At 40.1% G+C, this 121,126-nt stretch overlaps 8 protein-coding genes, 1 long non-coding RNA gene, 2 other non-coding genes and 1 pseudogene across 17 annotated transcripts; 7 read left to right on the forward strand and 5 right to left on the reverse strand.

Annotated features, from left to right (window-relative positions):
• Positions 1–1,938: 1,938 nt before the first annotated feature.
• Positions 1,939–28,273, forward strand: lrrfip2 (leucine rich repeat (in FLII) interacting protein 2). 5 transcript variants are annotated; one of them, XM_014992826.2, is made up of 27 exons: positions 1,939–2,143; positions 5,601–5,756; positions 12,573–12,659; positions 12,866–12,925; positions 13,311–13,370; positions 13,493–13,525; positions 13,629–13,700; positions 16,055–16,102; positions 16,225–16,287; positions 16,505–16,594; positions 17,900–17,962; positions 19,024–19,077; positions 19,156–19,212; positions 19,431–19,505; positions 20,390–20,503; positions 20,852–20,893; positions 21,646–21,777; positions 22,054–22,125; positions 23,396–23,566; positions 23,641–23,733; positions 24,796–24,888; positions 25,791–25,892; positions 26,214–26,346; positions 26,431–26,601; positions 26,694–26,773; positions 27,374–27,478; positions 27,563–28,273. In XM_014992826.2, exons 2-27 carry the CDS (start codon positions 5,667–5,669, stop codon positions 27,671–27,673), a joined length of 2,271 nt encoding a protein of 756 aa, XP_014848312.2. In that variant the 5' UTR covers positions 1,939–2,143; positions 5,601–5,666; the 3' UTR covers positions 27,674–28,273. The 5 variants fall into 5 exon arrangements, with proteins under 5 accessions (XP_014848312.2, XP_087868978.1, XP_087868979.1 ...); XM_088012852.1 differs by lacking the exons at positions 24,796–24,888; positions 25,791–25,892 and having other exon boundaries at positions 1,945–2,143; XM_088012853.1 differs by lacking the exons at positions 22,054–22,125; positions 24,796–24,888; positions 25,791–25,892 and having other exon boundaries at positions 1,948–2,143.
• Positions 28,274–28,277: 4 nt separating this feature from the next.
• mlh1 (mutL homolog 1, colon cancer, nonpolyposis type 2 (E. coli)) lies at positions 28,278–36,995 on the reverse strand. The gene is made up of 19 exons (XM_014992834.2): positions 36,670–36,995; positions 36,411–36,501; positions 36,054–36,152; positions 35,901–35,974; positions 35,360–35,432; positions 35,187–35,278; positions 35,066–35,108; positions 34,901–34,989; positions 34,688–34,800; positions 34,512–34,605; positions 33,591–33,744; positions 33,193–33,512; positions 31,991–32,130; positions 31,024–31,132; positions 30,228–30,291; positions 29,981–30,145; positions 29,818–29,910; positions 29,641–29,751; positions 28,278–29,158 (listed from the first exon to the last, which is right to left on the reverse strand). The coding sequence occupies exons 1-19, from the start codon at positions 36,774–36,776 to the stop codon at positions 29,003–29,005; spliced, it is 2,187 nt and encodes a 728-aa protein (XP_014848320.2). The 5' UTR covers positions 36,777–36,995; the 3' UTR covers positions 28,278–29,002.
• Positions 36,996–48,126: 11,131 nt separating this feature from the next.
• On the forward strand, positions 48,127–57,992 carry sack1ha (scaffolding CK1 anchoring protein Ha). Its single transcript, XM_014992817.2, has 6 exons — positions 48,127–48,363; positions 49,778–50,222; positions 50,320–50,484; positions 51,054–51,178; positions 52,497–56,973; positions 57,065–57,992. Exons 2-6 carry the CDS (start codon positions 49,779–49,781, stop codon positions 57,074–57,076), a joined length of 5,223 nt encoding a protein of 1,740 aa, XP_014848303.2. The 5' UTR covers positions 48,127–48,363; position 49,778; the 3' UTR covers positions 57,077–57,992.
• A 1,639-nt stretch (positions 57,993–59,631) lies between these two features.
• On the forward strand, positions 59,632–66,889 carry LOC106921259 (uncharacterized; annotated as a pseudogene). The gene is made up of 3 exons (XR_015765367.1): positions 59,632–59,914; positions 60,861–61,041; positions 62,191–66,889. The product of XR_015765367.1 is annotated as an uncharacterized LOC106921259 (transcript).
• Positions 66,890–70,977: 4,088 nt separating this feature from the next.
• LOC106921254 (androgen-dependent TFPI-regulating protein) lies at positions 70,978–77,804 on the forward strand. Its single transcript, XM_014992813.2, has 5 exons — positions 70,978–71,130; positions 71,210–71,335; positions 73,021–73,122; positions 73,212–73,327; positions 77,453–77,804. The coding sequence occupies exons 1-5, from the start codon at positions 70,978–70,980 to the stop codon at positions 77,802–77,804; spliced, it is 849 nt and encodes a 282-aa protein (XP_014848299.2).
• On the reverse strand, positions 77,302–78,711 carry LOC148155361 (uncharacterized). Its single transcript, XR_015765368.1, has 4 exons — positions 78,568–78,711; positions 78,441–78,494; positions 78,288–78,341; positions 77,302–78,208 (listed from the first exon to the last, which is right to left on the reverse strand). It is a non-coding gene; the product is annotated as an uncharacterized LOC148155361 (long non-coding RNA).
• Positions 78,712–83,425: 4,714 nt separating this feature from the next.
• On the forward strand, positions 83,426–94,158 carry herc4 (HECT and RLD domain containing E3 ubiquitin protein ligase 4). Its single transcript, XM_014992810.2, has 24 exons — positions 83,426–83,612; positions 85,012–85,272; positions 85,348–85,507; positions 86,151–86,227; positions 86,304–86,525; positions 86,595–86,686; positions 86,948–87,078; positions 87,159–87,313; positions 87,475–87,551; positions 88,568–88,692; positions 88,808–88,867; positions 88,941–89,052; positions 89,596–89,785; positions 90,072–90,244; positions 90,317–90,436; positions 90,573–90,671; positions 90,755–90,922; positions 91,471–91,614; positions 91,906–92,072; positions 92,151–92,217; positions 92,301–92,383; positions 92,470–92,653; positions 93,182–93,284; positions 93,373–94,158. The coding sequence occupies exons 2-24, from the start codon at positions 85,047–85,049 to the stop codon at positions 93,579–93,581; spliced, it is 3,144 nt and encodes a 1,047-aa protein (XP_014848296.2). The 5' UTR covers positions 83,426–83,612; positions 85,012–85,046; the 3' UTR covers positions 93,582–94,158.
• Positions 94,159–95,147: 989 nt separating this feature from the next.
• On the reverse strand, positions 95,148–96,921 carry LOC106921256 (cytochrome c oxidase subunit 5B, mitochondrial-like). The gene is made up of 4 exons (XM_014992816.2): positions 96,747–96,921; positions 96,255–96,325; positions 95,446–95,545; positions 95,148–95,366 (listed from the first exon to the last, which is right to left on the reverse strand). The coding sequence occupies exons 1-4, from the start codon at positions 96,847–96,849 to the stop codon at positions 95,254–95,256; spliced, it is 387 nt and encodes a 128-aa protein (XP_014848302.1). The 5' UTR covers positions 96,850–96,921; the 3' UTR covers positions 95,148–95,253.
• An 889-nt stretch (positions 96,922–97,810) lies between these two features.
• Positions 97,811–98,109, reverse strand: LOC148155362 (signal recognition particle RNA). The gene has a single exon (XR_015765553.1).
• Positions 98,110–98,849: 740 nt separating this feature from the next.
• Positions 98,850–99,148, forward strand: LOC148155363 (signal recognition particle RNA). The gene has a single exon (XR_015765554.1).
• A 789-nt stretch (positions 99,149–99,937) lies between these two features.
• ttl (tubulin tyrosine ligase) lies at positions 99,938–107,558 on the reverse strand. 2 transcript variants are annotated; one of them, XM_014992809.2, is made up of 7 exons: positions 106,769–107,558; positions 105,580–105,658; positions 105,239–105,471; positions 104,807–104,942; positions 104,460–104,729; positions 103,095–103,238; positions 99,938–103,014 (listed from the first exon to the last, which is right to left on the reverse strand). In XM_014992809.2, exons 1-7 carry the CDS (start codon positions 106,938–106,940, stop codon positions 102,822–102,824), a joined length of 1,227 nt encoding a protein of 408 aa, XP_014848295.1. In that variant the 5' UTR covers positions 106,941–107,558; the 3' UTR covers positions 99,938–102,821. The 2 variants fall into 2 exon arrangements, with proteins under 2 accessions (XP_014848295.1, XP_087869245.1); XM_088013119.1 differs by having other exon boundaries at positions 105,580–105,712; positions 106,769–106,854.
• Positions 107,559–109,492: 1,934 nt separating this feature from the next.
• Positions 109,493–114,582, forward strand: fignl1 (fidgetin-like 1). Its single transcript, XM_014992804.2, has 2 exons — positions 109,493–109,802; positions 111,786–114,582. Exon 2 carries the CDS (start codon positions 111,803–111,805, stop codon positions 113,681–113,683), a length of 1,881 nt encoding a protein of 626 aa, XP_014848290.2. The 5' UTR covers positions 109,493–109,802; positions 111,786–111,802; the 3' UTR covers positions 113,684–114,582.
• The last annotated feature ends 6,544 nt before the right edge of the window (positions 114,583–121,126 follow it).

Here is a 121,126-nt window from a genome sequence, read left to right on the forward strand (position 1 = left end):
TAGCAGAGATTATACATATTCAGCATAATCTCTACCAAAAAGACAATAATCTAATAAACAGAATGTGAAATGACATGAATGTTAGTATCTTTACCACCTGATCATTTTAAGTTTCAGGTCTGTCATTTTATCACTTGTAAAACATGGTTTATTCTTTAAAAAGTGTTTGCATAAACAGGTACAGCTCAAAAAACCAGAATAACTTCAATATTTGTTGATGCTAAATTTGGGGTTTTATTCTCTGTAAGACAATATCAACAAAATTACAAGAAATGCAGGACTAAAATATTTCCCTCCATGTGTAGTTATTTAATATAATATTTTAGCTTCATCTTCTGAAAGGAGTGACAAAAAATATTGAATTATTTCACCATGTTAAATTTTTTGAGGTTCCTCTAGCTATTCAGAGAATGAGCATCTTTATCCAACACTGCCCTCTTGTGGACAGAATGTGCATAGCATCATGTGACCGCTTGCGAAATTAGGGATGTAGTAACTAGTAATATCTACTCAACAACATTTACTTGAGTAACTTTTTTAAATATACAAGAATGATTTAACCAGAAGTGCACCAGACACAGAAACAAACCTACAAAATTTATGACAAAGTGAGACCTCTTGTTCATAAACAACTTCACTGTTCTGTTATTTTCTTGTGTGTTTCTTCTCCATGAATTTCTTATTTTGTTATAATTTTTTACTTACTTTTTGATTTTATTTTTTTTAAATAGCAAAATTACACCTGGCTTTATAATTTCAGATTGCATACTTTTCCCAAATTAAATCAGATTTTATGCTGACAGTTACTCTGTACTTAAGTTGTTGTAACAACTTCTCTTTACACTACATGAGTCAAACTGAGGCATTTTTAGCAACTCCATCCACTTCTGGTACTGTTTGATGTTTCACCTTTACAACTTACTGTATTATAAGTTGTTCCACCTGTACAGATGTGAAAAAGCCTCAGACTCATCTTTTAGAAACTAAAACTGGAAAACAGAAGTAAGTTACAATAAGTAACTTGCTTCTTGAGTTCAAGTTTTTATCTACTACCACTTCTGCATAGTTTTCTTCCACTTCACTATAAAAAAACGTTTTGGGCTGTCTGCTTTCTATAATATTTGCAGACATTATTATTATTATTATTATTATTATTATTATTATTATTATTATTATTAAATGTTTGGTTTCAATCATTTTCTATATTGATCTTGTCTTCTATGCATATTCAGTTAGAATTCCTTAGAGAACTTTTTAGCAAAATATACAAGGAAGATGTTGCAGTTTTGATTTTGATAATGCTGTTTGTAGAATAATAATAATAACAATAATAATAATAATAATAATAATAATAATAATAATAATAATAATAATAATAATAATAATAATAAAGTGGAGATAAGAAAAAAACTGATGATATTTGATTGGTCTATATCTTCTGTTCTTACCACTGAGGAATTTGAATATGTAATAATTCGGTTTTGTTTTGTTGTTTGTGTTTTTAACTTGTCAATGGAAAGGTTTATCATAAAAAATGATTAGTAGTCAATTTGGTTGTACAATTATGAGCTTTCACAACTTTTAGGTCAACTGCAAAATCTTGTCCTATTTTAATATCTAAAAGTAACATAAGGAAGGACAATCTTTCCTCTCTGTCTATTTTTAATCCCTTTTTTGTTTGGGAAATTTTATCTTGTTGATTTCTTGTAGCTTTCTGTTTGCTGTAATGTTATTGGAAAGTAAAATATGTATTTCGATTGTAACAAAAAAGCATTTGCATAATTACTTAGCATTTCCAAAAATACTAAAGCTGTTTCTTATTGCAAAAAAAAGTAAATAAATAAATAGGGAAAAAAAGGGAAAAGAATGTCTCCAAAACCGGTTTAAGAATTGGGATTTCCCGGCTGCTCCTGAAGGCAGCATCACACCCTAATTTTTCCCTAACATCCGGGACCTTTTTCAGCTCGCCAGTGAAAACTGAAGGAGAGCAGAGGAAAGAAAGGCGGACTGATGACAGCTGTCAGAGTGGACAAAAACACTCCCATTCTGTGAAGTAAACCCGAATGGCTCTGCCCAAACACACCGAGCGATAGAGGACAGAAACCCTGGGAGAATAACTGCCTTGCTTAAAGGTGTCACGAAGGTAAAATTATACATTTTCGACTTGGAAAAAAATGAGTCCCAGTTTGCCCTGTGTGTCTCTCAGGAGAGTCGCGGTTAGCCTCGCTGCTAACTTTGTGAACCACCCAGCTATTTATTTCTGTAGCTGGGCTTTAGCCGAAGTGTTTCTAATGCTGGATTGTCGTTGTTATCGGAGGGATTCTCGGTCAGTAAAGCGTTGGGTTTCTTAGACACACAGGAAGAGTTTAAATGGGAAAGTTTATGGTTAATTCCAGGGGTAAGGAATGCTAGTTAGCCGTTCCAGTTAGCTCTTCGGAGCTGTGGCCAAGCACGTTAAGACCAACAGGCGTTAATTGTTATCTCTTTTACCAAGGAGTAAATCAAGCTAAGGTTATTACTGAGTATTATTTACAAGCATAAGTATGTGTAGAAAGAGTAATGTTGTGTTAGCCAGTGTGTTTCTTAACAGTGCAATTGAACCCAGCTGATTATCGTTCAATAAGGTATATTTCAGCACTTTTCCGATCATAAACAGTCATTTGAAACTGTTACAAATTATATATTGGAGTGGTTTTAATTCATTCTTCTTCTGGTTGCCCGCTAAGTTTTCGACTTGTAGCTTTGAGTTTTCGATCCAAAGGAATTAGATCATGAAATATTTTAACGGAGAGCGCATAGCTTACTCTGGGTCCATTGACTCATGAGGTATTTTGTCTGCAGCAGGCAGCCTCAGTCATTGTGATGTACAGATGAATGCATTAGATTATCCTCCAATAATTCATTTCTTAAAGGGCAACATGAGTAACTACAGGTGGGTGTCAATAAATTAGAATACAATCGAAAAGTTAATGTATTTCGGTCATTTCAATGCAAAATACGAAATTCGTATATATTTATTACATGTAGCTTGTTTTTGTTTATTTTTGAGGATAATAATGCAGAAATATTACTGTATGTCCTTCAGAATAATGTCGAAGTCGACTAATTTGTTTTCCAGCTTTGCTACAGAAGCTGCCAATAAAAAGTGCTCTGTCCAAGCATATTTATGGAAGGTTGAGTGGAAGGAAAACATGTGGTAGAAAAAGGTGTACAAGCAGCATTGATAACTGCACCTTAGAGATTTTGAACAAACCCATTCAAGAGTTGATGGCAGTTTCACAATAAGGTGGACTACAGCTGGAGTCAGTTTTTTATGCATGAATGTATCAACAATATGGGACAGCCACTCTGGAACCAGCAAAACACACTGATTTTGATAACGCTGAATAAAGCAAAAACTCGTTATTGTTATGTTGGATTTTATTTAATTTACCTCATGGTGTCAGAAGCAGCATGCCTGAGATAGGGAGAACTGGACTGGTCTGTTGCAGAGATGAAAGTCAATTTTGCATTTCATTTATAAATTAAGGTCCCAGAGTCACTAGAGACTTTTGAGATATTATGGCAAAAAAAAAAATATCACTTTTGATTAAATAAATTGCACTCTAAATCCAACCATTCCCAAAATAGTCAGTAATAACCTCTAAATATTATTTCTGGGCTGCTAGCAACAGGTTGAATATTTTATTGCTATGCAAAGTATGAATTCAGGACAATCAACTAAAGGCGTCATTCCAAACAATCCTCCAATATTCTCAACACTTATTCTGATATTATGAATAATATAAACAGAGTATTGGGATGTGGCCTCACTTCCATCATGTTTAAATTTGGATTCTGTATTGACCCGTGTGGGCAGAACTCCCAGGTCTGGGCCCGGAAAGGTCTGCTTAATGGAGGTTTGTCTGTAAACAATCTGCTGCACTAGGCGTCTCAAATGAATAATTTACCAGTTGTTTGAATGTAATGTTTCCATGAAGCTGCTGATGTCTCATTAAAGAGGTTTATGTAAGCCACAGTCGTCGATCAGAAACCCTAATGGGACCCGTACGTTAGTGAGGGTTGCATGGTTTGTTGCATATACAGTTAAATGTAGGAATAAAATCCACCAGCAGCCATAACATCATGACCGCCCACATTAAGGACAAGCACTGTAGCTCATCCTGTTCTATTGTGGTGTTCAGGTCTGAAAGCCCACATTCTGGCATTCCTGTGTTTGCTACATGACTCCTACCTAAACATCCAGGAAACTGGTGACGCCTCCAAAAAAAGACACATTTAGACCTGAATTCAAAGCCTTCGGCTGAATTTTTGTCATCTGCTCCTGTGTAATAGTCCTTCCATGTTTTTGTGATCATGCAGAAACAGTTACACATAGGCTACCATTTAAAATATGTCACCAAATATACAATAAAAAGTAATCCTCAAGAGAACACTTGTTTGAAGATGCACAGTAAAGACAGACAGTTTTTATTGGCTAATTTTATCTTGATTGGTTTTAATTTAATCACTTTGTCAAATGCTGAAAAGTCTGATTAGTTTTTTCTCTCTATTCATTAAATCATCAAAAGCAGGACCTCCCTCCATTTTTGGTCTGTAAATCCATCAGCAAACACTTTTATGCACTTTTTTCAGTTTAATAACAATCAAAGGAAACTTCTTTATATTAGAGCTTTCAGCACTTTTTTCTGTTTCATGCCAGTTTAAATCACAGTATTTACAGGTATGTTGGTTAAATGATTGACAATCCAATGACGACGATGCAAAATGTAAATTGAAGTTTAGATGGACATGCATCAAATCACAGATTTGAGAATTAAGTTGAATCACAATTATATTGTGACATTTTGTAATTTTGACAAAACCATTGCATCAACATCGAAACAAAGTTATAACACGATAAAGCAACTGATTGACTCCCTTAGTATGTTACAATCATGTTAACATTCCTGTGTACTGTGGGCATCCAAAAAGAAAACTTACTTTAGGTTTTGGAGTTTGCAGATGAAAGTTTCCATTCAGAGAAACGGTTGTTAATAATGGTATCCACAATAAATGTTTAAGATATCAACTCTGTCGTTGTTCTTTGTTTTTGAAACAGTAAACGTTGTTATAAAGCTGTTTTTCTCTCATATATTCGGCTTAATGTTGCCTCAGCTACCTGTAGAAATCACTGCTTACGCCAGGAAGGGCTGGTGAATTTGTTTTTAATGCTAGTTTTGTGTATTTATATTGAAGAAATCAGAATTTGCCAAAGTTAAAGATTTCTAAAAATCTGATCAGGCCAGAAACGGCATTGCTACAGTGGTTCCCAAAACGTGGCACAGGGGCCCACTGGGGGTCATAGATCAACACATTTGGGTCTCGAGATCCACTTCTGAAATCAAAGAATGTTTTAAGCTGCAACATCAGAGATTATCATAACAGGACAAAACTCCTCAGGAATCTAATCGGGACATTAGTGGTCATAATATTATGGCTGATTGCAGTGTGTTTTCTACAAACAGCTGTGATGCTTGAACTTTACCTCCAACATGCTGGTGTTCGGTCTCCCTGTTTCCATTGTTTACATCGTTTTCGTCTCTCTGTTTTTCTTGCAGGTGTTTTCAGCGCTGCCTTTTCTTTCCAGCTTTACATTTTGGTGAAATCTCAGCTTCTGCGCTAACATGGGGACACAAGGCACCGGTAGAAAACGAGCTCCTGTAAAAGATCGGTTCTCAGCAGAGGACGAGGCTCTGAGCAGCATCGCTCGGGAGGTGAGGTCGCCTGAGAGGAAGAGTCCTCTAATGTACCTGACGTCAATTATTCCACCCATCAGTCGATGCAAATGTGATTTAATCCAACTAAAATGTTCCTGTTTTAACTGTTTTACTCTGCCTCATTCAAAATGGAAAAGCATCGACTTGAACAGCAGCAACTTTTATTATGACTCGTTAAAGGGAAACCTTTCAGACTGAAGGTGTTGAATTAAATCAGAATCTAGAGAGGGATAAAATGTTTTAAAGTAGCAGAACACACAAATCTGCTTTGATTTATAATTTAAGCAGGTATCAGACATGGAGCTTTTGTTATTAAATATTATGTAAAATATTTTGTCAAAACATTTGTGATTCAACAAACATTAATTTGGGAAAATGTAACAGTTTTCATGATTCCTTTAGGATAAACTTTTAAGAATATTTTATAAAACAGAAAATATTTGAGGGGAAACCTTTAGAAAAAAATCAAGCTGTGATTTCTCCAGATTATCTCCACTGTGGACCTTCAGCTGACACTTCATGCCCATAAACAAACCTTTTTATGCCTAAAAGGATAAAAAAAAATGTGTTTTCATGAATTATGGATATAAAGTTGTAAAATCTTATGAATCATTTAACTGCGTATTATTTTTGTTGTTTGCATTTCGACCCACTTCCATTTGTTTTGATTGTGGTTTATGTTTGGACCAGTTCTGACCCCTGACTTTGATTGTTGATATTGTAAATCATATTTAGTTACAGTGAACTTAGCAGAATATTGAAAACTACTTTAAATAGTTTTCAAAGTTTATGAAACGTAAAGTTATTTCAGCATGGGTTTGAAAGCTCCGGAACCAGTCGGTCCATTTTGAGCTGTGAAGCTGGAAAAGGCGACTTGACCGCCGTCCCCTCTGTGCTGAGTCAGCATTGTTTACATTTGGCGTTTCAGCGTTGAGCTTTGTAAAACTTTCCACCCAGCACTCTGGTTTAAGAGCCAGTTTCGCCAATTTGAATCTTTGTGTCCACATGTGGCCATTCTGGTTCTGCTGGTTAATATTTGCTGTGGTCAGAGCAGGCTGGGTCCTGGACAGCTGGTCTGAAGCTGACTGGGAAGTATTTTTGTTTGGTAGAGAAAAGCCAACTGAAGGAGAACGGGCTGCCTGGCCTGTAAAGACACGTCGGGATGATTTCCACTGCAGCTCCTTCATTCCTTTGGCTTTTTCCATAGTCAGGTTCTGCCGTTTTGTCTCATTAAAGAAAACAACCCTGGCCAGGCTTTCTGTAAAGACCAGAGTAAACCCACGGACTTCCTGGCTTTATAAAAAACATTTAAATTCAGGATAAATCTCAGGTGTTTGCCTTGTTTTGTTCGAAGTCAGTCTGGGATGTTTAAAAGCTGCAGACGGCGCTCGGCTCCGTTTGCTCTCTTTATAGTCGCGCAGGCCGATCATAGAAACATGAGTCACCCGGCCCTCCCAGTCCGCTCCTAAATCTGAATCTCTCTGTGCAGCAAAGCAAAGATTAGACCAACCGTGCAGCGAGTTCAAGGGGTCAGAGAAGCGCTTATCACTTAGAAAACTAAACAGAAACAAACCCCACAGAGTGCAGCTTATGCCTGGTCGCTAGCTGACCATGCAGGCCGCATGTCTGGGCCTGGCATGCGCCGCTGCTGCTGGGGATGACGGTGAATTTGAGCCTGCAGCGTCACCGGCTGCATTCTGAGGCACCTTGGGTTACTTCTTGGCTGTCAGGGTTTGAATGCCAGCAGCTTGCTAACAAACCCAGCCTTGGCTACAGCTCCACAATGATTACCTGTTGTCTGAGATTAGGATGTACGGGGCGTGCTGGTTGGCAGTGATAGCAGGTATAGGCTTCCCTCGTTGCTTGGAGGGAGTGTCTTTATGTGACGGCAGAGGATTTTATTGGCAGATCAAAAGGCCTTTGTCACAAAGGAAAGTGAAACACCTTAATCTTCAGACTGAAGATTATACACTCAGGTTTATTTAATTCCAAGAAAATCAGCCTTTCTGTTAAAGGAAAGCAGAGCCACATTTTTACATTAATGATTTCAATATAATTGGAAAAGCAAACATAAAACAAAGCATATTATTTAAATGCTTAAAAATAGTCGGACTCAATTACAATTTATCAAGTTAATTCCAGGATGTGTTGTTAATAAATCACATTTTCATCAAACTATGTAACAACAAAATAAGCAACATTTTCAATTCAAACAGCCCAATTACTGCTAAATGATTGAACAGTGAGACATATGAGCTCAGCATCAAGATATTTATTGCTTTTAATTTATTATTGATGTTATTCAACCAATAGATTCGTAGCTGGAAACTTTATTTTTAAAAAATGTGATTAATAGCCTTAAAAAAGTAAAATCTGTGTAATTAATTAATCTTAATTAACGGAGTTAAAGTCCCGACCCCATTAAAAATAGACAAAATCCGTTACTAAATGAAAACTGATAATGAAATTTGTATATACCATATGTTAAATACTTTTTCAGTTAAGTTCTTATTTTATGAATAATTTTTTGAAGCAGTATTTGTTAAAAGTGAGATTACAAATTGAGCAGAAGAAATATTCAGACTTGATTTGCAGTCATTTCTCATGTGAGGAGAACAGAACTACTCAGCGCAACATGACCGCTACAAACCTGTAAATAAAACGGATTTCTGGCAAATCTGCAACCATTAATTATTAAAAGTAAGACAAAGTTATGATTTAGTTGGATAAGTAAATATATAAAACTCAGTATTTACAGGTGAAAGCAGGATGTTTTAGCATGGGTCTGCATATTTGTTGTTTATACTTTTCTCACCTCTTTCTAAACTAAAAACACAGAATAATAATTGCTTTGCTTAGATTATATGAAAAATGAAATGTGGATTGTTGGTCGTCATCGGGAGCTTGTTGCTAATTGAGGAGCTGATAGCGACACGCCGGACAGGCTGCTGTGCGGTTATTAGCTGCGTGTTGGAGGTGTGCCGTGCTGCTGACGCCGTCCTGCTCAGGTTACCCTCTCAGGGCCGCGGCGTGGCCGAGGGGCGGCCGGGCCTGGCCGGGTCGGGCTATAGATAGGACAGAGACACAGAGCAGGTCGTCCTGTCAGACAGATCAACAGGTGCAGAGCGCACAGCCAGCTGTCTCTGACTCCAGGCGGCCTCCTCCTGCACTCAGTTCTTCACTTGCACTTTTTAATCTTTGCATTACCTCAGATTTTATTATGCAAAAACATGAGCATTAATTTCAGAAATTAAGGAAAATAAATGTTTCACATAATGCAAGAGATTATATTTAAAACAGAGAAGCAGCAACTATTCATTCTGCTGCAAAAAGTAAGATGAGATAATTTAGCACTTGCTAAATTATTAGGTTTTCAGACTAATCTAAAAGGGGAGAGGCTGGGTCATGTGGTATTTGTTTGGTCATGTGATGTGATGGTGATGCAGCAAAGCATTATGGGTAGTTTAACTGAAGCAGAGAACCAGTTTTAGCTGTGTGGTCGTTTTTATTTGTGTCAGACGTCTAGGAAAACAAATATGAGTTGATATTGGTTGGCAGACATAATAGCAGTATTGATTGCTGATATTGATAATATTGGTGCATTCTGACTAGCATCAATTTAGATTTAAAACTAAAGCATTTATCAATGTAGTTAAACAATCATGGTGACCTTTCCTTTATTTTTTCCATCATTTTAAACCTTTTAGATATTTAGGTTGAAATAAGAAAAAGCCCAACCGGGGGACAGGCATTTCAAGTGACTTGGAGCTATAAATGGTGTAAATATTTAACATAAATGTTTCATCTTGGTATAGATTGATACTGGAAACTGGCTTAGGAGTGCTTATTAGGTAAGTTGACCTTGAATCATAGAGTTTTAATTAGAATTATGACATTTTTAAAGGTATATTCATACCAGAAAAGTCATTTGGTGTGCTTGTTGTGTTCAGACCAAAATCGGACTTTTAATTATTATTTTTTATTTTATTTTTTTTAGTTTGGTGCAGTTTGCTTTCACGTTGTATACAAAGTCATTCAGATGTTAATCATTCCTCCTCCAAGAAATGATGGAGCGAGACAAAACATGGATGTGAAAACAAACTTACTTTGACAAAGTTCTTGTTAAGTCGTCGCGTTACCAACACTGAAGGATTAATTTTTACCATGAATACCCAGCTACGGTGGCTCGTGACGTCCAAAAGGGCGTGTATTCCATGTAGTTTGTTGGATCAAGGCCGGTCTGTAGTCATACCCAATTGAGAGTGAATTGAGACCACCTTAAAAATGTTTTCTCTGTCTGGTTGTTTGGTCCACACCTGGGTTTGGTTGAGTGTATCCACACCTGCACAGTCTGGACGAATGTGAAAAACGAGCTCTGGGTTGGTTAAAATTTAATAATAGCAGGTGTGAACAAATCATAGCTGCGCAAACAGAAAAAATAGTTTATTTTGCCTCCTTTAATCCTGGAAATCTCAGATTTATATCTGATGTGGCACAAAAACACATTTGACAAACAAATGACATTCCCAGGTTCTGAAGTTGAACTTTGGAAGCTCCTCTCTGGTCACCAATACTGCAGCGTTTCAGAAAAACTATCGATTTTTTTTTCAGTAGTTTCATCAACTTTAACCACAGCCTGCCCCTTCAGGTCCTCTGAAGCCATTTGATGATCTGAAAATCGTGGTGTTTTTGCTGTGTCCGCTGCAGGCTGTTGGTGGAACAGAAACGGCTCTACTTTTAGGCCTCTTGTGCTGGCAGTGCAGATAAGACGCTGGAATGCTGACAGTGTTTGTCTGCTGTGAGATACTGTACACATTATCTCTAGTATTTATGGACTGCCTTTTAGTTGAAGATAAAGGTCCGGGCTGCATGAACTTGGGTGCCATTCTTTGTTGATGGCATGTTTAAATAGTTTCAGCAGTATTCCCTGCATGTATTAGGTAATAAAGGAGTTGGCTACACAGAAACCTGTATGACTAAGTGGCTCCTCCCCCCGCCTGTCCAGGGGTTGTTTAAATTATAACCTTCTGCTGAGGTATTCTGTAAAATGACCTCCTGTTGGGCAGATTTTATAAGTATTACTTTTCTGCTCCCGCCTCAAGGGGTCTTTATTGGTCTTAGTCGTGTACATAAAGGCAGGATAAGTTATATTTTGTTTATAGGCAGATTAGAAACAAGTTATGTTTATAAACTGTTAGCTTCTTCCCTGCGAGGCCTTTAAATTAGCCCCCCCGAAGTTGATGGTTCACACATGTTGTTATGGATGAGAGTTACACACGACTACCTCACGGCTGGAAGGGTTCAGCAGAGAGAGCAGAGAATGCATGATGTATCCTGACATTTCCCCCAAAGTCTAAATTTGGTGCCGAGTTGCAGCATCAGGAAACGTCAGAAAATTAGTTTGACTTTTAAATGTTTTTTTTTTTAAATGTCTGAAATCTATTTTTATCTTTTACCTCCAGAAATACCTGTGCATCCATTCTGATCAGATCGGTTTATTGACACTTCATTGAGTACTACATGGCATAAAACAAAACAAAATGGTGTTTCCTTGAGATCAGCAGCAGACTGGGGTGAAAAGTAGATCAAACTGAATGCAAATAGATAAAATAAAAAATCAATTAAATGGTCAAATTAAGTGTGAGACACCTTCTGAAGATGCTCAAAAGCCTAATTTAATAGTTCAAGCACCAAATGTGCATTATTGTGCATTAATGCAGAACCTAACCTCTACAATCTTCTCTATTTCTGCTGTTGGGGTTTAGCCAATCAGCGCTAAGGAGAAGGAGTACATAACTGGTTCTGCTTTGATGTTGAAATACTGATTGCATGACGACACAATCCAGTAAGAGGTGGTGAGGAATCTCTGACAATGTTCAGTGCCCTGGTCTTTTAGCCTCTCTTAAATGGAGAACAAAAGGAATTTGACTTCAGTTTCAAGTGCTCACAGCATATAGACGTTAAGTAAGTATAAATGAGAAGAGAAGCTACCTCTCTTCTGTGGTGGCTGGTTTTTGCAGTAGGTGAAGGTAAAAGTCACCAGTTTGTGTCCTGAATGTGTGGGGTCAGCAGAGATGTAAGCTGCACTTTTCCTGACTCAGAACCTGTAGAATCCTGGATGGAGGGAAGATCCAGGCAGCTTGGGCCTGACCTGCCCTGCAAAGAACAGTTAGATCTGGAGGGACAATCATCTTATAAACCTGTTCTGATTTTACTGTTCAGTAATTATAAAGTGCTCAACATGTCAGCTTTTTTCTTTAGAAAATGAATATAATCCTGTTAAACTGCAGAGCTGCATAATGTTGGCTGCTCTCTCTCAGACACAGTGCGACATTGTAAATAATGACAAATCATGACATAAAAGTGTTTTTTTCTAGTAAAATATGAACTATATGTTATATAGAAAGTAATTAATGACGAGTGGGAGAAGCAGGAGAACTTCCTGTATTCTCTGGATGGATTCTGGACTACGAGTCCAGATAAGGAACAGATCTTCCCATCATGCAGGATATAAAATCCTCAGGGTGATAATCAGTCTGATAAGATCACTATGGTAACATTTCTCTAAAACAGCTTTAGTTTTACGTCTTCTTCCTCAGGTTGATTCAGTGAAACCTCATCCGCGTTTCCCAACCTCTCTCTTCTCCAACAGGAAGTCAATGTTTTGAATACCTAAAAATACTCCTCCATTACAGTCCTGGTGTTTATCTGTGTGCTGCTCGTCCCTGTCTTTGTTTGCTGCTTGTGCCTGCGGGTCATGACCTCCAGGTTTGCCCTGAGGGCTGACAGGTGTGTTCTTGTTGTGTCCCCCAGGCTGAGGCGAGGCTGGCGGCGAAGCGGGCGGCCCGCGCAGAGGCCAGGGACATCCGGATGAGGGAACTGGAACGGCAGCAGAAAGAGGTATTTACACAAAATGGGGGCAGCTTTTTCACTTTTATGGAGGTTTGGATTCCACGTCCCACAAGTTTAAAAATAAATAAATAAATAAAAATGCTGCATGTCCACAAATGAAACCAAAAGTTCTATAAATGTGGGCCAGATTTTCTTTTTCAGCGGTTTTCAGTGAGGTATGACTGTTTTTCCTGGCATCTCCTCCCTGTGTTCAGCTTTCTTACCACTCCTCCAGCAGCAGCAGCAGAAAATGGGGTCAGATCCACCAGTGGATGGTAGGAGACCAACTGAGTGCTGCTGTTTTCTTTGCCACTAACACTGTTGTGTGGGACAGAGTCCCATTTAAGCTGCACTTGACTCCCAGACTACTCTGTACCTCACAGTGGAAATATGTATTTGCTTTGGAGACATTGTGAACTGTGACTGAGTCTGTTTGGAGTGCAGGCTTCACCGTCTGGCTTTATATATGACGGTCGATTCTGCAGGAAATTGGTTTGAGTTCTAACTTTAGTTCTTTAAATTGAACTTCTTCATTCATAAACGAATGGCTTGATGTTCCAGCATATTATCAAATATCTGCTCTGTGTGCTAAAACAGCTAAATCAACTCGACACTTTCTATCCACTCATTGTCTTTGCTGACCTTCTTTCCCGACTCCAGGCTGAAACAGAAAAAGCCAGAGCCTCTAGTAGTAGTAGATCCAGCAACCATCATCACCGGGTCTGTATCCTCCTCCACACATTTCCTCTTTATCTCCACTTACTTCCTGTCTTCCTTCATCACCCTCTGTTCTCTCTCCCTTTCTGTTTGTCCACTCTGTGTTTCCACATCGACCGGGGCAGGATGACGACCTTTTGTCAGTCCGCAGCTATAGGGTGTGTACAAACGAACGCGGATGTGTGGAAGTTGGTTTTTTGTGTAAAACACATTCACATTATTCTTTTTTAATGTATGCTCACATTTATTTTATATTCAAAGTCGACATCTTCATCCGTATACGACCTGGGCTCTATCAAGAGTCGATCCAGTTCCCGTAGGAAGGACGTCCTGGTGCGTCACTGCAACACTTTAGTACAGCTGCATGAATGTGGCATAATTACCAGCAGAGTCCAAAGTCCTAGAAGGGGTTGGAGCATTCAGCTACGCAAATGAGCCAGACATATTTTGCTCTATAGGTGATTGTATAGGAAAATTATTCTTCAGTGCCCGTTTTTTAGTGTGTCTTCATTTTCAGGATCTGTTTCCAAAACTTTACATAGAAAAAATAAATCTCATGAGGTTTTATGTCATAAGGCACAAATTGGGAAACGTAGAGGGCTCACAAATGTAATGAAAAGTCTTGGTAACTTGTGCACAAAACTAATGAAAAGTTCAGAGTTGCTAATCGTAAATCCAAGATCAGGACTCGGTTTCACTGCCAACTGTAAAGAAACAAAGTTTTAGTCATAAACTTCCTTAGTACTTTTGAAAGTTTTCAAATCATCGCACCTATGGAATCACATTCCTGCCAAAAACCCTTAAGAGCATATGAAACAGTAACAACAGTGCATGTATTAATTGAGAGAGCGCATCGCTCTGATTGGGGTTAAAGTGGTAAAAAAATGTCTCCTCCATCCACCTGGATGCTCTTAGCAGAAAAACTATGCTCCCTTTTCTAATTGGGAATATTTGTGTTTATGGCGCTATGAATACTGTGCCATGCAGTTTGTTTTTTATCATAATCTTTATTGTCACAACAATACCACAAAATATTCTGCTAAAATTCTAAGTCCATATCAGCCACAGATAGAGGCTATAATATTATTTTACTGTATGGAGAGTAATCATCGTTACTGCTTTCATTACTGCTGGTATTTGGTCCAACAGCTAATCTACTGGTTTGACCTGCAACTAGAGCAAGCTGTGCTAAGCTCTAATTTCCAAGGCAAATCAAACACACCATAACTCCTTAACTGGATGTAGTGGCGATGCTTTCAGATTGTTGTTGCAATACCTTCCCTTCAGACATGTTTACACGTGCAGAAAGATCTCTGAAAACAAATATAGTTTGTTTAAACTACTGGAGTTTGGAAAACCTGCATGTGGAATAAATCTTCCCCAAAAATGCTCCAACCCGGCCTGTAATGCATATTTCTGGGCTAATCAAATCACTTTGAGCATAACAAAGGGTTCCATTCATACCATCGCTAGAAGCATTATAGGTCCATTTCAAATGCAACTTCACATTTTGGCAGCAGCGTCTTCACCTTGCAGGTAGTGAAAGGCACACAGCAGAGTGGCTCCCTCCAGCTGCTGTAGATTCATCTGACATTGAAAGTTTGTTTACCGTATAAGTCATACACCATTCCCATTCGGAAAAATTCAAGTTCAGACAGGCTTGTTTTCAGAAGGGAACCGACTAACCCGAGTCTTTGAAGGCAGAATGCTGTCTGGTTGCTGAAGCTGTTCTCATTAGATTACTATAAGACATTTTGTCATTTGGTTTTGAAATATTTTGGCTAGCTTCCCTAAGAGATCATTAGTGATCTGTTATTCAAGTTCTTAAATCATCAGATTGGTGCAGAGTGTTATTCTAGCCGTTCAGCTTTCAGAGTTTCAGGAACTGCTGATCATTCATGGAACTTCTTTAAAAATGTGGACACTGACATTAGCGTTGGGGACGTCTGTGCTGCTGCAACATGTTTAGCTTTGAGATGCTATTTTAGGTTTGAATAGCTTCTTTGCTGGCTAATCACTGTTAGCACAACTTGAACATAACAATAATGGGATGCCTTTTCTAGCATCCCATTAAATGATTTTTTAATTAACCTCTGGTGGGCCAAAAGAAGCGGCTTGTTGTCCATGGTTGTTGCTGACTGCTTGTGCTCAGATTTACGGGAGTGAATACAAAGGTACAGACGTTAGTGTAGAAAAAAAAGTGATTATTTGTGTTTAAAATTGTTAATGCTTTAAATTCTATTTAATTAATTAATTAATTAAAATGATTGCGTAAAAGTCCCAGCTCTGCAATAAAACACATTTATTCTTCCAGTTATCTTACGTAAAACATTTTAGTTGTTTTCATTTCGATAGTTTTGAGAGATGCTGCTCCTGTTTTACAAGTTGTGAGATGTAGGTGCTGCTTCTTTAGTTTTCACATTATGACTGCAGTAACAGGTGGGGGAGGGGGAGAGCTGCATCATTCTCTGATCTATACAGACTGAGAAAACCTGGTTCACTCCCATGCTTCATTAAAAAGACTAATTGTGGTTTTGAAACCAACAGCATGCAGTGACCTCTGTCCCTTCAGTGTCGTGTGTGTGGTGTTAAAGCAGCGTGTGTGTGCGTGTGTGTGTGTGTGTGTGTGTGTGTGTGTGTGTGTGTGTGTGTGAGTGACCATCTTCTCAGACCTTCTCTCTCTTTAGTCTGACGGCCCTTCCTCCAGCTCCCTGCTGAAGAGTTCCCGTTCCACCGTATGTCCTTTGACTTCATCCAACATGTCTTTCTGTAATTTTTATGGTTTTATAAATGTTCCTCTGTTTCCTCACTGTCCTGCTTGTTTTTCCTTCTTCCTGCCTTTCCTGTGGCTCAACAGAGTTCTGTGTACAATGACCTGCGTGGCCAAAAAAGGACTTCCTCCTCCAAGAAAGGGCTGCTGGTTAGTTTATCACAGCTCCAGCTCTGAGCATCGGCGCCGCCATGCTGGTCCAGATTCGTAGAAGCTTACAGTGATTTTCTATATCAGGCTCTTTGCCTTTTATAGACCTGACTAATCACTGCTTTGTGCATCTAATAAATGCCATAGTCTGACCCTGGAGGTTAGCATCTGCAGCGCTGCAGCTTGTTTGAGTCGTATTCTGTTGTTGCTCTCTTAGACTGGACTGTACCACGATCAGAGGAACTACAGCAGCCTTACGAAGACCAAACCACCAGCCCTGTCCTCCACCTCCACCTATCAGCCCCGGGTTGGTCTCCATCTCTGTGTCATTCGGCTAAAGTGGGCCTTGGTCGAGCTGTACATCCATTAGGCATTAGATGTTTACCTACCTAACTTGGTCATTACAGTAGGACCACAGCTGCCAACAAATGGCTAAAATTTGCTTGAGACCTCCTTTAAAAACACAAATAACTGATTATTTTATTAACTTAAACCCCAAATATATCTTAGTACCCATTAATGGACACCATAGAAAATATCTTAGTGCTACAGCAGATGCTAACATCTACCGTCTTCCTTATATCCAGTCAGTTCCAAGAAAGATAAATGGAGCTCCTGGATTGGCTGCCTTTAAAACATCAGCCAGTAGCAGGTCAAGTAGATCGTTTCAACTTCCCAAGATGAATTTTCTTTTGGTTACTTTAAATCTACTCTACAAAAAATCTGCAAAAGGCAAATTTTCCCAAATAATTTGGAGCTGCAAAAACAAGCTGCAAAAGCTGGGCTACAAACAGGCTGTGGTTGGCTGTGTAGCTGCAGTTATGAATATTGTTTCAATGCGCTGACATTTTTTTAAAGTTTGGGAAAGTAGGTTTTATTGCCAAAACGGAAACTGAGTTTGGAAAATGTTTGAGTTTCCAGGTTCTAGTCTGTTATTTAACATAGAAATCTGAATTTTATCAGGTGCTAAAATTTGATCTTCTACATAAAAACTCAAGTTTTTATTCAACTCAATGATCCATTTGTTTTTTTCTTAATTTGACATCCTAAAATAACAATTTCACTTAACTTTTTTTTAACTTTAGTCTCTCTGGTTACAGTCCAAAGAATTGACACTACAGCTTTTTTATTTATTTGCAGCAAAACATTAAAAGTAATGATAGTTTAATGTAACAAGTACTGTTCTAATTTTTTTCCTCTATTTGTCTCAACCTTTAAAAATAAAGCTGGTTTTGTCCAGAGAGACTTGGCGCCGTAACGAAGCTGCTACTTTTGTTACTTCACAGTTTGTAGAACATGCCGATAATAAAATCTAACTAGGTGATTGTTATGGATTTAAATCTTCAGATTTTATTTAAACTGCTGGAAAATGTAGAAACTAGTCTGGAATTGAATCCACTGAAACGTTTGAATTCTGGACGTTTTGCCCGTCCTGCGTAGAGACTGTCCTGATTTGGCTGGGACAGTCTCTCAACACTCTGAAGTTTAACGGCCTAAAAGTGACTCGCTCAGCAGAATCATCGTCCTGTTTCCACTTCACTTCTCTCACCACCACAGCATCCCTCCTTCCTCTGCTCTGACTTCTTTCCCATCACCCCTTCCTCCCACACAGGCCTCCACCTCCTCCTCCTCCTCCTCCACCGTCGGTTCGGGTCTGTCTCGCAGCTACAGCATGGTCAGTTCGTGTCGGTGTGTCCGTGAGATATTGGATGAGTGGATTTATGTCTCCGATTGTTGAGAGATCCGTTCGTTAGTTTCTGAGAAGTTGAGTGTTTTGTTGCAGATCAGTAAAACAAATAGTCAACTTGTAGCGATTTAGGAAATTATTTTCCTTTTAAACTTTTTCACATTTTACTGGGATTTTAACACCAAGTTGTGCATAATTGTGCAAATTTTTGTACAAGAAAAATTAAGTGTGGTATTTGTATTTAACCCCCTTTACTCAGATGCTCATGATTAAAAACCAGTTTAGATATTGGATTTTACTTCCTTGAAGTAATTGGTAATCAGATTAATTTAATCTCAGTTTAATTCTACCTAGTCTCTGCAGTGAAGCATGGTAGTAGCAGCATCATGCTGTGGTTGTGCTCTTCTTCAACAGGGACAGGGAAGCTAGCTAGTTAAAATGGATGAAAGGAAATTGTTAGAATGGCCTAGTCAAAGTCCAAGACTTCTTCACAGATTTTATCTGTACAGTTTTCCTCAGTTTGAGCCTTGAAAATTGAGTAACAATGTTTAGATCTGTAAAATTCATGTGGACATAATCCGAAATTAGTTTAAAATGCATCTTACTTGACTCTCCATATATGTTTATTTAAATAGATGGAGGGAATAACTCCAGGTTATTTTATGGAGTTGTCAGGTTACCAGTAGGGTTCTCCAGTATTTTGGGGATCAGAGGCTGAATAGTTTAGAAACTCCTACCCTGACGGACTTAAAGCTATAACTTTGATTCTTTAAAGTACTGACTTAATGAGCCTGGATAACGATCCAAGTCTCACTTTTCAGACTTTATTTAGAAGATATTTTTTAAACCCTTGCATGGTTGGTGGTTGTAATGTGCTGAAATGACGAGGAAGCAGTGTGAATACCTGAGCCAGGGTGTGAACGGGTTTCTGTGCTGCATGGCCTACAGAGAGTGATTCTACTCCACCCAGTTGAGTGTTGCGTCAACCATCAACATTCCCTCCTGCTTTGTTGCTGAGTCCTGTATTGTCTCCCACGTGTTTCCCTCAGGCCTCTATTTACGATGACGCTGGTCTTTACGGCTCGGGCTGCGGTTCAAGAGCTGTAAGTCCTCTCAATGTTTATGGAAGCAGGTTTTTGTTTTTTCTCCCATCGTTGTCTCATTCCTCACTTCGTTCCCAGCCCTCTGAACTGAGCTGGTGCTCCTCTGGGGCCAGCTCCACACGCAGCAGCCCTGCGGTGAGCACGCTAAACCCACCGCCACCCTGCATGACCACACCAACACACCGCTAATGAGCTGACGCATTTCCTGTTAGGGACTAGGATCCATACTCATACTGCAGTTTATTACAGAAAGTTTCATGCAACAGACCTACTTTTAGTTTTTTTTCTTACCATCTGTGTGTGTGCGTGCGTGCGTGTGTGTGTGTGTGTGTTGTATGTGTGGGCATTCGTAGCACTCCTCCTCAGATGATGACACTGTCAGCAGCGTTTCCCAGGAACGCTACAGCCGAGGCCGGAGGGACAGCACGGTGAGCTGCTGCAGCTGGACTCCACCGAACCGCCTCTGATCCTCAACTTTCACTGCGGGTCCAATTAGAGATGCACCAATAAACTGGCAGAAGATCTGATTTATCTCTTTGTCAGAACATCAAATACTGACAAAATTAGATTATTTTCATTTTTTTCAAAATTTATGAAATGCAAGAAAACCAAAACTGCAACTATCTTTGGTTGACAAACAACAAGAAAAAGCATTTTTAAACAGAAAGAAGTTTGATAAAACTTTGGGTTCTTTTCTTTGAATGGCCCGATATCTGGCATAGACGATGGATGCGTTGAAGCCTAAATGGGAAAAATCTTGGAATTCCAAACCTTCAGCTCAAACAAACCAGAAGTACATTTTTCTTTTTATTATGTTATATTGTCCTTAGGATAAAACCCCCCGGAATTTATCAAAAAACTAATTTACAAATGAGATTGAATTAGCCTGTGGTTAGCACACTTCCGCTAATAGCAGAGCGCATTTTTCATTTAACACTTCTGTATTTTTTGCTAACCTTGACGATGTTTAGCTTTAGTTTTACATAGGTTTTAATATCCAGTGGGTACATTTTGAATCATATGTTTGCTGCTTTTTACGTCATACATTTTTTTAGAAGTTGGCTTCTGCCTTATGTATGTTTAGTCATGTACAATGATTGAAAATGTATTTAAATATGAATAATCATGGTTTTAAAAAGCTTTAAATCAGAACCACTCTGATTGGTGCATCTCTAGTTTGGATATTTTCAGGTTTTGTAGCTTTTTCTTTCATTCAGCTTCTTTTTAAATCCTGAGTTTACAGCTGTTTCCCGTCGGTTCTCTTTTCTCTTACGTTTTCTGCCACTGTTCTCCTCTTCCTCTGTGTGAGTAGTCATCTGACTTCTCTGACATTAGCGAGTCGGCTGCTGATTACTTCAGCCGCTCCAACCGAAGGGGCAGCATTGTGTCTGACCTTGACGAGTTGAGCATTCCAGATCTGGACGCTGTAAGTGTCTAAACCGAGATCGCATGTGTGCGCCTGGAAATGCAGTGCAGTACTGAGTAAACCCGAGTTCTGGTTGTAAATGATAACATCTGGTGTTCAAGACTCAACTGAAAACATGAACTAATAATGTTCAAGGTGAAAGAGGTTGTGTGGACTGCATCAGTGTGCAGAAGCATGCACTCAGATAGCAAACATTTTGCTCGTTTTGTTTGTGAACATGCAGCACTTTTCCCAGACTGATGGTTCTGTTTGAACTAACTCCTGATTCACAGGTGACCCGACGACCCCAAGCATGACTGCACTTATGGTCTCCAACTCATTTAACAATCTGACTTCTCTCTCCTGCAGCTGGATGAAAAATGTGACAAGCAGTATACAGATTATAGTCGGGTAAGTAAGTTTAGTTCTAAAATGTATCATAATCACACACCAAGTCTGCCTCAGACTGCAGCATCTGACAAACTTCTGCTTTATGAACCTTTTTGCCATTTAAAAATTGAATCAGGAACAAGACACAGATTTCCCACAATGCATGGCGCATCAGTTATCTTGATGTCTGAGCTGTCAACAAACCATTGTCTGATGTTCACGCAGTCAGTGGAGATTATCAGCTTGTCTGTCAGGTTTTAAAACTGTGTAGGACCAGGTGACAGCGCCCCCTTCAGGAGGATTTAAAGAGGAAAGCGTTACAGTGGATATAAAATGTCTTAATTAAAAATTTGTAAAATAAAACAAAGTGTGCTTGCACATTTTTTGAAAACAACTTTTAGTTCAGTTTTAGCAGTAAGTCTTTGGAGTCAATCAGCTTCCCCCATCTTGACTGAACTCCACTTTCTGCCTAAACAGTAACCTCCTGTTGCTGTTATCACAGTATTTTTCGGTGGAAATGCTGCTATTATGGTGACTTTCTTCCTTTTCTTTCCATTCATTTAAAGTGCCACTTTAGTTTTAGCAATATCTTCCATTTCCAGTGTTAAGTTACAAAATTAAAGTTTGCTGGTCTTTAAGAGGGTGAACTTTCATTTTTATGCCATTATCATCCGTTTTCTTCAGAATCCTGTAAGTGTCTGAGAAGTTTAGGATGCTCTTCATTGTTTTTGTTTAATATTTCAATAAAACTTGAGTTTCTGTGGCGTCCCCAGCCGTCTTCCCGCTGCGCCACGCCCGGCCTATCAGCAGCCTCCCTGGCGTCGCTGGGCGGGACGTCGTCACGGCGAGGGAGCACAGACACCGGTAGCATCTACGACCCTGATACGAGTCTGAGTGAACTGCGGGTAAGACACTTACTGTCTCACATTCTCAATATGACCACATACGTTCCCACTCATCTCTTCAGATCTCTGAAATACTTCATTTATGTTCCTCCTTCCTATAAAAGACTCGTTTCTTTTAAGCGTTTCATCCTGTGAGCATGGGACGACTCGACGTCTGCGAAGCTGTCCCTTTAAATCTGGCTTTTGGTGTTTATGTTAGCTGGACTGTCTGTGAACGGCTGAATGGATGCTTTCTGTTTGCTTTTCACCCCAACCGTTCCTCCATGTGCTCTGCAGGATATCTATGAGCTAAAGGACCAGATTCAGGATGTAGAGGGGCGGTACATGCAGGGGCTTAAAGAGCTGAAGGTAGAGGGGCTGGAGCTCAAAGCATGTCTTCTCCCACTCCTCTGGCATCACTAACCTCTCCTACCTCTCGGTCTGTGCTGTGTGGTGAACCTCTACTGCATGGTCTTGCATCACTTCCTGTTTTGATATGACGCTGTGGCTTTAACTGGCTCCACCTGCGGTCTGATGGGAGTCTTGCATCCCTGGTTGATGTTGGCATGGTTCAACAAGATGAAACACTTTCTATCTAGTGATAAGAGTTTACTAACAGCCTGGTTACCGACTGTTCCTGGCAGAGTTTGATGCTTTAACTGTCTCCTGGAAAACTTCCATCTTCTCTCTTTCAGATTCGGTTTTCACCACACCACCTTGTTTCATTTCTGAAAGTGATGCAATGCTCTGTGACTTCACTGGACCTTTCTTCACATATGGCTCAAAAATGACTTAAGAAAATATAAGCACGGCTGCTGGTCATTTGCCCCTTTTTCTATTTTCTTCCTCTGTTTATTTTGGTTTTGCACGTTATTCTGGTAGGGACCAGATCTGATTATATCTGCTTTCCCAGATGTTGATTTTAAAGTATTTTCTGAGGTGTATGTGTCGATGCTGCGTCCATAGCAACAGAAATCCTCCACACATGAATCAAAATGCTGAATTACCTCCTTGTCATACCAGCAAGTTCTGCAAAGGCCTGTTCATTACATTGACTTGATTCACGTTTGTAGGAGCAGGGATTCATCTAGAGCTGAAACCATTATTCGAATTAATCATGACTAATAGATTATTTAAGTAATGATTAATTTAGATAAATTTTTCTGCAGCCTCCAACAGGTTTTCACTCATCGCAGTGTTTTGGGCTTCTTCCGCCTTCCCATCGCAGCATAATGCTGCCACTGTGTTTCACAGCATCAGTTTATCAGGAGCTGCTTTTCTTGGATTCGTCTTGGTCGAATGCATTTCAACCTGGTCCAACCAGAATCCATGAAAATTAAGTTTAGAAAATTTGCACTTAGATCTGAGAAACACTTGCAGGTAGGAAATATTAATTGAATGTGTGTGAAATGGACACAAGGGGTTAGAAAACGGAGGTGAAATTGATAAAGGGGCAAATCGACCATTAAAAAACGTACAGAATCTGTTCTCTATACATAATCTCGCCCTGTGTGAAGTGTTTGTCTACTTTAGGTCAAAAACATGTTTCTTATGCTACTTATACACCTGTTGCATGTTAACACAGCTTGTAGATGAACTTCCTGCGTTTCACTCTAACCTGCTTCCTAACTTGAATCAGGAGTCGCTCACAGAGGTGGAGGAGAAGTACAAGAAAGCCATGGTGTCGAACGCACAGCTGGACAACGACAAAGGTAACCTGATCTACCAGGTGGACACGCTGAAGGACGTCGTGGAGGAGATGGAGGAGCAGATGGCCGAGATGAGGAGGGAGCTGGACGACAAGTCAAAGGTCAGTCGGGACGTCCAGTTTTGACTTTGCCTTCCTAAAGACGCCCAGAGTTAAAGTGTTGCTTCTTGTTTCAGGAACTAGAAAGACAGAAGCACACATGTTCAGTCCTGCAGCACAAACAAGAGGAGCTGAAGGAGGGAATCCGCCAGAGAGACGAGCTCATAGAGGTACGCTGCAGAGAAACATCTGATCAGGGTTCTCTGGAACTGGCCCTTCTTCCCCTTTCTGCTCCATTTGACTCCTTTCTCCTGTTTCCGCCTCTGTGTCTCTATGGCCTTCTGCACACGTAGCCGGGTCTTGAGAAAAACTAATATCAACGCCACATCACTTAAAAAAACACAGGATCAGTTTCAGAAACATTTTCATCCACATGGATCCGGACTAATCTGCCCCTGAGCGTCGATCTAGACATGCCACACCCATAGGGGGCAGTGTGGCGCTAAACCAAAACCTGTCAGCCAATCAGATTGCTTCTAAACAACCATGACTTCCTGTTAGGAGTGAAACCTGAGCCAGGACAGATCAGGGTTTGTACGGTTGCTACAAATCCTTGAAAATGCTTGAATTTCATTTAGGTGTTTTCAAGGTTTTGATTTCTGCATAAAATCCTTGAAAGTGCTTGATAATAAAACTTGGTTTTGTAACAATCTAATGCTGGATTAAAAACCTGGGAAACCAGACATTTCCATACACCTACACTTGTTTCCTCACAGTCTGAAGTTAAATCAGACAAACCTTTTCTTTTGTAGGTCAGTCAGAATTACTAAAATTATTTCTATGTGCCAAATGCCAGAAACATTAGCAAGAAAATGTATTTACTTTTCTTTGTTCAAACATTTAATTTGAGCAGGAAGGTATGGGAAAAGTGTACAAACCCTGTTTTAAGTAGCATAGTAGAATATTAAGATGTTAAAACACAAACAGCATTTTTGGGGAATTACCTCGATCCAAATATGTGGATATATTGGTGCGTTATTTGTTCCTCTAAATCTCCATTTTCCCACCTACACATACAGAGTTTTCTCAAATCTCCACTTTGGTCAGTGTTTTTATAAATAATCATTAATTAATCAGATTTTTTTGTGTTAAACAAAACACATCAATATATTAGTTTTCCCAGATATCGGCTGTGTATGGACTAGGCCTCAGTGTTTTCATTTCACCCCTGCTCCACTGAACGTCTCCTGTTCTCCCTGCTGTTATCTTGCTGTTGCTGAACGACGCTCCAGGAGAGCCAGCGAATGCAGACTAAGTTAGACGACCTCACCAGAGAGGTGTTTGACCTGCAGGAAACCATAAACTGGAAGGACAAAAAGATGGCGGTAGGAGGGCTGCTGTGACGGACAGCATGACGGAAACCCTCGGACCTGCTCACATGCACAGTCTGGGGTTTTGCATGTCATAACGGCGGTTAAACCTGCTGACTGTCTGGAGGCTTGCGGTGACATCACTCTGATCTTAGATCCTCCAGCATGACAGGCATGTTCCACCTGTGCATTACTACAGCCATTACATCATGAAGCGCCTCACTTCCTTTTAATCTGAACCCTTTTACGTTACATGCATTGCTGTAAGGATGCACTCTGCTTGGGATTTCTCTCATTTTGACGCAATGCAACCATAAGCTTCACTGCATTTAATAAGACCTTTGGGGGAGAGCAACACAAATTAGTGCAGAGTTGTAAACTGGAAGGAAGCACTGCATGTTTTAGTTTTTTTACGCATTAAAATGTAAAAAGTGTGGATTTTTTTTTGTCTGGGCTTTGACTAGGCCATTAGTAACAAAAGTGATATTTATCGCTGCTTTGTAATTATTGCTACTGTTTTTCATTCTGGTGCTTCACCTCTTATGATTTTAATTTAGGAGCAGAAAATACCCCCGGTGTTTTTGTCCCAGCTTGGCTTCTCATGGTTTTCTTCATGGACTTTATGAATCCCTGCAGCTCCTCCAGAGTCACCTTGGCCCCTTGGCTGCTTTAGATGGACGTCCATGTCTTGATATGTCTCCAGTCTCTCCCTGATCAGTGGATGAATTGAACACTTCAGTTATGCAGCACGTTTTGGTTTTTCACACTAAAATCCTGATAAATTTGACAAAATGGCGGCGTGTCTGCATGTGAATTTGCTCCTGTCTCCATCCCCCTGCATGTGGTGCTGTGCTGCATGTCTGTCTAGACATCTGTCCAACTTTCTCCTCGTGTCCTCTCTTCTCTCGTGTGGCCAGGCCCTAGAGAGGCAGAAAGAATACTTTGATTGCATTAGGAATGAGAGGGACGAGCTCAGAGATGAGCTCGCCAACATCAAGGGGAAGTCCAGAGGCGCAGAGGTAGGTTCAGCCAGGCGGACGGTCAAACCAAACCTCTGCTTCCATCCCGTCTGTTTGTAACTCTTCACTTTCTGGTTTCTTATTCCTCCAAATGTGCTGATTTAGTTTTATTTGTTGCCGTTTTGTTCAACTTCTGGTTTCAGTTTAATCTTTATTCTCCTGGTAAAAACATGCAAAACTGTCTGTGATTGCTGTAGCTTAAGCTGGCACTGAAAAATATCTGAATTTAAATAAATCTAAGTTTACAAAAATGTTGTTGAACAAATGAATCTGCATCTGTTTGCTCACCACAGTGGGGTTTTTTTTAATAATCTGTTTCAGAAACACGGCCTGGTGATAATCCCAGACGGGACGCCCAACGGAGACGTCAACCACGAGCCTCTTCCCTCAGGAATCACCCTGGTAACCCAGGAGGCCGCCCAGGTGCTAGAGTCTGCAGGCGACGGCCCACTGGGTGAGTCACGCCGCCCGTCACCCATAGCAACGCTTTGTGAAGCCGCTGACCGTCGATTGGTGCAATGTCCCTCCCGTCCTGCAGATGTCAGGCTACGGAAGCTGGCGGATGAGAAAGACGAGCTCCTGGCTCAGATCAGGAAGCTGAAAAGCCAGCTGGACGAGGAGAAGCAGAAACACTCAAAGGTGGATGGAGCGTTCCCAGACGGGGAGAACATGGAGAACGGTACAGATCTGCACTTCATCGAGATGCAGAGTGAGCTCACTTCCTTCCAGAACCACAACACGAACCATAAAATCACACTCTGCATGTCCAGCCTCATTGCTCTGCTCTTCATCCTCCTGTAGGAGACGCCAACAGACAGATTAGTGAATACAAGTTCAAGCTTTCAAAGGCCGAACAAGAAATGGGTACAATGGAACAAAATGTAAGTTATCAGCCAATCAGATCGCTGTCTGACAGTTTCCTTTGATCTCCAAAGCTGCAGCGCATCGCTGTGTAACTATGGTAACATTTAATGTACCATAGTTCTTGTAATGCTACAAAAAGTTAGCACCACACTTATTAGCTTTATGCTAAATCCAATTAAACGTTCCATTCATTGCTAACGATGAGTCTTGCCAAGGAATTAAACACTTCCTGTTTTTGTTTGATCTAAACACATCAAGCAGCTGCTTATTTGATGTGCATGATTTTGATGATGTAATGTTTGTTCAACTGCTGACTGTATGGTGTTTTATTCATGACTTTGTAATTTTGTATTTTTATTATGTAAAGCACTTTGAACTACTTCATTGATTCTACTTTAATACTTTTTTTTAAATTAGGTAAATTTTTATTACTTTTTTCTCTTGTGAAACAATCCTTAGAAAATAACCTGAAAGTGTCTGAATCAACACGAATCAGATTCATCTGGGAAAAACCTGATGAATTTCTAATAGTTAATAGTCATAAAAGTGTAGTGGTAAACATAAAGTAAGCTCTGCTCTGTGTGTGTCTGTGTGTGTGTGTGTGTGTGTGTGTTCAGATCAGCCGACTCGAAGGCCAGGTTGCCAGGTACAAGGCAGCAGCCGATAACTCAGAGAAAGTAGAAGACGAGCTCAAGGCCGAGAAACGGAAACTCCAGAGAGAAGTAATCTGATTACTCTGCGTTTTTCTGACGTGTCGCGGCCGAATGCCTGTTAACCTGTTCTCTTCCTCCTCCTCTTCCTCACAGCTGCGCACGGCTCTGGATAAGATCGAGGAGATGGAAATGACCAACAGCCACCTGGTGAAGCGCCTGGAGAAGATGAAGGCCAACCGGAACGCCCTGCTGTCCCAGCAGTGAGGCCGGCGCCGCGACCTCTGACCTCCCACTGCCACACTGCGCCTGAAGCTCACTCTGCTCTCAGCTGCAACACCTGGAGACGTGTAGCTAACCAAAAGACTTCCAACCTTGTTGCAGAGGGAAACAAATCTGAACTTTTTTTGTTGTTGTTTTTGGTAAAGTTGGGATTTGGTCCGGCTCTTCTGGAGGAACGACTGGGAAACCAAACTGGTGGAACTGGGAGATGCAGCTGAGGAAAACCTCAGGTCACGTTTCCCCCTCTGGCCGGGTGCTTGGCTCTACTTTCTGACAGGTTGCATGAACGGGTCTAATGATGCTTTTAAACTTAAATCTACTTGCTGCTCCAGGTCTGCAGCTTCCCAGCTTCCCTTCACGCAGTGAAGTGCCTTTTTCACTTTAGGAGACACGGGGAGGGGCGCTGCACCGCTCAGTGAATAAGATAATTGTTTGAACAGGTACGGTATGATGTATTTAAAATAATAAAACAACGGGGGTGCAGTCATGGTGTGAAAGTATATAGAAACAACTGTGTCTGCTGCAGTTTCTTTGAAATTTTTTCAAATATTTAAAGATTTCTGGAGAATAAATGTATGATTTACAGAGCTGTGTGCAACATCCTTTATTTGGATTTTATTAGTTTTATTAGTCTGCAGCCTTTTCTAATTCCACTGATACAAAATAAAGTAATTTTCTAAATGTGTACCTCATGAAATGTTTTATTGTGAAAGGCAACAAAATTTAACTAAAATCTGTTTTCAGATTTTAGAGAAAAATTAATCCTCTATTACAACAATAAAAAAAAGCTAGTAGAAGGAGATGAGTCATTTGCATAAATATGGAAAGATCTAGTTTAAAACTAGTTACTTTTAAAATCCTGTTGAAGATATTAAAAGGAGACTTTAAACTCCTAAAATGACCATTTCTTCTTGCATTAGAAACATTTCCTTTCTGGCTTTGGAAGAGTCGCAGGTTGCAACAAAACGACAAGAGGAAAGTCAGGTTGTTGTCATGGCGAAGAGGTAGTTTGAACCGTAAAAAGTGTTTTTACAGAACAAAGTTTAGTCGACACTGATGAACCTGAGTAAATATAACCAGCAGCGCCCTCTGCGGGATGACGGCCAAACTACATCAAAAAGTAGGAACTCATTTTAATCTAATAAACCATTAAGACTTACAACATAATCAAAACTCGATTAATTGTTTGCATCCATACTTGACAGGCTCCCATTTAACTCCTCCAAGCAGCTCAGTCTTCCTGTGTTTAGGTTGGTATAAATGTATTTACAGAAGAAAAGTTTCAGGTATAAAACAGCAGCAGCATGTGGGTCTTCAGCAGCGCTCAAACACCTTGTAGAGGTCGGGCAGGTTGGCGATCTGCAGCACGGTGCCGTCCTCGCTGAAGCTTTTCGGGGGACTGAAGAGAGTTCGGAAAGCTTTGAACAGAACGTGTTCCACATTCCAGCGCCAGGAATTCCCGTCTGGTTCCTGAAACATGATGACCATTTAAGAATAAACTCTGTGAGTTCTCAGTTTTGTTTGTCACAGAATCATTTTAATTGTTTATGCACCATCAGTCAAATGTAAAAACTTAAATCTACCAAATAAATTTGCGACAGGCTTTCAGTGTGCATAAAGTGCAGGTTAGGGTGACTATAACAGAGAATACAGTGGGGATTATTTTTAATATACTTAGTACATAATTGACACACCTTAAAATGTTTGGTTATTTAATTTTGACATAGATTGACTCAGAATTCTGAGAAAAAATCGGAATTATAAAATTAAAAGTACAATTCTGAAAAAAAATGAAGAAATGTCAGAATTTGAGAAAATTTTCAGAATTATGAGAAAAAGTCAAATTTTTTAGATGTAAGTCAGAATTCTAAGTTTAAAATCAGAATTTTTTAATAAATGTTTTTTTTGTTGGCCCTAATCGTCTTCCGTACTTTCAGGCTGGTCCTACTCACCGGCTCGTCGCCCGGCTCGGCCTCCAGGACGAACTGCTTCCTGATGGAGTAGAAGGCGCTGCACTCCTTGCTGAAGTCTCGGAAGCATTCCTTCTCGTTGTCCCAGTTCACCTGCAGGCAGAAACCATCAGAAACTTTTCCTGAAATGCTTCCAGGAAGGAACGGCGCTGCCCTCACCTCGGTGGCGAGGCGCAGGATGAACAAGGGCAGGCCTTCCATGATGGGTGTGTATTTATCCAGGAGCAGAGGCAGCCCCGTCAGGTTTCCCTCCTGGAAGACATCGCTTCAGTTTACTCACTCGTCTCCCCTGGAAGAAAAGCTTTAAAACCAGACGGCTGACCTGATCGATCTCCAGGGAGAAATAATCCTCCAGCATTTCTGCCTTCTTCTTCAGGAAGTCCACAATGTACTGAGCCAGGCCCTCCTTCGGCCCGTCCTCCTCCGTCCAGCCGCTCTCCGCCGAGTCCAGCGCCAGCATGGCCAGGTCGTACAGCGGCGCCGGCGTCTGACAGACATCAGCGTCAGTAAAGGTTCTGATTGGTTCTGATCCGTCAGTAAAGGTTCTGATTGGTCCAGACTGGACTTACAGAGAGTCTGAGGACGCCGAAGTTCCCAAAGTCAAAGATGAGAATCTGGTAGAAAAGTTCCCGACTGCAACACAAACAAAGGAGTTTTCTTTAAGTAAAATCTGAAAAGTGTGGCATGCTTTTATTTTCAGACTCACTGAGTCATCACTATGTAGCATCACACTCGTATTAATTAAAGATACTAGTCTTCAATTAAATTTACCCTGACCTTTGACTAGGCCACTCTGAATCTCTGCCATTTTTTAATGAATGTCCTGTATTCACCTCCATCCATCATACAGTCAAGTTTTATTAGCTTCGTTGACGCTGACAATGAAAAGCTTCCCCACATCATGAAGCTACCACCACCATGTTTCACCATAGGGCCTCTGTGTTCAGAACAAGGTTTTAATAGTTTTAATTTTCAGTGGTTTGAACCATTTGTGTAAATTAACAACCAAACATACCAGACAAACATAAAGCATTTCTGGCAGAGTCATAACTGGGTATTTATTTATCATTTTGAGGAAAGAAATTAATTTAATACAATTTGGAATTAGGATGTAATATAAATGTGAAAACTTTCTAGATGCAATGAACTTTGATTTTTACTGCTTTTGACTCCAAACACTGAACACAATGATGATAAAACTCAAACCTCACCTCAGCTCTTACTCTTCATGATAAATAAACACAGCTGGACTAACTAGGCGACATCAGAGGGAAATTGGATTTTATTTAGTGGCATCACATTAAACGGGGCTGAATAACATGGAATCCTGACTGAGTGTTGTGCGGTCCTTCCTGCCGTGCTGACCTGAGTGTGGTTGTGTTGAGCAGGTAGAGCTTGGTGTGATGCTGGATCAGACTCCACTGCGGATCCACGCAGCCAACAAACGAGTGTTTCTGCAGCATCTCCTGCAGACCTGCAGAAAACACACAGAACCCGGATCAGGACCAGAGAAACGGTTCAGCTCAAAGAGCTGTACATCATAAAAAAATGAAAACCTCGTAGTGCTGTCATCTAAATCATCAATACAAGTTGAATATTTTGGTCAATGTTTTATTATGATTCAAGAGTAACTCTAACCAAGTGGGTTTTTAGTCTAGAAGTAAAGGAACTCAGTGTTTTGGCTGTTTTGCAGTTTTCTGGAAGTTTGTTCCAGATTTGTGGTACATAGAAGCTGAATGCTGCTTCTCTTTTAGTTATAACACCAGCAGCATTCTGGAGCACCTCCCTCTGGAGGACTGACTTTTTTATGTAGACCTGTGAAGATGCTTTGCAGTTATGAATATGACTGAAGATAAATGCATGGATGAGTTTCTCTAGATTTGCTGAGGCATCAGTCCTCTATTCAGATTAGAGGACAGAAGGCTGATTTTGTAAATGTCTTTATGCGTCTCTGATGATTCAGACCCAGATTTCAGGCCTAATCTTTATTTTCCAGCTGTAATAAGTGAAGCTGTGACTAGATGAGCTTCAGGTCCAAACATAACTTCAGTTTTGTTTCTGTTCAGATGGAGAAAGTTACGGCACATCCATTTCTACCACAGCAGCTTTTTAGGAAGAAGTGGAACACTCTGTTTGTTTGGTGAGGTCACGTTGGCATGGCAACAGGATGGTGGGGGTTTCTATTCGTGACCTGAAAGCAGGATATGACGGAGGCTGGAGTTGTGTAAGGCGAGTTCTGCCCTGGAGGACGACTCTGTCGGTGCAGGCCGGGTGGAAACGGTAAAACTGCTGCAGGACGGCAGAGACGCTACGCTAAGCTAAGCTAAGCTACCTCTGTGTGTGTTCTCTGTGATCTCTGCTCTCAGATCCTTGATGCTGGTCAGTTTGATCACCCTTCTCTTGGGCGTAGCAGCAGCCGTCAGCCCCTCATCATCATCCTCCTCTTCATCCTCCTCCTCTCTGGGTCGCTTCCTGTGAAAACAGAAACATTTCAGCCACTAGAGGGCAAAAGAGTTCCACGATTTGAGATGAAAATGCTGCGTTAGACCAATAAAATGAGTCAAGATGTCATAAATAACAGCAGAAGAGCCCGACGGGCCACCTGCAGGACAAAGACGTCCTTCATGAGACATTAAACTCTGTCCTCTCCTTCCTGCTGGCTCAGCCGACTCGCTCTCTGCAGGCCGCTGTTCAGACTTGCTCTAGTCGTTCATCAACACCCGTCCTGATCCAACTTGCTTTTCCCCGAGCTGCTGTCATTCACATTATGACTAAATCAAAAACCTGCCAGAAGGGCTTTTTCCCCCTTTTCTAAAAAAAAAAAAAAAAAAAAAAAAAAATCACCGAAGGAAAATGTAGCAGCCTTGGAAGCAGGAACTGCTCTCGGGGAAATCTACGGAAAGTTTTCCATTACTTTGAATATGAATGAACTCAACTTGGAAAAGTTACAGGAATTTTTTTTCTCGGTTTTCACCGATATGAAAATCTGAACCAAAAACTGATATTTACCGATATTTTGTACATTTTTCTACCTTTTCACGTCAGTAAAACACACCACTGCTGACGTTGCTTCTCTGCTTCACGCTAAACCCATATAATCTGTATTTTTTAGTCCTAATGCATAATTGTGACTTTTTTGCCAATTTTCTGAAAAAAAAAATCAAAAGTATTGGGTGTAAGTGATGCTACCTCCCACCTGCAGGTGGCAGGATTTCTTCTGTCTTCTGCTATGCTGCCTCGTCTTTACTTGATGTCAAATTATTGGTGTTGAATAACAAAACGTCACATTTACTGTCACAGTAACATTGTAAATGTGCAAATATTGGAAAATTCCTTTGTAATATTTCTAAAGAAGCAGCAAAAAAATCTGTGATATTATTGATTGCAAAGAAAAATTTATATCAAAAAACAATTCAAAAATTAACAATAGTTGTTAATAGCAGCCTGTTTTTACATATTGGAATTTAAAAAAAGATTAAAATCCAATTTTTTTCTGAGTTTTAGATCATTTCTAGACAGAAATCTTTGACCTACCGCTGATCCTCCTCAGCAGCGCCGCTGCGTTCCTCTTCACCTGCTGGACCAGGTTCTTCCAGCGCAGCCTCCAGCATGTCCTCATCATCCAGCTCCAGACTGTCCAGCTCAGAGGTCCTGGTTGCCGCCGGCGACCTGCTGGGACCGGCCGTCTCTGGGTCAGGGGCCGGCTTCTCTTTCGGCTGCAGGAAGGCGTCCAGTTTCTGGGAGCGGCAGTCGGTCCGGACCATTTGGTGGGCGTAGACGCGCTCGGCGGACTCAGAGGATCCAGAGGTTTTTACGTCAGAACCGCCGGACACAGACAGCCCCGGCAGCAACGTCTGGAAACCACAGAAGAAGAAGCTGAAACGACGTGAGGGGGAGCTGGGAGGCGGACGGCAGTCTGAGTCGGGTCACACCTGGGTGAAGTAAGTCCGGGACGAGTTGGAGCCCAGCAGTTTGCTCTCGATGTGCTTCTGAACGCTCTCCATCACGCTGTCCTCGTGCAGGAAGTGCACTTCATGTTTGGTGGGGTGAACGTTCACGTCGACGTTCTGCGGAGCGATTTCCAGGCTGAGGAGAAAACATCACAGGAATTTACAGCATCCTCCATGTTTTACTTTAAACCTGGGCAACATGTGCAAACAGCAAAAAAAACATTTCCTATGAAATAAATCAATCTTCAGAATCTCATTTATATTTTACTTTTATATTCATCTTTAATTGTTAACCCATAATCACGTAGGATAATCATGATGTGACACCGTTCAAAAGTGAGACAGAAAACCACTGCTAACTTAAACTTGTCCATGTTTACAAACATCTGGATGTGTGACCACAGCTGGACCAGAACCCGGGTTAACCTTCACTCACAGGGAGCAGGATGGGAGGAAACGATAAAAACTGAAAACCGCAGCGTCTTGGAGACGCAGAGTCTCCATAACAAATATTAGATGCTATCTGAAAGCTAACTATTTGTTTGGGAGGAAAGCCAGAAAAGGTTTTATTTCATCTCCAGCGTTTCTACAGACTTATCCATAATGAATGTGAGAAAAAACTCCTCATAACTACAGCTTGGTTCGGTGGAGGACCCATGATGCTGCGGGTCGGGAAACTAAAACATTTAAAATATTTCTGTCTTTCTCATCTCAGCTTCCATCTGTCTGTGACTTTTAATCTTTTGATCAAAGTCTTTTGTGTCCGGTGTGATCAGCTGCTGCTGTTAGACTCTAGATATTACATTAGGATGACGATATGATAATATTAATACCTGGATTTTATTAGGAAGCAGCTCCTGCACACACAGATCACCGTGGCAACGGATTTAGTAGTTTTCCTACCTGAGGTAGAGGAAGGGATGTGAGTTTTTTGGGAGGTAGGCAGCGTAAACCGTCTCCACGGCTTTCTTCAGAGCGCTGGACTCCACCAACCGGTCTGAAAGAGACAGAGGACAACCTGCAGTGAAAATGGCGCTGAGCGGACGCAGTGAGCGTGGAGCGTTACCACGGCAACGTACGGTTGATGAACAGGACCAGGATGCATCGCTTCATGGAGTAGTTGGCATTGGAGACGAAACCCTTCAGGGTGAAGGCCAACTTCTGGTCCTGGCAGCCGACTTCGATCAGCTCCCTGTGGACACGGAGACAGGGACACACCGGGTACACGGCAAGGTGAGACAGGGAGACATCGGGGACACAAGACAACCGAGACCCCTGGGGACCAGATCTACCTGCTGACCGGGTTTCCGAAGACGCTGCGGATGTTGTCCACGACGGACGCGTTGGGAAGTGTCCTCACGTCCGCCACCGTCTCTCCTTGCTGCCCAAAGAAAAATGTACCATTTAAACCTGCAGCTGATTTCCTTAAAAACTAAAAAAAAGAAAGAAAGTTTCACCTTTTTGACTGAGAAGCTTTTTCCTGAATTGTGAATAGCGTACCTTTAAAGAGACAAAGCAGGACCAGATATGAAACATTTGGTCATAAGGAGCAGAAATGGTTGTGGTTTGAGTCCAGACCTGCTGACCACGTCCACAATCCTGGAGTATTCGTCTGCCGGGCTCTTCAGGGCCTTCCTCCTGGTGGACACGTTATAGAAAAGGTCCTCCACCTGCGCAGACATCAGGAACTATTCATCAGAATCCAGACGGTTCATCTTCAGTCAGCTGAAGTGCTGCAGGCAGGAACTCACCAGGATCTGGGTCCCCTGGTTCCCGGCGCAGGGCTTAGGGGGGCCCTTCAGTTTGCCATCGCTGTAGCTCGCTCTGAACAACAACAGCGTTAATGCAGAACTAAAGTAGCAAATCTGAATGTGACTTTCAATTTTTTAGAAGAGAAACTCTCAAAAGTGTGGTGTGCTTTTACATTTGACTTTTAAAGACCTTAAGTATCAGTTTTTAGTCCGTTTTGTCCGTTCTAACAAACTAAAATATAAATAAAAATGTCAACCATTGAATTTGTAACAGACATTTTTCAATGTGGGACCTGCAAGGAAGGAAGGAAAGACAACTTAGGACAGAAAAAGTAAAGAAAGAACACAATGAGGGAATAAAAGACATGTCAGGACAAAAATAGGACAGAGAATCAAAAAGAAGAAGGACAGAAGAAAGGAAAGATGATAAAGGTGTGAAAAACAGATGATAAAAAAAGAAGGCAGTAATCTAAGAACAGGACAACCCTCCATTTCCTTCCACTAACACCCAGTGCAGTTTGTGTTTGTAATGTGGAAATACCTGTAAGCACACTTTGCATCAGCCGTCTTTGTTGTTATGGTAACATGAGCCACATGGCTGATACTGGCAAGAGCCTGCAGGAATGAGAAGAGACAAAACATCCAGCCTGAACACTGATGTGGCTCCTGAGCTGAGGGCCACAGGAGTCCTCACCTCTCCTCTGAACCCGTAGGTCGCAATCGCTGAAAGGTCCTCGAAGGTCTGCAGTTTGCTGGTGGTGAACCGCTCACAAACAATCTCCATGTCTTCTTTCTGCAGTGAGAAAGAAGACATGTTTAATAATCATTTAACCTGTTTGAAAATCATTATAGAAGTCAGTGATGGTTTGTGATATGAGCAATACTGCGGTATTTTTTAAAATACATATTTATACATGAACTCAGAAAATGTTCAAGAGATATAAATATTTTGGGAGGAATAGAGGGTGTGCCATCCCCCCTGCCCCCCCGCCCCGGGCAGCATTCATGCTAGGGTCGCCTCTTCTCCAGCAGGGAGGAAGCTATTACTTACCCTGATCCCAGTGCCGTTGTCCTGGATCTGAAGGAGCTTCAGGCCTCCGTCCTTCACAGTCACCTGGATGTTGGTGGCCTTTGCGTCCAAACTGGAACATTTCAAAACAGAAAAATCGATCATTTTGAGTTGAACTCATTTACCCAGAGCAGTACATGTTGAATATGTAAACAGTAACGGTTCGTGAACATTTCTAGTCTTCTGGTTGTTTTTTACCCCCTACATAAATACTTTTATCGTCACAAATATATTAAAATACCAGTTTTCGATCATTTCTTTGACGGCGTTGGCAGGACGCTGGATAACTTCTCCCGCTGCGATCCTGTTAACAACAGTCTCATCGAGCCTCCGAATGACTCCCGCCATGTTTGTTTCTAGAAAACTGCTAGCAGCAGCTCAACCGCTGGAAATTCCCATATATCTGACCGGGGAGACAAAACTGCAACGAATTATAATAAAAATACTACATTGTACGGCTTCCACATGATAGGGCTCTCACACTGAAGCAGGGAGAAAATAAAAACAATACGACGTCTTACTCTGACTCAAAAGATAAGAGAACGGCGAATGTCAAGCTTATATCTTTTTAAAAATATATTAAAATGCAAAAAACTTTACAGTTTTTCCTCAACCTCAAAATGCAATTCTTAACAGCTGACTGGATGTTCCTTTTTACTTAATTTGGCGTGCTGGTTTGGTAAGTATACGCCGTTCTTGTAATGAAGTAATGCACCACTCAAAAATAAACGATCTTTGATCAAGCGCGGGTCCCAACAAGAATCTTCTTCATTGGGAAATGTTTTGAGAAACTACTCACTTGCGCCACAGCGGCTAAAAAGTATCATGAAACAATGCAGGAAAACCAAACAAGGTTAAAACTTTGATAAAATTCGACAAACAGGTGTGAAATAAAGATAAAGACAAAATCACAGACATTCCAGGAAAAACCTATTTATTATTATTATTATTATTATTATTATTATTATTATTATTATTATTATTATTATTAAAATAAAACATGGAAAGTTTTACCTGCCCTCCTGTTGTCAGGAAGGTTGCTATAAAGGTTAGTGATGTAATACATGAGTCACAGTGTTAGTTTTAGCTTCAGCTTTAGAAACCAACAGAAGATCTTAGTCAGCAGTTCAGAGGTGTGGAGGGCTTACAATGTAAAGACAAATCAGATTAAAAAGGTTGGACTGAAACGGTTAATACTTTTAAAACCAGTAAAATGACATTAAGATTAATGTGACATTGACAATGACCACTGCAGATCTTTAAAGTTCATACTCAGAGCTTAAGGTCACAAAGGGTCAAAGTACCTTCAGCCAAAATGCACAAAAAACACATGAATTTATTCCAACATGAATGTTATCCAAAAATAGAAAGAAAAAACCCCTGAGGCAATAGATTAAAACAATCTATGCAGTCAGTGTTTAATCTGTCTGGGCTCCTTCCAGACGGCCTTCACTCTAATCCTCCACTGTGTGCTCAGCTGTCCAGATCACAGACGTGTCTTAATTTCCTCTGTGAGTTTCCATCTGAAATCACTGATATCTGGAATATTCGATTTACGTAATTATAGTTTTTTTTTTCAACAGATAATTTATTAGATTTATGTTTTTGAAGAGAACTCTGTTTTTGGCTCTTTTTCAACTTTGATTTAAATTCAAACAGCAAAGACCAACTGGTGTGGCATCTAGACATACAAATTATTACTAAATGTGTCACTATTAATGCAAATATAATTTAATTTGGTACAAAAAGAGATGCATGAATAATTTATTACATATCTAATATAAATTATAGGTTAACCAACCATGTGTTAGGATGCAGTGGCAGATTATGGTATTTCATGGTAGAGTGCATCATAGGAATTATGGCATATTTAAATAAATACTGAAATTTGAAGCTTCAATTTTAAATAACTGATTTAAATCTTTACGTATTCAGTTAAGTATTTGTCACATATATAATGTGTTTAAAATTTATTGATTTGTGTATTAAATAACAGATAGGTAAGTCGACAGTCAGGCTTAAACAGGATGGTTTATGATTCATATTTTCCATGTTATGATTATATAATATTCATTTGTTCTGTTGGTTGCTCAGAGAAATTGACCAAAGTTGAATGAGGTAATCTGTGAGTAAGTGTCCGGGGAGTGGCGCTGTTTCAACACAGTGACCATAAAGAACAGCTTAACAACGTTCATCTCCGCCCTCAGACACCAGCAGTGGAGAACTGCATGGTGTTTTCTGTCAATCAGTGCCTTTGACCGAAATATCACATTTATTTCTTGTAAATTTACTATGTGAAATATTTAAGTGTTGTTTTGCAGAAGGGAAACATGGTTTTTGAATATTTAGAGGGTATAATGTGCAAAATCATTCCCATGTTAAACCCACAGGATTACATTTTAAATGGTTTTTAAGCCTTAACCCAGCAGCTACTCAAAACTCATTAGCAATAGTTATTTATTTATTCACACATTTATAAACCCAGTGGCACCAAAAAGCGGGTATGGGCACCGAGCTGGAGGAGACGCCAAACAATGATTATTTTTTTCTGGTTGGTATTTTCTGTATTTAACAAATGTTGGAATCAAACTCACAACCTGTTACCTGCATTTATATTTTGCCCATTAATGATTTATTTCAGGCATGAGGAAAAATAACAGAAACAAACTAACATAAATAATTAAATGAATAAACCAAAGCAAAGTGAAATAATCAAAACAGTCCAACAAAACCAACAGAGTAACGTTTGTGTCTGGTTTTAAGTTATTCTAACAAAGAACTTAGTCAAATTTATGATTCAGACTGGGACATTTCTCCACATGAAACAACTGTGGAAAATATATTGTGTGATAATATATGGACAAATATGTTTTACATGTTATTAATACAAGATGGAACATGTGAAACACGTGGAAACCTTTCCACATGTAAAGTGTTATTCATTATGTTTAACGTGTGGGAGTCATATTTAACACGTGAAGCACTTGTTTCTACATTCATAAAATTACAATATTATTGAAAAAAAGTTGATTCAGGAACTTTATCTCAAAGTGAAACTTTACATTCATCACACACAGATGGATGTTTGAAAGATTTTATTTCTTTTAATTATGATGATTTTTCAGTTACAGCTAATATAAACATTGCATTTAACATTAGAATAATACATCAGAAAAATTAAAAACAGAAATGTGAGTTTAATGAAAAATATGCTGAATACCTACTTAAAGGTTATTTTCAAACAAGACTCATCAGGAGATCAATTTTAATTTACTGAACATGACTTTCCATATGAACTATGTACATCTTCTAACATTTAAAACATATTTTGCAATACATTTTTTAACTGTGATTTTTGGTTAAATCATGTTTAAATCTTTTCTCAGATATGTTCCACAGCCACAGTGAGGTGTTCCCTTCGCTCCACTGCAGGAAGCCTCTCTGCTCTCTGTGGAGTGTTTTCATGTAAACACCACAGTTTGACCAGAAGTATTGGATCCTGGCTCTGATCCCACATTCAGCACCTGCCTTTTGAAGCTTTGTCAGCAGCCAACCACAGGCGGTGGCCAGGAGAGAAAGACGCTCAACCTGAAATGTTACTAGAACTATGAGAGGAAGCTGCCTTACCACCCAGGAACAATGGCAAACATGAAACTTTGTCACAATCAGCGATCTGCTTTCAGGTTGGCTGCACGGCTTCACCTCTGGTCAACATTTCTCTTCGATCCGGAACAGATCCTCATCATTTATGTTCTCTTTAAAGGGGCAGTGTTATGTTAAATCAACTTTTTGAGCTTTACATCATGTTTTAACGATATCCCCTCATCACAAACAGACCTGGAGTGCAGCTTTGATTCATCCAGGCATGTTTGAGAAATCCTTTCATCTCCATGGCAACCACTCAGCTGTGAAAAACAGCTGGGTGGACCTAGCTCCGCCTTCGAGGCTCAGCTCCTCCCCTAATCAGCTCCTTCAGACTAGCCAACAGCAATTAGCAAACACCTGATGGAACTGTGCATCTACTGAGCTTCTTCTCAGAGCAACATGGTAAAATGTTTTTAAAGGGTTAATAGAGGAGTCATGAGTTCCTGAAGGCGGAGTTTCAGAAACATCAGGAGTTTTAAATAAACAGATGCCCAATTTCAAGGCAATAAACTTCAAATTAAAATTTAAGTTTGATGTATATTATATTATTTTAACAACTGAAGTTAACTTAGTTACTTTATTGTGCTATAAAATGCCTGGAAAAGGCATAGTACTGCCCCTTTAATTTAATTGTAACACTCTCATCTTTAACTTCAACACGTTTGCTTTATTATCTTTGCATCGGAGATGCTCAGGCAGGACACGATGTCCGCTCCGTGATGCATGTCTCAGGATATTCCTGCATGCCGCTCAGCTGCAGGATGGACCACAGGATGCAGCACAAAGGAGCCACAAGTCACCGGAAAACAGAAATGTAAAGCAGAGTTGCTGCTCTCTGATTTACAGCTTTTTGACTTCTAGGCTGTAATTATGGCATAACTGTGGTCAGCCAGTGTCTATCCAGTCTGTTTGAGTTCGTCCTTGGAGAACAGCTGGAAGCTGGTTGTAAGGAATGCTTCAACAAACACATATCAGGGTAGGGCCAGAACTGGTTGTCTATCTGACATTGTTTTCCTTCAGCTTCATGTCTTGTTGCATTTTTAGAGTAGTTTGGAGTCTGACAAATCGCAGCAGCCACTCCTGCAGGTGAGCTGCCACGTACGAACACAGGCGCAGGAAAGCACAAGTTAAAGTGAATTTGATGACACACACAAAGATCCGCTGTGTGCATGAAAGCAAAGCTATCCATCCTGTTGCTGCAGGCCCTGACAGTCAAATTATATGCACAACTTTTGCTGAATTGCGCAACTGCTACCCTCCACTTTCATAGGCAATTCTGGTAAAATATGTTTTATTGCATTAGCATAACCTCACACTGGACAATTCAGAAAAATTCAACTTTTAATATAATTTAAAGAGGGAAAGACAATAAATCGAGGTTTATTTCCTCTCTGCATTGAGCTCCTTTATTTAAATACTTAAAAGTAAAATTAAATGGATTGCCACTGCTGCTAAGACTAAGTTCTGTCCTATTAGCAAAAGTATTACCAGTGGAGATGGAGTAATTTACATGATAACAAGCCTTCTGTGACACTATTTTTCCCACTGAAGGAGTTTACTGAGATTTAAGCTGAATTTTTGCTCTTTGCTCATCTTTACCTGGACTGACAGTAAGTGTGTCGTACAGACGGAGTTTTAACACCACGCCGTTTATTCTCCTCAGGTTTCTGTCTCACTTGAGTGTTTATGTCTTGTCCTTTCACCACCAGAGGACTGATGGACCCCGCTGGACGCCGTCCGTCTCTCCTGGCTGCTGAGGGATCGCTGGGATTGCTGCTTCTGAGACTCAACATGTTGTGAAAATGCAGGAATCTATCAAGGCCTCTTCAAACGACAAACACAACAGTCTCCTGCCTTTGATAGCCAGACTGTCTATCATGACATTTTCTTTAACAATAATTCATGTTCTGTCATTTGTTCATTCGTCCTGTTAAATTCATTGATCAAGTTTTTCTCCAGACATTCATGATCTCATCCTGCCTCCTTCTCTTTGTTTTCCCATCCTCTTCCTCATCCTGTGACTGTCTTCCTTTTCCTTCCCTCTCCTTATCAACATGACAACAGCGCTATAAACAACAGATACACACTAAGTTTCCAGGACTTTAAAAAGCATAAAGGAAGTGCTGAGCTGGTCCACAGAAAAGATTCAGAATGAAACAAGTCGTCAAAATGCAGCTCACATTTTGCAAAATTCATATTTCTTTCAATTTTTCAAGATTAAATTAGTTTTTTTACCTATTAACACATCAAATTAATGTAAAATTTACAATTTAAGGACTTAATTATAATAAACACTTTATTCTGATGAAGATTTGAAATCAGTTCTGTGCAAAAGTCAATTCTTTATTTTCTGCATCTCAGCATCTTTCTAAGTTGTTTTTTTTAGGACTTTTACTTGTTAACTTTGACTGCTTTACACACATGTTCACTATATCACCCAACCATGTTCAAAAGAACATACAGAAGGGTAGACCCCATTGAACTTTTTCCAATTCTGTTATATAAATGACACAATCTATTAGTCTGAAGTGTAGCATGCATTTGGATTCGCCTCCTTTTATAGTTATACCTCTAAATACAATCTCAGCAGGATTGCAGATGTTTTCTTAAGGCCTTTGAGTTTGGCTGGAGAACATCAGTGAACAAATGAAGACTGAGAAACACAGGCAGAAAGTTATGGAAAAGTTTAACAATATTACAAGATTTGGGTGCCACTTTTGATTTGGGGTTTTAAATGACTGGAAAACTCTAAAAGATCCCTTAATACTCTTGCAACTTCCCCACAAAAAAACACCAGAAAGAATCCCATGACCAGTGGTCAAAGGTCAAAGGCCGAAATCAAAGTCACACTGATGCCCCAACTGAATTAAAGGTTTGACGATCAGTCCGACAACTTGGCAGGAGCTTTCCAAGGGAGGCTGGGCAATGTAATGTCTGCTGGCTGGCTAACACTGGTAGACATTGGGACAACCACTCCAGGCATCATCCTCCATGTGACATGGACGAGGTGAGCAAACTAACGATGTGCCTTGTTCTGCTGCTGCTTTAGGAGATTGCAGTCTGGTTGAACGGCTGTGTTAGAGATTTTTTGGTATTATCATTTTGTTATTACTTTAGTTCATATTCAGTCTAATGTTAATCAGTATTATTGTGATTTTTAGTTTAAAGTGTTCTCTTCCTTATGTGTGTATAAACTGACCTGGAGGTTACGACTGTCTGTTTATCTTCATGTGAAACAGTCAAACTCTGTGGTTCTCAGAGTTTTAAATTCTTCTTGTGTTAGTTTGACCTAGAGCTGAACTGAGCTCAGACCATAGATTAGATATCACACCTGGTTGGTTTGTTTAGGTTAGAAGTTTTACGACCTTTGTTGTTCTTCCTGACTGCCCCTTTTGGCTGTTCTGCTTGGACAATAAAACAGGGGCTCGCGTGGAAGGAGATCAGAACTCTCTGTGAACGGCTTGGAGAAGTATCAGGTTGCAGAGGATAAAGAAATTAGTGCTGGTTTAAAACTTTTACACAACACTGTGAGCTCAAAATCACATTGCAACACAGAGCAGAATCATGTTGAGACTGCAGGATAACCATTGAATGTCCTGGACAGAACCTGACAGTAATCCATAACATAGTTGTTGAGTCTGGACCAGTTTGCCGTAATTTAAGCTAACTAGCATGCCAGAAAAACCGCAGTAGGTCTGAGCATGCCCAGTGAGCTCTCCTATTAAATAATACCTGTTACTGCAAGTCAGACCCCACCCGCTAACTATGAAGTTCAGCTTCCCAGTTCAGTTTTGAGGTACGTTGCAGTATTTCTTTTCAGCGCCATCCAGAACGTTTCATGTTGTATCAGTCATCGGTCATGTTCTTCCAACTGGCTTTGGTCCATTTTTCTGTGGAAAATATCTTTGTTCATGACGCCTGACACACGTAAAACTAGATGACATTAAAGCCAAAGCCTTTCAGGCTCACAGCCCTGAAATCTGCCCCACTGTGTAAGACGTCAAGAGTTAACCATGCGTTTAGTTCACTTTGTTCCAGGATAAGCTGAGGAATGAAAACTAAGCACTTGATCAAGTGAATTCAGAGTGTTTTTAGAGCTGAGCTCACAGGGTTCAGCTCATTTTGTCTCCTTTCGTTGGGTCCTAAATCATATCAGCTGCAGCACGGGGGGTTGATCGTGTTTCCCAATCAGCCTTGTCATTCAGAGCCAGGGAGAGTCAGTCCTCGAATGTTTTACTGATCTACACGGGTTACGAAACCGCACAGGTGAATGTTACCTTCTGGTATGCGGAGCAGCAACTATTTATGAGTCGGCTGAATGTGAATTCAGATGTTTATATTCCCACTCCTGATCTGTGTGCCTTGGGTGGCGCCCGAAGGGCAACAATAAGGAATTGTCTTCAAGTCTTCACTTGAGTCGCTACATTGCCTCACTTCCTTTGGCTTGGACCCAGTATTTTTCTGACAAAGCTATTTTAGGACTGAGAGCAGACCGAGCGCTACTGCTAGAAATAAAAATCTTCATCCAGTTTCTAAAATGTGTTTCTATGTGATCACCAAAACAGAAAGTAAAGCAACAGAGGCAGTCTGGTAAAGGACAGAGAGGATTTGAAGAAGCAGCAGAATCAGCGCTGACAGGTGAAGTGTTCCTGGATCTGTTTGCGTTGCACAGCCGCAGGTTCAGATCACTGCAGTCCTGATCCTTCTTTACAGCTCGCATTGTTTGTTGACACCTCATGACAGTCAGTGAAGCAGTTTGAGGATCTTCCTTTGTTACCCCAGTGGTTTTAGTAAACAGCTTTAATTGCTTATTGTGTAGCAGATCCTACTCTGCAGGACTTACATAACTTTGCAGTTCGCGTCTCAAACTCTTTTGAAACTCTAAAATAAACTATTAGAGATTCATCTGTTGAAAGCTGCCCGCCTGTGCTAAATTAAAAGTGATTACATTACTTGTTTGGGCAGGAAAATTGCAAAACAATTTGCAATGTTGCATAAAAATCTTCACTTCATTTAATCCTGTCAACTTGCCAGCTGCCACTGAATCTAATAGCGCTCTGGATGAGCGCTGACTGGTCTTGAATTGACCAGTCACTCCAAGTGTTTTTTTAAATTTTTTATTTCCTTTATTTAACCAGGTAAAGAAGTCTGCAATACACAGCAACCTGGTTACAAAATAAAATTAATTAATACAAATGCAGAAGTGTAAAACAGTAGAAAACAATTTAAAAACAGTGACACTGTTTAATAGAATCTCGTTGCCTGTTTTTAAGAATCGCTCGAAATAAATCCAGTGAAATCAATTCTGACATCTTGATTTCAGACTGGATCTGTGTTACCTGTAGTCAGGTAACTCTAACTTCCTGATTATCTTTGTACTTAAAGTAACAAATGGCCTTTGAGATAAAGTCCTGAAGCAGGAAAGCAGCCCAGACCACCATGCTGCCACCACCATGTTTGATTGGGTATGATGTTCTTTTTCTGAAACGTTTGTTTCATGCCAGATGTGACGCCTTCCAAAAACTTCTGCTTTAGTCTCATCAGTCCATTAAACACTGTGGCGTCATCAGGGTGTGTTTTGGTAAATGTGGGTCTCTCTCCAGTTTCTCTTTCTTATTGTTCTCACGAACTTTGACCTTACCTGAGGCAACACAGACCTGCTGAATGACATGTTGAGGTAATTTTGGCTCCTGGGAAGGTTCTCCGCTATTCTATGTTTTCTCCATTTATGGATAACGGATCTCGCTGTGCTTCCAAAGTGTCACAAAAGGCTTTGAACGCTTTCCAGACTGAATCTTACAAACCTTTTTACCCTACTTCATGTTTTCACATTCATGCAAGGTGACTTTAAAATTTAAAGTTTGACAAAAATACTTTAACACAGCACGGCTAAATGTGGTGCTATTCGACTTTGCTCCATAATATACATGGAAAATATGCTGGGGTATTACCAGGAAGTGAGCTGAACTTTGATTTGTGAACTTCCAGCAGCAGGAAGCCTTAAAGACATAGTCCGCATATTTGGAAATCTGTTGAGAGGTTATGACCAGTTAATATCTAACCTGCAGGAGACAGCTCTCTTGATGAAACACAGATAATAGCTATCAAGCTACTGCTAATGGACTGAGATAAAAAAAAAAGCAGATTTCATTGTTAACTCCATTCAAATGCTGTTCTGTTTAATCAGATGGTAATTTGGTCTGCTTCAGCCTCTAACAATGAACTTCCTACTTGAAACACAAACTGAATAAACAGCAACAATGTAGCAGTTCAAGTGAGCACGGTTTAATTGGTTTCCTCAGACTGATTCATTTTGCAATCAGTGTTTCACATGATGAACCAATGGGAACCAAAACGACTTCTCCAGTTTACGGTTCCAAGGCCGTCCGACTTCACCGCTGTCATCTGGTCCCGCTGGATATTCATCCGGTCCGCTCTGCACTGTGCCTGACCGATGCCAGTCTTACAAAACCTTTTACATATAGACAAATACTTCCACTCATCGCATTTGTCATTATTTCTTGCGACTCCCAAAGGCAGCTGCAGTTTGCAGGTCGATACACGGAGAAAATGCAGGCAGAGGAGAAGAAGAAGAAAATGTATGTGAGAACATTTTTTAAAAAATGATCAGGACCTGTGGCAGCCTGTCAAGGTCGTTGTTTGAACTTCTGAATGTAACGTCACTAAGAGACTCTACTCACTATGTTTTATCCAGCAGCCATATTGGATTTTGAGATTGGGGTTTGTGGGTTTGGTTTGATTTATTTGTTTATGATTCGTTCAGTGTCAGCACTCTGACTTCACAGGGCTGATTTCATTAGAGCATGAAACATTAATTTGACCGTCTTTTATTAAAGAGAAAAGTATCATATAATTTATAACAGTGGAAACCATGTTGGCACTAACATCAATGGTCTTCCTTATCGCTCTGCTGCTGGGGGTTCAGCCAATCAGAGACCAGGAAAATGAATGACTGCTTTGCCAACATCAACCAGTCTTATTGTGAAAAATAAGACTGTTCGTTTGTGGCTTGGATTTTTCAGCTGCTCAAGATGCATTTTCTTTTGAATACTTTAGACAGGCACTACAATAAAGAGCCGCAAATAACTTGGAGTTAGGTTCTACACAAAATGACATGAATTTGGTGAATTTGCACCCTAGAGGTTCCAGTGAATCACTTGTTCTTACTTTTACTGGAATGTGAATCTGAATATATGTAACACCTGACAAAAATGGAAGTACAATGTTGAAACATGTCAGGTATGTCCGAAGAGAGCATAAAATAACTGAGTATCTTTGAGTATGTCACATAAAAAACACAATGAGTTTTATAGACATAAATCTGAATATCATCAACAAATCAGTGAAAATGGCTGTTATTTTTTGCACAAGCAGTGAAAACAAAGTGGTCCCAGAATAAGCCCTTGAGGAACTCCACAAGTCAGCCATGTGATATTCCAAACACGCCATAGAAAAATAAAATTTTTGACATATTTGGAACCCCATACCGCTGAAGAACAAGTCCTGTTCCTCAGATATGATTCAAGCCTCCATTCAGCTCTTTTAATGCCTACACTGTGTGTGTGACTGTATCGCTTCCCATCTCGTATTGTTTCCTTTTTTTGTCAGGGTTAATTTTGTTGATTTCATTTCCGAAGTTGAATGTCTGTGACTAATGTTGAAACTGCATCAAACAAATGGGCAATTAAGCCAACAACCAGGAACCCAACCCACTTAGTCAATGCTTAATAACTCATAGCTCAAATAATAAAACAATCACTGAAGCCAACAAAGCCTATATGTGAGATTTATTATTATGACTCAGTTGTTGAGATGTTTTTAGAGATTTAATTGAAGTTGGCAGCAGATGAGCATTTCAGAGAATAGATTTACCCAAACACAGATAAAGCCTCCATTAAATGCTCTGAGGAGGTTATAGAAGCACCTCAGGAGTCAGATAAGAGATGATCAGAGTTCAGGCGTCTGAAAACCTAAAAAACATGAAGCCCTGACAGGGGGCGGGGCTTCTGCTTCTGTCTACAGCAAGTTTTCCCTTCGCGTCTCAGAGATTCAGCCAACATGCCTGAAGCATGACGGCAAACTGGTTGAGCTGGGTGAGGAGAAGAGGACAGAGGAGAAGAGGCATGTAAGAGAAAAGTTTTCTTTCAAACTTCCAGCTGGAAACATGGAGCAAAGCGCGACGCAGCAGCGGAGAAAAACCCGCTGAACGGGGAAGAGGATGGTCGGAAAGTTTAACCTCCGTAAAGCCTGACGAGGAAATATAACAGAGGTGAGTTTATGACAAAAAACCGCAGGGTGGGACTGGTTGGTATTGAATAAAACCGCTATGTGTCGTTATTAATGTGTAAATATGGCAGTCCTGTTTCTGTTTTAGCTTTAATTCTTTATTTACTTAGCTTTATAAACGAACTTTAGAAGAGTCACTTTTACTCCAAAATCAACTGTTTACTCTATTAGCTTGCTATTTTCTTCTTATTCACGTTTTGAAACTCGATACATGTTATTGTGCCGTGGCTTTCTGTCACACTGCTCGGTTTCACGGTGAACTTAGAAATGGAGACTTTTGGCCAGAGGGAGGAGCCGCACCCAGAACCATCTGCCTTGTCTCCTGTGGTTGGACTCAACTTTATTCCCTTTTATTCACATTCCAGCCTAACGCTGTTCCAGCAGATCCACTAAAAAAATACGATTTATGAGTTTTACTATATAGAAATGTGATATATTCTCTGACTTGCAGCGTATTTCCTGAAGTCTTCCTCGCTCAATAACTATGATTATGATTGTGGTGATAATGGTAGCGGCAGGACAGGCAGTAGTTATTTAAAACAATGTATTTAATTATTTACTTCTTAACTTTTAGATTTGCACATTTTAAGATGGAGCTGAAATGTTATTACTATAATGTTGTTATCATTACAAGATATTATTTTCTATTACTATAATATATAATTATGTAATATTACATATAAATTATGTAGTCAAATTTCACTCAGTAGTAATGTTGTTGTGACCATGGTGTTGGTAATGGTTGTAGTTAATTAAATGATAAATAATTATTTTTTACCTTTATATTTGCTTATTATTGTTATAGTCATGATGTTGTAATGATATCAGTCATGTAGATATAGTTATTTAAATAATCACTATTGAATACATAATCATTACTTATTTATTTCATTATTTGGTGCTGGTAATTGTGTGTTAATGATTTATTTATGATGATAGCAACTTATAACCTTATTTTTATTTTATAGTCATTATCATAGGACTATTTAGAGTAACAACAAGAATTCTTTTTTTCTGTTACAATCGTGATTATGTGGTGATTTGTATTTTTCTAATGAACTAAATGACACAACACTAAATCAAAGTATATCTTATTATTTTGCCCTATATTGATGTGTGACTCTTACTGTAATACTGACTTATTGTGTGTTTTTTCTTTTAGTTTACATGTAAAGTCTAGTATCTCCATCCTCTTCCTACGCTGCTGATACAGTCAAACTAATGTTTAGGTCAGATTCCTGAAGCTGCTCCGTCTTTGTTTTTTCAGTGGAACTCATGTTTTGCTTTTGATTCTTGAGTTTTGACAAACAAATATTTTAAATTTAAGACAGTATGTGATGTAAATCAGTCAAACTGCATTGAATGAGTTATTTTAATTTTTATTCCTGGAACTGCAGCATGGCGCGCCGCTCTCAGTGTTCCTCTGCTGGGGATAACCCCCTGGACCCCAATTACCTCCCTCCTCACTACCGGGAGGAGTACCGCCTGGCTGTCGACGCCCTGGTGGAGGACAGCTTGAAAGGATACTATCAGTGCCTCCAAAATGTGGACGTGGTGGACTTCCTGTCCCCGACTGAGATCCAGTACATCCAGAGCGTTGTTCAGCCTCCGAAGCAGAGCATCCTCTCTGAGCAGCAATTCCTGGACAGTGAGGGAGAAGGCTCCTCGGACACCTACTGGCCCATTCACTCCGACCTGGACGTCCCTGGTCTGGACCTCGGCTGGCCTCAGATCCATCACTTCATTGAGCCCACAGAGGTCACGACCCTGGTTAACCCCCCTGAGCCGGACATGCCGAGCATCAAGGAACAGGCCCGGCGGCTGATCAAGAACGCCCAGCAGGTTGGCCTCTCTCAAACCTTCTTCACCTTCCTTTCAAAGCGTCCCACCTGTGTTGTATTTTTAACTATCATCTCATTCTCGGCATCTCTCTGCTCAGGTCATCGCTATAGTGATGGACATGTTTACTGATGTTGACATATTTGCGGATATTCTCAACGCCGCTGGGAGGAGAGTTGCTGTCTACATCCTGCTGGACGAGCAGAATGCTGATCTCTTTGTGAACATGGTGGCCAACTGCAGAGTCAATCTGCAGGCCTTCCCAGTGAGTACAGCTTCTTATGCAGTTTACTGAAAAAATTACATTGTGCTGCAAATAAAAGCAATAATGCATGACTTAAAACAGTTCAAGGTTATGCTTCAGTTGTTTAAAAGAGGTTATTTTCTGTGCCTGCTGCAGACAGGGAGTGGAGCTTCACACTCACTGACACACAAGCACATTGCTTTTTGGTCTTTTCGTGGAAATTTCTCTCATAATCATGTATTTATCATGCCACCGGCTCTGTTGCCTAGTGCCGTTTCCAAAATAATGGTGTGGAAAAGCAGAAGTACTGTGGTTAGCAGAGCTGTTGGTAGATAGTTTCACAATCCAAATAAAGGAACCTTATCAAGCTTTTCTTTACACTGTAATCCATGAACTTTCAGGTGAATTAGCTATAAAAATGAACTGGTTTGTCAGTATTTTTCCTTTTTCTTATGTAACCGATTTAAATCAGGTTAACAGCACATATTAGCATTGCTAGAGGGATATAGCTCTGCTAGCAGCTCAAAACATTATCACATGCATGACATGCTGATTATTAATGATGGGACTGGATTTTATGTGTCCTGCAGTTCATACGCCTGAGAACAGTATCTGGAATAACATATCAGTGCCGCTCTGGGAAATCCTTCAAAGGCCAGATGATGGATCGCTTCCTGCTGACCGACTGCAGAGCTGTGCTGAGTGGAAATTACAGGTGGGCCCCTTTAAATCCAACATGTTATTGATAAAGATATCCCAGTACAGATGTGTAAAAAAGCCTTAAAATGAATCCATCTTTTTGTTGCAGCACCATAAAGTCTTGTCATGCAAAGACAGTTTCTTGTTTCTTGAAAGTTTCTATATTTGTTTTCCTGCTCTAGCAGCTAAATGCTTTGCTGTAATGAGGCCATGCACTCTTAACAAGCTTCGCAGGCCCTCAGCATCACTCCACCGCCCGCTGTCGGGTCCCATCTGTGGTTTTTTTTCATAGAGTGCTTGTTGATTAAAATCTCAAATCTCCTCTGACTAAAGTAGCTTCCCGTCGATGTGTTTTGTTTAGTATCTAATAGTTGCTATGGAGACTTGAAAACAAAAGCCTTGTTTGTTACTGATGTGGTTGTTTCAAATTAAAACTAAAAGCTATCTGTTATTCACTATGTAGGTATAGGTAACCTTAGGTCAAAAACAAATGAATGCATCAAAGTAAGGAAGATTATTGAATTTAAAAAGTGAAACCAACATTTGGTAGATTATACAGGGCGGTTCATTTCAAGCTTTTATTTCTGGAAGGTTTTATGATTATAGCTTACAGGAAATGGAAAAACCCTGTATTCAGTTTCTACATAAGTTTGGATAGGAGATCAATTAAAAACAGGTGACTGAGTAGAAACAGGGTGCAGCTGTGAGAGGAGACCAAGAAAGAGTTGGAGAGGAAGTAAACAATTACAAAGGGGAAACAACAAGGAAGAGCAAGAAAAACTAAGCTGAGTACAAGCAATGAACAAGAATAAATTGAGCATAAATTAACAGAGGACTAAAGTTATACAGGCTAAGCAAAAATAAACATACAAACAGAAAAAACCTCAAAGTAACCCAAATAGCCTCCAGATATGACAGAAACGTCATTTTAGATGAAGCTACGATCATCAAAATGTACAGAAATAACACCTAAGATGTAAGTAGCCATTGTTTGGTCTTTCCCATCTCGATGAAGAGTATATAGAAGTAAAGAGCTGTTGGGAAACAGAAAGTCACAGTTTACAAATTATAACGACAAAAGTCCAAATTATTATCTATTTATTACCAATTACTAGAGGCTTGCACAATTTTCTTAAAAATAACCCTTTAATGTGGGATTTTCTCCTCTGTATTTATGTACTCAAATTTAATATTGAAAGGTTAAGCTTCAACAATAAAAGATTGATTTACTTCGAGGCTTTGTGCACATCTTTATAAGTGTGAAGGCTGCTGTGCTCTTGTTCTTAAGTTTGTCTCTAAGATGGTAACCCCGTCTGGTTGTTGTCTTCCTCCAGCTTCATGTGGTCTTTTGAGAAGCTGCACCGCTGCATGGCCCACCTCTTCCTGGGACAGCTGGTGACCACCTTCGACGAGGAGTTCCGGATTCTCTTCGCTCAGTCGCAGCCGCTGAATGTTGAGCACATGCTTGCTCAGATGGAGGATTTAAAAGTTTTACAACAGAAACAATTTCCCAATGAAAGCACTTCACTGTACAGAGACCCTAAAAGACTCATATCTGTGGACATTCCTTCTGATGACTGGGGAGGACATCTGTATGATGAACCACCCGACGGGAATTTGAGGATTATGGCTCTAAATAGGCAGGGGTCCCTTCGCGGCCCTGCAGATGTGTATAACAGGTTTGGTTCCCAACAGTCGCGCATGGACCCCAGTTTTGACCAGGGTCCTTCACGGCATCTGATGACAGATAATCCTGCCTTAAAGCGTCACTCTTATACTGAAGATGTTCCTGGCAGATACCCATTCCCATTAATGCCGCAACAGGGAATGCCAGACTCTGAAACAAGGGGAAAACCTCTTCATAGGGGCCAGCAGCCTTTTCCTGGACCAGGACCAGGACCAGAAGAAGACTACAGCAGCTATGATAAGTTCTGGAACCAAGGCTATCTGCCTGAGCAGTACCCTGTACCAGCTTTACAACAAGAAGTACCACCAGAATTTGATCCTGTTCTTAACTATTTATCATCCACCAGAAATCTAGATGTTGATCAAGGCATAGATAAACTACAACCACCAGTGGATTTTTCATTTACTTCCCCTCAACCCAAAAGACTGGGGATAGGGCAGCCATACGCCTGTCAAACCTCTCCAACCCCTTCCAACTCTGCTGATCAGAAGCCTTTTTTCCATGACCTTACCTTGAACCGCAAGGATCCCACTGTGAAACAGAAGCTGAGAAATTGGAGGATTGGCTCATACCTTAGTACATATGATAATCCAGAGGAAGAAGGCCTGCCGATGGTGTCAACTCAGCCGACAGACACTTTTGAGGAACCTCTGAATCCCAACCAACAATCGGCCCAGCTGCCAGATCTACCAGCTTCTAAAATACCCAATGTCAAAGAGTTTAAGGTTACCACTGTACCTAGAGTCAGCCAAATGCCGGGCTTTGCCAAAGCAGTCACGCAAGAGAAACCGAAGAAATTTCTGGATGACCCTGATCCAGTGGTGATAGAAACCAAAACCGCACCAGCATCCTCTGAAACCTCCTACACAGCTGAAGGAAGAAAAACTGAGGAGGAGGACCAAAAACTGCCAATAAGCACAGGGCTTCAAAGGGATGACTCTTTCAGGAGAAAATACAATCCAGGGGGGCTAAGAACCTCCAGATTGAGGTCTTCACTGATTTTCAGCTCCCTGGAGCAGCAGACCCCTCAAGAAACTACGACTGCAGACCAAGACGATGAGGGAGGTGACAAAACCAAAACCGAACAGGCCAAACTCCCCCTTGTTTCACAGGTTTTGGGGCAAAGGAGATCTAATGCAAGAGAACCTTTTGAGTGGAGTCGTTACATAAAATCCACTTTGGAAACACTCAAACCAGATGATGTAAGCAAAAAAGAGAAGAACAAAGACGAATTAAAGGGGAAAAATTCCCAAGACCTCACAGATAACCCGGAGGCAAAGGAGTCCATAAAACCAACAGATGTAGAGCAAGATAATATTTCACTATCGATCCCTCAAGTCAAGCTCCCTGAACTAAACGCACCCAAAACTGATCAAACGGTACAACCGACTGAACCTCTGCTCACTGATGTAGATATGAGTGATCCAGATAAGAGGCTCATGTTTTTTAAAGAACTGGCAGCAAAACGTAAAGCTGCTAAAGCTGCAGAAGCTCAAAAGGAAAATGAAAAGGCAGAGTTAAAACCGCAATCAGAGCTGAAAAACTTGTCAGTTTGCCAGAAGGAAGAGTCTCTTCCAAAAGGAACTCCTGAAACTTCAGTCGAAAATATCAGCAACAAGGACTCTAACATCCCAAAAACTTCTACTGAACTACAGGTCCAGCCTACGAAAACTGAGTTGGACAGCCAGTCAGTAGCTGGCCTTTCTGTTTCTGTAGAAACAGGTGACCCTCCAAGTAAACCTCTGGAAGACCCGACTCTGCCAAATCCTTTTGTTAAAGAAAGTTTATCAGCACTGATTCCTCAGTCTAAGCCAACATCAGTTGAACTGCCTAAAACCGATCAACCGGTACAACTGCCCAATCTTTTGTTCACATCTCCATATATAGATATGAGCGATCCTGATAATAGGCTCATGTTCTTTAAAGAGTTGGCAGCAAAACGAAAAGCTTCACAAGCTAAAAAGGGGGAAGAGGAGGCCCGAATAAAACCACAGGCAGATCTGCAGAACACGTCAGTGTCACAGAAGGAAGAGGATCCAAAAGGAACAACAGAAAGCATGGAACCTTCTGTACCAAAGGGTTCATCAGAAGATAGCACTACATTGTTCACAGAGACATCAAACTCAGAGTCATCACCTTCCTTAAAATCACCCTCTTTGAAGCTTGATGAAAATACCAGGAAGCAGGATAATCTTGTCAGAAATGATCCCAGTACCCTCAGTACTTCTGGAGAACAAGCACAAGAAGTTTCTGTTGAATCGGTGAAAACAGACTTAGAAAGGCGTTCTGCTGAAGAAACTGAAGCTAGTCAGAGCAAATCATCAGAAAACCCAACTGTATCAGAACTTTCTGTCCTGAAGAACTCACCCAAGCAAGGAAATGTTGCTCACACTGCCGTTTCATTCCATGGTGAAGGTGCTGACAAAGGAGAACCTCCTACTTTAGAATATATTTCAATAATTCCTAGTTTAGGGGAAGGTTCATCATCTACTACTCCCCAAAACACTGAATCAATTCAGTTAGAAACCAGTATTTGCTCTCTTCCTCTTCCCTCGGAAGCAGAAACTACATCAGAAATAGACTCAGTGCAAGTCTCTACCTCTGATACTCCTCCACTTGACTCAGGTTTGCATAACCGCCTTGCCACGACAGAACAGACCTCATTTTCTGATTCTGCCCAAGAAGTGTACAGCTCTACGAATATTAGTAGCACAACATCATCAAATATTGATGAAATTAAAGCTCAGGAATCTGTTAGCTCCTCACAGCAAGAGCCCTCCAATGAAAATGTACAAACCTCTGATCAAACTCATCTAAATGCTGTTTCCCAGTCTGCTTCATCTGAGAACACCTCAGACGCTGATGCTGCAAATACAGAACCTGTTATTTCTCCAGACAAAAAGACTGCTGATCTGGAGCCAGACAAGTTAAATGCCACCACAGAGACAAACGGGACAGAATCTTTTGCTGGTACACCTTTAGTTGAAGGTTTAGAGAAAAATGTTACTGAATTAGGACAAGAGGAGTCAGTTGCAGAAGAGTGTGAGGCCCTTAAATCACCTGAAGATGTGAAAGCTCAAAGCACATCTCCATCTATACCTGATTCCACTTTGCCTAGTGAATCTGGTCCTGAAGGCTCAGTCTCTGAACCAGATTTGGAAAAGACAGTTTCATCTGTCACAGTTCCAGGTGACAACCAACCTGCCGATGTACCTACGGAAACAGGATCACTTGAAAGCACAGAGTCTCCTAAAGCCTCACTGTTGGAAAAAAGTGGACTTCTTCAAGAAGTGGCAATACAAACTGCTCCGTCCTCCAACCTCAAGGTAGCAGACTTGGCCACACTCTCAGCTCCTAAAACATTATCATCTTCCTCAACGTCTGAGTCAGACCAGTCAGGTTTGGACCCTGAAGATAAGGTATCAGTAACCAGGACCTCTACAGAGCAAACCTTATCAGATACAAACTCAATATCCAATGACTCTAAACCAAAATCAGAGGAATCTTTTGTTCAGCCAACAGCTCAATCACTGAGTGAACCTACCACGGTGGCCCCAGCTGAAGCTGATTTGCCATGTAAAATATCTGAAACAGTCACTCCTCAAAACCAAACACCAGAACCAGCTGCACCTCAGGAGAGTAGTAAAAAAGAGGCTGAGTTAGGGGAGACAGATGAGAAAAAGTCCAACGATCTAGAGGACAAAGATAAGAGCCAGAAACCATCCACTGAGGATCCTGCAAGCAGGGAGAAAACGAAAGACCAATCAAAGCAGAGTATCTCCTCCGAAACAACAGAGGTGACATCCAAGCAGCCCAAATCGAGTCAGTCTCGCTACCACTCTTCAACAGTGAACGTGATCACAAGCAGCAACCTCCGAGATGACACTAAGCTGCTCCTGGAGCAGATTTCTGCCCAATCCCAGAGCAGGAACGAAGCAACTAAAGAGTCGCCCGTCACAGACGATGAGAAAGAAGACAAGGCTGACAAAAAGGCCAGAAACGAAAAGGAGTTGGGGTACAGGACATACAACAGGGGGCAAACTAAATCAACTGAGGAGAAGGAGAAGCTTTTGGAGAGGATTCAGAGCATGAGGAAGGAGAGGAAAGTTTACAGTCGTTTTGAGGTAGGAATCTGTTACCAGTTTCATTTAGGTCTTACATAAACATCTGATTGCATATGTAGTAAATTATTTTCTCTGTTTACTTTCTCAACAGATGGCACCTTAGATGGAATCCAAAGGATGTTGAGAAAAGGGAAAGACATTATTTGTTTCTGCAAGATGTCTCTTGCTGTTGCTGCAAACAGGATTTCTACGCACAGAAGGTTGAGGGCACCGACGTTGCCTTCACTTACCTTCACCTGATGAAACTAACAGCAGGACAGAACGCTGCAAAGCTGTTCAGCGGCACGCCCCATGTTCAGTAAAGGATTTGCATCATAATTTTACTTGCAGAAGACATGATCAAAGCTGTATTTACTGACTGCATGGGTAAAGTGCAATGTGTGCAACAGGATTTTTATGTGGTGACGCCTGTTTTTGCCTTTTTACTGCAGCACTGACTAAAGTCAACTCATTATGTGAGCTTATAAAATCTGAAGTAACCAGAATTTGCAAAGCTGGTAAAACTGTACTATAATTTGTTCTGTAATATATTGTTTTCATTCACTTTAAAGAAAATATGACAGATGTTTGTAGATTGTGGAGTTGAAAGAGGTGAATGTGTAGATTATGTTGATGCATGAGTACAAAGAAAATCATGGAACTACCAGAAAGGACCAGCAGACTGAGAGAAAATCTCCCCTTAAACTGGATTTACAACAGAAAAGTGGTATTGAAACCAAATGTGATACTTTGCTCATTCAATATGAGAGACGTTGAAATTAAAGATTATTTTCAAACTGGTTGTATTAAAAGTCCATTATATATAAATTACCCCAAGTTGCACATTTTTATCTATATTCTCATAAGACACTATTTGGTGTTTTAATTATTTGTTTCTTCTTGTTACCTGATGATCATTTTATACTGAAACCTTGAAATCCTTGAATGGAAGCTGAATCAAATCATGGCGTTTCCTTTGGCGCCATCATGTGGTCAAAATATATAACTGTTACACAAATCTTAAATACTTGGAATTTGCATCCGATCTGTCTCGTGTCAATTTTTTCATATTTTATCAGCCAGAAACTACAATGTCATGTAGTCTGATTTGAAACTCATAACTTAAAGAATAATTGTGATGTGGAAGAAAATATACAAAATACGGTTTGCATATTTTGCATGCAGCCCCTTTTACCTCTTTACTATGATCCAGTGCAACCAGTTATTCTCAGAACTCAGTAAATATGGAAATAGGCTTGCTGTATACACTTTAGTGAACAAACATCATCATGAAGACCAAGGAGCTGCAGACAGGTCAGGCTAAACATGTTGGAGAAGCTGGCAGTGCTGGAGAGGCTGCAGAGACCCACAATTCAGGTGGTACAATAGAAAAAATGAATAAATCATTAAATCATTAGCTATGCACTCTGTAAATTGGCCCTACAATCAACTAGTGTTTGTTTTAAATAAAATGTGTTTTATTATTGTGTATATAGTACAAATGATGTACAGTTATACTTTTGTTTTAAACATTAGTTTGAATAGAGAAGTGATTTGATTTTTTTTACTTTAAATGTTGTATTTTTAACCAATTGATCAGATTTTACACTCTGAAACTGAGCAATTTCGTACTATTTTGTTGTCTGACATACTGCAGCCAACAAAATTTCATTGTATTGCTGCATGCAGTAACAATAATGTTCTCCATTTCTCTTCTTGGTCATTGAATGTGTGCATTTCTGACTGAAACATTGTCATCATTGTATCCGTTTTGTTCATGTTAATGTGTATTTAAAGACAAGTTTGAATTTTAAAAATTTTACAATCTCTGATCAAAAATCTCACAACCTTCATATTACCTCCATTCTCCATATTACCTTCATGACCTCGCAGGGGTCGTGACCCCCCACGTTAAAGACCTCTGCTCTTAATGAACAAAGTTGCCAGAGATATAATCCAAAATAATTAACTTTGCTCAAGATAAACACAGGTCACAAAATGTATTTGGAGTGCTTTGCCATTTTTATGCAGTTGTACTTGGAAGTCATAAAAGTCAAACAGGAAGCTACATGAAGTCAGAGGATCCCAGCCCAACTTCAGGTCACTTGTTCCATCTTTGTATTTGTAAACTTTTTTTTTTTCAATTAAAAAAATAAAATAAATTGAAACTAAAGAAGCAGCGGGAGCACTGTCGCCTCGCAGCTAGAAGGTCCTGGGTTCTTTTCCCGGCCCAGAATCTTTCTGCACGGAGTTTGCATGTTCTCCCTGTGCATGCATGGATTCTCTCCGGGTACTCCGGCTTCCTCCCACAGTCCAAAAACAAGACTGTTAGGTTAATTGGTCTTTCTAAATTCTCCTTAGGTGTGAGAGTGTGTGTGTGTGTGTGTGTTTGTGTGCATGGTTGTTTGTCCTGTCTGTCTCTGTGTTTGCCTGCGATGGACTGGCAACCTGTCCAGGGTGACCCCGCCTCTCGACCGTTGACAGCTGGAAATAGGCACCAGCAACCCCCCATAGGGATTATGGTGTAAGATGAAAGGATGGATGGATGGAAGCAGCGGGAGCATGAGCATCTTGAAAATGCTCATGTTGAATTTCTGGTGGATTAATTCAGTTATTTTTTTCTTGTGAATCACAAAAGCCATCGATTAGACTTACTTACTTTTCTAAATAATGTTATTAATACAGTAGTAGTTCTTAGAAAACGTAAAAACGACGACCACCCCTCAGCTGTTTACAAACGGTATAATCCAGCCCTGAATAGTGGACAGCTTGATCATGTGACTTTCGCATTCCATTCTTTCTACGGAAGCCTATAGGAGTGTTCGGATTGGCCCTGCAGACAAAGAACTGCTAACGGTTTTGACAGGTTTGGAGAGACGCCGAGTCGCCGACGACAACTGTCTTGAAATGTAGTTAATTTATAAATATCTCGCCTACGTATGTTCACAAAATAAAGAAAATGGTAAGAATATTTATTTTTTGTCATTTTAAGATTTTTCAGAAGATGACTCTAAAACAGACCGGACCGGAAGTAACCTCTGAAATGCGCCATATTGATAATAAACACCGTTACACAGCACTACCGAGACTTTCATTGTTTTTTTGTTGTTGCTTTTTGCATTATAGCACATCTTATGTAAGTAGTAAATAATAATTTGTTTTTGCCGAGAGCCATTCAATGACGAACCGGATGTGATCGGCTGCGACGATGATAAAATTATCCGTATGTGTTGTTGCATTTTAAATAAATAATAAAATAGATTAGTGTTTCAAAAGGCTCTTTCTGTTGCGCAGATTGTAAGTGTCGGCAAAAGAAGCATTAATAAGAAGATTAACTTCAATGTGTCGCCCGCTTCTTCCTATACTATCTGCTTTTGTTTGGTTAAATTTTCATCTGGAATGCAAATATCAACAAGTACTATTTTTTTCAAATTTTGTGAATGTAAAATATGTTCGCTTAAGCAGTGATCCCATTGAAGTACAGCAGTCACCTCCGAGTGATATTTTATTTATCAAACGTGTTGCAACAAGAAAAAACATGCACATTTACATTTTATTTGTTAATTTCATATTTTTTTTCTCATGCAACTGTTATGTTTCTTCATGTAAAATGAGCACAAAGTACTTAATGTTTGTTTTGGGGATCAAACATTTGGTTCCTGTTAACGGACTATTTAGATCAAGCTCCTTCACCTTTTCAGCCACTCTTTGCTCACAGAGCTTCTTTTTCAAAGTATGAAATTGTTAGTCGTTCAGAAAATGTTTCAGATCAGTGTAGCTGGCTGATTTTATTGGGCTAGGGTCGATCACCAGCTTCCTCCTTGTTATATGTCCTTTTCTATACTCCTTCAGTTGGCTATATAATGGTTCCCACTTTGATCTCAAATGACAGCTTTTTTGGTGTCCAGTTTGACGGTGGCTGTTGGGAGCAGGATTGTCTGGAAGACGGCATCCAGTCGGACGGCCTGATGCCTGGAGACAAAACCTGTGGAAGAGGGCATAAGTCCTCCAACACCTTCTTCATGGAGACTGGTCCTGGAAATCAAGTCCCTCAGGCCGCCTGCGTGAACTTGGAGCCCACTGTTATTGGTAAATCTCACCACGGTTGGGAACGATGTAGAAAAACATTGCTTGTCTTTCTATTAGTACTGTCAACTGATTAAAAATGAATCATGATCAATCACTATGCCTAACTTTGTGAACTTGAAATATAAATATGTATGCAGTCGTAGTTCTTGCTTCTGAATGTGCGACATGTGAGATGTCGAGTTCGTACACATAGATGTATTCTACATGAGCGCTTCGACGAAACCCCGTTCCCTTTCAGTTCTGGGACCATCATGCGGTTTTCTGGTTTTAAATGCTGCTGCTAACTGTGGCGGTAGACACATCTGTTATTCACTGAAACAACTCGATACCTTCATACTTGCCTTGACTTGTGCATTTAATTTGATATTCAATGTGCTTATCAGATGATAGTCCAGCCAGCAGCTGTTGTAGCTGCGCTGTGTAACTCCTGAAACTTTGAAAAATGTATCAACCTCCGCAGAAAATTCATTACTCGATGGTCAGGGTTTTTTTTTGCACCTGTTGATGCAATGACAGGTTCTACTATAACTTTTCTGTGTCAGTCCAAGTCATTCACCCAACACCATGAGTCCATGTTGTTCCTTCTGATAAAATTAAAGTACAAACTAGTTGCTAAATAAAGACTGTAGTCAAACTTGCACACCTAATGCAATGTTACATTGACATGCACACTTGGGCTAGCGATGCAACACAAGAAAGTTGAAAAGTTTTCAACTTTTGTTGCCATCTGCTGTCGTAGAAAACTTTCACCTTTCACTGTCATTTGTCTCAGAACTTACTGCTGTGAACTAGGTAACCCTCCACAGGAGAGAGCCTTTTAGGGTAAAATAGGTAACTCGGTTAATTTACATTACTGTCATAATGCATTAAAATATTCTAATCACATGCATTGATATTGACAGCCCTACTTTCTATGCACTTTCACTTTCAGACAAACTTTTCTTAAATACGCACTCTCTCTTTTAGATTGTTTGTATCCTAAGTTTTTGTAGACTATTTATGTTTTGTTCCTGTTATTTTAGGATTATTTGACAGTTACTAACATCTGGTGTGAATTTAATGTGAAGACCCCTTTAAGAAGTGTTGAAGCTGAGAAACAGTCTAGAATAGATACTTTATTAAATATATGACGTGTTTCAATGTTTCCAGCAGATGTAAAGCAGATACTGATGGTTAAAGAAGAAGCTCCAGAAGACGAAAAACCTAATGCGGACCTGAATGACCTTAAGCTCCACCACATAAAGGAGGAAGAGGAGGCTGTCTGCATCAGTATGGGGGAAGAGCTGCAAAATGTGAAGGAGGAGGTAGAAAGTGCCATGAAGAGTGAGGATGATGAACAGTCCCCTCTGCTCTCACAGCTTTATCAAGACCAAATTAAAGACAGAGAACTTCCAGAAGCAAAGAATGAAGGAGATTTTATCAAGACAGAAGATTATGAAGATGATTCCAACTTCTTAGAGTCTGAAGACACCAAGAAGGAGGAAGAGGACAATGATGTAAAGCACCCCGTCTCTGAGATAAAACACTTGGACTATGGACTGAAAACTGAGAACATGGACAATGACTGGATGGAGAGCAGAACTCCTGAGTCAGTTGGAAACCAAGCTAACAAACCAGATTCAGAAATAGAGTCTCCATGCTTGTTGGATATGAAGAAATGTGCTACAGAGTACAAAAATGTTGATTCACAAAGGAAGGTCCAAACTGGAGAGAAGTTTAACTGTGAAGACTGTGGCAAAACATTTATTAGAAAACAAAATTTAAGCAGGCACATGAGAAGCCACACAGGGCAGAAACCTTTCTGTTGTGATCTCTGTGGACACAGATTTAGCGAAAAATCATATTTAACCGCACACATGAGAATCCACACAGGTCAGAAACCTTTCTCTTGTGATATCTGTGGGCATAAATTTAACCAAAGAGCACATTTAATCATGCACATGAGAATCCACACGGGACATAAACCTTTCTGTTGTGATATCTGCGGACATAGATTTAGCCAAAAAGCTAATTTAATTATGCACATGAGAATCCACACGGGAGAGAAACCTTTCTGTTGTGATATCTGTGGACATAGATTTAGCCAAAAATCATATTTAACCAGACACATGATAATCCACACAGGACAGAAACCTTTTTGTTGTGATATCTGTGGACATAGATTTAGCAAAAAAGCACAATTAATCTCACACATGGAGATCCACACACGACAGAAGCCTTTCTGTTGTGATGTATGTGGACACAGATTTAGCTATAAATCATACTTAAAGACACACATGAGAATCCATACAGGACAAAAACCGTTCTGTTGTGATATCTGTGGACACAGATTTTTTCAAAAAGCCAATTTAAACAGACACATGGTGATCCACACAGGACAGAAACCTTTCTGTTGTGATCTCTGTGGACATAGGTTTTTCCATAAATCACAGTTAAACACACACATGAGAATACACACAGGACAGAAACCTTTCTGTTGTGATATCTGTGGACACAGATGTAACCGAAAAACACTTTTAAATAGACACATGAAAAGTCACACAGGAGAGAAGCCATTCTGTTGTGATGTTTGTGGACACAGATGTAGCCGAAAATCACATTTAATCATACATATGAGAATCCACACAGGAGAGAAACCTTTCTGTTGTGAAATCTGTGGATACAAATTTAGACATAAATCAACTTTAAGCACACACATGATAATCCACACAGGAGAGAAAATATCTCTGTTATGATGATTCAAACTGCACAGCTGCTGTTGGCTGTGAAATATTTATGCGTCACCATTCACTTTATTTCGAACATTCTACTTATTGAACATTTTCAAAGTTATAACAGTCCTGTACAGTGCACATACAAATTATTAAGATGTGTAGCAAATACTGAATACATCCACATCAATGTCCTTATTAGGTGTTATATTTCAGGCGGTTGTCCTCGGAGTTCTCAGGTACTCCCAGCACTCTACCAAGTGTTACTGTAAAAATGTCCTCCTGACATTAAATCTTAGACTTTCCTGAGAAATGTAGCCTGATATCTAGTATTTCCACATATGTATTGGGTAATTTAGAGAGGCTCCAGTTTTGTCTTAACTACAGTGATCCCTTGTTTTTCGCGGGGTTGTGTTCTGAAAATAACCCGCGATAAGTGAAATCCACGAAGTAGTTACCTTTAGTTTTTACAATTATTATACAGCATAATTAAATACTCTACATTGAAACCAAAGAACAAAACCTGTTTTCAGGTCAGTGGATGTGCGTGTTCATCAATCGGGCCTTAATGTGATCTGGAGTCGTGTCATTAAAGCGTCTCCTCCAACCTGCCCCAGAGATTCACAGCTGTTCCTACGGCAGAGCGATGGATCTTGTCAAGCCTCTGGTCGGGTTTTGTTGCCTCTGGCTACAGTTTTTTTCCAGCTGGCATTCAAAGTTTCAGCTTTCATCTCCTGAATGGCCAATCTGTATTACTTATATTTAAATACTGTAAGGTTATTGTCACTCAGGTAGAGAAGGAGCTCGGAGACTGTTTAGCCAATCAGGATGCAGAACACGATGCACTGTGAAAAAAACTGAACAAAAAAAAAATCCGCGAGACCGCGAAAGGTGAACCACGTTATAGCGAGGGATCACTTTCTACATGTACAAAAATATAGAGACATTTTGTTAGATACCGTGTTTCCCCGATAGTAAGACACCCCCGATTGTAAGACGTATGGGGGGCTTCAGGGGGGTCGGCTAATATAAGCCGTACCCCAAAAGTAAGACATATGTCTTACTTTTCGGGGAAACACCTCTCATCTAGCTGCGCGCCGCCTCCTGCCCACGTCCGCACCGTCCCCCTCTCCATACTTCGCCGCGTCTGCCACCTCCCTCTGATCTTAATGAGCGCCGCCTCCTGCCCACGTCCGCACCGTCCCCCTCTCCATACTTCGCCGCGTCTGCCACCTCCCTCTGATCTTAATGAGCGCCGCCTCCTGCCCACGTCCGCACCGTCCCCCTCTCCATACTTCGCCGCGTCTGCCACCTCCCTCTGATCTTAATGAGCGCCGCCTCCTGCCCATGTCCGCACCGTCCCCCTCTCCATACGTCACCGCGCCGTCCCCCTCTCCATACGTCACCGCGCCGTCCCCCTCTCCATACATCACCGCGCCGTCCCCCTCTCCATACGTCACCGCGCCGTCCCCCTCTCCATACGACACCGCGCCGTCCCCTGCACTTGTCACTGCCGCCTCCTGCTTAAAATACGGTAATGCACACAGTATTAATCATACATCAGTAAAACATACACACTGGCATACTGGGGTATCATCTGCTGTATGTAACCCAGTGGGTATCAGCAGGTGTCACACTGGATTAAATACAGCAGGTGGTACTGTATCACACTGGGTTAGATGCATACAAAAACACGCTGTGTGGGATACTGTATGGGGCTGTAACCCTATGGGAGACTATGATACGGAACCACAAGCAGTGCTTATACCGTATGCTTTATTTTTGCCCCTAGACATGAGCGCTTCCGGTTCCAGTGGTAAAAGGAAGAGTTACACCGTGGAGTATAAAAAAGCGATTGTCGAAGAATCTTGGGGCAAAAATGTAGTGCAGTTCTGCAAGGAGAAAATGTTGGATCACCGACTGGTCCAAAAATGGCGTGCAGAATACACTAACCTGAGTGAAAAAGTGGAGAGCGGAATGGCTAAGAAGCGCAAGATTGGATGTGGTTGGCAACCAATGTATACAGAGCTGGAAAGCCTGGTCTCTGAGTGGGTTGCAGACAGGAGAGCAAAGACATTGGTGGTGACCAGGGCTCAGATTCAGGAATATGCCCTTGCAGTGTCGCCACAGTTTGACATTTCCCTTGAACAATTCAAGGCATCACAGCACTGGGTGGATAACTTTCTTGAACGCAATGACCTGTCTTTGAGAAGATCCACAACCCTCTTTAGGTTGGAAGATGCTGAGATTGTTAAACGTGCATTAGCCTACAAGAAGTTTGTGGATGACATTGACTTCTCTAAATACAGTCTTTGCAACATGATCGCCATGGATGAAACTGCCGTGTTCATGGGCCAAGCAGCTCAAACCACCATTGATCAACGAGGTGCTTCCTCAGTGTACGTTCCCTCCACCGCTTATGAAAGTGCACGTGTCACCTGCATTTTGACGATTCGTCTGGATGGCACTAAAGCAACACCGCTACTCATTGCAAAAGGAAAGAAGGAGAAGATTGAGAGGGTTTCTGGCATTTATGTGCTGGAAACTGAAAAAGCCTGGGCCACACAAGATGTTATAAGAAAGTGGCTTGATTTAATGCTGCCGCTTGTAATGCGCGGGAACAAAAGAGGGATGCTGATCTGGGATACAGCCAGCACACACCGCGCCAAAACCATGAAAAACTTCCTTCATGAGCGGAGAATCGACCAAATCATGATTCCTGCAGGGATGACGGCTTATCTTCAGACTCTCGATATTGCCATTAACAAGCCGTTCAAGGACTACCTGCGTGTGGAAATCAATGACTACATTGAAAACCGAATGGAGAGAAATGTACGTGGGAACTTTGTGAAGCCCAGACTGCCAGAGATTGTTAATTATGTGAAGAATTCTTGGAATAAGATCACTAACACCTGCGTTGCAAATGCACTGCTAGCTGGCTACCTGGACAAAGCCTTCTCATTTCAGGACAGTGCCGTTGCTACCCATGAGAAATATGGGCCAATGATTCGGCAAGAAATGTCGTCCCGAGAGTCCCAAGAAAATCCACAGGAACCTAAGAGTGTGGATGTTTATGATGATATTCCTGAGGATGATGACATGGTTGTCATGGAATAAATCTGTTTTATCTTCCAGTATTCCACTGTTCGTTCTTACCATTTTTCATTGTTTTACATGTTATGCAATGTTGTAACAAGACATTCTTGGCATTTACTTTTATAAAACTGTTTTGTGGTGAATACAATACTGTTCAGGTTGTTAATAAATGTTAATTTTATGGTTAAAACAAAAAATTCAACAATTTTTTTCCAATATAAGACATACCCCGAAAGTAAGACATAGTGGGGCTTTTGGGGATACAAAGAAAGTAAGACACTGTCTTACTTTCGGGGAAACACGGTATTACACTGAATTTCTCTGAATCTAAAAACTTATGGATAGTTTTGAGAGTAAAAGTAAAATTTCCTCCCATATTTCTGTGTTGATATTTTTAGTTGATTCTCCCATAATTTTATTAGAAATGGTAGTTTGTATTCAACTGTTGTAGTTTGGCAAAAAAAAAAATTGGATACAAAGTGAACTTGTTTGAGACTATCTAGAAGAGTCTTTTCTAATCAGTTAAAGTTATCTGGGAAATTGAGAGGAATCAGTGACTGATCTAAAAGTATTTATGAAATTCCTTCATTTGTAGTTTCTGTATGGCCTGTTGGGACTCAAATGTTTTGAATTTTCCTCCGTCCCACAGATCATTTATATTTTAAGTTTCTGCTACAAACCAGCTCTGAAAATTAGATCCAGTCACTGTTGTTAAACAATTCAGTTTATGTTTGGTACAAAATCATTTCCGCAAAGAAATCCAGGTACTCCAGACATTAGTAATTAGAAAATAGCATTTTCCTGTAATTGGTGATTCATTTGTGCATCAATCAGGTAAATTGCAGTTTGGAGAAGGTTGCTTCAGTCTCCAACCATGTTGCTCTAGGTTCAGCAGTTTCCAAAATGAAATAATTGTGGCTTGTATTGAGATTTCATCTATTGTTCAGATTGAGCGGTAGGTAGCACACGTGCATTTAGTGGGTGCATTCCCACCAGCCCTGTTTAGTCTGCTATAATCAAACTCTAGTTAATTTGTCTAGCAAGTCCAGTTCGTTTGTGGAGGTGTGGATGCGTAGTCGAACTCTAATGCAAACCGAAAAAGCCCTAAACCTGAACACCTGAGTCTTGGTTCGGCTAAAGTTGACTCTGGAGCAGGTTGAATGCTTATGTGGATGCAAGAGGACCAGAGACCGCTCCAAAAGCAGGAAGCGGACAGTAGTGCAGGGTATTCTGGGTAAATGGAGTAAAAATAAATACATAAGTCTAGCACTACAGGGTGAAATGGTTTGTAGTCTTTAGCCAGAGACAAAAGAGGAATTCTACAACCTCTAAAATCCAACAGTTCTCCATCTTTGTTTACATTTTGTGAAGAAGGAAGTTGTGCTGGTTTTCCTCTGAGGTTTTCCTTCAGTCGTTGTTGACAGAAACAGGGGAAACAGGTTGCTCAAAGTGTTTGGATCGTTTGACAGTGCAGTGTGAAAGCGAATCGCATCAGCAGAAAATCTAACAAATATTGCAAGTTTGGTCTCCAATCGAACCAAGACTACCGGATTATCAAGTATAAAAACACCCAAAGTCCATGTGTGTCTCCACACAAGGCGGATTGTTTCTGTGATGCCACAAGATGTTGATGCTGCCGTTACCAACATCAAAACCAAGCGCACCATCCAGTTTGTGGACCCGCTGGTTTCAAGGTGGCATCGACAACCAGCTTCCCACTGTGGTTCCTGGTGGAGACATGGCCCAGGTCCAGAGGGCCGAGTGAAGGTTGAATAACACCATGGCTGTTGCCGAGGCCTGGGCTTAGCTCCACCACATGGTTGACCTGATGTACGCCAAGCGTTCCTTGTTTCATCGGAGTGAGGATGAGGGCATGGAGGACGGGGAGTTCTCTGAGGCCAGGAAGGACATGGCTGCACTGGAAAAGGATTGTGAGGAGGATGGAATCGGTTCCATTGAAGAGGAAGGTGAGGGAGGAGAGGAATATTAAAATGGCCACAAAGTTTCCTGAAACAAGTTCTGTAGAAGTTCAGAAGTTTTTAAACATGGTGTTTTGAAGAACTTTGAAATGTTGGCACCACAACCAATTATTGGATGAATGTTCATAGATTGAAAATAATTATTTATGTTTGAACTTTACATTCCATCATGTGGTAAGAAACTATTTTGTCTTTGTTTATCCAACACGTCTATTAATCAATAGAAAAATACTTAAAATCTGTTCAGTAAGAATGTAAATACTCTGTTCCTCTTTATGCGATTAGATTGACTCTGGAAAATATTGAAAATGTGACCTTGTCCCTGTTAACAGGAATCTTCTTTAATTCTCTGTGGTGCTTACATGGTGACTGGGTATTTATGCATTTTATTCCCCAATAAAAACTAAATTATTGGAGTTGGTTTCCTACAATTGCATTTCATGAAATGAACAGATTAAATATAAATATTAAATATTCACACAGAGAGAATGTTTTCTATTTATTTTAATGTTTTCCACAAAAAGTAAACACTGAAGAGGAAACGATGGGACCTGGTTGATTTTATCAGGTCTATATCAAAATGTGCTATTCATTGGGTTTGGATAACTTGCAGATCTGTCCAAGATTAATCAGCTGTTTCTATTGTGAACAAAACATACTCACTTGTTAAAGAATTGAATATTCTTTATTTTTTAGACTGCAAATTCAGGTCAAACTATACACATGAATCTTTCCTCAGAGTTTAATGTAAATACTGGGGATCCAGGAGGCCTGAGGGCTGCAGGCAGCTCTGCTTTACCTGGATGAGATGTTGGAGGTCTTTGCTTCCTCAATGAGAACTGGGCCGGGCCTTTGCTGCTGATGGTTAGATGACAGAAAGAGAATAGTGGAATAGATGAGAGTCACACATAAATTAGAAATTCATCAATCTCCAATACCTCACTGAGGATATTTTTATGGAGGGTTTTTTTGTAATAAGATCATAAATTGGCCACAAAATATTAGTTTGAGTCTTATATTATTGTTTTGAATGTTTTTGTTAAAACATATGAATGTCAGAAACAATATTTAGGATTACTTTTTCAAAATTAAGATGATGAAAATCTAACCTTGTTAAAAGTGGTGATTGTCGCCTTTTAAGTGTTTGCATTACATCAACGTGTAATGTAATACTGCCCCCTTGTGGCGATAGAGTGGTTCACAAGTCAAGTCAGGACACGCCATTCAGGAAATGCTATCATAGATTCACAATATAAAAAGAACACAAAATCATACAAAACTATTTTTATGTATATGAACAAATATATAAATATTTATTTAGTAAATTATTTCAAAAGTTACGCATGGAAAAATGACTTTTGGTGAAACTATTGACAAATGATATCTGAATGCAGCTGGTTGCACTGGATTTTATATAAAAGGAAAAGACAAAACGGAGCAAAATCCACAGCACACTTCAGATATTTTTTAATTTAATTTAATTATGCACTATTTTATGTTGGTTTATCACATTATATATATATATATATATATATATATATATATATATATATATATATATATATAAATGTAAAAAGAGTAAATTTGTTTTTGTTTCTCCATTTTTCGTGCAGCTTTGTGTAGAATAATTATAACTTTGCAGGATTATTTGTTGATTTTTAAAATTTGACACTATAACCAGGCATGTCGACTTTATTGTTCCTTTCTGACTGTCGTTCATTTGCTGTTAAAGGTTCGATATTAAGCTCTACAGACTTCAGTTCAGAAAGTCCAGCTCCTCTGTAATGACACCAAATGCTGGTTTTGAAACACTTAGAGCAGCGAAATGGGACTTGCTGTACTTTTAGTTCTTCTCTTGTGAAACAGATTAACAGGCTCCCACAGTGAATAAATTCACCGTTCAGTCACATGTCTCAGAGGGTTGATTGTGAAAGAAGAAATGTTACGTATCATAACAAACAGAGGGCCTCTTGTCTAAAAATGTTGCTTTGCGTCTCACCAGCATCTTAATAAGCTTGGACTGAATCACACTAATCTATAAAGACCTTCTCTGCCTCAAATACTCACATCTGAAGGGAATACTTGGACTCGTTTAGATTAGTTCTCCTGAGTTGCTAATAATTTATTTTTGTTCAACATAAGCTTTAAAAATGCCTTCCACCCTGAGGGCAGCGTTCCACATCTCAGCGTTCGGCTGGTACACTTTCATTGTGAATTATCTGGCAGCAAAGGATGGAGAGGAGCTACCTGCAGGGATCTTCGTCTATGGAGGACCATGGAAGTACCTCACCTTTCTGAACCTGGTGAGCACGTTTAGCGGTGATGACTGTGGTGAATATGTTGTGCAGGTGAAACTGAATAATTTTGCTGGTGTTTTCTCAGTTATTGCAAATGACGTTCTTTGGCCTGGCGGCAGTGAACGATCTCCAACCAGGGGAGAAGGCAGAGAGCGCGCTGAACAGATGGAAAGACCTCCTGTTCTCCGTCTTTGCCTTCCCTGTTGGGACGGTGAGAAAATCCTGCCACTAATTTCAGCTTTCTTATTTATTTACAAAACGATCTTATAATTTTTAAAAAGGCAGTTCTTTATTAATATTTGCATTTAAGGTCTAATCTCTTGTATTGATCTCTGGAAAACAAAGAGACTGTATTTAAACATTAAAACAATGTTCTAGCAGAGGAAAAGTTACCTCACACCCTCCTCTAATAATAGCAACGGTGTACAAACTTCTTGCCAAGTTGCAAGTAAAAAAAAACTAGTTTTTTTTACAATCAAAAAGTAAAAATTGTACTGTATCATATTGTATGCATTGTAAAAATTTCTTGAATTATTACATTATTATATTTTAGCATCTCAATTTCAACATTTTTAGGGTTGATTGTTTTCTTTAGAGGTTGGGGGGAGGAGGGATGGAAGATTTACTTTTGAGTAAAAGTAGCTCAATATTTGTGGTTCTGTTTACTCCAAAATTAAAATTAATAGAAAAACTTTAACAAGGAAAGAATTTTGTGCCACATTTTTTTATTTTAAGATTTTGTTCATCTGTGATAAAATAAAAAAAGTCCATCTGCATCAACCACTTCTGCTACTATTTGCTCCATATTCTATATTTGAGGTTGACGGGCTGCACAAAATACTTCGGCGGGCCAGAAATGGCCCCAGGCCGGCACTTTGGACACCCCTACTCTACTGTATATAAAGTCAAGAAGTTAATGACTCATAACTTCCCATATTTTTATACTCAGACAGTTCAGTTGAGTATAAGACCAAAATGTTTTACACTTTTGTCTCATTTTGAGTGGAAATAAATGTGAGTTCTCACCTGAAATTGTTTGTTTCTAAATATATTTCATGCTACATTTTAACGTTTTTGGGACCAGTAACAGATAGCCTCAAATATTCCTGAAACATAATCTGATACGCAGCTGCTCTGTGCTTCACTCTTGGTGTGAGAGGATTTTCCTGCATGTTCTCTGGTTCTTATGTCCAGTTGATTCAGTTTTAGATTCATCTGACCAAGGAACATTTCTTCCAGAAGTTTGAACATTTGTCTGCTTTCTCTGACAGTATTGAGTCAGGCCTTTAAGTTCTTCTCAGAAAGCAAAAGTTTTCTCTTCCTACTGCTCATTAAAAAGTTGAACCTCCAGTCAAAAGTACAACATCAGCCTGCTGCTGATGTTTAGTGGTTTGTGGGAAACTTCCTTCAGCATCTTGCAGTCTGTCTTCAGGATGAATGTTTGCATGTTGGCCTTTAAAGGTTAACTTTAAGCTCTTTAAATCTTACCAGACTCTTAAACTGCTGCAATCTTCTTACTGAAGGTTTCATCCAGCTGCTTGGATCTCAGCACAATGTTCTGTTTCATTTCAGAATCACAGACAGCTGACTGTTAACTGATGTTTTATACCTCTGTGTCAGTTTGATTTGGATTAAATATGGGGGTGTCCTAATTTAATACTCATCTGAAATAGTTTGTTTAAATTTAAAAAAGTATTTATATTAGCAATTTGGATAAACTGATGAACCTGGATTGTGGTTTGGATTGTGGGAGGAAGATCCCAGGGAGAAAATGCAAACTCCATAAGTTAAAATCATACCAAGAAAAAGTGTTTTACTGTGTTCTACTACTATAAAACAATAAAACATGTTTAAAAAGTAGTTCTCTGCTCTAACTGTGGCCTCTGAATCCTGTAGTTTGTGGTTGTGCTCTTCTGGACGATCTTTGCCTATGACAGAGAGTTAGTCTATCCGGCAAACATCGATGCCTTCTTCCCTCCCTGGATAAACCACGCCATGGTATCTGTTCTGCTTTATTTCCCTTCTGTCTGGTTTTCCTAACCTAAACTCGCTGTGCTCACTGCGCCTCTGCTCCGGTGTTTCCACAGCACACATTGGTCCTTCCTGTTTTGCTCGGAGAAGTGCTGGTGCAGCCTCACACATACCCGCAGATGAGGCACGCGCTGGCAGCGCTGTCAGTCGTGGGCGTGGCTTATTTATCCTGGTGAGTGCTGAATCAGCTGTTACTGTAAACACATCCAGAGTTCCGGAGTGAAACCGGTTCGGCTGAGTGTGAAACTGGGCGACACTGTGCTACACAGTTTGTTTTTTTCCCAGCTGTTTGGGTTTTTTCCTCCCGTTTTCTGCTCTTTATCTTGGAGGAAAGTCAAGTCAAAACTCAGCACTTCAACATAAACCAATAAATGTTATTCATTAATATCTGAAAACTAATCAGTAACTGAGCAAAAAGCTGGGGCTGAAACAATCAATCAGATTAATCATAATGAATTAACTGTTGAAATAACTGCTAAATTACTAATTTACTAATGAGTATAAAGACTCATAAAAGGTCAATTTGCTGAAAGAACAATATAATAAAATATGCAATTAAACCAAAACTGCACAAAAATATATAAATTTTACAATAAGAAGTAAAAACCTTCTGTCTGTAAAAATGTTCCTCAAGTGGTAGCTTAGCTTCACCTGGTTCAAATTCTGGAGAAAAGCAATATATTAAGCATCTTTTTCTATGCAGTTATTAATCATTAAATCCCAAAAATAATCACCAGATCAGCTGAACACTGAGCTGATGCTAAGTCAAGCAGAAAGTGCTGAGCGTTTCACATGTTGATGTTAAAATCCTGTTTCAAATAATGAAGCGTTCACTGAAGGATTGCTGTTACTGCACTTTAAAAAGAAATTGAATAATATGTTTATTTGCATATTTTAAAGTATTTCTAATATTGTACGGAAAAGACTTAAATAGTTAAACAAAAATCAGCCAGAATGGCAGAAATAAAATAAAATAAAGTTATTTTCTTGGGCTGTGTTCACACGGACAAAGGGAGAGTTTATTTCAAACCAGCGGCTTACGGATCTGTGTGAGATCCAGGGAGGATCAGAAGGTCGAAATGCAAAAACAGTCGTCAGCAACTTATGAAAGACAATTCTTTTTATGGACATACAGCTCAAGCCATGCATTAGCACAGTCTGCTCCGTAGAAACACACGTCCCATATTTGGGTGTGTAGCTCTGTTTGACATTCATACTTTGCCTTTTTCTCTTACGCTCAGCATAAAACTCTCCCTCAGAAACATGCGCCTAAGACTCACAGATCCAACTTGCAGTAAAATGTCTTAGCTAAACCAGAATTCTAATAGGAAGGGAAATATGGTTGAAGTAAACTGGTGAGAGACACTGACTCTGATCGCTATGTGAAAAAACTGGATTTTTGTGTAATTTTGCAACCTGATAATGCGCCGGGCCGGAACCTGTTCCGGTTCCTGAATGTGATTCTGAACCAGTTTTGCATGTTTCCACAGGAAGAACAAGGTCAAACTGGGCATCCGCCATCTTGCTGCTACGCTCTTCTTCTGCGTTGTGTGATGCTGCCTCTTGCTTTTCAACTAGTTATTTCTTTTGAATAGACACACTGATGTCAAATATGATGCAAGAAAACATTTATTACGATCAGATCTTAAAAGGTTTGTCAGCGTCTACTTGCCTTGTCAATGTTTTCTAATGTTCATTCAGAATCCACAGACTGAACTCCAGGTGAGGAGTTATCACAAGGTACTGCTCAACCAATCAGAGGAGGACTTTGGTAATATGAGTGATATGCCATATTAGACAGCCAATGAAGAATGGATCATAAGATTTTCTAGAAGTTGCTCTTCTTGAAGAAGCTATCACTAAAGACATTATTACTTTCTCATAGCTGTTTATTTTCACACCCACATTTCAACAAATTATCATTTCACTGAGTAAAAGGTTCACATTCAGAGTTTTATTAACAATCATCGCCATAAATTCAACACTAAAAGCTATAAATGTTCATTTATCCCAGTTAGTGCTGGTCTCATTTATAATTTGCTCAAACAAACTGTAGCTGTGTTGATTATACTGTGTGTAACATGGATGCTGTGTACTTTGGTTCAGGTGTTAAAGGGAAAAAAGGAAGTAAAGGGTCACTTTGAAGTGACCCTTTACAGGTCAAAGTTCACACTGGAAGGCTGGTGTGTTGATTCAACCCAACAATGACAAGCAAAAGTCAAACCTGAACTATCAGAAATGTCAAAAGGAAAAGTAACCTGCAGGTTGTTCAGTAAAATGCTGCACTACCTGTACTGTACCTCCCAAAGGTATTCACATTCAGTTGTGTTATAATCACACTATATTTCGCTTGAATTTTATGTGGTAGAGAAACACAAAGCACTGCATCGCTAGGATTTTCATTACAAATGAAAATCTGAAAACAGTGTGGTGTGCAATTGCAAGTTAACTGAGTTTGCTTGTAATTTAATCAGGTAATTAATCGCAACTTAACAGCTTCACACTGCAAATCTGAGCTTTCTAAGAGGCAAATACCTGCCAAGCAGAACGCTACCGATAAACATACGGGAGCAGCAAACACTTTCATTTCATTTGCATTTTCTGTTTCTATCTTATTGCAGTTTGCTGAGTTCTACTTATTCTGTTTATGCAGTAAATCAAATACATGCAAAAAGGTGTTTATTTTCCTTTAATTAACCAGGAAAAACCCTCAGTGAGATTAAAAATCTCTTTTACAAGAGCGTCCAGCAGCACAAAGTTTACAATATTACCAGTAGACATAACAACACTTACTTTCAAACTGACAGATTTCTGAAATTCAGCCCTGAAAGTCGAGCCAAACATGTCTGACTCCAAGTCATCCAACATTTTATTAAAAACCTCCAGTGGGAAGAAAATAGATGAAGAACAGCAACATGCCAGTGTCTGGTCTGAGTGGAAGGAAGACGATCCTGTGTGTTGATATAATGATGGGTGAGGGATGAGAAAGTAGCCATGAACCTCGAAGCCTCTTGGTGCCGCGTGTTCGGATCAGGTAGATACATCACCCAGGCCCAGGACAGACAGAAAGGACCAACCAACCGGTTTTTGGTTGGAAAAAAGACATAATTTAATCCAGAACTGGTGAACATGTGGGGGAAGTCGAGGTCATCCGTTGTGCCGATCTCCTGGGTGACAGGTGGGATGGGCTCACTCACACCGAAGGGACACAAACAGCTAAAAAATAAAACTAAGAGTTTTTTTGGTTGTTGGAGAAAAGTGGAGTACCTGGAGAAAACCTAAGCATGTCCAGGAGAAAGAGATGCAGACAGACTGGGATTCAAACCTACCAACTCATCCTCAGAGCGAGAAACGTCCATTCAAAAGTATCCTCTCTTAAACTCTGTCAATCTTTTCAACTTGTGATCAGAAGACTGAGTTTTGAGGTCGCAGAAATGTTGCTGAACTGTTTTAAAAGCTAGTTTGTTTCGACTGCAACTAACAGTTATTTTAGTAATCAGTTATTCTGATGATTAATCGATTAATTTAGTAAAAAAATAAAAATAAATCGACACATTCTTCAGGATTTTAATTTAAACACTTTTCATACAATTTTAGAAAAACATTAGAAGATGCATATATGCAAATAATTTAAAAGCTTTTCTTACTTATTTTTTTAAGTAAGAAAATAAACATTTTACTGCCTAAAAGCGTTCCTGTAGTGAGCGATGGATAATCCTTCTGACATCAACATGTGAACATCTCAGCCCTTCTGCTTGGCGTGGCATCAATGAGGAGCAGGAGAAGCTAAAACTGAACAGGAGTTCTGGGTAGAACAGATTTACAGAAAAAGATTTTTTTAAATCTAAATGCATACTTTATATATTTTCTGTACAGTTTCTGACTGTGTTGTTCTTTCAGCAAACTGTCTTTTTTAGAACCTGCTGGTGGATATTTAAAAAATCAATCCATCACAAAAACATGCAATCTTTAAAAAGATCAGTTTTTGCTTGAATATTAATGTGGAAGAAAAGCATCAGTGTTTGAGCCATCAGCAGGAACCTGCTCTGCAGGACAAACGCTTCTTTTCAACCCTTTATACTTCTGCCTCATTAAAGGCAACACATCTTCCTCTGTGTTTCAGTGGACAAACCAGAACCACTCAGCTTGATGCAGATCATTTTTTATTATTAAACTGCAGATTTTGCAAGAAGGGATCAACTGTACCAATAAATATTTGCATAAGATAGAGCAAGATCACCAAACACCACAAATAAACCTTAAAAACTGATTTCCCCACTGCTTGTCGGTTCTTCAGGATCGTGTGGGTTTATCTGACGGTGGGAGTTTGGGTGTATCCCCTCCTCGGACACTTCAGCGCCGCTGGCCTGCTGGGCTTCTTCTTCTTCAACATGGCGGTGGTGACCCTGCTCTACCTGCTCGGCGACCGGCTCAACAGTCAAATCTGGAGTGAGACGTGTTACTTTTATTCATGGCGTTTAGCCTCTTTGTGTCAGGTTCTCCTTTATATCGCTCCTCTTTTGTTTTCTTCATTCCAGGAAAGGACAAGCGGAGTGATTAAGCATTTCTGCATTTCCGAGACAGCTCTACCCCTTTTAACTACAATTATTGTTTCCAGCTCAAAACAAAAATTCATAAATATTGCATGACAGGCATCCAAGCAGCAGAATAAATCAGCTTCCACACGCTTCGGTCCAGCTGTTTGTTGTGTTTAACTTGATCCAGACTTTCTGTGCACGTCTAACCAGAAGTAGAACCGCGTCTGGATCCGGTTTAACCTGAATAAGGTGCCTAATATTCTGCTGATTGTGGAGCGTCCTGTGAGAAAACAAGTCCAGTCTACAATGCTGAGCAGCACTGCAGTGATATTAACACAAATCTCCAGACATTCCCAGGAACATCGTTGCTTTTGAGTCCATTAGTTTCTCTTTCTTCACCCTCCTCTCAGATCTCTGAAGCCTTTGAGGTGTTGCAGGTAATTTGGATCGGCGTCCACCAGACCAAGAGAAAGGATCTTTGCCAGTAAATGTACATCTTCCTCACTCAGGTCGTTCTGTTAAAGAGTCATGCATCAAATGTTTCATCGCTTGTGATTTAAATGAAACGGCCGCAGCTGGAAAAAAAAAACTCACCAGTTTGCTGTTGGAAGAGGATTCAGGAATTTGGGACTTTTGAGGCTTTTTTCCCTGTAAACAGCAATAATCATGTCAGATAAGAAGGTTTTATGTTCCTTTGCTGGTAACTTGCTTTTGTTACATTTTCAAAAATATCAAAAGGTTACTCACATCTTTCAGGCCTGTAGAAAAGCAAATTACAACAAAGAGTAATCCGGCAACGACCTGAACGAAAGAAACACACCCGTCAATACCAGAACTACCATTCCTGTCAGAAACATTTTGAACCTTTACTTACTCCAACCAGCTCCAACATGTTTGCTTCTCAAGCTCCTGTTCTGCTTCTATCGTCAGCCGTGTCTCGGTTTGATCTTTATTTACTCGGCTGCTGCCACCCATCAGGCTGCTGTGCGTAAGCCAGCAGGCGAAAAACTCCCTGGTAGAACCTGCAGAACAGGATGAGCCGCATCGCCAGGAAGGCACCTGATGCTGAGTCTTAACAATAAACAGTTCAAATTGTTTGTTACGTAAAGTGCTTGCGTAAACGGCGCCATTGGAGTGGGAAGAAAGCTGTTACTGACAGCAGTCAGTCACTGCAGCCTTTAATCACAGGGAACCGAGACGCACTTGGAAAACATTACAATCACCTCCACCCTCATCTGCGCATCACAAAATACTTGAGAGATTTGTCAATATGACTTTCTGGAGTCTTTAACCTTCATCATGTTTTAAAAAGCCTCATTTATTTTTTGCACCATGAGAATATAAATATTTGCTCTACTTCTCTTCACTGTTTTCCTGGGACTCGCCCAGCTGCAGCTATGAGGAAACCGCTCAGCCTGGCAAGGAAAACATTTTCATCCTTAACTTTAAATTAGTCACTGAAGACTTTTATAAAATAAAATAAAAAATTCTTTCCTGGATCTTTTTTACCTGCTGAGCAGTTAAACAGGAATATAGTAGTTGAATTAAATGAATTGAACTAAATTAAATGAGTCAGATTTCTGAAGAAAAGGGGGATCTTTGTAGAGCTGAAATGTAAGAAATGATTTTTGTCTTTTTACAAGAAAAGTGTTTAATTTTTGGAATGATTTGTTTTCTGTTTTGTTTAATTTCTGCAACAAGAATGATAAATATGTCATATATGAGTTAAAATTGACTTTTAATATCTTCAGGATGTTTATGCACCCAATTTGAGTGAAAAATACAATAAAAGTTAACTAAAATACAGCTATAAAGACAGAAACCTAAAAATTACATTTTATTTCTATATAAATATTGACCAAAAAATTACAAAAGTGTTCAAAGCTTTAAATTCAGTCGGGTTTGTGTAAATCCAGACAGAGGCTCTCACGCACCAACAGGTGACAACAAAAGCAGCAGAAGAGCCGCTCAGATTGAATCTGACTAACTGAGCGCTGCTGGTTCTTCTTATTCACAACACATGAAATTGTCCACATTTTTTCAGGTTACAATATGAGAACTGTATTACCCTTTTCTTTTCTAATTTTATGTAACAGACCAAAGTAGTGCATAATGGTGAAGTGGAAGAACAATAATTGATGTTTTCAATCTTTCACCACATTTCGATGTATTTACAGATTATGTCTTCTGGAGATTATCTCTACCTGCTTCATGTCTTTAAAGATTGAAGCTTTTGTCCGTTTTTCATCTCAAACTATGCCAGATTGGATCTGTGAAGATCAAGTTTCAAGTCTTTTATGATTGCATTCAGGTCTGTACTTTGACTAGGCCACTCTGGCACATGAATATTCTTTGATGAAAACAGTCTCCCTGAGGCTTTGTTGCCCTGCTGGAAGCTGAACCTGACTGAGTCTCAGGTATTTCCTCCATTACTGTCCTGTTTACCTTGATCCACCTGCAAATTAACTGACAAGCTTCCCTGTCCCTGCTGGTGAGAGTTATTCCCACAGCATGATGCTGCCAACACCATGTATCCCCATGGGAGTGACATTCAGCGTTTATTTTCTGGCAGCCAAATCATTTTGCATGCACACCTATATGCTTATTTTAGGGGTGTCTGAGTGACAAAGGATGAAAAAAAATTCATGCCACTCTTTTCAGATCTCATTGTGGAATATCTTAAAAAGTGTCTATCCTTTTTCATCCACTTTACAGTTATTTACTACTTTATCTGTTTCATAAAATCACAATAAAACAAGAGTTTGTTCTTGTATCCTGACGAGAACCTTGCGGAAATTTCTTCCATCATGTTAGATCTGACTTTTATTTATGATCTGAAGTAAATTTTCCACTCTGGATCCTCACTTAGTGAGACGTTTAATAAACCGACTGCTTGTTAATCTATAAATTAAAATGTGCTAAATTAACTCACACAAACCCTCTTTTCACCCTAGACAAACTCCAACAAGCCTGGGAGGAAAAGTATTTTGCAACAAGTGAAACTTAGTGGAAGAATACACACAAAAAAACTCCACAGAAATGCTGAATATGGGTTTCTGCACCGCCACAGGCTGAATGCGGTCACACAGGGTTAGCCGGTCAGCAGGACTTGGGTATCACAAAGGGAAGAAAAATGTAGTGCAACAGAAGTCAGACTTTCCCAAACAAACTGGATTTACAAATGTAAATTCAGGGCAAACTGCACACATTAATGCATGCAAAAAACCCAAACTGCTTGGTGAAACAGAAAAAGCCAAATATAAGAAGGAACAGCTACAGATGAAGAGGCAAAACTACAGAGTCACATAAAGACAGTTACAAAGTCGGCCTTCTGTCACCTGAGGGACATTTCCAGGATTAAAGTACTAATGTCTCAGTCATTATCTTTAGTCACATTGACTTTTTCAACATTGTCTTCACAGGTCAATTTCAGTCCAAAAAATATTTTAAGGCTAAAAATTATTTGTTTGGTGCTGTCTTAGAAAACCTCTTAACCTCCAAACTGTGCCAGATGTTAATTCTTTTCATTACTTTATTTTGCCACTAGAATGTCATGTTTTTGTTTGTTTATTGTTTTAAAATAAAATTTTAAATAAAGTAAAGCACTTCAGCATGTGCTACAAACATCAGATCCTCTGAGGCAGATACCAGATTGTTTTGCTCCATGAGTGATAATCAGGCTTTTGTTTCCTCGTTCCTACATTTTCAAGAAACCAGTTTTTAGTTCTCTGCCTCCACGTAGAAAAAGAAACGAATTCCAACAAGCACCACTCACCATCACCTGCTGATCTCAGAATCTACACTCACCTCCCGCCATATTCCGATCATATCACAACTCTTTAAATAACCACTGACTTTTCCACCTCAGTGTCATAAATAAAGCCTGGTGGCCCGACAGGCTGATAAAACACTGACTTCTGTCTATATCTCCAGTTCTAGTCGGTCTCTGGGTCCCATCCCTCACTAGGAGCCGTTTGCCCCGGCAGACCGACCCAACCTGAGGCATGAAGCCTCCAACGGCTGCTGCTGTCATGATGCTGCCATCACCTAACTGTTCTCCCTCTCCTGTTAAAGTTTCACTTCCAAGGATGAACATGGAACGTTCTCCTGATTGTTGACCTGTTGTTGTGTCTCTGCTCTGTGTTCTCCAGTCCCTCATGGCAGATGGTAACAATTACATATTTGTCCCTAAACTGGCTTGTTCTTTGAAAAATATGCATTTTCAAAGCTTAATACTAAACTGTTGCTCCAGTCCTGACTATTATGGAGAGTGAAGATGGCCAAATGACAATAAAAAAAATTTATTAAATAATTTTTTTAATGTCTCATTAATTTATTACAACTCTTCACTCGCCATAGATTCTGGATATTTTGTTGCATGTTAAAATAATATAAGTTTATTAATAAATTGCTTATTTAAAAATGTACAATAAGCTTTCAGAAATACGTTTTTCTTTATTTTGTCAACAAAAATAATGTATTTTTTATTACTAGAACTTTCTAAGTATTTTAGACTTATCAAATGTCATTTTGTATTCTTGAAGATTAAATTTTTTTTACTTTTTTTAGTAAAGTACATTTCAAAACTTGTGCTTTTTTTTACTTTTACTTTAGTAAAACAATACAGCAGGGATTGTGCTGAAATGTGCTATACAAATAAAGTTGACTGATTGATTCAGCAGTTCAACCTGTACTTTTACTTTTATTAGAATATTTTTTCCATACCATTATCTGTACTTCTTCTTAAGGACAGTACTTCTAAAGTACTGAGCACTGAGTACTTCTAAAACCTCTGTGGAAATGTTCATTCCTGATTTCATTACCGCCAGAGGGCGCCAGATGATCCACAGCCCTGAAACAAGGCGTGCTGACTCATTTGGTTTGAAAAACAGAAACAAGATCCAACAGATCATTTCCAGATTCTTCCATAAGACGCTCTGTACCATAACGTGATATCATCAGATGAAAAAAAAATAACATATCTTATCGGTTTAAATAAATCCAAGAAAACCTTGTTTTGGAGTGTCTTAAATCTCATATTAACACATTTACACATTTTTAATATATTACTTTTATTTTGTAAAACATATCATGACTATAGTTTTCAAATATTCAAATTAAGTACATGTTGTTTTGTGAAAACTGAACTTAGCTTTATTGTGTGAGCCCGATTGCGCACTAAAATTCAACAATATCACTTTTGGTTTCAGATTGTTGCTATTGTTTTGTTTTATTTTTTTATTGTCAGTATCTAACTTTAACAACTCAGAAATATTTTTGCGATCTAGACGACATAAAGTGAACCAGTCTGTTAGTGGAAACAATTTTAAAAATATGATATGAGAGAGTTTTATTGATTTTACTGTAATGTAAAAAAAAAAAAAAAAACCGTTTACAACGGGATCACGCATGCGCACGATGTCCATCTAGAACATTTCTGATGCTTCGCGACATTTCTTTACTACTGGGGACAAAATTTACGGAAATATAGTACGTTTTCCGGTGTCATTGTCAAACTTTCAAAATTAAATCTCGCCATATGTTTACAAAATTATTATTTTGGCACTTAGTAATCCCTTTTTGGCATATATTTATATATTCATAGTAATTATTTAGATAAAAGTGCTTTTAAACACCGATTTGAACTGTTGATGTTGCTAACATTACTGAACGACTTTTATTTTTTAAAGTTCAACCGGAAATATTGGTTGTATTTCCGTACATTTGACACACTACATTAATAGCGCCGTACAGCGGTTGTTGACAGATCTTTTGGAGTTGAGTGGAAGATTTAGTTTCATCCAGTTGATTGTTAGCTTTCCATGGTAATCTCTGAAACATGTCCGGTGTATAATCTCTGAAAGCAGCCGCAGAGTGAAGCGCGGGGAGGCTGGGAGGCTGTTTGTGGAGCCGCTTTTGGTGAGATTCACTGCTTGGCTTTAGCGGTTCACTGAAGCATGTTTTCAAAGTTGTTTAAGAGGAGATTTTAACGAAGCAAAAACACAATAAATATACATTTTGGGTGTTTATATTAATGTTGGTTTCGAGTTCATGAATGAACTCCGTGCTAAATTATAACACTTTAGCTTGCTAACTGCCTCTCTTATGGTGGAATATAACCTCTTAAAGTATCAATGACACCACGTGTTGAACGCTTTGACTCAATGTATATGTTATATGTTATCTTTAAAGTAAACCGACCTGTTAACTGCTTCATAGACATCAAATTGGGCAGGTTGCATCATTCATTGCTCTCCTGGCTAGCTTGTCATCTCCATGCTATCTTTGGTAACCGGAAACATCATCCTGGATTATTAGAATGTTGTCAATCCTGGCTATTAATGTAAAGTGTGTTTATTATGTTATTTGTATGCACATGATGTCAGAAAGGTACTCAGATTAAGAAGACCAAAGCTTCAGGAGAAAAGTTAATTATTAGCTTGGCTAATTGGTTTAAAGCCTGTATGCAGGTGCATGTCTAAAGGTGAGAATAACACCAAGCAGTTCATTTATTGACTAATTAATACCATTCATTCAGGAATGTTATGCTTTACTCAACCATGAAAACAGCTGCTTTGACAGATAGACAGTCATTGCCAACTCCCAGTTGCCTTCTCACGTGTTGTATCCACACATATTAAAGGAAAGTTTGGTGGAAGAAAAATGTGCTCAAGCAGCATTGAGTTTGAAGATGCACAAGACGTATCAGAGCCTCAAGAATAACTATACACCGATTTTTACAGAACTAGTAGCGTGTTCAGATGAAAATAAATTTATAATTTCATTTAGAAATCAAGAGTATTAAGGCAGATAATCCAAACTGCTTGAAGTCCAGGTTAAAGTTTCCACCACACCATGTCCTCTGCTGGAGTTATCCACTGGGTTTTATCAAGTTCGACTACAATAGTTCATGCAAAAGGAGCCATAACCACGTACTGGGTGCATCTACTCACATTATATAGTGTAAAAGAAAGATGATGGTGTTCTTTATGTTAGGTTTTGTGATTAAAGGCTGGATTTGCTACTTTTTAATGGAAAATGTATATATTTTTGTACAGTTTTGGCTTAATTACTACTGTGAAGATGTTCTTTCTGCAAATGGTCTTTTGTTGACTTTGTTTAATCTAGTTAATGATTAATTACAAAATTACATGATGATTATTCCAATAATCGTTTCATCATGATTAATCATTTCCACTCTACTTCCATTACATACAAATCATAATAAGAAGCCAGTGATTATTGCTTTTCTTTGTGGTTACAGTGATCCTCCTTGTCTGTGCTTTATGAATCTATAATGATAATATTTTTTGCGCAGGGTGAAGTGTATCCTGCAGCGCGGTGAGGGCCACCATGCTGTGTTGGGGAAACGCCTCCTACGGACAGCTCGGCCTGGGCGGGATCGACGAAGAGATCGTAGTTGAGCCGCGGAGGTGTGAGTTTTTTCACGGGAAGCGAGTGAGCGACGTTGGCTGCGGCCGTAGACACACGGCCTTCCTGCTGGACGATGGGACCGTCTACACCTGCGGCTGCAATGACCTGGGCCAACTGGGGCACGATAAGTCCAGGAAGAAACCAGGTTGGTGACGTTCATGGTTTCTGTCCGGTTCCGTGGGCCTCTGCTAATAAAAACCTGAACCATGTCATCTATCAGAGCAGGTCGTGGCCTTGGACGCACAGATTATCTTGGCGCTGTCCTGCGGGGAGTCGCACACGCTGGCCTTAAACGACAAAGGCCAGGTTTTCTCTTGGGGACTCGGCTCAGACGGACAGCTGGGTTTAAATAACTTTGAAGAATGTATTCGAGTTCCGAGGTAGAGCCAGTGACTTACTATTAAAATGAGTTTTTTCGCAACAGCTGCAGTAAGAATGTGTTGGGATTTTATGTGACAAACCAATACAAGCTGCAAATCATTATGACAATGTAAGGAAACTAATGCATAGTTTCCTAAAGTATTAATATTTTAAAATATTTATTCATTTTTTAATTGGAAAAATTAAGTTGTATTTGTATTTACCCATTACACAAAAAGTGAGTACATTGAGCCTCATGTGTGTCTGTGGATTCCTCAAACTTCTTCATGAAGCCCAGAAGTTAAGTAAAGTTAGGTTCTAACGAGGGCTGCTAATTCATTTTGATTAATTAATTATACAGCCAGTATAAATAAATGACGTTGCATTACAGACAAGTTAACCAGCGAAGAGAATAATAAATAAAAAGCACTTTTTTATCTAACAAACTTTAAAAAGCTATATAACATTAGATTTTATTAGTTAACAGTTATACACTACCACTTTGTGTTGCTCTGTCATCAATTCCCAATAAAAAACATAAAAATTTGTGGGGGAAAGGTCAGAAGGGAACAAAGCAATATTTGCTTCTGCTTTTGTCATATAAAGTCTGATAAAATGTGTTTCATTCTGCTGCTGATGTTCTTGTTTTATATGTTTTATCAGGAACATCAAGAGTTTATCAGATGTACAGGTAGCCCAGGTGGCTTGTGGCTTCTGGCACTCACTCGTTCTCTCCAGAGGTGAGGATATTTTGTTTGGTTTATTTCTTTTTCCCCTCGTTTCGGTTCTGGTCCATCACGGCGCGTTTGTTTCCAGGCGGCCAGATCTTCTCCTGGGGTCAGAACCGATACGGCCAGCTGGGGCTGGGCCTGACGGGTCAGAGCGTCTCCACGCCTCAGGCCGTCCAGTCGCTGCAGGCCATTCCCTTCGCTCAGCTGGCAGCAGGTGGCGCTCACAGCTTCGCCCTCACTCTCTCTGGAGCCGTGTTCGGCTGGGGCCGCAACAAGTTCGGCCAGCTGGGGGTCAACGACACCAACGGTGGGCGCTTTACGAAGCCTTACGCTGCCTGGGAGTGTCTGAGTCTAATTCTCCTCTGGTCTTCAACAGATCGCTGCTTCCCAACTCTCCTCAAGTCCCTGAGATCCCAAAGAGTGATCTACGTCTCCTGTGGAGAAGATCACACAGCTGTGCTCACAAAGGTCGGCTGGATCCGTTCTGCTGTTCAGAATTGCATAAAGATGAAGTTTGTAGCTCTACATGCAATAAAAAAGCAAATCATTCAGCTGTGTTGAACCCTGCCAGGCATGTTGTTAGAATATAGATTAATTCTGACTACAAATGATGGACGATGGTACTTATTTAAGAGATTTGGGTCAAAGAAAACAAATTTGATGAGATGTTCTGCTGTATTTGCATGTTTCTAATCATTTTCAGCCTCATGTTTCTGTGTGTTTCCACAGGAAGGGGGTGTGTTTACGTTTGGAGCAGGAGGATACGGACAGCTCGGCCATAACTCCACCAACCATGAAATCAACCCCAGGAAGGTGTTTGAGCTCATGGGAAACACAGTCACTCAGATCTCATGTGGAAGGTAAACGATAAAAGGATAAAGTGAGAGATAAAACGCAGATGCTGCGTCTGTTTAGACATTCATAACATTCTGAACATCAGGCAGCACACGCTGGCTTTCACGCCCGCTTGTGGGAAGATCTACTCGTTTGGACTGGGAGGGAACGGCCAGCTGGGCACACGCGCCACCTGCAACAGGAAGAGCCCCTCCCCCGTTAAAGGACCCTGGGCCGCTTCCTGTCCCTCAGAGGAGAACGGTGAGACTTCCTGACTAAAGCTGGAGAAAATCTAAAGATCCGGTTTTAAATTGTTGCTAATTAAAGCACATGAGATGAAAATCCAATAATCCAATAATAATCCAATAATAGACATGAATACTATGTCTATTATTGTGCTAACCATATGCTTTAATGTCCAGACTTGGAGCAGAGCTGCTGGGTCAAAAGGATTTACGCTGGAGGAGATCAGAGCTTTGCTCATTATTGCAGCACTACTGTAAGTAAACTGTCCTCTTTAATTAAATTATTTTAGTTTGCCTTTAAAAGCCGATTTGTTCAGTAATATTGATTTTTATCCCCTATTGCTCTCCCTACATTAATAATTCGAATCTCTAGATTTTGGAAGGAAAATTAAATCTTTTTTCTTTTTTTCCTTCTGGTACAAAAGTAAATGTAATTAGACGCTCTGAAATTAAACCTGAGTTATTAAAGTTTCTGAATTCAAATCCCAGTGGCATTCAGGGTCTGTATAACAGAATATGATGCATTCAAGTACAGTTCGTCACACTGAGAAGCCTCTAGCTGCACCTGACCACTTGCACTAATGGACCGTAGCCATGAATCCACTGCTGTAGTCGTCAATATTTTACTGAAAAATATAAAATCTTGAAAGTCAAATTAAACGTTGAGCATCTTGAAAAAGTATTGACACCCTTTACTACTCGTATCTAAACACGGCGATTCAAAGCAGTCAGCTGGCCGTCCATGGAGATTTCCTTCATATTATAACTATGACTGAATTTTAACGTCTGTAGTTAAATTTGAATCTGTTCTTGTAATTGGACTGAGTTAATTCCCCAGTTCTGGGTATTAAACGGACCTTGTTGTAATTTAGTTTTGCTTTTTGACCTTTTCCACATTTTGTCGCCTTACAGCTAAAAACTTCAGTGTATTCAAAAAGTGTGAATGAACAGAAGAGATTTTGAGAGATTTTTGTTCATTCAAAATCTCTTTACTTATTGTTGTGGTGGATGATGCTTTGGGCAGAAAGGATCTCCAGTAGCAGTCAGTCTTACAACAAATCTGAAGAAGCCTCTGACTGAAGACATTCTAGCAGCTCAATATCTGAGCATCAGATAAGCACGTACAGTTTAAAGTATATTTAAGAATCAGAAATGCACAAAAAAGCCAAAAATGTTCTGCTCTACAAACTGAAATACATCAAGTTTGTTTTTCAAACCTGATGGATTATATCAACATAAGCTGATATGGCTCTTCCTGTCTTTATTGTAGGAACCTCAGGACATGGAAATTTTGACAGTACCAGATCCTCAAAGAAGGGTTTGCACCCTGAATGAGGAGATCATACAGAAATGGCTGAACAACTCACCAGGACGACTCCCAGTCGACGTGTCCAAGTAAATCAGTCTCTCAGATTTCTCCTGCCCTGATATTCCTACGAATGAATCTTCTCAGCTCAGTTTGGAGGGTTTGTTGCACCATGTTAATAATGTCTCTGTCTGCTTCCTGCAGTGAGATCGACCTGGTGTTCTCCTCCGCCTGCTGCCTGAACGGCTCCTTTCTGTCCACCAGGTAATCAGCAGAACCAAACCTCCACCTCTTAGTCTCGTCGCTCGTTTTAAAGCTGGTTTTTCCTTCTGCTCAGTCACCCGGATCACTTCAGTACCAGCAGTAAATATTCTGGGGTGGATATGAACATGGCCCGGCTGCTTCTCCACAGGCTGATCCAGCAGGACCACCCAAAGATTTCTCAGCAGGTCAGTCAAGAACAGAACCGAACTTCAGGCAAACACATCGACGTCACAGAGCAGATGGGAAAATAAACACCGTACAAGCTAAGCAACGTAATATAAATATGAAATACAGATATGTGTGTACATACTCACATATACATACATACACTCATGTGTACATACACCCACAGAAATGTATATGAATATAATATATTGAATGTGTTTGTTAGTCTATTAAGGTTGTTTGATATTTTTTTGTCCACAGCATAAATTTGCCTAAATGATGGATATTTTTTCAAATCCCTTATTATTGATTTTTAGAAATATATTAACTGATATGGTACAAAACTAACCTGAGGTAAATAAATAAGATTATAACAAGTAGAAATAAGATGCAACAATTGAATAATGCCAGAAAACTCTGATGATAAAATATATATATTAATAAATGGTGGATTTTTCTGAGCATCAGAGTCTGAATGTGTCGTCGTGCTGCTTTGTGGCCTGAACTCGTCCCTGATGGATCCGGTCCATCCTCAGTAACTGTAACCGGCCCGTTGTTCTCAGGTTGCTGCCAGCCTGGAGAAGGAGCTGATTCCCAAACTGAGCAGCTCTCCTCCAGACATCGAGGCCCTGAGGCTCTACCTGTCGCTGCCTGAAAGCCCTCTGTTCAGCGACCGCAGCAACTACATCACCATCACCATCCCCTTTGCCAAATGCGTCGTCGGCCTGAAGGAGGCGCCGCTGAAGGTCTTAGGTTGGTTCCCTTCATACTCACTGAACATCATTCCTCACCTGGTCAGATTGAAAGAGAGTAAAAACCCAACAGGAAGTCATAAGTAGTAGCTAAAAAGTCATAACTATGAGAATAAGTCATGATTACCAGTTTATGTTTTAAAGCCATAAATCTGAGGTTTTTAGTCAAATGTTTGAGGTTTTCAAAGTCATAATTTTGACTTTTTTAAATAATTTTGAGTTTTAATTTTATGATTTTGAGTTTTTAGTCATAATTTGGTCTCTGATGGTTTTTTTAATGGCTTCAGGGAACTGGTGGTCCACATTCGAGCCGCTGTTCTTCCAGCGGCTTGTCGATCTCTACAAGGACGTCATTGTGTTTCTGCTCCAGATGCACAAAATGGGCATTCCTCCAGCCGAGCAGCGGATCTTCACCTGCTTCTTGGACACTTCGCTCCGGTTCCTGGAGATTCTGCACAAGGTGAGAGAAGCTTTGGTGACTGGTTCTCCTGCTGCCGGGTTTGCTCTGCTTTCACTTTGCTGCTCTCTAAAGGTGAACGAGAAATCAGGAAGCATCATCCAGTACGACAAGTTCTACATCCACGAGCTGGACGCCCTGATCGACATCAGGAACGACTACGTCACCTGGATTCAGAGGCAGATGTACCCCATGGTGAGTCAGAGGGAGAGTATTCACACCCTGGAGGTTTTCACACCTTGTGATTAAATCTCTGATTTCTCCTTCTTTTCTTAAAAAGACGTATCTTCTTCCTGTTGCCTTTAGTGTTGATGTGTGTTTGTGTCCTCAGGGCCGTGACGGTGTGGTGACTCTCTGCAAGTATCCCTTCGTCTTCGACGCTCAGGCCAAGACGGCGCTGCTTCAGACAGACGCCGTCATTCAGATGCAGGTATCTACTGCAGTTCTGCTGGGTTTCTGCACTGTACCGACACAACTGGGCCAGTTTTGCCTGAACCTGTGTGTGAACACCAGATGGCGGTGGATCAGGCGCAGCTGCAGAACTTCAGCTCCATGTTCCTGCCCGCTGTGGAGTCGGTCAACCCCTGCCTCATCCTCATCGTTCGCAGGGAGAACATCGTGGGCGACACCATGGAGGTCCTCAGGAAGTCCAAGAACGTTGACTACAAGAAACCACTGAAGGTAAACACCGCTCACATCGGCGTTTATAGAAGAAAGCCAGCAAAGGTTAGATGATTTAATAACAAAGTTTGAATGAATTTAATATTAATGCAGCTTTTGTTCCTCATGTCTTAAGAATCTGCACTGATTGGGTGAGAATCAGGAGAAAACAGGAACTTGTAGTGTAACTTTTTACAGTCTCAAAAAATGAAAAATAGGAAAGTATGTGAAAAAATCTGATTAAAGAAATAGTAATTCCTGCTTATAATCTAACAAAGTTCACCTGATAGAACTTTTTAACTTTATTAATTAAGCCACTGTAAATTTACAGATAATTTGATTTATTATTATTATTGTAACTATTATTATTTACACACTGATTGTTTTATTCAGTTCACCATCACTCTCACGCGCACACACACACACACACCCACATTAATATTCATTCATTAACTCACAGTACTGTTGTTTTTTCACTAATGTAATGTACTTGTATTGTGATGTAAAATAAAAGTCTCAATATTTTGTTGAATTATGTGTTTTTCTCTGCCTTGTGGCCTCCGTTGCAGGTGATCTTTGTGGGAGAAGATGCAGTGGACGCTGGAGGAGTCAGGAAAGAGTTCTTCCTCCTGATCATGAAGGAGCTGCTGGATCCCAAATATGGGATGTTTCGCTACTATGAGGAATCCAGACTCATCTGGTTTTCACACAAGGTGTGAGCGCTCGACGATAATGATGATAAACTTCAACACAGAAAGTTTACAAAGTTGCCAAATAAATTAGCCCTTTAGAATTTATCCATAAAAATTCATTTAGGGGAAGCTCAGTGCGCTAAACGTCTTCAAAGTTAACAAAACCATTAAAGCCCCAAGTAAAAAATTAGCATCGCTATTAGCAACTGTGTGTACCATTGACAGTAAGGATCCATCATCATTGACCTTGACTTTGTGGTGTCTGAAGAGCATCTCTGTTCAATCTTTTCCCGTCTCTGCTTACCGCTGCAGACGTTCGAGGACTTTGACCTGTTTAACCTCATCGGGGTCATCTGTGGTCTGGCCATCTACAACTTCACCATCGTAGAGCTCAACTTCCCTCTGGCACTCTACAAAAAGCTCCTGAAGAGGAAGCCAACGCTAGAAGACCTGAAGGAGCTCATGCCAGACGTGGGAAGGTTTGTGTCTATCTACCGTCCTTCAAAATATTTAAATTCTGCCTGTTTTGACCGTTTTGGGATACGATCTTAAACCAGGAGCCTGCAGGAACTACTGGACTACACTGAAGACGACATTGAAGACACTTTCTGTTTGAATTTCACTGTAAGTTAACATTTGTTGAAAACGGGTAAATAATTCCATCTTTGAAAGAAACCATTTTAAAACGCCGCCTGCTTGTTTTCCAGATTACTGAGGATAACTACGGAGCCACTGAGGTCCTGGAGTTGGTACCAAACGGTGAAAACATTAATGTCAATAAGTCAAACCGGTAAAAATGTCTTGGCTGTCTTATTATTCATTAGCTGATGTGGGAGTCCTCAGGGTTTCATCTTACCATGACTTTGTTTGTTGTAGGCAGGAGTTTGTGGACGCCTACGTGGATTACGTCTTTAACAAGGCAGTGGCTCCGCTGTTCGAGGGATTCTACTCAGGTTTCCACAAAGTGTGCGGTGGGAGGGTTTTAGATCTGTTCCAGCCGAGCGAACTGCAAGCTATGATCATTGGCAACACCAACTATGACTGGACAGAGCTGGAGAAGGTGACCTTTCACAACCTCCTACTGTTCTTTGTAAAAGTATTCATACCTTTTCACATTCTGTCACACTGCCATATTCAGAGTTTTATTTATGGGGATTTCTTTGCGACAGACTAACAGAACCTTTTAGTGGAGCCACATTTGGGAAAAATCATGAAGTAAACCTCTTCAGGGTTACAAAACACTAGAAATGGTAGAAATGGGAAATGGGCCTAGTCAAAGGTTGTGGTACATCTGAGCTTTAGCTGTGTTGCAAAGAGGAATGGGCACAGATTTCAGTGCTTAGCTCTTCTTCAGTGTTGGAAACAGACCTAAAAAATCCTTCACTTCAGTTTTGACAGAAATGCTTCATATCTGTCTGGAGATTCAACACAAATGTTGGTCAGTCAGGAAATCCCAGTAGAGTCCTTTGCTGTTTGGTTTGTGTAATGTGACAAAATGTGGAAAAGTTCAACACGTTTTCAAAGCGCAGTGTGTGCAACATCACTGTGGAAAGTCCTAGCATGAATAATTCTGGCTTTGGTTCTGCAGAGCACTGAATATAAAGGAGAGTACTGGGCCGAACATCCCACCATAAAGCTCTTCTGGGAGGTCTTCCACGAACTTCCGCTGGAGAAGAAGAAACTGTTTCTATGTAAGTTTGATGAACCGTCTGAGCTTTAAACCTGATAAAGACGGTTCCCCCTCAGCCAGCTGAATTCACACTGTCCCCGTTTCTCCAGTGTTCCTCACAGGAAGCGACCGCATCCCCATCCTGGGCATGAAAAGCCTGAAGCTGGTGATCCAGCCGACCGGCGGAGGGGAGCACTACTTGCCTGTAGCCCACACCTGCTTCAACCTGTTGGACCTTCCCAAGTACTCGAGTATAGAAACGCTGAGAGAGAAGCTTTTACATGCGATAGATCACAATCAAGGCTTCAACCTGGCCTGATGCAGGAAGAGGACTGGAGCTGCGACTGTTGATGGCGAACACATTCCCACATCGCTCACTGGCTGGGGAGAGGAGTCCCATTTTCCAAACTTAGTTCTTGCCATCACAGTATTTCAATATTAGGATTAATATCAGCTGTGATATATGGCTATGTAGATATGCTTTTATTCATGTTTGGATGACCCAAGTATGATGATGCAGACTGCTGCTGTGTACCATAAAATGCTCTGAAACACAACTCCTGTAACAAGCAGTGAAACGGCAGCAAAAAGCTTAAAACATACGATCCGATATTTCTGACTGACATCAAAACAGGAAGTGATCTCGCCCATAAATTCAAAAATAAACAAAGGTGTGCTCTACTCCCAGACATGACACCGTGTTCGGAGTCAGTCGCTGGACTTTGCAGGAGTTGTGTTCAGCAAATGTTTGAATCTGCACAAGCTGAGAAGCGTTTGAACGCGGACTTCATTTTATTGGCTGTATGCCTTAAACAATCCAGATTAAAAATAAAGTACAGCCACTAAGAAATAAAAATCTCTCTTGGAGGAGATGAGTGGTTGAAGGTGGTGGTGAACAGGAGTTTTTCTTTGATGCTATAAAATTGTAATTTAAGTATTTTTTTAATTGTTGCAAAGGAAAAAATTTCAGTATTTTCACAAACCAAACTTTTCTGGACTTTAAATCGTTTTGATCATTTTGCACTATGTATTGTTTTGTTGTTCTATGAATATAATACAAAATCAGTTTAATTTACAAAAACAAGTTAGAATTACTTGCAGAAATTGGCATTTCTAGGAATGTATTGATGTGGATATTAGTTATTAATATTGCATCAACTAATTTGCTTCTGCTTCAGTCAATCAACCCTTGGTTCTGTACTGCATCATCATTACATGACCAAAACAAATATTTCGGTTGGACCAGTACTGATATTTTTTTAAAAAGAACTTTGATGGATATCAAAGTTGATACCGATAAATCGTGTATCACCAGTCATTTAACAAACATTTTTTCCAAAAGTATATCCAAGGCAAGAAATGCAACACAAATCTATTTTTCTTTTTTGCCCATATGTGGCTCTTTCATAGGTCTAAATTACCAGTTATATTTTCACTCAAAAAATTTATTTATTCCTCTCGTAATAATTCTGACCCGTTTCATAGCGTCTGAATGGGTCATGTAGCATCAATCCAGCGTTTAAGTCATTGACGTGTCACATCATTACCGCCAGATGCCGTCAATCCAGACGTAAACAATGGCTGAAAATTACAATCATGAAATTTGTCCGAATAAACTTTTCTTCAGGTGTTGCTGTCAGTACTATCAGTTGTAATTTTAATACCATTTTTCTTAATCTTATGATCTTATTAGTACTATCAGCTCTCAATTAAAATCGATCTACTGCGGCATCCATTACTTCCGTGAACGGTGCGCTGCTGTGGGCCGTCAGCGCTCTTCTGCGCATGCGCATCAGTATGAAAGCCACGCTTTGTTGGATGCGATTCTATTTCTTTGATCTGATTCAGTTTCGTGTTTTTTCTCCTCAGACAGACAGGAACTCGATTCTTTTTCTCACACGTTTTAATTTTAATGACAAACTGTACATGTTAAGTGACATTCCACTGAAGGACAACATGGCTGTCCAGTGTTGACGTGGCACGCAGAAATCCTAATGGGGCAGTTCGTGATGGACCAGCTTGTAGTGAGACCCACATTCAGGACACCGTTGGGGTTCTCCCTCATGGAGCCAGAACCACACGATAGCAGTGTTGTCTTCTTCGCCTGCAACAAGAAAACCAGAAAAATCACTCAAATTTAGCATAGTAATGCAACTTGGAGTAACTTTATAGAAGTTTCTTACAGAGGCAGCCAACCAGCCTCTTGTTTCCGATACTGGGAACGATGTGAGGGTCTGTTTTGGTGCCGGTGTACTGTTTGGGCTTCAGGATGCTGTAGGGGTCCTGTGAAAATCAGAAAATAAGGTCAAGCAAAATACACCACTGTTTACCAAAACAGCTCAGAGTGGGAGCCTCAGAAAGTTGGAGGGAAGATGAGAAAAAAAGTAAAAATAAGAAAATTTAACTCCATAACTTTTTAAATCTTAAATTTATGTTATTCAACAATTATTCAATAAAACATAATTTAAAAAGTATTTAAATGTTATTTCTGATATTTTTTTCTGATTGGCTGCCATTCAAATTCATCAAGCTGCTTTTGTCCATAGAAAGCAAAAAAAAAAAAAAAATGAAAAAGTTCTGATAAGAATAAAAAAAACTAAAACAAAGGAACCGACTGCTGCAAAAAAGATAACTATGGGAATAAAATACAATTTCATGTTCTCAATATAAGTTACCTATTTTTTTTAGAAACAAGAGAATTGTGATGAAAAAATGTATTATCTGATAATAGTGATAATATGTGATAAAACTTTCCTCTGCAGAACTCATGACAAATCAGAAGGTATGAGACAGCATTTATGTCTCATAAATGTTGAAAAAGTAATTAATAGTAATAATTAATAAATTATTATTAAAGTAATAATTAACGAATTATAACATTCTAAACGTTGTCGTTGTAGAAAAGGGCCCCAGTCCAGAGATAATGCTTTTTGGTGAGCCATGGCAACATTTTGGGAACTCCTGTACCAGAGAACATGGATCCGAAACTCACTTTTCCTTGTTTGAGGGCCTGCAGGGTGCGTCGCTCCAGTCCAGTCGCCTGCTCCTCATCAGTTGGGATTCCTGGGAAAAAACGGTGCGTCAATAAGCTGAAATAGAGCATGTGGTTAAATAGTTTGGTGGCAATAAAAGCGAACTTCGTCACTGGACACCTTCCCTCCAATCAGCAGGAAAACTGGCTGCAATCCAGGGAAAGCTGCCAAGGAGGTGGGTCTATCAAAGGCCGCAACACAAAGTCCAAATGACCTTCATTACTGTCCCAACTGTTGCCACGTTCATTTAAACACAATGAAATACAACACAATGACAATTAAGTGGTTTAGGGACTTCCACAGAGCAGAGAAAATGCGCAGTTTATTTTTTAAAAACTGAAAATGACGCAGTTTCTAGCAAGGAACATTCACCTAGATTGAGTCCGAGTCGCCGCTAAGTTTTCCCCGCAGGGCAACGGAGAGACTCCCCGGCTATAAATACATTTTCTTACCCCCAGCCGAGGCCATGGCTCGCTGCAGCGGCCTCGCCGCGGTGCCGCCCCTCAGCTGGAGGACTCTTAACGGGCAGGTGCGGAGAAGAAGGCGGGCCGCCATGCTGGTTCTGGTGCTGGTTCGGTTCCACTCAGGTAAAGACAATGACCTGGCTGTAACACGGCTGAGCAGGACTAAAATGACCCCTATACAGCCGACCAATGGGAGCGAAAGTTATGGCTGCGGCAGCCAATGGGATTTTAGGGAGGGCGGTCCAATGAACAACCGAGTTAAAAAGGTGCGAAAAATCAAATTGGACCACGAATAAACAAATATAGATAGAAAAAATTAGAATGACGTTGGAAAATGTAATACTATACACCATAAATTGAAATAATCCAATCATTCATTGCACAGAAATGAACATTCAGAAGCCTAACATTTCTATTTAAAATATTCCTTTTAAACATTGATCTTATGTCATATTCTAATTTTCTAAGACATTACATTTTGTGTTGTCATAATAATCAATATTACAAGAAATAAAGGCTTAAAGTATTACACTCAATGTAACATGACACTATATGAGATTTACTTACTGAAATGAGTGACAAAAAGTATTTTTCACAATAGTTAAATTATTTAAGGCACCACTTTAAAATTTTCACTCTTCTTTAGGCAAAACATGTTAACTTAACACAAATTTTAATATTTATCCAACCAAGTAACAATGGGATAATTGAAAAATTTTAATTAGGTATTTTGTTTCTTTAGATATTCTTGTATTTTGTACAGATTAAGAATGTTTTACTGTCTTTTCATGACCTTTGAGAGAAGAAAAATATATATATACTTAATCCCAGTTAAACTTTTACCCGCATAAACAGGACATAAATCCTGAAGGAGAATCAGGAAGGGAAAAGCAAAGCAGTGATAGTTGCTGTGTTGTTGTCCAGATGGAGGCGCTGTGTTGTGAGCAAGCAGCAGTGATTTAGTTGCTGATTTGCAGTAATTGTGTTTCTTGGAGCCGCTCCGTTGATGAGGCAGAGTGTTGATCAGTCAGTCAGGAGGAGCAGACGCAGTAAAAAGACTGAGTCTCGCTGTATTACTCAGGCTGCGCTACAGCGTCTATTCACAGGCGCGATCCCACTACTGAGCGGCACGGGGGCTTTGACCTGCTCCGTTCCCGACCTGGGCCGATGCACCCCTCCTTAGGCGACCTGGTGGTCCCGGGCTCCCCCAGGAGCACCATATCGATACCGAGCTTAGTGCGGACACCCGATCGGCATAGTCCACTGCAGCTCAGAGCTCCTGAGCTCAAGCGATCCGCCAGCCTCAGCCTCCCGGTAGCTTGGATTACAGGCGCGCGCCACCGCACCCGGCGATGTTCGCCACCGCTTTTACCGGATTTACCTCTGGTCCTGCTGATGACGTCACATCACAAGAAATAATCTCCCTAATTTTATTTTATTAAACTGATATGAAATTCATCTTCATTCTGATTATTCAACATTTATATAATGATTTATCTGATGACAACTTTATTTGCTCCTTTTTCTTTACAGTACCAACCAACGTGGTTCCAGTGTTAATGGAGCCATTGTCCAGAGGATGTATTACCGTGCACCATTTCACATCATTTCATACATGCTGATGCATAGGAGAATAATTACTTATACTGTAATTTGCATTAGGAAAAGAAGCTTTGGGAAATTGGATCACTGAGCAACAGCCCAGTTCGTCTCTGTTTGTTTCAGTTCAACATTTTATTCATTTTCTTACTACACTTTTTCCTTCAACTCAGCTTTCTCAAAATATATTATAACCTTGGTTTATTCATCATCTGTAAGTCATGATGATTAAAATTACAAGACATAATAAGACGAGATAAGACAATTTATTAGTCTCCCATAAGAGAAATGTGTCTGGGAATATGGCTTAGAATATTTCAGTGATGAATCGGTATTTTCACTTTCTGTTATGTGAAACAAAAATATTGAACTTTTTCACTTTGGTTTACCATCAGCCTTCGCTCTGTGCACAGAGCTGTGATCATTGAGTATTTTAACGCCACCAGGTTCTGTCAATGAACAATAAATCCGGTAAAAGCGGTGGAGTGCATCGCCGGGTGCGGTGGCGCGCGCCTGTAATCCAAGCTACCGGGAGGCTGAGGCTGGCGGATCGCTTGAGCTCAGGAGCTCTGAGCTGCAGTGGACTATGCCGATCGGGTGTCCGCACTAAGCTCGGTATCGATATGGTGCTCCTGGGGGAGCCCGGGACCACCAGGTCGCCTAAGGAGGGGTGCATCGGCCCAGGTCGGGAACGGAGCAGGTCAAAGCCCCCGTGCCGCTCAGTAGTGGGATCGCGCCTGTGAATAGACGCTGTAGCGCAGCCTGAGTAATACAGCGAGACTCAGTCTTTTTACTGCGTCTGCTCCTCCTGACTGACTGATCAACACTCTGCCTCATCAACGGAGCGGCTCCAAGAAACACAATTACTGCAAATCAGCAACTAAATCACTGCTGCTTGCTCACAACACAGCGCCTCCATCTGGACAACAACACAGCAACTATCACTGCTTTGCTTTTCCCTTCCTGATTCTCCTTCAGGATTTATGTCCTGTTTATGCGGGTAAAAGTTTAAAATACATTTGTCTTATCAAAGGATATTTGTAGAATAGAAGAATATCTAAAGAAACAAAATCAGAAATCGGGTCATCGGCGCAAGTCAACGGTCATTTCGAGTTAACTGGTTGTTTAGAGTACCATCTCCAAACTTATTCGTGAAAAGTTAAGTGGAAGGAAAAAATGTATTAGGGAAAAGGTAGACAACCCCAAGCCTCCAGAGAATTGTGAAGCAAAGTTCCTCCAAGACTTTAAGAGAGATTTACAAGGTGCGATATATAATTGATATATGTGAGTTTTGGAATTTTCATTACTGAAATAAATGAAATCCCTAATATGCTGATTGTTGGTTCGCCTTTTGAAGCAGAACTTGAGCTTTTCTCCCACAGTCTCCAAATTAAAACTCATGTTATTCCTTCACCTGGATTCCTGAGTCTGTATCATAAAATCTATTGTTTAAAACACATCTAATAAAAATATAAATGGTTCATTCAAACAAAAATGTACAAATGTTTAACATTTCTGCCTGATTATCTGAATTATCAAAATGATCAGAATTTAATCACACATAAAAGAGTAATCAAGAATTAGAGACAAATGTTTGATTTTATTCTAACACTGTTCATCATGAAGACAGATGTTCATGCAAGCTTTAAAACTAAACGTTACATCAGGGAGGGAAAAGAAACAACCAGAATGTTTGCCTTTTCTTTCATTCTGCCAAACAGCTGGACAACATTTCATCTTTGGTAAAAATGAGAGAAATACTTTAAAAACAGAATAAAAATATGCTCAAAAACATAAAGAAACTGACATCATGATTTTTAAAAGTTTACTTCAATTCAGAGTAATGAAGGTGCTTTTTAATGTTTTCCTTTTTATTCCCGCTAAAGGCACCCTTCTCTCTCAGACACTTCCTGCTCCCATCATATTCCATTTCTAGGATTTTCCCAGCAGTTATGGATATTAAAAACACAGTGAGTACAAAAACCAAATATCACCTGATTTTAGAGCCAAATGCCCCAGAAATGAACAAAAACAAATAAATAAATCAAATCCTGCCTTTATTTTATTGGTTTTCAAAGTGAATGAGCAACATTTAATGTTTCTTTGAGCTGCAGAATATTTTTCTTTCCTTTGTGTCTGAGCTAAGTGAATGTTTAGTTTACTGGGACTTTATTTTTCTAAGCTATTGCTCCGAGATGCTTTTCCCACAGTGTGATAAATCTCCATAACTACCTTCATTTTTTCCACATTCATCTGGGGCAGCCATTTTGTTCTAGCTTCCTCTTTTGCAGCATCAACTACTTTCTCCTTCCTTTATGTCCTTCATTTTATTTTTTACAATATTTTCAAAATTTCAGACATCAAAATTAATTCAACTACGAGCTCAGTGGAAAACTAAACTGACAAATGCCCTTTACAGAAAGAGTTTCCCTTTCTATCTGAAGGAAACAGGACATCTCTGATCGACACTAAACCAAAGAAAATGAGACAAAACATGCAAAAATTACTCATTTAGCTGAAATTAAATTTAATGAAAAAAAAAACACAAATATCCGACTACTGATCACAGACATTTAGCTAAAATAAAAATGCTGACCTCAGCTAACCCAATTTCAGAGGGTCATTAAATGTTTTAAATAATAACTGACATTCTCCACTACCTACTCTATTTCACGTCCAAATGCTTGAAAACAAAACCAGCACGTTGCTTTCACGATGATGCGTCATCTAACTGCACCAGAGACATGAAAACACAAAGCAAAAACACAGTTTCTGTCTGGAGCTGAATGCTACATGCTTTTCTACAAACATGCTCTCTTTAAACTCTTTAATACTAGATTCTTCTCCTTCATGATGTGTTACTCTCCTTTCTTAATCCACTAAGAAGGCTGGAATATAAAAGGTCTTTTAGGGCTGCAGATGTGAATCTTGATACTGTTGAAATGGGCTGTCACCCAGGGTGCTAACCTACTAGGGATGGCAAGAATGCTCATTTGATAAAAATAACACAAAAAGGCAGTTACTCGTAATTTTCATGTCCAGATATCACCTCAGATGCACGGCCCTAAGTGAGCATCGCTGTAATATTGTAAACTCCCAGGATTCATGAGGTCACAGCCGCACTTGAGTAGCTAAAATCTGCGAATACCAGAGAGCCCATCTAAAAACACTGTTCATTTTAATAGTTCAACCCCCAAATATATCTTGAAATACGTTCATTAGCACAGTGAAACTGTGTTAGCACTAGCTAACATCTACAGTGTTCCTTATCTATAGGGACAGCCAATCAGGGCTAAGGAAAATAAATGGTGACCCTGGATTGGCTGTTTTCAAGTAGAATTGCATCTAGGTATTCCAACTTCCCAATTTGCAAGAATCTGGGTGAGCAACATGTTTCTCTGTGAGGGCCAGTGGCTGTCGGTCTCAGAAATGGTACCTCAGGGAAATTTCAACATTATTTCGATATAAAAACCATCATTGGTGAAACTCATGATAGAGCCGCCACAGAAAGGAACTTAAAAATGAGGAAACATGATGTTTCTAGTCCGTTTTTCCTCCCAGCTGCTCCTCAACATAAATATTTAGTGTCTTATCTCTCATGTTGTTCATAAATGCTACACTTCAAGAAGATCTTAAACCATAATTATGAGTAGAACCGGTCTTTTGCATGATAAAAAGAGAACTAGAACAACACATCACAAAATCTGGTCGTTGTGTTGTGGGCCTTGATCATGTGTAGCAACAGAGCAGGTGGCTTTTTGAACAAGTATGAGCCGATAACAAAGCCACGTTTAGCGTCTGTTTCAGGGAGAGTGGCTGGAAATGTAAGGCACGGTAAGACTCATCTGGAGCATCTCAACTTCCTTCACACCTCCGTCCGTCCGTCCATCCATCCATCCATCCATCCATCCATCCATCCATCCATCCATCCATCCGCTCAGGGAACGATGGAGGAAAAAAGGGTCAGAAACCCTCACAGTGTTCGGTACACTGCAAAAACAAAATCTTACCAACTAGACCATTTTGGTCTAATTTCTTGTGCAGATATCATGGAATACTTGAAATAAGACAAAACGAACTTGAAAGTAACTTTTCAGCAAGATATAGGAGCTTCCGTCATATTGATGGAAACAAATAGTTCCACTGGTAGATTATTAACACAGACATTTTTCCTGTGTTATTAGTGAAATAATCTGCCAGTAGAACTTTTTTAAATTAATATTAAGGGTTTACTGACTCAAAACAAGCTTCTAGATCTTGCTGAAAAGTTACTTCTCAGTTTTTGACTTATTTCAAGTGTACTAAGATATTTGGACTAGAAACTAGACCAAAAGTCTTTGGTAAGATTTTGTGTTTTTGCAGTGTGAACATCTCCCACCGTCTTCTTCATCATTTAACCAACTGTAGAAGCCAAGTGTCTCCACATGTGCTTCTCCTGCTGGGTGAGGTTTGGACGGAGGGCCCCTAGAGGCGGGTGAAAGGGCCCACGTGCAGAGGGCCCCTCAGCTTCGGGGAGGAGCAGGAGTTGGATGTGAAGAGAGAAGACGGGGAGGAGGAGTAAGGCGACGACGAAGCGGATGACGATTCGCTGTTGAGCGTGAAGACACTGGAGATCGCCACATCAATGATGCCTTGACATAATTCTGGATAAAGTTTCCTGAATGAGGGAGGTGGAAAACCATTAAATTATGATCTGAAACATAAATAAAACTGTGATTTGTGAAGAGCCATACTGACTGAGCGCAGGCTGGAGCGCCGTTGATCTCGATGAGCCACACTTTGAAGTTTTCGTCGACCATGAAGTCAAAGCCAAAGAGCTGGAAGCTCTGGTAGGACAGGTGCTTGGTGCTGATGGCCGCCTCGATGCACGACAGGCAGCTCCTGAAACGACACCAAAGTTTTCTCAGCTTAATGTGCTACCCATATCTTAATGGGTAGCACATTAAGACATGCTACCCATTTCCTGTTGGACAGACGAACCCTTCCTCTCTGAGTTTGCTACTTACCTCAAGCTAGCAGGATGTGTAAAGCTTTAAACTTTAAAATACAAGTTATTATATCCTATCAAGGATGTGCTTCCAACTAATAATTAGTTATTATTCCGCTGTTTAGATAAAGGACTTGATGTTGGTGCCTCTCTTTTTTCTATGTTCTCTTCAAACTAACTAGTCCTAACAACCAACCATTTGTAAACATTAAATTTTTAATAATTTTCCAGAGAGATTCACTGAAATAGCATTTTAAAAAGGCATGTGTTGGTTCACTGTAACATCGGTCAGAACAGTTCTGGTCCTGGGCAGAACCAGAACTTGCTACAGGAACCAGGTGGTTGTTTTAGCCAGGGAGCACACTGGGATGAGCTGGATAATGTCAAAGTTTCCCTCCTGAACAGGAGTCAGAGTGATTCAGAGTGCATTCACACCAGCTCTGCTTAGTTCACTTTAATCGGATTCCAGTTTGTTTGCCTACAATGGTTCTGTTCGTCTGGGGAGGTGTGAATATGACATTCACCAAAAAAGCAAACTCTTGTTTGCCTGCAAACGTCGGTCTCAGTTTAGTTGAAGTGAACTCTGGCGGAGTTTGAATGAAGACGATAGGAGACAGTTCCAAAAACAGGAAGCGGACTAAAGCACAGGGCACTTTGGGTAAATACAACCAGAACAAACACGCTGGTATATCACTAGTGGGAGAAATGACTCAGTATTTTACCAAAAACAAAATAGAAATCCTACAACCGCTAACATCTGACACTACTCCATTTTTGTTTTCATTTTGTGAATCAGGAAGTTGCACTCAGTGTCTTCTTCAGAGATATTTGTGTTGTTTCCTTCACTGGTTCTTGGTGCAGCACCACCACAGGCAGGGAGGGGAACAGGTTTTTCAAAAAGTTTAGATTGTTTGACACGGTGCTGTCAGAAAGAGAACCACACCAGCTGAAAATGTAACAAATGTTGCAACTTTGGTCCCAATCAGACCAAAACTACTCTCAGGTTTCCTAACGTTCCATCCTAAACTACGACCTACACTAACTCCCTTCCACTCTACATCTGCTCCACAGTTCCCACAGTTACGTAATGCTGTAATGAACAGGAATCAACTCACTTGATGACGTGTTTGATCTGAGGTAATATGGTCGTCTCCAGGGTGACGTTGTGAGTGTTGAGCAGGTACAGCCTGAACTCGTCGAAGAACATCTCGTTGCCCTCCTCGTAGCGGCCGTAGTTCTGGGAGTGCTCCTTCTGGATGCAGTGATTGGTCAGGTGGCTGGTCATGTCCTGCAGGTCTGCACTGTTGTAGGGCTCCGACGAGGTCCGCAGCACGCCCTCCCGGTACAGGTAGATGTTATACTGATGGTCCACCAGAACCCAGCTCCTGTCAATGACAGAGCAGGTGTGAGTCAAGCAGCTGAGGCAGATTCTCCAGAGGTGCAGCATGGCTGAAACACCTGCCTGATGTCAAACTTCCGATGACCCGGCTCCAGCAGCAGGGGTTTCTCCAGGTACTTCTGGATAACATGAACCTGTCCCTGATTGTCAATATAGTCCAGCAGCTGATTGGCATCATGTGAGATCAGGATACCAGCACCTAGCGCAACAGGAAAGGCTAGCTTAGGTTTCTATCAGCAAATCATGAGATCAATACATGCAGGCAAAGTTCTAGGTTCTATCAGCTCAATGGTGGATATAAATGCATATAAATGATATAAGTGGATATAAGATCCACTAAAAATGTGTCATTGATGGATGAGTGAATGAAAAGATGAAAGATTGAATGAATAGATAAATAGATGGATGGATAAAAAAACAAACATCTCTTTTAGCATCAACTCAAAAGCCATCCATAAAAATAAACCAGCATCTGCGTCAGAAACCAGTCTGTACCTTTAGCTCCAGCAGAAGACTTGGCGATCCACACGGTTCCTTCTCCGCTCTCCTTCTTAGCGTGGTAGGAGGCCAGGAAGACTTCCCGCTCATCCGTCTTCGGGTTGCTCTTCAGGTGACTGATGCCATTGGTAGCCGGGGCAACGGGAGTGTTGAGGTTGGTGGGGTAGATGATGTAGGACTCTGGGAACCAGTTGCTAGAGTCTGACAGCTCTGGGCTGGTCTTTATTAGCCTAATGACCCAGAAGGAGAGCGGTCAGCTGATTTTATTCCCTCTGACTGATCAGCTTTCAGACGAGATAACAGAAACAAATGTGTCTGAGAGGAAGACGGAGACTCACTTGACCAGCGACGCCTTCCTGCACAGCTTGTCTGCTCCTCTGTAGTAATTCACCAGCTGCACCAGTCCTGGTTCATGGCCTGAAACGTCAACATGAGGACATTTCAACATGTTCCAGTGGCACCTGAGTCATTCTGAAGTTGAAATCATAAACAGGAAGTTATTTGACAGAAACCTCAAAATCCAATATGGCTGCCCTGTGTTTAAAATCAAGCGTTAGTTTCAGAAATGAACACCTTGTTTTCACTTCACACAAGCTGTGTTTCCGACCAACTGTCATGTGAATTATAATCAAACTCTTGAAGTGTTATAAAATGCAAATTAGGCATGTTTTTTTATTATTATTTTTTAATCAGATGTTGATGTTACGTAATGCCGTAATGAAAATTTAGTGACCTGGACCAACCATTTCAGAAGCTGGAGGTTTGGACTTGTACTGAAATTTTTCTGAGCTTTGTGCCTCTGGTAAGGCACAAAGGTTCTAGTTGGGCCATTAGCAACATTACAGCCCATTATTCAGCAAATGTGTTTCTATCTCCCCATTAGTGCATTAACTCTTTTTCAGAGAAGCCAAAAACTACTGCAAGCAAGCCACTGCTTGTTTCAGTTCTAAAAGTGAAACTCATAATATTTAGTTTATTACGCACAGAAAGATAAATAAGCTCTTATGCAATCCGATTCATGTTTTTTCACTCTTCATCCTGTAATCTGGGAATTTTGATTTCCAAATTTCCAATCAAATATAAATTTAAAACTTCCTATGATGTTGCTGGCATCCTCTCTGGTTCATATGTGACAGTCTGAGTGGGATTTCTCTTGAAGCTCCAGCAAGCCACGCTTTTTTTCCTTCCACTCAACTTTTCATTGACTCAGTAACTGTCTCCTGGAACTGTCAAGCTAGCACTCTTCCAAATTACTGCACAGAGCATTACATTTCTGAATTTTAAAGAATACATTGGTAATCATTTGTGGGAAACTGACACAAACTTTATCACAATTAACATTAACAAATGCTTGAAATCAATCATTCTGTGTGTAATGAATCTAATTGAGTTACACCATTTGAATTTGAGAACTTTTGGGTTAAACTGCAGAACAAAACGGGTTTTTTTCTACAGGATGAAGACATGAATAAGTCCCCAGCAGTCTGATCTTGAGTGGGTTGACACCAAATATAGTACATCACTCACCAAGGCGTCCAAATGGCAGCCGGTTCCGCTCACCGAGCATGAGGTTGAATCTGGGATTGTCTCTTTTCAGCCTCTTCCAGTGTCCGGTGGACAACAGGATTTTAGACACTTCAGCATAAATAGTGCTGTTATCATCGCGGCTAACAAAGGTGTACATGGGAGAGCTCATCATTCCACGCTGACCACAAACACGTCAAGTAGCCTACAAAGTCTGGGCTAGTGTGAGCCGGTTAGCCGTGGGTGGAGGCTGGATCTGCAGCAGACAGCCTGGTGGGGATTATCACCTCTGTCCGAGCCATGATGGTGCTGATGAGTCGGTCATATTAAGTCCACACTTTTAACTGGGCTCAAACTGGTTTCCAATTGGATATATCCAGCAGCTAGAGGCTAACACATGTTGGCATGAGATATAAAGGGTAGTTACTGCATGTTGCTGAGCTGATACGGTTCTGTTCCTCTTCCCAGACAAGGGTGTGTCTGTGTGACTGGCTCAGCGCAGCTCCGGTTCCTGGGGCTGGTCCCGTCCGGATTCATTCACATCCTGTCTCCACTTTAGCTAAGCAGCTAACGGTCTCCTACCGCTTCAGATGCTAACAGTAAACTCTCCCTCTGCGCGTCGCCAAAAGCTGCAAAAGTAAATATGAACCTCTCAAAATACAAACTGGCTACTGACTTTATGCTCCCATTTCAACAATACACAACATCCCCCCCTTACAGCGTGTGCTTTATTCTTTGGAATCTCAGACATCCGCTATCAACAGTATAAACACAGCAGTCTAACATTCTGGGTAATGTAGTTTCAGACGTCAGGAACACCCAGCGTAGTTTACAGCAAGAGATTTTAATGTAGCATAAAATAAACTCTGAATGAATTTTAAAAATATTTATGAAGAAATAAAGAATTTCATAAATTCAGTCAAAAATGAAGGTCGCGGCGTATATTCTTTTCATAACATGTACTACATTTCCCAGAACACAATGCACTTAAGCGATAAACTAACTTAGGTGTTATGCAGAGAATTGCATGCCCTGTCGCGGGAACGCGTATCGCTCTAAACTCTCGCACAGTGATGAGAAAACGAACTAACTCTTTATTTCTCCAAGTTGCCAGGGAGATTATTTTTTTAGCAAAGCAAATTATTAACCTGACAATATTAGCATGCCTATTTATTTTCCTCCAATATCATCCGATGATATAAAACTCATACCAGAAGTTCGGAGAAAAAGTTGAGATTTCTGTCTTTAATGAAAAATACTTATTTAAAATAACTAACCAGAGCCTGGTGAGGAGCAAATAAAGCCTGGTGGCCCGCCAGGCTGATAAAACGTTTCTTATACCTATATTTCTAGTTCGAAACAGGAACTCTGTGTCCATATCTCTAGTCTGTCTGGCCTGTAAAATATGTTTTATCTTCGATTGCATCCAAGTCATGTGACCTATTGACTAAAAACCAGAGAGAAATTAGTCTACTAGACTATATAGATGAAGTACAGTGATTTTTATATGAACCCTTTTCATATTTTAGCTAATTTTATATTTTTTAAAAAAAGTTTTTTTCTTCAATAACGTCCAAACAATGTGACTTATTAATTCAAAATGAATGTGAAATGGTTCTACTACTCTGGACAGATGAGGGACACATATTTGTTTTCCATTTTAGATCTTTTTAAAAATATTTTATAGGTAATTTTATATGTAAAAAGTCATCTTTTCCTTCAGGAGCTTCCTGGTCATGTGACTCATTGACTCATAATCTACTAGACTAGATAGATGAGGCACATTCATTTTTTCTATTTTAATCCTTTTTATATTTTTTAGCAATTTTTTTAGTAAAAAAGTATTATTTTTATTTAATAGCTTCCAAGTCATGTTTCTATTAAGTCAAAATCAGTGTAAAATAAAATTCTTCTGCCAGACAATTTTAATTAGGCACACTCATTTTTATTCCATTTTAGGTCTTTTTATATTTTTTTAGAAATTTATTTTACTATTCGGCTTGCTATACTTGTATACACTTTTCTGAACATTTAATAAATAATGATAGAAACATTTTTTTATATTTTAGGAATGTAACAATGTTCTTAGGAATAAGTAAGAGAAAAATTGAAAAGCAGTCTCAATCATTCATTCATTTGTATATTATCTAATCCTCATTGAACTAATTGAAGTGTACAGTTTTCAATAAAATACAATGCAACAGTTTAAACAAAGTTTGTGTAAAAATACTAAAGATCTTACTTCAGATAATGTGTTAATATTTTTTCTTGGGTTTTAATGTTTGGTTACATATTTTGTTTAGGTATTCATTTCATATCTGATGCCTTTCAAAAGAGCCTTGTGCCACTAATGATTCACAGGAAAGCAACAGCTTGACTAAAAAGCTCAATATTGCACAGCTTCTGTTGGGGTCATCAACGTTGCCACTCACAACATGGCGGTGAGTCTTCTGTGGTTATCACGTTAAGGCCACAAGATGGCGACCTAAACCTTTGTTCAAACTGGAACGTTGTTATTCACAACTTGAAAGGATATTACAAAGTTTTAAGAGAAATATGTTCTCTATAAACTCTATGTTGAAGAAAATTCTCTATACTAAACAATAAACATAATTTAGAGGATATTTGTTGAATTCTAAATGTATCTGAACGACAAATTGTAACAGGTTTTGGGCCTCGTTCCATTCTCGTTGGGAAAACTTTTTAAATTGAGTTATCTCTACTTTTTTTAAAAAACAAAAAAAAAATGTTTGACGGTACAATAAAATACAGAGAACGTATTATATTTTTCGCTGATTATCCGAAATTCATTAAAAAGTGACGATGAAAGTTCTCATTGTAGAACTCCGACTCCTCAGAGAGAATTGGGACCAGACAGGAAGTGGTGTCACGGAAGAGGAAGCCAAGTGGCGGGAATCAAGAGTAAAATTATGGCGCTTTAAAGTAGAACAGTGATCGTAACAATTAGCGTGATAAATTTCGCTGCTTCTTTAGCAACTTTAACCTAGTCAGAGCTAACAGGAAGGCAGTCCCGACTGTAAGTGATTCCGGTTATTCTCAGCGCTGTGACGTGTTTTGGGGTGTTAACTGTAAAAAGTCCACGTCTGGAGGACATGAAATTATGGAAGTTAGTAAATATCTGTTTAGCATAACTTCCACATTTTGTCACTTCACAACAGCAAACTCTATCGTATATTATTGGGACTCCATGAAAGTACACAAAGTTCTGCATGTAAGCTTGGAAATATGGATGTCTGCCCGTGGCAAACAGCCTGTTTGTTTATGTTTGAATGTCTGTTTAAGTTGCCCCATTTTCCAGTTACTGCTCCCAAAGTTCACGATATTCCCACAATTAATTACTATGGAAGTTTCCGACATGGAATATTTTCTTAAATCCTCAGGCTGAACTTCCCTTGAAAAGTTTTCAGAAGTTTCCTGGAAATAAGATGTCTCCATTGTGTTACTTTCTTTCCTCCCTTGTTCTATTTGTTGACTTCTCTAACAAACATCTGAACTGGATTTATTTGGAGATTGATAACTTTACACACATCTGGCCTCTATTTACTCATTTATGAACATTCCTGTTGTGATAGATTTTATTTAAGAATATCAGAGTATAGGATAAATACAAATGCAGGTGACATCACATGTATCAATATGTGCTGCTTTGTGTTGTTCTGCTACATTAAAATACCAACAAAGTTTGGAAAGTGAGAGAATATACAAAAGTTCAAGAGGTATGAATACGTTCAGGAGCTGCTGTAAATGTATTTGAAATTGTGATTTTGTTCTTGCTGGTTATTGCTATTCCAAGGGCTTAGAATATAAGACATATAATTTTTTATATGTACAATTTTACGCAATATTTGTAGTGTTTGTATTGCAAACACTGCAAATAATAGAATGAAGGTATATTTCAATAGTTTCAGCAGCTGAAATCAGATATTTACATACACTGTACAAAAACGCAACAAACATTTCCTCCTTGTCTGATAAGTAAGATTAAAGTTTCCCTTTTTTTTGGTCAGTTAGGTTGTTAAATACTGAAATTATTTGGTTTTGTTGAATGTCAGAATAACAGATAAATTAAAAAAAATTACATTTAGTTCAAATTTAAAAGTTTACCTTCATTTTTTGGTTGCTTTCGACAATCAATTCTTCTGGATTATTCCGTTTAATTGTTTCAGGCATGCAGTAATCTGGCTTTTTATGCTGCTTTAGGAATAATGGCTTCCTCTTTTCTGAGCAGCTTTTCAGCCCACGACTCGTTCAATGTAAATAAAGTCAGTTTGTGACTTCATCCAGCATCTCGTCAAAGTCTTTTGGTTTTGGTCAGCACACTTTGCAACAAACCATGAAACCATCCGTTTCCTCCTGGCATCTGGAAGTCCTGGAAATATTACATGGATTTTGTATTTATTAAATAGAAATAATTCGACTGACCCTAAAAGTGTCCTCATTAAGAAATGTGATTTAGTGTGAGTGCTCTCGACACCCAGTAACTGTGACTCTGAACATCAGTTAGCACATTTAGCAGCAACTACATGAGGTTGATGGACAGCGCTAAGACCCTCCTCCTGTTTCTGATTGATTGTTTTTGTTCAGATAATCTTTTCACTAATCTGTCTCATAACAAACTGTCATCACATGGTTACAGTTTTAACATTCTTTATGAAAGTTACATAATGCAGTCCAGTCTGTCTGTCTTTCTGTCGTATTTTTGCTCATGTTTTTTCTTCTATATTTTGGGGTTTAATGAGTGAAAAAAATAAACAAATTCCTTGGGAACATTTTCAAAGTAGCACCACAAAATCAGTGATTTTTTTCTTCAGAAACCGTGTGAAACCCTTTAGGGACTGAAATGTGTATTTTCCTCTGAATTCTGCTTACTTGTTTTTTATTTTTCATCACAAACCGTGAAGAAGAGCATTTTTCTCCGTCTGCGTCAGTTGTGGAGTGGGCCTTGGCGTTGACAGAGGTCATGTATTTTTCATAACGTTTGTCCCCTCTCCTCCATCAGGCTGGAGCAGACCAGGCATGAGTGGCGCACACCTGGAGGAATGGCAGCACAGGTCCTTTGACATTTCATCTGGCAGCTGCACACCTGAACAGAAGGCCGACGCCTACCGGGCCCACATCCTCTCCATTCAGTATGCATGGGCAAGCTCCCAGCTTTCTCAGGCCGGCGCGGCCGGTCTGCTCAGGACCTACTCGGAGCGCTACGCCGCTGTGCTGGACTCGGATGACCCCCAAACGGGGCTCAACAACTATGCAGAGAGCGCGCTCCATCTGGCCCGCAGTCAGAGGAACCTCAGCGACAAATGGGAGTCATCGCTAACGGCGGACAGCGTGCTGCAGATTCCCTCGGTGCAGAGGATGATTCAGGCGAGTTCAGGAAGAGAAAGTTTCCGGGTGGCACCAGCAGATGTTGACATACCTGTGGGACACGAGAGCAGAGGGGACCCCGGCTCAGCGCAGGTTCAGTTTACCGCCAGTCGAGCACCATCCAGCTCGGAGGTTAACGACGTTACCAGGAATCTAACAGAGAGACTGAGAACTTCAGATGGGATCTCAGTTAATCCAAGCGTTGTCCCTCAACTTGCAGTACGACCTCAGTCAGCGTTTGGTCATTCTTCTTCATGTGGTCCTTCAGGAGGTGCACAAACCCATCAGTCCTCTTTCTTCCCCTCCTCAAACCCGTCCAAACGGAAGAACTTTTACAGTCCAGACAGAAGCGTTGGCGTTAGCGGGCAACATGGAGGTCCAGAGGCAACCGAACCCCGCGCCGTGAGCAACTTCAAAACCGCCCGGGAGCAGTTCATCGTCGATCAGCAGAAGAAACACTCCTGCCAGCCCCAGAGAGGTCACCCGCCTGGGATGGCGGCGGCCATGAAAAAGTCTCTGGGGGCCAACAGATCTCGAGGGGCGTTCTCCAAGTTTGTGTCACCGATCCCCCGGCCGGAGGAGGAAGACAGCAGTAAAAACTCCAACCCAGAACCTCAAATCCTGGACGAGCGACTGAAGAACTTTGAGCCAAAGATAGTGGAGCTGATCATGAGTGAGATCATGGATCACGGCCCGCCGGTTGCCTGGGACGACATCGCTGGCCTGGAGTTTGCTAAGACGACCATAAAGGAGATTGTGGTGTGGCCCATGCTGCGTCCTGACATCTTCACCGGGCTCCGCGGGCCGCCCAAAGGCATCCTGTTGTTTGGGCCCCCGGGAACGGGGAAAACGCTCATCGGAAAATGCATCGCCTGCCAGTCCGGTGCCACCTTCTTCAGCATCAGCGCCTCGTCACTAACGTCCAAGTGGGTGGGCGAAGGAGAGAAAATGGTCCGGGCGCTGTTTGCCATCGCCCGCTGCCACCAGCCGGCGGTGATTTTCATCGATGAGATCGACTCCCTGCTGTCCCAGCGGACGGATGGGGAGCACGACTCGTCCCGCAGGATAAAGACGGAGTTCCTGGTTCAGCTGGACGGCGCTGCCACGGCAGCCGATGATCGCATCCTGGTGGTCGGCGCCACCAACCGGCCCCAGGAGATTGACGAGGCCGCGCGGCGCCGCCTGGCAAAGCGGTTGTACGTCCCCTTGCCCGAAGCGGGCGCCCGGCGGCAAATTGTGACCAACCTCATGGCGCGGGAGAGAAACCACCTGAGAGGACAGGAGCTGGAGAGCGTGGTGGCGGCCACGGAGGGTTTCTCCGGCGCAGACATGACCCAGCTGTGCCGGGAAGCCGCCCTGGGCCCCATACGCAGCATCCAACTCAACGACATTGCCACCATCAGCGCAGATCAGGTGAGGCCGATTCTTTACGCCGACTTCCAGGAGGCCCTGAAGACGGTTCGACCCAGCGTGTCGGCTAAAGACCTGGAGCTGTACGAGGACTGGAACAAAACCTTCGGATGCGGACGGTGAACTCATCTGCCTCCGCTTGAGGCCAGCAGGTCCTTTGACAGAGTGAATAAAAATCTGAGTGCTGGAAGGCCTTTGAGTTCATGTTAACGCAAAAGAGAACAGAAAATGTATTTATTTTGAGTTTGATACATAGATCTAAAATGTAGATTAAAACTTGATAAATTCAGTTTTTTAAAAAGGAATTCTTGCACAGAAAATTTCACCTTTAAGTTTCCCACAGACTGAACATTCCCTCCTTCTGTCAACAGGTGGGGGAGGGGCTGAATGCCAAATGCAGTCAGGGCTTTTCTTTTACTTGCATCTCTTCATTTTATGCACAGGTCAGCAGTTTTTATACCATAATAATAAAAACTCCACTTAGGCAGACTGTGGTACCAGTAACTGGACAGTTACCAGTTAGCGCCTTTAGGGTGGTTTTATGACTCCAGTGCTTAAGTTACCAGCAGGGCGGCGCTTGGAAATATCTGAATTTGACCAGTGGTGAAAATCTTAATGCTGTGGTTGTGAAATGCAACAAATCCACCTGAAAAGCTTTGGATATTAAACTTTAGTTAAAGGATTTATTGCACCAGCTTCTAGAAATAGCTCCTCAAATTGAATCCAGTTTGCTGCTCAGATGTTTGGTTTTTCCTCTTCTGTATTTGGATGAACTTTCCTGAAGGTTTTTGGTCTTTCAGCTCTTTTATTTTGAAACCTTGAGTTTCCATCCTGTCTGTTTTCTATTGTAACGTGATTTGAAGTTCATGTCCAGCACCTTGTTGGCTTCACCAAGCATGTTCCACCTTTTGTTTTATTTATAAAGCTTGACTGTTGTTAGGGACATTTGCTCAAAATGCCATATAAAAATATAAATTTCATATCTGTAAAGTTTATAACCCAGAATAAAAAATGAAAACATTTTTCTGTTTCTTGTGCTCAGCGACTCGGTTCTCCTTGCTGATCTGATCCACAGAGGGCAGTGTCATCCCTTCAAGTCTCCCTGTCCTGAAACCTTCCTGACTCTGGATGTGTTAATAATATCTACGGAAGTTGAGCAACACTGAGAATCCTAAGTTTCATGAATATAAAAAAAGTTTTCATGTGCTTTTCCTCCCTTCCTGTTAGAGTCAGCCGTGGAGTCGACAGAAAAAAACTGCTTCTGCAGCTCGACTGATAAACATCCATGTTCCTGTTTTGGCTCAGATCCTCATCCAGATACTTGATGATTGGTTAAAAAGTTTTTATTTGGAATATTTGCAGTTTTTTGAGGTGGTTTTGGCTGCAGGATAAGCATTTTTTTAAACAATCACTGGACATTTTCACATTGTCACATCTACAAATGTCATTGTTTTATCTGACAGATATCAACAGAAGGGTTCATTTTGAAGTCTTTCCACAATTTCTCATTTCAATTTAGTTCTGGACTTTGACTAGACCATTCTAACATATTTATTGTGGTCTAAACCACTCCATATCTGGCTGTATGTTTAGGGTGGTTGTCCTGCTGGAAGTTGAAGCTCCACCCCCAGTCTTCCTCATGCAGCCTGACTCAACTCTGACCAGCTTCCCTGTCTCTGATGAAGAAAGTTGATTCCACACAGTGAATGGCCGTGACCTGGTAGGTTTGTAGTTGTTCCAGGATGTTATTTCATACGCTAATCCTGTCCTGAACTTCTCCCTGAATGATCTGATGTGTGTAATATTCAATACAATTAATTGCCTTTTTAAAGAAAAAAAAAAACTATAAAGGTTCTGGTTGTGTTTCTGGTACACCCGTAAATCTGACGCACAAGCTACATCTGCTAACAACAGATGGACAATTAATTTTTTATAAAAAATGATTGAATAGTACGCTGAAAAAGACTATTGTGTTCAAGTTGTGGTAAAAAGAGTTAGCGTGTCACTGAGGCTATTCAAGCCTAAAATAGCATCTCAATGCTAAACATGTAGCAGCAGCACAGACTGTCAGCGTTCACAGCGTCCACATTTCCAAAGAAGTTCCACTATTAGGGCTTCCTCAAACATTTTGTAAAAAAAAAAATGAAGCTTGAAAACACTAAAAAACAATACAAATTTTTGTTGTTGAGCTCATACATTTTATTTGTTTAATAATTTAGCAGCAAAAAGATGTTTTGAATTGAACATGTTGACTATTTATGTAGTTTTTGATAAAAAATGTGATTAAATAATTACAGACCCTGCAATTAACTCAATTAAAAAAATATTGAGCCTCTCTCCACCACTCAGAGTTTTTTAATTAAATTATTTTTTCTCTGGTAGCATATATCAATTTTATTTACAAAGCTTAAAACAAAAAGTACTAAATTATGAAGTAACTTTATACCATTAGTTGCACTGGATTTCTTCAGGGGTATCAGAGTGAAGGGGTTGAATACAAAGACAAATCAGTCCTATTAGAATTTTCACTTTACACTTTTCATGTTGCTCTATAAAATACACTCAAGTTTTTAATGCAGTGTGATAAAAGTGGATAAGTTCTTGGGGTGTGAATACTTTTGCGCCCAGCTGTAAACAGACTTTTACAGACTGTGCACAAATTAAATGAAATTTTCATGCAGAATTAATGAGCAAATCTTTGAAAATCTGGAGGACCATGAAAAAGGACTTTCATTTATTTTTCATCTTTTTGTGAAGTCCCTGATAAATATTTCAGACTTGTGTGCTTGGCCACTCTATTGAAACTTTGTTGAATTAGCCAACAGTGAAATCAGTCGCGCGCACACACACACACACACACACACACATACACACACACACACACACACACACACACACACACACACACACACACACACCCAGGGGTCTTTCTCCGAACACGGGGACTCCTCACAGCTGGACCGGGACAGATGCACAGAATTCCTCTGGTGCTGACGGGATCCATCGGGTCCGGTGAGTATCAGCTGAAAAATGTGCCATATGGTGAGCGCTTGTAGTGGTGCTCACATCTGGGCCGGGCGTTCATATCTTACACAGCACATCTCCAGGAAGAATGTGTGTGTGTGCGTGTGCGTGTGTGTTAGTGGTGGGACTTCATTAATCATTTTAATCAAGTTAATTGCAGGTTCTGTAATTTATTAATTGCTTTATAATCATCATATTTATCAATAAAATAAGCAACATTCTCAATTTAAAAACCCTTTTTGCTGCTAGATTATTGAATAAAAAGACAAATTGGCACAATAACAAAGACATCAGAATATCAGCGAAAAGCTCATTTATTTCAGCAGATGAATCCAGAATATTATTATTTTAATTTTCAAGATTAAAAATTAAATCTTGATTTTAATCTGTTATTTAGGTTCTTCAACCATCAGATTGGAGCAGACTGTTATTTTACCCATTCAGCTTTCCTGTGTTTCAGGAACTGATGATCATTAATGGAACATCTTTAAAAATGTGGACTTTGGACATTGCTAATGTAGCAGCTAACATTAGCGTTAGCTGCTACATTAGTATTTAGATGCTACTTTAGGCTTGAATAGCTTCACTGCTATGCTAGCTCCTTTTAGTTCCACTCAAACACCACAAGTCTTTTCCCGCGTCCAATCAGATCGTTTTTTGAAGCAATAATTAACCCCCAGTAGACTTACAGTCTACCCAAGTTATATTTATTTTGATTTTACTTACAATCATCTTTAATGAGCTTCAACTGTTAGCAAATCTTAGCAATTTGCTACATCACAAAATGATTATTTCCCCCCTCGGAGAATTCAGTTCAGAATATTTTTGACCCACTTGCTTCGGTTTCTTCCACCACCAACCACTGGTATCACTGAGCTAAAAGATAAGACCTGAAATCTGCACTGGTTACATCTTCATCATGAGCATTAATGTCATTACTTTTTTACCTCTGAAAAAAAATTGAAATAGTTGCATTTTTACACAAGGAATAATATTAAAATCCAATATTTTAATGGACCATGATAGGAGTAAATTTTTTTAAAGTATTTTTAGTAGTGAAATCTTCTCATCTTGTTTGCTGATTTCTGCTCCTGATCTGTGTTTTTTGTCTGCGTTGTTCCAGAATATTACGTAGGCAACATCTGACTGCAAAGAATATGTGGGTTTGTCTGTATTTATAGATATGATTCATGTATACAAACAGCAGTAACTGAGTCAAAATGAGAAATCTTCTGGAAAATAATAAGCCTTACTAATGTGCATGCTCCTTTGTATAGATCTGCTTTCACATTCTGAAAAAAGATGCAGTGGAAACAATCCTTTACTGCTCGGTCTTACAAGAGACGACTAACAATTATTTCTTAATCTTTTATTTTTCTTCCTTTTACATTTTTAAAAATATTTCAGTGTGAGATTATGCTTCTGCAAAAATCTGAATTTATCTCAAGGATTTTTAAACATCTTCACTAAATAGATGTGGAGGTTTCTGTGGTCGCTTGTAATCTATAGAAATCAGAAGTGGCAAACAGCTGCCAATGAATGAAGCAAATTAAAAATATTCAGCTTATAAAAATGTCTTGTGGTGAATAACAGGAGAACAAAACAGTTTGTGTCTTTTGTAAATTTTAGATCTTATAATTTCCCAGGTTGTATAGAAAATATATTTGGAGGGAAAAAAATTCCTTACTCTTAAAATAGACACCCATGTGAAATATATCTGAAAGGTACAAGCAGACACATTTTACTGCAAACTCTATAATTTCATGTCAGTGCTGTCTGGCGGATCTGCAGTTTAATCATATGCAGGGAAGTATCCCGTAAACGCAGAAATGTGCCGTATCTTGATGAGCCCACAACTGGAATCGGTTGAGTCTGCTTCTTGAAGGATATTTTAGTCAGCAAAGGGTCGAAAAGGGGAAGTGAGATTTGGGATTCGGGTCGGGCCAGATTTGGTTGGCCAGAATATCCCTCTCATGCAAATAGTACTCCCCCCTCCTGCAGAGTCCCAATCAAGCATGGGTGCAGAGAGGGGGTTCCACGTTGGCTGCAGCTGCTTCCCGTTCCTGTTCAATCAAACAGCCGCCATCTGGAGGTGGCCGTCTCCTCGCAGCTCCGCACAGTTCCTCCGCTGGCCCTGACTGCGTCTCTCCAGACAGGCCTGGCCCTCAGACCGCCCCCTACCCTTCTACAGGCCTGGCCTTCCTTTCTGTCTGTCCTCTTCACTGCGGCGTCTTCTCAGCATGTGTCGTCATGCTTCCAGCAGTTATTTAAAACCGGTCCACCTCTGCAGGCGGATTACTCTTTGTCATTATAGGCGCATCTCAACAAATCAGAATGCTATTAAAAACGTAGATTATTCCAGTGATTCAGTTTCCAAAAGTACCGATTAGGACTAAATAGAGATGATTAGCTGTAAGGGAAAAGCCGAAAGAGAAGAAGAGCTACCAAGGGAATACTGCGCTTGATTGGCCTGCAAATTCCCCAAGTACTGAGTGCATATGTTTCACAGTTCTGTAACTATGACTATAACAACATTAGCTATGTTTTCATCCAAACTTTAAAATGTCACAGAAAAGGAAATGCGAGTTGTTTCCATGTACTGGTTTGGAGCGACTCAACCAGGCTGTGCAAAGCTAACTTTGTCAGATGTTGGCGCTACACATGACTGTAATAAACAGGAAGTAGAGGTTGCAAGTTAGCATGGACCACACATCTCAGAAAATGGAGAAAGTCCTTTCCTCCAACAGAGGTCTGGACTTTTACATTTTTCAGGGTTTTGTGCATCAACCCACAGACCCACTAAAAGATTTGATACCTTAGAACTTAGTTGCCAAATGTGTTTCCATCTCAAAACTGTCTCAAGCGAGATGTTTTTGCAAAATTGAGGAAGCTATTCCAACTCTTCAGCCTTTTCTAATGTGACACTTCAATATGTGCTTAGAAAAACATTGATGGAAGCACGATTACTGTCTTGGTCCAATTTCAGTGGCCACACTGAGGTCCAGTTACTGCCAGACCGGCATAATCCAGGAATAACCCAGTTAGAACCAGTCTGAGTCTAAAAGATCTGAAAATGCTACACATTATGCACCAACCTAAAGAAATTCTTGGACAGAAGACAAAGGAGGACATTGACATTATTTCAGTTTAACTGTTTTTTGCCATCCCCCTTTTTACACAAAGACATTCAGTTTAGAGACCTAAAGGAGATGCACACCTGAATATCATCTGCATAGCAGCAACATCAGAGAGCTACAAATCCTCAAAATGTTCTGAAGAACAAGCATGTAAAGCAGAAATAAAATGGACCAAAAACAGAACCCTGAGGTACACCAGGCGAACCTTCCCAGGAATGGCAGCCTTCCAAACTTTCCATCTCATCCAGAAAGTGACAAAAGAACCCATAACAACATCTAAAGGACTACTAGTGTCACTTGTTAAGGTCAGAGTTCATGACACTGTAAGAACAAGGCTGAGCAAGAATGAAAACAAGGAAAGAAATCGATTCAGAAAAGAAGGCCATACCCACAGTCAAACACGGTGGTGGCAGTATGATGGTCAGGACTATTATGATCTCTTGTTTGGACATTTAGAGTCTGTTTTTGTTTTTTTTTTCTCTCGTCATTCAAGTTTATTCCTTGTGTTCAGTCGTTCTCATTGTTTGTGTTTTGTGATTTTTTTTCATAGATTAGTATTTATTTCTGTTTATGGTTCAGGTTTCCTGTCTTTATAGTTTTTCTGTTTGTATTTCCACCTCACCTCAGACTGCCATTATTCTCCTGCTCTTAGCTGCTCATCATTTCCTCACTTCACTTCCCTGTTCCTTCCCCTGCTGCATCCGCTCACCTGTAATTAGCTCTTCTGGCCTTTTGTCATTTCTAAGTCTCCCTCGGTATTTTAAAGCTCATTGTACAAACTCATTCAATAAATTAGAATATTATTGAAAAGTTTATTTATGTAAGCAAGTGAAGCACATTATATAGATTTTTTTTTAAAACAAAGATTGATGTAGAAGTCCAGACCTGCTGTAGCATGACCTTAGGCAGGCCGTGGATACTTGAAAATCCCTCCAGTGTAGTTAAAATAAAACAATTCTGCAAAGAAGAACGAGCCAAAACCAGTTCCTTCAAAACCAGTTATTAGGTTCAGATTTTTTTAAATAGTTGAAATAATGATCATAATAAAATCATTGTATTAAAACCACTTTTTCTAGTTACTTTTACTGTCTTTGACTGATGATCTGAAACACTGAAACATGCCAAAAAAAAAAAAAAAACTGAAAAATTGTAGGGGGAAATACTTTTTTCACTCTACTTTTAGGTGAACATTTATGTGTTGAAAATATTAGTTTTATTGGTGTAATGTAAAACATTTTTTTTATAGGTTTATGTTGAGAAAATAATCAAAATGGCCAAAAATAAATGCTTGAAATATATTACAGTAATGACTCAACATGTGATTTTTAGTGTTGGAAATCAAAAATATGGAAGTAAATTAACTTTTTCCTTGTATTTTAAATGACTGAGATTCTTCTGGATTTTG

The sequence above is a fragment of the Poecilia mexicana genome, unplaced genomic scaffold (genome assembly GCF_051168715.1).
Source record: "Poecilia mexicana isolate PSO_F unplaced genomic scaffold, ASM5116871v1 scaffold_15, whole genome shotgun sequence".
Taxonomy (NCBI): Eukaryota; Metazoa; Chordata; class Actinopteri; order Cyprinodontiformes; family Poeciliidae; genus Poecilia; species Poecilia mexicana.

Bases quoted from the DNA above. Each gene is read 5' to 3' on its own strand.
- lrrfip2 (XM_014992826.2), top strand. From the start codon at position 5,667: ATGGGGACACAAGGCACCGGTAGAAAACGAGCTCCTGTAAAAGATCGG. The intron at 13,701-16,054 runs GTGCGTCACTGC...CTCTCTCTTTAG, and splicing joins CCCGTAGGAAGGACGTCCTG to TCTGACGGCCCTTCCTCCAG. The intron at 23,734-24,795 runs GTACGCTGCAGA...ACGACGCTCCAG, and splicing joins AGAGAGACGAGCTCATAGAG to GAGAGCCAGCGAATGCAGAC.
- sack1ha (XM_014992817.2), top strand. From the start codon at position 49,779: ATGGCGCGCCGCTCTCAGTGTTCCTCTGCTGGGGATAACCCCCTGGAC. The intron at 50,485-51,053 runs GTGAGTACAGCT...TGTGTCCTGCAG, and splicing joins TCAATCTGCAGGCCTTCCCA to TTCATACGCCTGAGAACAGT. The intron at 51,179-52,496 runs GTGGGCCCCTTT...GTCTTCCTCCAG, and splicing joins GTGCTGAGTGGAAATTACAG to CTTCATGTGGTCTTTTGAGA.
- LOC106921256 (XM_014992816.2), bottom strand. From the start codon at position 96,849: ATGGCGGCCCGCCTTCTTCTCCGCACCTGCCCGTTAAGAGTCCTCCAG. The intron at 96,326-96,746 runs GTAAGAAAATGT...GTTTTTTCCCAG, and splicing joins AGCCATGGCCTCGGCTGGGG to GAATCCCAACTGATGAGGAG. The intron at 95,546-96,254 runs GTGAGTTTCGGA...TGATTTTCACAG, and splicing joins AGGCCCTCAAACAAGGAAAA to GACCCCTACAGCATCCTGAA.
- fignl1 (XM_014992804.2), top strand. From the start codon at position 111,803: ATGAGTGGCGCACACCTGGAGGAATGGCAGCACAGGTCCTTTGACATT.
- mlh1 (XM_014992834.2), bottom strand. From the start codon at position 36,776: ATGGCGGGAGTCATTCGGAGGCTCGATGAGACTGTTGTTAACAGGATC. The intron at 32,131-33,192 runs GTAGGTCAAAGA...CTGTTTTCACAG, and splicing joins GCTGCTGAGGAGGATCAGCG to GAAGCGACCCAGAGAGGAGG. The intron at 31,133-31,990 runs GTAGCTTAGCTT...TGTTTTCTGCAG, and splicing joins CACAGAGAACACACACAGAG to GTCTGCAGGAGATGCTGCAG.
- herc4 (XM_014992810.2), top strand. From the start codon at position 85,047: ATGCTGTGTTGGGGAAACGCCTCCTACGGACAGCTCGGCCTGGGCGGG. The intron at 90,245-90,316 runs GTGAGAGAAGCT...TGCTCTCTAAAG, and splicing joins TCCTGGAGATTCTGCACAAG to GTGAACGAGAAATCAGGAAG. The intron at 90,923-91,470 runs GTAAACACCGCT...CCTCCGTTGCAG, and splicing joins ACTACAAGAAACCACTGAAG to GTGATCTTTGTGGGAGAAGA.
- ttl (XM_014992809.2), bottom strand. From the start codon at position 106,940: ATGATGAGCTCTCCCATGTACACCTTTGTTAGCCGCGATGATAACAGC. The intron at 105,472-105,579 runs GTGAGTCTCCGT...CTGGGTCATTAG, and splicing joins AGGAAGGCGTCGCTGGTCAA to GCTAATAAAGACCAGCCCAG. The intron at 104,730-104,806 runs GCAGGTGTTTCA...TGTCATTGACAG, and splicing joins CATCGGAAGTTTGACATCAG to GAGCTGGGTTCTGGTGGACC.
- LOC106921254 (XM_014992813.2), top strand. From the start codon at position 70,978: ATGCCTTCCACCCTGAGGGCAGCGTTCCACATCTCAGCGTTCGGCTGG. The intron at 71,131-71,209 runs GTGAGCACGTTT...GTGTTTTCTCAG, and splicing joins ACCTCACCTTTCTGAACCTG to TTATTGCAAATGACGTTCTT. The intron at 71,336-73,020 runs GTGAGAAAATCC...TGAATCCTGTAG, and splicing joins TTGCCTTCCCTGTTGGGACG to TTTGTGGTTGTGCTCTTCTG.